The 131168-nt window shown below is 39.6% G+C and overlaps 1 protein-coding gene across 2 annotated transcripts; it reads left to right on the forward strand.

Annotated features, from left to right (window-relative positions):
- The first annotated feature begins 16678 nt into the window (after positions 1–16678).
- LOC124605126 (vesicular integral-membrane protein VIP36) lies at positions 16679–103472 on the forward strand. 2 transcript variants are annotated; one of them, XM_047136603.1, is made up of 8 exons: positions 16679–17134; positions 17210–17325; positions 48877–49074; positions 50516–50678; positions 73643–73699; positions 102596–102762; positions 102843–102906; positions 102991–103472. In XM_047136603.1, the coding sequence occupies exons 1-8, from the start codon at positions 17002–17004 to the stop codon at positions 103140–103142; spliced, it is 1050 nt and encodes a 349-aa protein (XP_046992559.1). In that variant the 5' UTR covers positions 16679–17001; the 3' UTR covers positions 103143–103472. The 2 variants fall into 2 exon arrangements, with proteins under 2 accessions (XP_046992559.1, XP_046992560.1); XM_047136604.1 differs by lacking the exon at positions 73643–73699 and having other exon boundaries at positions 16681–17134.
- Positions 103473–131168: the final 27696 nt, after the last annotated feature.

Here is a 131168-nt window from a genome sequence, read left to right on the forward strand (position 1 = left end):
CTAACTAACCTAAGGACATCACACACATCCATGCCCAAGGCAGGATTCGAACCTGCGACCGTAGCGGTCGCGCGGTTCCAGACTGTAGCGCCTAGAACCGCTCGGCCACCCCGGCCGGCTGAAGAGCAACAGGAAGATTCCATATTTCTAGATTTCCGAAAAGCATTTGACACAGTGCCCCCAGCAGGCTGTTAACGAACGTACGAGCAAATAGAATAGGTTCCCAGTTATGTGAGTACTTTGAAGACGTCTTAAGTAATAGAAACAAACATTATACTTATACATTACGCATATTTTTTAGAACTGTGACTATATATTGAATGTAAATAAGCTATAGAAAGCTGCAACCAGTAACTTTTTTGAATAATTATGTTTTATTCCATGAACTGGTTTTCGAACCTTTTCAAGTTCATCTTCAGTTGGTTTCAGGAAGTTACATTATTATTGCATCTCACTGCAGGTACAATAACTCTGTATCATTGTTCCTTGGTATTCATGTTAATGCCAATCATGATACAAAATGCTATTAACTGCCTGTATTATACGTAATATACAAATAGAAATAAGATACCAGATCACCTGAAGTTTGTTCTTGTAGTAATTTATTTATTTATTCCATTTTGTGCTCTCATGTTATAGCCAATCTGATTAAAATACTTTCCCTTGTATCGAATTTAATACATGTAAAGAAGAACAAATTACATCTCTCTGCAAAGTAGGCCTATGCCATATCTTTCTGTCAAGATCTTTGTTAGAAGCAACAATTGTAAAGCGCTTGCTAGATGCTGGAAAAGTCTCGCTGTCAGAGTGTAAATTAATATACGAGGGCAGTTCAATAAGTAATGCAACACATTTTTTTTTCTGAAACAGGGGTTGTTTTATTCAGCATTAAAATACACCAGGTTATTCCCCAATCTTTTAGCTACACAACACTATTTTTCAACGTAATCTCCATTCAATGCTACGGCCTTACGCCACCTTGAAATGAGGGCCTGTATGCCTGCACGGTACCATTCCACTGGTCGATGTCGGAGCCAACGTCGTACTGCATCAATAACTACTTCATCATCCGCGTAGTGCCTCCCACGGATTGCGTCCTTCATTGGGCCAAACATATGGAAATCCGACGGTGCGAGATCGGGGCTGTAGGGTGCATGAGGAAGAACAGTCCACTGAAGTTTTGTGAGCTCCTCTCGAGTGCGAAGACTTGTGTGAGGTCTTGCGTTGTCGTGAAGAAGGAGAAGTTCGTTCAGATTTTTGTGCCTACGAACACGATGAAGTCGTTTCTTCAATTTCTGAAGAGTAGCACAATACACTTCAGAGTTGATCGTTTGACATGGGGAAGGACATCGAACAGAATAACCCCTTCAGCGTCCCAGAAGACTGTAACCATGACTTTACCGGCTGAGGGTATGGGTTTAAACTTTTTCTTGGTAGGGGAGTGGGTGTGGCGCCACTCCATTGATTGCCGTTTTGTTTCAGGTTCGAAGTGATGAACCCATGTTTCATCGCCTGTAACAATCTTTGACAAGAAATTGTCACCCTCAGCCACATGACGAGCAAGCAATTCCGCACAGATGGTTCTCCTTTGCTCTTTATGGTGTTCGGTTAGACAACGAGGGACCCAGCGGGAACAAACCTTTGAATATCCCAACTGGTGAACAATTGTGACAGGGCTCATTAATTAAATTTTAAATAAATTTACTTTGAACTTTCAGAAAATAAACAGTTTTAAGAGCAATCCTTCACTGTTTTTACACAGCCAGTCACATACACGGCGCACTCACATTAATATGATCACCGCCTATTTTCGACGTCAACGTGCAATGAGCACTCACAGATGGCAGCTGGCAGCAGTAGCAGTGGAGGGTATGTAAAGTGTATCCGGTGGACACGGTAGCAGTGCAGTCGTCGTAATGCAGGAAACAGAGCGATTTATTTGACGACCAAAAGGGCACGATCATTGGCTTTCGAACCAAGGGTAGAAGCATTTCCGAAAGTTTGTGAACTGTCCCCATGTCGCCGTGGTTAAGGTATACCGTGCATGGTAAAATGGCGCTATCCAGAACTGGTCATTGACAGGGGTGAATGACGATTACAGAGATGTGTCCAGGCGAATAGACGTGCAGCTGTTGAGCAGCTGATCGCCCGGGTGAACCAAGGGGCTACCAACACTGTCTCCTCAACGAGCGTTCAGCGAACGTTGCTGCGCTTGGCCTCCGCAGCAGGTGCCTGGTTTGCGCACCCGTGCTGACTGCTGTTCACGACGACGAAGGCTGGAATTCACACGCCAGTAAGGCAGTAGGCCATCCACTGTGTGGCGACAGGTGGCCTTTTCAGATGAATCACGATTTATGCTCCATCGGCGTGGAACGTCTGTAAGCAAACCTCTCTGTAACACTCGTTGGAAGGATCAAGGCCACAGTAGGGAGCGTTATGATCTGGGGAATGTTTTCGTGGCATTCCCTGGGTGATTTGATGTACAAAGAAGGAATGGATTTGACATTCAGGGAAAAGAGAAACAACAGTGGACAAAAGGAAGTAGAGGCAGCAGACTGTAAAATGGTGAGTGAACCCCAAGAAATAATGAGAAGATGGGAAGAGTGTATAGAATATCTATACGCTGCAGACAGCCGACCAAGTGAAGGAGACCTTGGGATAGAAGAAGAAGAAGATCAAGTTGCAGATGATGACAAAGGAAATGCAATACTAACTGGTGAGATTGAAGAATCTATGAAGGAGATGAAAAATGGTAAGGCAATGGAAATTGATGAGATCCCTGCAGAAGTGTTAAAGTCATTGGAGAAAGAAGGGAAAAGGGAGTTGATTGAGTTGTGTAATCAAATATACATGACAGGAACGTGGCCAAAAGACTTTACAGAAAGTATCTTAATACCTATAGAAAAGAAAAAGAGCAGCAAAAAGTGTGAGGAACATAGAACAGTGAGCCTGATATCGCATGCAGCCAAAGTCTTGCTGAGGACATTCAACAGAAGGCTACATGGAAAGCTGAATTGCGTAATAGGAGATGAACAATTTGGTTTCAGGAGAGGAGTGGGAACTAGAGATGCCATTGAGCTACTGAGAGTGGTAGGGGAGAGGTACATGGAGAAGAAAAGGAAGGTGTATGTTGTGTTCATTGATCTTGAAAAGGCTTTTGTCTGTGTCAGATGGGACAAACTGGTGGAAATTCTAAGGAAACATGGAGTTGACTGGAGGGATAGACAGCTAATTAGAAATTTATATTTGAACCAGAGAGCAAGAGTAAGAGTAGGTGTGATGAGTTAAGAAGTTGAACTGGGAAGAGGTGTAAGACAACGTTATTGTTTATCACCAACACTGTTCAATATCTATCACGAGGAAATTATTAATGAAAGTTTTGATGGAAGGAGAGGAGTTTGTATAGGGGTTCGGTGAGTGGAGTGTATAAGATTTGCAGACGACATAGTTGTGATGGCAGAGAGTGCAAGAGAGACAGAACAAATGTTAGATGATGTAAACACAAAATTAGAAAAATATGGAATGAAGATTAGCAAGAAGAAAACGAAAATCATGGTCATTGGAGGAAAGGGGAGAGAATGGCGTATGAAAATAGGGGGAGAGGAAATAGAACAAGTGAATAACTTCAATTACTTGGAAAATGTAATAATGGATGATTTGTATTGCTCAACAGAAATCAGGAAAAGAAATGCAATGGCAAAAGAAGGATTCAAGAGGAAACAGACATTACTTTGTGGACCACTAAACAAAGATCTGAGGAAAAGACTTGCCAAATGTTACATCTGGAGCGTTGCACTGTATGGTGCAGAGACCTGGACATTGAGGAAGGAAGATGAAAGAAGATTGGAGGCACTAGAGATGTGGATATGGAGAAGAATGGAAAAAGTGAAATGAGAAGACCGAGTAAGGAGTGGTGAAGTATTAAGAAGAGGTGGAGAAGAAAGAAACAAGCTGAAAGTTATCAGAAAGAGAAAATGGAACTGGATTGTACATTGTTTGATGCGGGACTGTTTATTGAAGGAAGGAATGGTGGAGGGGAAGAGGAAAAAGAAGATATCAAATGCTGGACAATATAAAAGAAGACAAATATTCAGAAATGAGAAGACTGGCTATGGACAGACAAAAGTGGAAGATACTTAACCCATGGCAAGACGTGCTGTGAGTGAGGCAGAATACCATACTACTACTGCCTGGGTGATCTCGTTATTCTCCAAAGTGCAATGGATCCACACAAGTATCTATCTACTCTTGGAGACCACATCCATCCCAATATTCAATTTGTTTCTCTTCAGCGCGATAGCATCAGTCAACGCAACGCGTCACACAGCTCACAGAGCACATGCATGCTTCAAAGAGCAGTGGGATGTGTTAACTGTACTCCCCTGGCCACTAGACACCCCGTGTCTAAACCCAGTCGAGAATCTGTGGGACCATTTCGAACGGGCAGTTCGTGCCACGGATCCTCAACCTACTGCAGCTGACCACGGTACTGGAGGCGACATGGTTCCGCTCCCTGTTGGTACCTTTCAGGATCCCACTGACCCTCTTCCTACACGTCTTGCAGTGCTCCACACTGCAAAAGTTTGTTATATAGGCTTCTGACAGGTTGTCTCACTAACGTGTCTGGACAGCGCAAGAAGGATACTGGAAAGGTAGGTGCTCCTCACCTCTTCGTCATTTCCACTTAAAGCTGTTTGGTCCGTATTGCAAAAAAATGGTTCAAATGGCTGTAAACACTATGGGACTTAACATCTGAGGTCATCAGTCCCCTAGACTTACAACTACTTAAACCTAACTAACCTAAGGACATCACACACATCCATGCCCGAGGCAGGATTCGAACCTGCGACTGTAGCAGCAGCGCGGTTCTGGACTGAAGCCTCTAGAAGCGCTCGGCCACAGCGGCCGGCGGTCCGTATTGCCGTGGGAATTACGGGTATGTCACTATTTTCTAATGAATTCCATCCATTCCTGATTATTGCCTCACCTCCCAATTTAAATTCAGCATTTTGTTCATTTACTTTTTTCCTTCGTTTTATTCTGATTTCATTTATCTTAATATTCATTTACCTATTACGAAAGAAATTTTGGCGAATTTTTTAAATGTATATAAAACAATGCTACAAACACTTAAAAAAGAAGTCGCACCACGAAGGAATTGTCGAATGGGATGGAAATCAGTAGATATGATGTATGAATGGATGATTACAATTTCCAACGAATTAGATGATTTATTTAAGAGGAAGAGCTTCACGAATTGAGCAAGTCAATAATGCGTTGATCCACCTCTGGCCCACATGAAAGCAGTTTTTCAGCTTGATCGTCAAAATCCCTAGCTGGTTGGAGGGCCCTGACCATAATGCTTCAAACGATCTCAGTTGGGGAGAGGTCCATAGACCTTGCTGCCCAAGATAGGATTTGGCAAGCACGAAGACTGAAGTAGAAACTCTCACCATGTATGGATGGGCATTATCTTCCTGAAATGTAAGTTCAGGATGGCTTGCTACGAAGGGCAACAAAACGGGATGTAGAATATGGTCGTCGTTCGACTGTGGTATAAGATTGCTGCAGATGACAAGCTAAAGAGTCCTGCTACGAAATGAAATGGTACCCCTGACCATCCACTCCTGGCTGTCAGGCCATATGGCGGGCAGCAATCAGGTTGGTACCCCACTGCTATCCCGGCGTCTCCAGACATCTGTACGCTGGCCATTGGGGCTCAGTTCAAAGGGAGACTCATCACTGAAGACAGTTCTACTCCAATCAACGAGAATCCAGGCCAAATGTGCTCGACACCACCGCAAACGAGCTTGTTAGTGTACAGAGATCAAGGTAGTCGGCGCAACGGATGCTGTGTGCTCACCCACTTTCTGTGGCCCGCCTATTAAAGGCCCTTGCAGTCAGTGAAGCATCTGTCGCATAACAGATTGATGACAATGACGAATCCTGGGCTCTGAGTGCCCCTCTGACGATTGCTCGTCCATGACGTTCTGTTCTGTCGGCTCTCTACGTCGACCGCTTCCTTCTTGACGCTGTGTTTATCCATGGTTCGTCCATTCGTGCAAACATCGTCGAATAGTGGCATCGCTCCTGTTCAGATGTCGAGCTATTCGCCGATTACGCCAACTAGCTTCTTTGAGCCCAACTGCACATTCTCTCTCACATGCTGACATCTGCGCATATTGTCCACACGACTGTTTGTGAGGCACAGATTCTCCAGCCGAGATCACGATATCAAACTCGTGAAGACTTTATGCCATGGTATCGACATGTCGCCTCACATCGGCCGTCAAAGTTTACAATTTTGTATTTTTCATCGATGCCCATATGCGTGTATACTGCTCACCGGTGTGGAATCCGTACCAGATAGGGTTGATAGAAGAGATAGAGAAGATCCTATGGAAAGCAGCGCGCTTTGTTACAGGATCATTTAGTAATCGCGAAAGCGTTACGGAGATGATAGATAAACTCCAGTGGAAGACTCTGCAAGATAGACGCTCAGTAGCTCGGTACGGGCTTTTGTTGAAGTTTCGAGAACATACCTTCACCGAGGACTGAAGCAGTATATTGCTCCCTCCTACATATATCTCGCGAAGGGACCATGAGGATAAAATCAGAGAGATTAGAGCCCACACAGAAGCATACCGACAATCCTTCTTTCCACGAACAATACGAGACTGGAATAGAAGGGAGAACCGATAGAGGTACTCAAGGTACCCTCCGCCACACACCGTCAGGTGGCTTGCGGAGTATGGATGTAGATGTAGATATAGATGAATCAATTTTTGACCAATGTGCATAATTCCTTCGCGATGCGGCCAAAGTGTATGTCCGAGAGAGTAATTATTAAAGCAAAAAATATGCAAATACTTTAGTCTTGTATGTGATTTCAGTGCAGATGCAGCTTCTAAGGCTCAGTTTCTTAGCAATTACAATTTCGAGAGATCACACAAATGGTTGTGATTTTATAGGGGTAATCAAAGATTTGCCAACAGCCTTGCCACAGTGGTAACACCGGTTCCTGTCAGATTTGTGCCTATTTTAAAACGTAGTGCAGTTGTTATATCCACAGAAAATTCTTAAAGCTTGATCAAATTTTAACCTGAAAATGGAAAATTTTGTTGGTCTAAGGTTTTACAGTTGTTCTGTGTTGGCAGCAAAGGAAGTATATGGCAAGTAAAAAATTAGAAATGAGTACCTGAAAGCACTATTTGCACACTGTTCCTCTCAGTGTCTCAATTTAGTGGCGCGTGACTTACATGGATTAAGTGATGTCCAGAATGTAGTTATAATAGTAAGAACCATGATTAATTTCTTTCGAGATAGTTTGGTCAGAAGAGCTGCAATACCAAATGTTCCTGTGTTCAGTGAAACTCAATGGATACAAAAACATAAAAGCATTCGAAAATTTGCAGACAGTTTTCCAATAATTGTGAACAGCTGGAGAAATTCTCTCTCTGTGGCAGTACTAAATCAAGACAGATGACATACGAATTGTACAATGCTTGCACTCACCCCAAAGCTATTGTGTCTCTTGTAATGATAAGCAAATTCTTCAGTGCTCGATTGATGGCCTTGCTACAAATTTTCATTCGTCTTTTCAGTCTGCACATATACATCACAGATGTTAGAGAATTGAATTACTCAATGCCAGAATCAGTATGTCACGCTTTGCAGGCTATTGAACTGGATTTATTTAAGGTACATATCCATGTACAAGAAACAATAAACATCTTTGAACAGAACAGAGAAAACTCAGCATGAGTATTTGGAATGTGGCAGAGAAATAAATGTCGATCTTTCAGTACTTAGAAAATCTGAGGAACAAAGTTACAGGGCAAATGATCCATGTCACTCACTAAATGAGTTGTTACAGATGATCGGTTTTCATTCTACATACTGGTTCTTTAATTTCCTCTTTGGAATCCTGATTTTCATATCAGTATATAGAAATATCTAGTATGTTTAAATTACATAATCAGCAAATGAAAAAGGTGAACAAAAACATTGAAAAAATACCCAAAAATATTACAATATTAATAACTTATTATCTAAAACAAGATTGTGCAAAGATTTTTTGATCTTCCTTTGTCTGTAACTACATGCAAAATTTAATGATTCTTCACTCCTCTATGAAGCGTAAAAGTGTGACTTCATCCTCAAAATGACTGGAAATAGATTATGTGAGCTGTGCATGCTAAGTGTTCAGGCAGAAAACTAACTAGTAAACCCGATTTTTACTAACTTAGCTACTGGACAATTTTGGGGTTTATGGCTGCAGCAATTATTATTTGCCTTCAAAGAGGATCAGGTGTAATACTATGTTTCGTGTAGTTTTATATCATATGTCGTTCTTCTTGGATATTCTTTTCTTTATGAGCTCTTTTTAAGGAAATAATTTTTTTATTATTTTGAACTGTAATTTGTAAACTTCCATTTTATAAAATTAATGTTTCAGTTTCACTTCATAAATTTGTGCTTGGTTCTACTTTCTTTCTTTTGTCCAGTGTAGTGATTACAGTTTCTAAGGAAATAGGATTGCTAGAATATTAACCTGTTGTGCATTCTCATGTCCACAATTATATTATGACAAACTAAAGACTGGTTTATTTCCACCTAAATCAGTATACTGAAAACCGTCATCTCCACTTTTGTTTCGCAAATGCATTGTTTGTGAAGAGAATATGTCACTTTCTGTACTAGAAGTGAAGGGGAAAAAACCGCAAATCTTTCATCAAGCTCCAAAAGGTGTCATCTCCAGGACTTAATGGTGTGACAACACCAATCATCATGCAGATGCAGTAGCTAATTCTGCGACGAATTGGCATGCTGGGATTGATGCAAGATACTACATTGAATTGAGGAGATGAAGACTGACTGCATGTGAGCCTCGAGTGTTAAGAGTCAGTTATATTCACCAGTCTGAGTGTGGTTCTTGGAGGTTTCTCACATTCGTCCAGAGAAATACTGGGATTGCATTATGTATTACACAAACAAGGCAAAACAAGTTTCTTACTCTCTGTAATTGCCAATTGGCAGGCATTGCTTGTAATTAAAGGCTCTGAGGCGGAGCCCCCGCAAAATATCTATTTAAAAAATTTCCGATAACATATTTACAGAATTTAAATTAGCGGACCGCATTTTGCATATTTTCCATGCAGATTTAATTAATGGTGGTCAACGTTTTTGGAACTGTTGATATGTGATATCAAGCGATATTTTTCGAACAGGTAGTCGCTAGGCTTTAGGCTGCGCCTTGAGATATCACTTAGCTCTATATAGCAGAGGTTTGGGGCGTGGCTTCCTCAGAGTACAGCTCTTATGGTCATCTCGAAGGCTCTGGTGTTTCACCCTTAGGGTGTCCTGCCAACCTGCACACAATTTTCTATGTTTCACTGCTTACATGAAAATGGAATGAATAGTTGCTGAATCTTCGTTATCGAATCCCTGTCTCTGTATATCTCTAGTATGCTTAATTGTGACATTAATCGAAGTTTAGTATTTTTGTTTTTATAGTGTTTTAGACAGTTTTTTGTTCCTGCTATCGGGTATTCTATCCACCGTTGGAATAAGTTTGCAAATGTGTCACCAGTGTGCACTAGAGTACGGTAACATTTGTCTCACCATCCAGCGAGAGTTTCATGAATGATTAGAGGAAAAGAGCGCGAAATATACCCAGTGAGCGAACTATATCTTGTTACTTAAATTTCCTTGCTTGCTGACTGTGGGTAATGTGGGTTATCAGCAAGTTTCGTTTTGCAAGTGAATTAGGCATGGGTTTAGTGAGGTTTACATTCTTACGATCAACAGCAGTATACCATGAGTGTGCAAACAACACAATATGAATTCAGTGTGCAACTTATCAGGTAAAATTTTGGAACATGTGGTTAGCATAAAAGTTAAGTAACTTGGTGCTGCTAGGCCCGATTTAAACACGAATCAAGAACAAAAACTTTGTCAATCCAGGGAAGGGTACACACATAATTTTAACAAAGCACTGTACATATGCACCTGAGTGATTGTGTGCACTTCATCATTTAAAATGCATATTTTGTGATAAACAAGTATAAATATGCTGTGTAAATTACCATGGCGGTTGTTCCGGCTGCTCATGTCAGAGAAGCACAGCACAATATCTGTGACATCATGGAAGTATCACTGTTTCATCGCGCGAGCTCATAAACGCCACGATTTCAACACACAAAACGCTAAACATCTGAAGTTTAGAAATGAAAATAGCAAAAACATTAAACATGTGGCGAAGGTATCATACACCACATTAAAGATCTCTCCAAAATGCGTCTTTTAATACGATTCGTCATGGTAAACTGTCGGAAATTACGACGCTGGGGGATAAATAAGCTACCTGTAGGTTTTATTTTGAAGTTAGGTTTTGATGTTATTTAGTAGTTGATTATGAAATGGAAAGAAGGTACAGCATGTAAACGTTTGGCTAGAGTGTGATATTGCCCCCCACCCCTCCTGAAATCTTGCTTATGGTGACAGACTGATCTTTAGCAGAGCCCGAGGTCTAGGTTAGTTCCGATCGAAAAATGTTGCAGTCTTCCCCAGTATGTGAACCATGAGCCAGACCTGCCATTAGTGTTATAAAGTAGATGACAGGTAAGTAACACATTATACCCATAAATGTGAATAGATGTATTTTGGACAGCAGTGTATAACATTATATCAAAATTTATGTTGAACATTTTCATTCTCTAGCAAGATTCCTCAAAGGCTCTTTGCGAATGATTATTTTTGTTTGTAAATAATACTGTTCTCGTTTCTGATTTTATCCTAAATCGAATTTTCACATTCAGTATCAGTTTAACATTACTGATACATGAATAAAAATATGTTTTATAACTATTTTACTGCTTTATTTCTTATCTCATTGATCATTTTGATGGATACATGCCAGATTTAATTGTACAAGGATATAATTTTAGATCATCAACTTTTAAAAAATGTCTCATCACAATCATTTTAGTAACAGAAAAAGTTTACTTTCAGGATAATCATGAAATCATGCTTACCTTTTAAGTCTCAAAGCGATGTCCCTTAGCAAATATTCAGCAGGTAACCACCAATTCTATGGGATATAATAAGTTTCTTGTGTCACTTTCAAAATTTAGTTCTTATGTCGTGACACATCTCGAAACTGACCAACTCATTTATATAAAAATAGGCAAGACAACCTTAACAGACTCGAGATGAAAAACGAAAAAGTGAAAATCAGTGATAGATCAATTTTCAATATCTTGCATGGCATTTAGAACATGACAGATACCGCCCCTGCTGGGTTCCATGACTGTTCACATCATTTCAAAAAGCCTACCGAACACTCATGTCCAAGTTGTTATGGAATGTTCGTAATGTGTCATGAACACAAAGCGAACAATAAAATAGTGTTGTGAAGGGACAAGAACACGAAATCATATGCTATAATATCAGTGAGCACTGCGAGTCTAGGTTAATTAAAATACTACACCGATGGAAAAAAATCCCAACAATAAGAAGGAATTGTGGGAGATGAAAGTTAGTATGTGTGACACCTATCCAAATTTCGCTCCATTCGCATAAGAGTGGCGCAAGTAGTTCCTCTGTGAGGATGCAAATCAGGTTTGCTTTAAATATACGCTGTCATGGTTGTAAGCGATAGTTACCTTTAAGATTGGTCGTCGTCAGTCAAGAACGCTTTTAAGATGATGGAGACGCTGTTCTAAACAACTTAATGATTTTGAATGATGTCATGTAATAGGACCATAAGAAACTGGATTTCCTTCAGCAACAATGCAGAAAGATTTATCATGAATGTAGGCACTGCACATTTTTGCTGGCAGCAGTGGTGATATGAAGATATGGTTGCAAGTAGACCTGGCTCCGGAGCGACATGGCTCTACCGAGAGGGAGGACTGTCGTCTTTGGTGTATGGCTGTGGTACATCGCATCCATCTGCAGCTGCAGTTCAAGCAGCAGTTGGCACCACTGTTACAAAGCGGTTACTTCAAGGACAGCTCTGAGCCAGACTCCCTGTAGCCTGCATTCCACCGACCCCAAAACTCCACTATTTGCGACTTCGGTGGTGTCAACCGAGAGTTCATTGGAGGGTGGAGTGGAGTGATGGTGATGGTTTGTTGTATTTTCTGTGAAACCCAGTTCTACCTCAGTGCCAGTGATGGTCGCATGTTGGTTAAGAGGAGGTCAGATCAGCACATGCAATTAACCTGTCTGCAGCCTAGACACTCTGGACATAAACCTGGTTGTGAATTCGTATGACAGCAATAGCATGTCTCGTGGCTACCCCATGCACCATGACTGCAAATCTGTACTTCACTGTCATGATTCGAGCTGTTGTTCTGTCGTTAATGAACAGCATTCCAGATTAACACTCACTCATATACAGCTATTGTAACACACTCTACAGAGTGTCAACATGCCTTGGCGAGCTCGATCACCAGTTCTGTCTCCAAATCGAGCACGTATGCAACATCAGTGGTCGATAACTCCGGCATCAACCACAACCAGCATTAACTGTTCCCAGGTATGGAACTTCATCCCACAAAATGACATGCAGCACCTCTACACCACAGTGTATGCACGTTTGGGTGCTCTCATTCAATATGTTTGTGGTTATACCAGTTGTTAATGTACCAGCATTTCACATTTGGAATGGGTTCTCTCGCACTTGCATTAACCTGTAATCTTCAACTTTTGCAGTTCCATCATCTTCAGTAGCGTGTGATATTAGTGTATATTGATAATTTTTACTTTTGGGTCGTCTAATTACAACTGAATGAAATACAATTATGGGCTTTATTCTATGTACATATTTTTATTTATACTATATTGTTTATATTTTAGGTCAATGGATATATAGGTTATACACCGTTCTGGTGGTTGGCTTATCTATGATGTAGTAATAGTTTAAAATTTTACTTACAAATCTGGAAAACAAAATTTCAAATGACAATTATAAGAAGAAGAACAGCATCCCAATGGCACAAAAACATAACATGTAGAACAACATTCACAGACGCTGTAAGCAGAATTTTAAATTATTATTACGTCACAGAAGAACCAACCACTACAATTGTTTATAACCTATATATAAATTGTACCAAAATTAAACTATATACTATAAAGAATAAAGGCACAACACGTATGGCAGGAAAACTTTGTTTCATTCAATTGTAATTAAACAGTCCAAAAGCAAAAATTATCAACATATCGTAATATTAACCTGTTGTATTTCAGGGGACAGTGGGGCACATTGAACCATAAAAAATATTTCTTCGTGTTACTCTTGGAATAATTTTATTACAGAGTTGTGATTTACAGATATTACAGTTTAATCGTTCAAGTATCAAATGGCCTTATATGACTGCATTGTCATTAATTGTTTTTTAGCTGCACGCCTTTGAAGAAAATTTGGTAAATGGTTCATTGTGCCCCACATGTGGGGTACAATGAACAACTTTAAACACATTCATTGAAAGAACCTATTTAGCATACAAAGTAATTGTAAATGTACTTTAAACATAATGTTAGCATATATTCCATGGGTGGATCATATAATTAAATCTGTAGGCACAACAGTCATGTAACTTATTTTGGAATTACCGAGCATCCATGGACTCGAACCTGATTCCAAATTTGAAATATGATTTTTGTCTCTTTGTCACACCATCAGTAGCAGGTCGTGGGAGTATGTAAAGTATGTTGCTAGCTGGAACAAAAGCTTCATCCTTTACCTGAGGAAAATAAAACTTCACTCTCATTTTTTCACTTTTTCTCAAAAATGTGTACCTGATAGTTTCCTGCATCATCCTTCGATTTCAAAATCTTCCCCATATAGTAAACTGGTGTTTTGTTTTTCAGTTCAGATTTGGTCAAAACGAAATCATCTGTTTCTGGTAATTTGCTCATGTCTTCAAAGTTGTGCTCAGATTCACCACAAACATCCACATTGGCATCATTATCTTCATAATGCGCCTCACTAATGTTGTCAGCTGATTCCTGCTCATAAAGCTTCTGGTTGATGGGATGTTTTGTGGCTTGCAACAAATCTTTCTCCAGTGTATCAGTTACAATTAAACTTCGTCCTCTCTTACGTTTATTGCTCTCCTTTCTGTTCTCTGCTTTTGGATATCCTCGAATTATTTCAGGAGAAACTCCATTAGGAAAAGCTGTTTGGGTGTTAAGTACTGCAGATGGTCCTGCTTGCTGCACATCTTGTGGCTGGCTGACATCGACTGAAGCTTGTCCTGCAGATCGTGCATCCTTGATATGATGGAGAGAATTAACATCTGAAGTTCTTCCGTTTGCCTCCACGACCCTGTCTGTTACTTCACTGACCATAAAGTCTTCGTCAGTGAAGATGTCTTCATCAAATAGAAATATTCCACATTTCTTGAAGGCTGAACATATCTTAGTGGGTGTCATTGATCTGTCATGAGCAATTTTGACACATACAGCTACATCATAAGTAGTGAGAGGAGTGCCTTTTTTGTGTAGGAGTTTTGAATTTAATACTGAGTAATAAGTTCCCTTGAATGAAGGCAACACTCCTACATCTAGAGGCTGCAGTTTGTTTGAGGTATGTGGGGGTACAGTTAGCATAACGACCCCATTGGCTTTTCCTACATCTATTACCTCAATTGACAGATGGGTTTCATGATTGTCTAAAATTAGAAGCGCAGTATTGTCTTTGCTACTACTGAATTTGTGGATGGAATGTTTCACGACATCCACAAAAAGCTCACTATTCAACCAGCCACTCTTTATTGCTAACCCCAGGGTACCTGTTGGTGCATTACTTATCATATGTTGTTTAAAATATACTGGAGGAAATATCATTGCTGGGGTCAGGGGAAAGTACCACTTGCACTGCCGGCCTGTGTGGCCGTGTGGTTCTAGGCGCTTCAGTCTGGAACTGCGTGACCGCTACGGTCGCAGGTTCTGAATCCTGCCTCGTGCATGGATGTGTGTGATGTCCTTAGGTTAGTTAGATTTAAGTAGTTCTAAGTTCTAGGGGACTGATGACCACAGATGTTGAGTCCCATAGTGGTCAGAGCCATTTTTGAACCACTTGCACTGATTATGCAACAGGTGGCCACTAAGACACCACATTCTCCACTAGATTGAGAAATCTGTTTACTGCCCTTTTGTGCCACTACTACCTTTAGTAGCCTATCTGGTACAGTTGAGGTACTTGCTTCATCCAGATTGAAAATCCTTGTACAATCAGCGAAAGTAGGGTATCTCTTGTAAAGGTCTTTCAAGTTTTTGAAGAAATTCGAAACGGTATACCGATTAAACGATGTTGCTCTGGATAAGCTACAGCCCTCTGGGGTTCAGATACTTAAAACTGGGATTTCGTTTCATGAACCCATAGAACCAGTCTACACCAGCCATTCCCTCTGTCCAGTTCTCAGGAGTTTTCACAGCCAGCTCACTTGCTAAGTGCCTCCATGTTTTAGTGTCAACAGCAAAGCATATCTTAGAAGAATGCAACAAATACTCCACTAATTCTTTCTCCTGTTCCACAGAAAATACCTTTCGATTTTCATAGTTTGGTGTCAATCATTCACTGGAACCTCATTTAATGTTTTGAACATATTGTCGAAGAGTAGGGTAAGGTATTGAATGAGATTTAGCTGCTTGGCGAACTGCCTACCCTTATTAAGAACATCCTGTACAGCTTCTTGCATAACATCGTGGTCAGTTTTAACTCTGTCCGTCCTTCTGCGGCACAAACGAACCATCTTCAAACTTGATAGTATAAAACAGGACTGCTGAACGTCTGTAATTTCAATGCCTTAAATATCTACACATATGTATTATCCATGCTAAGGAAATAAAGTACAGAGTGCTTGTATTGGAAAGTTAAAATATTCCTGGGGCACAATGGACTACCCTGGGGCACAACAAACCATGGCTCATTGTTCCCCGGGAGAGCTTGGTTCAGTGTGCCCCAACAGTACATATTTCAAACAAAGCTCATATGTGGTTATGTATGAACATTGTTAATATTTGAATATCTATATCATTAAAATACAGTATTGATATTGTTAAAATGACATACTTTCTCTAAAATTTGGTGACAAAGGATTGAACAAAATTCAATCTATCTACGTCTCCAAAAATTACTTCACTATCGTGAAACTAACACATCACCAGTACAACACTAATGGCGGGAACTAGATCCCGCAGAAAACAAATGACAGTCGATAGAGCAGTACTGACAACATATGCACAGAGGAAAAAATAATTTACCACCTTACACTGAAATTAAGCTACCTGATTCATTGTGCTCTGTGGTTCAGAGGGCCCCCTCTCCCCTAACGTTAATCACTTTAGTATACTACCTAAACAAACCTTTACATTGACTTGTCGTTCCCCCGAGAAACCTTGACGTTGACTTCCCATTCCGTTCTGATTCGTTGATGCACTGCATTGATGCCACTAATTAGAAATGCAATGGAATGTTGGAACGTCCTATTCCGTTCCATCAAGTGCGAATCGTTTAGATATGCTGCCAACGTCGATCGGTGTCTGGTTTCCAGTGATGATATGCCTTCTCACTCATAAACATGGATCCTTATACCTCCATGCTCATAAATCTGTGAAGTGTGAACTTCATCTTTGGACTGTGCCATGTACACAGAAGAAAAGATCGAAGATCTTTGTCATTGTCACTGCTAGGTCGAGTACAGTGCGCATTGGATATACTGAACTTGCATATTTTTTTACTTTCTTTTTATATAATTTTGATTGTGTGTTGCGACATTGTTATTATTGCGGGCTTGTGACATATTTTTCGGTAGCAGTAAAAAAAAAAAGTGTTTCACGACGTGTAGTCTGCATCGTGTGTTTTAGAACTGTGCTGTGTAGAAGTATTCTGCTGGATTTTTATAAAGACTAATTCTTTTCACATGACATTTTACTGGTTTTAATGTGTATCTGCCGCTGAAGCTGAATAAAAGTTTAGTGAATACCATGAGTATAGAAAGTGCTTCGAAATACGTGTTAACTTTTAGTTTTTTACTGCTATTCAGCTGTGGTATAACGGCAGAATGGAATACACAGGACTATATGAAGAGAGAACATTCGCTTATAAAACCTTACCAAGGTGAACAAATTAATATATAAATGCGATTATATGTTGGTTTTTGAATTGTAATTTAATCAAGCGTTTGCACGACAGGTTCTGGAATGACTATACCTTACTGGGATTTTTCGGGCAATACTATGGTTACGAATAACTATGTCAGGCTAACACCAGATCAGCAGAGCAAGCAGGGATTATTATGGAACACTGTGGTAAGTTTATTTGGCGAAAATACAGTAACTGTTTTGCATGCTTGATAAATACATACACCTTGGGGACGTAAGTACGGTGCTTGACAACGATTGTCATAAAATATTTGACTGTAATTAATGGTGATCGTTTGGGTACAACTGTTAGGGATCACAATAAATTGGCAGTGCATTATGCAGAATATTTCATTTAGCTACATACATTTTAGTTACAATAATCGCATTCGTTTCTTTGATGGCGTTGTTGCACATCCCAGACCGTTTATTAATAGTGAGGTTGAGTTTGTGACGCGATCAGCAGCATCATCTTTTTATGAAATTAATTCTAACATATTAAGAGAAGACTGATTTACTTTCTTCATTTGACCAGTACCAATATAGTGGTTTTTAAACAAGACAGAACAATAGCAGATATGGTGGAAGCTCATGGTCAGTATTGAGTTGAATGTAGCCTGTATTTTATGGGTCCAGTATGACTGTGTACATGTACATACAGTATGGTTTGTATTAAAATGAAGTTAATGTATTACTCTTTTTCTGTTACGGATAGCTTACGGAATAATATAGAAGTTTCAACAACAGCTTAGTCTTCTGGGTTTACAAATGAACAAATTTACATCAGCCCACAATGTAGCAGCTTGAACTACTTTTACAGTCCCTCAACTTTTTGAAAGCTTACACCTAATCGTGAAACCACGCCAGTTAGTAAAAAGACGATTGACACCATCAGAATGTTTTGTTGCTCATTCATAGAAGCTTTGCAGTGATTACAGTTCCACCCCTTAACCTACCTATGCCACGATTCCACTTCATTACACCCTGAACATCAGGTAGCTACAAACCATTTATTGAGAGTTGTTACAGGGTTCTGTCAGTGCGTTTGTATTTTCAAACAGTCCTGTGTAGCCATCTGGGGAAAAAAAATCCTGACATAAAACTTGTTCATTCATTATCACTAATTTGTGTGTGTGTGTGTGTGTGTGTGTTTGACAAATTTTTTGTTATGTGTGCCTCACTTTGTCTTCTGCGATCTTGTTTGAAGGTATCAATTCAAGCATTGGTGGTTAAGCACCCGAGTTTGCAATTTCCTGCTGTTGCAGCCCAAGTATTTGGATTTTTGTTTGTCCTGTTGAAGGAGGGTTTGTTGATTAAGTTCGTTTTTTTGTGAGATGGATACAGTTAATCAATGTGAGCCTGTGACTAGTTTGTTGATGTAATTTGTAGTAAAGAGTCTTAGGTTTTGCAATAATGGAGTAGGATTAAGATAACTGTTTGGTAGGCTCTACACCAGCAGCTTCATAGAAGTACAAAGATCCTTGTAAGAAATAAACAGTGGAAGTAATAAGATTCTGTTTTCGATATCCTATCAGAAATGTGTCACGTGGTGGGCATATGTCCGAGGCAGGAGAAGTGATCTCAGAACATATATACCATAGTCCAGGCACAGCTTGTACTACCACTTTGGTTTTCATGTTCACAGTGAAGCTAAGTTACTCGTATGTACTCTTTTGTAGCTCATTGGGTGCTTTATATATTGTCATCTATTGCATATCTTTTACACTGGTTCCCTCCATTAATCTTTTAAAACAAATTCTGTCCTGATTAAAGAGTTGCCAGTCAAATTGGTATCTAATTTCCATTTTGGAAGTCTAGCTGGTAAAGTTCAGTTTCTGAGAATTAAGATTATAAATGTGATTCATGCTTGGTTCTCTTGCAGATGTGCTCTTAGGTTCCTGCCTAAACACACACTCAGAAATAGTGACAAATTCGGAATAAAAAGAATAGATTACACCAGTTACTAAGACAACCACATACAACATTTAATAACAAGCCACTTACATCCTTCACATTATAAACTCATGATGTCATGACTCAAGGCAGAGAATTGCAATTCCACACTAGAATTGACATAGGAAAGGGAATGTGGCAGCAGTGGGTTATACAGAGTCAGTCAGAGAGCAGTAAACATGTTTTAAAATGAGAGACGAAGGAAAATTGTCACATCTTCAGGTCACTGTACCACAACCTCCGAAATTGTAGCACATGTGGAAGAAACGGGTAAATATTTTGACAACCAAGATCATTAATTTATTTTGACCTGTGCCTTTAGGTCCCAGCTATAACAACAAACTTGTAATATGTACAGAAAAAAAACTGCCACATATTTGTGACAGACAAGATTATAAACATAACAGCAGCTCATTACAGTTTCACTTGCAGCTATTTAAGCTGTGCCTCACAGTCTCGTGATTTGTCACATATTCTTTAAAAAAGAATGGTTTCAATTTGGCACTAGAAATTTATTCTCTTTTTCTCGCCTCTCAATGGTTGCATGAAAATGTGCTTATGTTTCATAAGTTAAGTTGTAGTGCGACCTCCAGTATGTGACCAGATGTGAGGAAAAGGATGCCTGCAAAAAACTTGAATAACTGTAAGTAATCACTTATTTGTATAAAAAGCAGAACATGTGTTTTTCTAGATTCCACTAAAGAAGCCTTAAAGTAAAAGGCAAAATGTGTGTGGAACAAATAAAACAAAGGCCAGTTTTTATTTTAAAAACAAGTAGAGGGCTGAGATAGTTTGATTGGAGCTGTCAAGCCTGCTGCAATGGCATACTTGGGACGTTTGTTTTTATTTTAAGTTGTAGGTGGAAAGTAGTGGTATGTGGGTCCTGAGGGGTGAACGGCAGTTGTAGGACCTTGTGAAGGGATTTGCGGGTTTTAGATTGTCTGCATCTCAATCTTGATGTAAGGAATAGGATAATGAGGTATAGTTTGGCATGTGTAAGTATTCTAAAGCAGTGAAAGCCAATCAATCTCCCATGTACACAACTCAGTGGCAGAGCCTTTGTCAGCAGAGAACATGTTTATAGTCTCTCATCCTTGGTCCACATCAAACAACAGTATACCCACATCCATAATCAATGCTTTATCTACACAAAGCACAAAATTCCATACAACCCAGGCATTTGTGGTCAGAAAATTGGTTTCAACACGAAATTCTACAGAGACCATACCAGTAACCTGTCTCAGGTTCCACTTCAGCCTTGATACTTCATTCGAGTATTCAGGTGTGACTATGGCTTTCTCAAGTCAAGCCTTCAAATGAGAGCTTGTCACACTGACAACCAATGCTACACCACCCGATGTCATCTTCTTTCACCCTTCTGACCTCTGTAACATCCTTGTATATTTCTCCTACCTTTGTAATCATTTCTGCTGTAAAAGTTGCCCCATGAATCCACCTACAACAATTTTTGTAAGATATTTCTTGAATTTATTGCAAATCTGACAAAAAAGTGTTTCTGTATTTTCTTCCTTCTAGTTGCCTTTTTCTGTAACGTACTCGTTACCACATAGATGGGGTGCAGCTCTCGCCTTATCCACATTAAAACAGTATAAATTCACACACATTGCACTAATCTCTTTCTGATTTATCCATCCTATAAATGCAACCATTCTTTCCTCATTCCTTTTCTGGATGTATATAACTTATTCACAGCAGAATCCGCTTTACATTTATTCGCTGTCATCCAGTGTGTCCCTAAGGTACACCAAACGGATAACAGTTGAATTACCAGGAAACTTCGCTCACACTCTTTGCTCTCAATGTAAAACTTCAAGTATTTTTTATTCTTAACAAGTTTGCTACTAGTTCCCGCATCACTGATACTATGACACTCACAAGAAAAGATAGGATATGTGCAGACTAACTTAACTGTAGAGGCAGTTTATTGAATAGTGCTTTGATCTGACTCCTGCTGTTTAAAAGTACAGCATAATTAATACTGGGAACTTTAATGTTGATGACATGACATTAGCACATCTTCAGTAATCACTTAACACTCTCACATTATCACCTCTTAGATCATAATCTGTATCACGGTGCATATTAATAGTGAAAAGTACCGACTTTTTAACTGCAGTTTCAATTTGAGTGACATGAAAACTTTATTTAGTTTAACTCCGATGGCCAGGCTGGCGCTTGTCTGTCATTACGCCTATTATTGTTCGGCCCTTAATCCTCTCCATAATGATTGCGATCTTCCGTAATGGAGAGTGGCATTATTTTACTCGGTTATTTGATTAACATTCAAATGTTGCCCTTGGTTATGTAGGGAGCCCATGGAAGGGAAACAGAATGGGGCTAGATAACAGAATTGCAACAAGCCTGACCTGTTGAAGCAACAGCACTGAGCGATTACCTCAGACCAGAGGTGTAATAGTGATGGCGTAACAGAAGGCAGGGCCTCTGTGGTATCAGTGCCCTGACTGCCATATGGCTAAGACAGGGCACTGTTAAGTTTTACATTTTAGAAACCAAAACTGTTGCACAACGGGGGATAGCAAAGTCCGTGTGAATACCTCTAATTTTTAGATAGGCGTATGCGGTCTGGCAGCCACCATCTAAGAGTGGAGAGCTACGCCAACAGCAAGGTGACATCAGTCTGCAAGCTACCACTCCGACTCTAGTTCTGCTAAGAGCTGGCCTAGCTGCTGACTGAGCACCTTCCGATCTGTGGACCCGCTGCAGCCTCCTATCTTGATGGCCTACAGTTCGGGCCCAGGGCACTGCAGCTATTTACTCGTCTAGCTTGGGCGGGTAAAGGCCGATACTGTTCGCTGCTGCTTGCATGTGCGGGGATTGTGAATGAAAGCCAGTTCCGCTGCAGTGGGTCATTGGCGCAATTCCGAGTGCCTCAGTGCACTACGTCGTGGATAGCTCTTCCCCATCTGCATTGTGAGCTGCTGCTAACACTGCTGCTCTGGCTGAGCAGACCATAGCTGTGAGGCAACCTGCTAAAGGTTGGGGCACACCGGAGCACCGTCATGATTGTTTGAAACAAGGAGTAACAAAATGTCTGATTAATAATGTTTCCCTGATTGAAGTTTTTTGAGCTATTATTGTTGCCGTGGTGCTGTTCTTGATTCCCCCCCCCCCCCCCCCCCCCCAAAGTCGAGAGTCCAAGATACATGGTGTTTCTGTGCTGGAGGTTTTCTAGCTTGGTTATACCCTTTTCTGATAAGTCAGCTGAGGATGTATTGTCTTCTTGTCTTCTCTAGATGATCTTTATCAGCAGCAGAACTCGGATTTTGAACAGGCAAATGACTAAGTGGATGCAAAAGCATTTGTAAAGCTGATATTCCGGAACACCTCATGTGTACAAGAAAGAGTGAAGCTGCGGTTTTAGCAGATGGTTTATCCGCTAGAGAGAAATAGGAACCATTCTATTCTGCTGTGAGTTCATGCATGTGCAGTAGAAGAGGTGCATGCACAAAACACGGCTCTTTGAAGGGCTGTCGGCTTGTTACTGTTTTCACTGGTGGACAGTAGACGAGAAATACATGGACCCTTACTCTTTGGCTGTTGTGCGATATGTTCTACAATTTTTCAGTGAGTAATTTTTTAAAAATGCAGTAACAAAACAAATGAAGGTTCTCTTTTTTGTATTGCTGTTGAGAAAAAGTAAATGTCTAATGATAGCTTCTTATTGTAAAAATGGAATGGAACAAAGTAAGTATAAGTATGCTTATTGAGGTGTGCAGCTGGGAAAGGTGTCTCTATGATCCTCTAGATACGCTGTCCCACAATAAGGTACATCTGCAAATGTTTAATTCTGTGTTTATATGTTTTATGTAAATGTGCATATGGTTTTGCTTTTGATACTGTATGTATCATCTTAATTGTTGAAAGTACAAAATGTGTTTGATTTGATTGCATCTTTTGTATCATTTTAGCATACCAGGAAGGATAGTATTGAGAGAATAGCCACAAGAGTCAGAGGAGTTGTGCCGGCAATGACCATTGAGAACAGTGAAAACTGTTTTGCAACTTTGCGGTCGTGCTGTTGTGAAATAGCTTCCCTCATTGTGTCACTTGTGTGAAGTCAACACCTTGTTGCAGTGTTTTTTGATCTACGCAAAGTGTATAACACCACCTGGCGACATCATATACTTGCTACATTATATGGGTGGGGTCTCCAAGGCCTGCTCCCTATTTTTATCCAGAATTTTCTGTAGTTCCGTACTTTCCGTGTCCGAGTTGGTGCCTCCCATAGTTTCCCCCATATCCAGGAGAATGGGGTCCCGCAGGGCTTTGTATTGAGTGTATCACTATTTTTAGTGCCCATTAACGGTCTAGCAGCAGCTGTAGGGCCGTCAGTCTCACCCTCTGTATGCAGACGACTGCTGCGTTTTGTACTGCTCCACCAGTACTGGTGTTGCCGAGCGGCGCCTACAGGGAGCCATCCATAAGGCGCAGTCATGGGCTATCGCCCACGGCTTCCAGTTGTCGGCCACTAAGTCGTGTGTCGTGCACTTCTGTTACCATCGTACTGTTCATCTGGAACCATAAATTTACCTTCATGATGATCCACTCACTGTAGTGGAGACATACCGATTCTTAAGACTGGTTTTCGACTCCTGATTGACTTGGCTACCTCACCTTCGTCAGCTTAAGGGGAAGTGCTGGCAGCACCTCAACACCCTCCACCGCCTGAGCAACACCACCTAGGGAGCAGATTGCTCTACTCTGCTGCAGCTCTACAAAGCCCTTGTTCAATCCCGCTTTGACTATGGGATCCTTATTTATGGTTTGGCGGCACACTCAGCGTTGCGTGTACTCGACCCAGTGAACCACTGTGGCATTCACCTAGTGATGTGAGCTTTTAGAACAAGTCCGTTGACCAGTGTCCTTATGGAGGCGGGAGTCCCTCCATTGCAGATCAGACGTTCACAACTGCTCGCCAGTTACGTTGAACACATTTGTAGTTCTCCTGAGCATCCGAATTACCGTCTCCTTTTTCCACCCGTGGCAGTCCGTCTCCCGCATTGGTGTCCCAGGTCAGGGCTAACGATTGCAGTTCGCGTGTGATCCGTTCTGTCTGAACTGGAGTCCTTCCCTTTACCACCTCCCATCCAGGTCCGTCTGCATATACCTCCATGGTGTGTACACCTAGGCCGTAGATTTGTTAGGACCTTTTGCATGACCCATTCACTGTGGTGGGCCTTCATTTACACATAATTGAAAAAGGAAAAAAGATCAGAATTTTGAATGATGCTCAATAACGTTAAAAAAGTTGCATGGTGTAATGAATAGGGTAAGTGCTTCCTTTAGGAAATTGGGGGTTTGAATCTCGTCAGGTGCATAAGATTTTTAAAAAAAGTGAGGTTGATCATTATTGTTCAGTTAATTGATTTACATAATTTTTTTTTTGTTTTCATTTCTTTGTCACATCATTTTAAACATAATATCAACTTCTTTTGCTCTCATTTTTGTTCCTAACATTCTTTTTCAACTTGAAATCTTTGTTCATGTGTTTTTAATTAATTTTGTGTAATATTTTGATTTATCTCTATTGTTTTGTCATCCTACTTTTTTGTGCCGGGAATTGTGTTTATTATATCTATTCCACATTTCACATGAATTTCGTTTTACTAATAAACCCTTCTTTCGTTAAATCTTAATCAGTGTTATTTTGTCCCTAGTGCAATAGGAATTTAGGCAATGTTTTAAATGTTTGTATGGTGATTACTGGGCAGAAAAAATTGTATGTCTTGTAACTAAAAATTTCACGCCATTGCACAATCAATATAAACAGATTATTTTGTCTGTCATTTGGAGCCGAATGGGCAGAATATTCAAATAATTGAGTACTGAGTGGAAAAAAATGATGCAAAGAAAAAATGAAACAAATGAAAAAGTTCATATGGTGATTAAAATGATTTGCAAAAGGAATAGGAATATAAAATTACATTGAAACCAATTAACTGAATGAAAATTATATTCAAAATCATTTCAATAAAGATTTAAAACTAAAAAAAATTAATGCACCTCTCAAGATTCAAACCCACAACCTCCTGCATGTGAAGCCCTTACCCTATCCATTACAACATGCATTAACGCTACTGAGCATCACTCAAAATTCCAAAAAAAAATTCTATCAGTTACTTGCAAATGAGAGCCCACCAGGGTGAATGGCTGCACGGTGTGATAGCTGTGAACTTAACCTACATCACTGTCTACTTGTTTGAAGAAGTCGATCCCACCACTGGTGACCTCTCCTTATCAATGAAAGTGATGATACTTTATCTGTTGAATGGAATTAAGTCTAATGGCCACAGATTATGGATTGACAGTAAACCAGAGAAAGATGAAAGTAATGATGAGTAGCAGAAATGAGAATAGTGATAACTTCAACATCAAAATTGCTACCTTGAATGCAAACACATGATGGATGTAGAAAATAGGATATCAGACTAGCACAAGAAGAAAGGTGTTTGTTGCAACTAGAAGTCTACTTTTATCAAAAATAGGATTTATTTTCAGGAAGAAATTTCAGAGTATCTACATTTGGAACATAGAATTCTATGAAAGTGAATCATGGGCTGTCGGAAAACGGGAAGAGAAGAGAATTGTAACATTTGAGCTATGGTACTATAGAAGGATGTTGAAAATTAAGTGAACTGGTAAGATAAGAAAAGAGATGGTTCTTTGCATAATTAATGGGGGAAGAAATATGCAGAAAATACTGACAGAACACGTGTTAAGACATCAGGGAATAATTTCCAGAGTACTGTAGAGGGGAAGAAATGTAGGTGAAGACAGAGGTTGGAATATATCCAACAAATAATTGATGACTATGATATGAAAAGGTAGGCGCAGGAGAGGAATCCGTGATAACACATCAAATCAGTCAGAAGACTGATGCAGAAAGAGTGACAACTGAGTTGGATGCTCAGTTACAGGAACAAGAGCTTCTTAGCTGCCTCGACCGGATTATATGCATTTGCATCTTGCATATGCATTTGCGTATTTGGCTCCTTTTCACCGGTTATTATATATTTTAACAAAAAACTAGTGACGATGCATGTTTTAGCTCTGTGTTTACAATTCTTTAAAAATTTAGATGGGCAATCTCTTGCTCGATCTAGTTTGATGTTTCGCAGATTGACCTCGGACCTAGAACTGCCCGCAATCGGTAATCGAGAGGCCACTGCCTAGCGAAATCATTACAGAAGAGGAACAGGAAGAGACAGAGAGTCAGTGCTCCTGCGCCCACGTCCCTGTTTAATCCCCTCCGCTGTCATACCGTGTACGCGTCGGCAACAATTAAACAACACAAGCTTTTAGTCACACGACTACTGTTTCAGTTTAGCTTTCTATGTACTTGTACACAGTTGAACGTCTTGAGATATGTCCGGTGTGGCCGAGAGGTTCTAGGCGCCTCAGTCTGGAACCGCGCGACCGCTACGGTCGCAGGTTCGAATCCTGCCTCGGGCATGAATGTGTGGGAGTCCATAGGTTAGTTAGGTTTAAGTAGTTCTAAGTTCTAGGGGACTGAAGACCTCAGTTGTTAAGTCCCATAGTGCTCAGAGCCATTTTTTACGACGTGTAATGTATAACGTGTTTTGCGCCATGCCGCTCGAAAAAAGAAACGCCGTTTCGTGATAACTGACCATTCTGGAACATTTACATATGTTGGAATTGTTTTATATTGACGGGTTTGCGAGAAATAAGTTTCGTGCAAAAAAGTCCTTCAAACAGACCATGAAAGACAGGTCTTCATGTCGCAGCAATGCAGAAGAAAGGACCACGACAACTTCTGACAATAGCAAGTTTCAGTAGTAGGGATTTGTCCAAAGAAAAGTCGGTTTAACATGGATCTTTGTGCAGCATTCATTGCAAGCAATATTGCTCTTCACAAACTTACAAACCCTGTCCTCTTAGGCTTCCCGTGCAAATATTGCTTAAATCTAAACATACCAGATTAATCAACATTGCGTAAAAATTACATACCGACAATTTACGTAAATGTTCTGGAAGAAATACCCAATGAACTCAGTGACAGCATTATCTGGATTTCAATTGACGAAACTACAGATACTTGGGGCCGTTTCATTGCAAATTTAATTGTTGGTGCTTTAGAAGAAGACGCGAATTCTTACTATTTACCGGCCTGCAAAGAACATGAAAAAGTAAATAATTCTACGATCGCCAGATTTGTGAACGAAGCTATTAGAAAAATATTTCCAGAATCTTCGGCAGATGAAAGCGTGTTTGTGTTTAGTTTTAATTTCAGGTGCTGCTCCCTACATGATCAAGGCAGGAAAAGCCATCCCGAGTATTTGATTCATGTGACGTGCTGTGCTCGTGGCGTACATCGCCTTGCTTGAAGAAGTACGTTCCACGTTTGTGAATGTAAATGAACTGATTTCATCCTCAAAGAATGTGTTTCTAAAAGGCTTGTGCTCCCATCAAGACCTACGAAGAAAAACTAGCAAATGTGCCTTTACCTCCCGAACCAGTGCTAACTTGTTGGGGAACGTGGGTCGAAGCTGTGTTGTTTTACAACGAACATTTCGAGGCCATTAGGGGGTTGTAAACGACTACGATAGTGCAGAGGCTTTGGCACATGGCCAGTACAAGGAAGCCTTTAATGATTCCGGTATTTAAAAAGACGTGGCTGTGATGTAGCTCTTATTTTTCCCGTATAACTGCAAGTATTAAAAAGCTAGCGACTCCATGTTTGACGTTGAATGAATATATTCAGTTAATGAATAAAATTATTCTAGTTAACTCCTCAGTGCCGGTGGCATTCCCAAGAAAACTTAGATAAGTTTTAAAACATTTTAAACAATAACCCAGGCTTTTAACCCTTGTGCCAAATTGATAGTTTTATTAATGGACGGCTGAACTTTTACCAAAAACAGTAAGTGCCAACATAGCATCCAAATTCAGATACTGCCCAATTATCCGTTCATGTAAACGGTCATTTTCTGCTTATAAAAATGATTTTAGTGATCGAGGACAAAATCGTACTGCCGAACATTTGGAACAGTACTTTTTTGTTTATGTTTATAATAGTAGAAAAATGTAAAGTAAATTGTAAATGGTGCTTTGGTCCAATAGTATTATTAAAAGTTAACGCTGTTCAAAAAAATGATTTTATGTTTTTTAACAAATAAAATATTACGGTGTTTTTTAGCGTGCTCCTCTGCTTGCGACATATCTCGAAGTTGGTCGTGTACATATCGATTGTTTCGCTGCAACTCACTCGCATGGCCTCCGATTGTTATGGACAACAATAGCAAAGGAGGAACATTTCTTAAAAGCGTTATGCGTCTCCAATGTGCAAACTTTTTAGAAAATAATCCCAGAAAGCCCCCTTCTTAACCTCTACCAGAAAGTATTCAGAAAATATCAGCGTTCTAAATGTACAGACTTTTCGCGTGGCCGGCGCTCTTCCTGGTGATTTATATGCACAGGTTCGACTTTGAGATACAATACAGACAGTAAAGTAAGTACCATGTTTATTTATTACTTGATCGCGCATACTACGAAACTTTTCATGTATTTTAACCATATTTCATGCGCATTTTAAGGTTTTTATGATGCACATAATCTGGTCTCTACTTATCACCAAGAGATCTGGGATGAACCAAGGTCTTAGACATCATCCATGTTTGTTAATGAACATAGGTGCGTATATGTATATTGAAGTTTCTTAATTTTTTATTATGTTCGTTTTCGGATCATGGTCTTTAGATTACTGTTGTACGTTGCAGTTTTATAGTGCCTTACAAGGGGAGGGTCTGACATGTGGGTCATTCATTTTGACCAAGTTTTGCAAGGACATTCTATGTTAGACACAAAGACACGTGGGTTTCGGCATTTTGCTAGACATTATAGGTTTTGAAATAATTGAGGTCAAAGTTGATGACAGAAAATAGTGTTTTCAGTGCTATGCAATGAAGGGTCGTGTAATAACAATATTTTTAAAAACCTAATACAGGATTCAAAATTAATAATGTTTGAGTTACTAACATGTTAGTGTTCTCATGCTGTACCTTGGGTATCCATTAACCAGTGAGGTTGGTGGCCGCTCGAGGCATTAAACTACCAAACTGCTGGTCCATGTTTGATTCTTGGTTGTAGCTTTTTTCTTTTTAAATATACCTTCAGGTGATAATATTCTGATAATCATAATACATATCTTCGCCTTTTTTAAAAGTAAAACGTCAGGTGTGATTTATAATCAAATAAGTATATTGTATTGACAGCTACTTTCATTGTGATCACAGATGATGACGCTCAACCAACCTGCACCGTGAAAGTGATACAACCAAGTACATTTAATGGAGTCTTATAATATGATGGCAATAGTAGATTTCCCAACTAGGGTTACTGTTAACAGTAAAAGTCTGATAAATAATATATTTATAGATAAGTCTAAATGCAATGAGATCACTGTACATCCAATCCTTAGCCTTTCTGATCATGGTGGTCAATTGCTTAGGCTCAATTACATCAGTGTGTGCAACAGTTCCAAGCATTCTTGGAAATCTTTTAGGATAATAAATGAACAGGGCCTTAAAAAATTCAATGACAGAGAGATTGGAGCCCAGTTTATAGGGAAACAAATATAACCAAAAAGTACAATTCATTTTTAAATGAATTCATGTCTCTAGAGTCTATCTTTCCCAAAAAAAAGTAGTTAGAAATTGTCATATAGGCAATGCCAAGAAGTCTTGGATCACTACAGGGATAATAACATCTTGTAGAACAAAGAGGATGTTATACAGTTCTCTCAGGACTTGTAATGATCCAAAGAAACGACAACACTACAAACTTTTCTGTAGCATTCTCAAGAAGGTTATAAATAAATCTAAAAGTATGAGCATAAAATCAGAAATTGAAAGCTCAGAAAATAAAATTAAAACTATATGGAATGTAATAAAGAGGGAAACTGACAGGACAACAGGGAACATGTCTCAAGTAGAGATTAAAACAGGGGACAGTATCATAAAGAAACCTGAGTTGGTTGCAGAAATATTTAATAACCACTTTTTGAGAGCAGCAGAGAAGACAGGCTGCAATGGTTCTATGGAAGAATCATTGTCCCTCCTACAGAAAGCTATTAGCAACAGAATCCCACAGTTATCTTTACCTCCAGTTACTGTAAGCGAAGTCATAAGAGTAATAGGTCATTAAAAAATAAAAATTATACCAGTATGGACAATATTTCTAGTAAAATACTGAAACACTGTTATAAATTTGTTAGTCCCGTCTTATGCAACATATACAATACATCCCTACAAGAAGGGATTGTCCCTGACAGACTAAAATTGGCTGTAGTGATTCCTCTCTTTAAAAAAATGTGATAAAAGCATTGTTACAAACTATCACCCAATATCCTTATTAACTACCTTCTCAAAAATCCTTGAAAAACTCATGCACAAGAGGATTGTAGACCATCTCAACTTCCACAGTATCTTAAGCAAAAATCAGTTTGGTTTTCATGCCGGTCTTTGTACTGAACAGGCAATATTCTCTTTCAGCAACCAAGTTTTGGAAGCCATTAACAAAAAAATGTCTCCGGTAGGTATTTTTTGTGATCTTACGAAAGCCTTTGACTGTGTAAACCACCAAATTCTTTTCAAAAAGGCAGAATACTATGGTTTAGGCGATACTGTTGGCCTGTGGCTACAATCATATCTACAGGATCGGAAGCAGACTGTAATGCTAATTGGCTTTTCTGGAGAACCTGCCTCGTCTGAATGGGACACGATAACATGTGGTGTGCATCAAGGCTCCGTTTTGGGCCCACTGCTTTTCCTCATCTTTATTAATGATCTTCCTCTTTGTTCTGAGACAAACAGCAAATTTACCCTGTTTGCTGATGATACCACAGTTCTAATTGACGATTTTGTAAATCACGATCTTGAACAAACTACAAATACTGTTTTTAATGACATCTTAAATTGGTTCTCCTCAAATGGTCTCTCACTCAATGCAGATAAAACTCATTGTATGAGGTTGCATACATCACAAAGTAATCTCGATGAAATTAACATAAAATGTAGAGATCAACCAATACAGAAAGTTGAAGATACAAAATTCCTGGGTGCTTACATAGACAGCAAACGTAATTGGTCAGTTCACATTCTTCATCTATGTAAAAGACTTAGCTCGCCAACATTTGCATTACGGGTAATTTCTTCAGTAACTGAATTTGACACCATTAAGGTTGCCTACTTTGGCTACTTCCACTCATTGATGTCATATGCTATCATATTCTGGGGGGAACCAACCACTTGCAAAAAAAGTTTTCACCATCCAAAGAAAAAAAAAGCAATCAGAATAATGTGTGGGGTCCATCAAAGAAACTCTTGCAGGCACTTGTTTCGGAAGATAGGTATCCTAACAACTGCCTCACAGTATATTTTTTCCTTGTTGGCGTTTGTGTGCAAAAATTATTCTATCTACCAAGACACCAGAAACAAAAACAATCTACATTTCGAAATGAAACGTCTCACTCTGGTACAAAAAGGAGTTTACTACTCCAGCATTAAGCTGTTCAATGCTCTACTGCTACATATCAAATGTGTTCATACAGAACTGCCAAAATTTAAACAAGTTCTCAAAGATTACCTGACAGAGAAATCTTTTTATACTGTGGATGAATATCTGAAAGAAAATGTATACCATCACTAAACTTATTGTGTCTAGAAGTAGTTGAATTGATTTTATTGTACATTTGAGCATTAGCACACTTTTTGTAACAACAAATTGGCTGTACCTGTACCTGTATTTACTCTTGTAGGCCTAATATCTGATTTAACTTTGTGCTCTTATCTTTAACCTTTATTTGAAACTCCTTTTTCTGTTAAATGGTTATGTTATCTAGCTGACATTGTATCTATAACTGTATTTATAGTACGTCTTCCTTAAACTATGTACAATTTGGCATTGAATTGCCCTTGTATTTATTGTAAGTTTAAATTGAAACCTGTACAATTTGACACGTTCCATATCCTTGTGATTGACTCACTGACTGGATCTATGGAACATGAAATAAATAAATAAATAATAAATAATGTACCTCTCTGTGTCAACTGCGTGATGTTTACTTTTCCTAACAAGTAGAAAATTTAATTACACAACTCCAGAATAATGCAACAGGAGAGCAGAGACTTACAAGGTTTGGTGGATGCTATCTTAATTCACACATTGGTTCATAACCAGTTGTCCACACCTGTCTTTCAAGATATGCTTTTATACGCTGGACACACACTCGAATTGATATCTGATAGTTCTCAATCACCCCACTAAGCGCAAGAATGCTCATGAATAAACAATAAGTTAGTATTAAGCAAAGATGTACTTCCTATATATTTTTTTGAAAATAGCTGTCAGTACATTATAATGCATACTTATTTGATTATTTATCGTGTCTCCTGAGGTCTTACTTTTAAAAAAAAGGCAAAGAAAAGTATTCTGATTATCAGAATATTATCATAAACACACAAAAAAATATTGAATGAAAAAATGGCATGACCAAGAATCACACACGGATCAGCAGTTTTAGAATCAAATGCCTTGCCTGCTGGAAACATCAAATGATACAGCATGAAAACATTAATAACTTGAACATTATTAACTTTGGGCCCAATATTATATTTTTTTAAATGTTCATATTTTTAGAAGATTGTTCAATGTATAGCACTGAAAATACGATTTTCCATCATCAACTTTGACCTCAAGTTTTTAAAAAACTAGGAACTATCTAGCAAAAAGCCAAAACATCTCTCTCTTTCTATTCAACATAGAACGTCCTTGCAAAAATTTATTAAATTGGGCGATCCACATTTCAGACCCTCCCGTTGGTGGGGGAATGTACAATGAGAGGCTGTGGTAGCATTATTCATGATGCAGCTATTGTGTAAACCATCCTGTGAATACTGGATGATGTCAACAATGCAATCATCGACAAAAGTGCACTTACAGCACCCATAGTTCTTACACTGCATGCTGCTATTGGCAGTTCGTTTTCATTTGTCATAGACTGTCAGGCGATAGTATATGATAGCTATTGAGAATTGCTCAATCTTTAGTCGGGATTGTCAAATATTTGACTGTTTTTCTGAATATGTCATGATCAGCGGTGTTGGGACTAGGTTGGTACATGATAGTACAGCTTAAATCACTGTGAGCAAAATGAGCAGCAGTGAAATGTACAATCTTGGTTGATACAAATATGTGGCGGTTTTTATTATTTTTTTTTTACAAGTATGTCATGAATTACGAGTTTGTGATTGGTTTGTAACCTAATACTGCAGTTAAATTGCTGTGAGTGAAACAAACCAACAGCTAATTTAATTTGTGAATCATAATAAATTACCACTGAGTATTGTGATTGGGTGTCCACATCAAACTTGTGATTTGTCGTGATCACTTTCCATCATTCATCACATGAAGCATTAGCAACTGCAGCACACACTGAGAACGCCACAGACGCGAAATGCACTTCTACCTGGTAATAGTACTTCTTGCAGACTGTGTATGGCATAATCTTTCCTAATGTATATACTGATGTATGGGAACTGCACTGCAAAACCACATATTAGATGTAGCAAATATGGTTTTGCTGACTGGATTCAGTTCTGAAATGTTAAATTTCTCTTGATCTTTCTTTGCCATTATCAAAACCCCAAATTCATCTCAGTCTACCCACACAATTTTTATGACTGCATTACTCAAAGTGCATTTTTGACACTAATTTTGCTCTTATTGGGATGTACACTATAGGTTCGTATGAGCAGTTGCCAGTGGGCTCGTGTGCATGCGCAGAGCTGAATTTGCGTATGAGCAGTGCCTTCCTTCCGCTTCTGGCTACTTGAAGCGTGGCTGTTTGCCGTATGAGCAGTAGCAGCAAGTAGCCAGATGGTACCCGGAAAAAGCCCAAGCTGATAGATTTGCGCATGCGCAAAGCCAACTGAGTTATAGTGGGGGGGCTCCTTCCCCACGTGACCCGTGTATATGTTTTGTGTCCGTAATATTGCGGGTCTTTTCAATTACAGCTCCCACGTCAAATGAAATCGTAACAGATTTCTGTGGCCGGGAGCCATCAAGTGAATTAATATACATTCTCATAACCATGAAAGACCAAAATAAGTTGGTAGTTTCAATTTTCTGATTTTATATTATTTCCACATTATTAGTAATCAACCATTAATGTCTTAATGAAGCTATTTCTGTCTATTTTATAGAGAAATTTGCTCCTATTAATTTTTTCCGCTGAGGCAGTTAGTTTGTTTGAAATGAAGTGTTTCATTCCGCACTTTTGGCTACTTTCAACCTCGTTGAATTTCAATTACAAATTTTGATTTTCTGGGACGAATGACGTACCATAATAAAGAGCCAAACATGAGAATACAGTACTGGACCTCCGAAAAAATTGGTATCACGAAAACCACATGAAAAGTTGAATATCAGGTACTTCAGAGTGCATCTGGACATATAAATGTGCAATTAGAGCGGACTGAAGCATTTTACTGTGGTTTATGAAATTCCCATGCTGGTTGGAGTAGTTTCTGATGTCCTGTTCCTTTTATGACACCGTAAGATCTCTTAATGCTATATATGTACGAACATACGTAAACATTGACTTGAAGCTGACTAAGTAGGCAAAATTGGTCAGGAGTTTTGAACTAAATATTTTGTTTCAAATATAATGACAGCTGTAGCAGAATTTTACAAATCTGCCTTCTGTGAAACTGTTTTTCGATCTCGAGGCACTTGTCTCGTACTTCCTCTAGGCCTGAAGATATTTCTTAATTTGTGTTCACATCTTAAATTTATAGAATGCCATTCTATGCTAAATTGCATACCATGTTTTATCGTTTAAACTCCCCGCATGGCTTCACATTTATTCCTAGAGTAGATTATAAACTGTCAGTTGTACAGTTTCTTTGCCTCACAGACAACCATATTAATTTTTTATTATTATTATTTCGAGCTTTTCCTCGTTACAGATGCTTATCTCCAACATAATAATTTACTTGGAAATTACAATACAAACAATAAACGTTCTTAAACTATATTCTCAAAATATTTCTCCAGGTGTTTCGATCTTGTGTGTCTTCTTCCTCTGCGCCCGTTCTCCTCATTGTGTGCTGTACATTTTGGAGCCAGGTGGTCATATGTCGTCCTCTTCTTCTTCTCCCCTCCGGTTCCCACTCCAGTATCAATTTTGGTATTCTGGTTTTCTCCATTTGTTGTACATGCCCGTACCACTGTAATTTCTTCCTATCCATTACGTCATATATTCTTTCTTTTATTTCCATTCTCCTTATTACTTAAGTGTTCCCTATCTTTTCTTTCCTGGAGCTTCTTGCCGATCTTCTCCAAAAGTCCATCTCTAGAGCTTGTAATTTTTTAATGTGCTTCATGTTAATTGTCCAGGTCTCTGTTCCATACAGAACCACACTCTCTAATATGGATTTGTATATTAATTTTTTAGTTCTGCTCATTACATTCCTGCTCCATAAGACTGAGTTAAGCATCCCAATGACCCTCCGTCCACTACTAATTCTTTTATTGATTTCTGACTCTGATTTTCCCTCGATTTCTAAAATGGATCCCAAATAACAGAAAGTGTTTATCTTTTTGATTTTCTTTCCTTCAATGTATAGCTCATCTGAATCATTAGTCAAGTATTCTGTTTTTTGGTAATTAATCTCCAAACCCCAAGTTTTGTATGCTACTGCTAGTTGATTGCACATATAGTTAGCATCCTCCCCATCTTGTGCTACGACTACTTGATCATCAGCAAATAATAAATCATGTAGGTAAACTCCATCTCTTATTTCTAATCCCATGCTATTACATTTACGAGACCATGTTCTAAGGCTAATATTTATATAGATTTTAAATAATGGTGGTGACATGGGACAGCCCTGTAAAAGGCTTTTGCTTGTTCTAAATTTCTGTGAAAGTTTATTACCAACTTTCACTTGGCAAATGTTATCTTTATACATCTGTTGTATTATTTTAATCAAGGAAGGGTTTATGTTTGCCATATGTAGTGCTCTCCAAAGTAATTTTCTTGGAACAGTATCATACGCTTTTTCTAGATCTATGAAAATTAATCCTATATTCTTTGATTTTTCCTTATGTTTCTCCAAAATCTATCGTAATGTGAAAATATGGTCTACACATGATCTCCCAGCTGTGAATCCACATTGTTCTTCTTGGGTTCTAAAATTTTTTTCCAGTTTGTTTTTAATTACTTTCGCGAAAATTCTCATTAATGTGTTTGTAACACAAATTCCTCGATAGTTTGAACAAATTTTGTGATCTCCTTTCTTAAATATTGCATTAATGTAACCTAGCTTCATCTAGTTGGGTATTGAATCTCCAGGTATCATTTTGTTGAAGAGCTGTGTTATCAGTTTCACAATTTTGTCACCACCATATTTCAGACACTCCAGATTGATATTGCCTGGTCCCGGTGATTTACCATTCTTTCCTGTTCTCAACACCTGAAGTACTTCACTTTCTACAATCTGGATCTCATCATCTTCACGTCCTTTATCTTCCCCTGTTCCTTATTCTAGATATTCTTCTCTGTCCTCATTTAATAATTTTTGGAAATATTCTTCCCATTCCTTTTGTGTTATCAGTTGGAGATTAGTTTTGCTTTTTGTATCCTGCCGAAGCCCTTTCAATACTGACCATGCTTCTTTTGCTCTCCCAAATCCTAATTTGCTATTCACCTTGGCACATGTTCTTTCCCATGCTTAATTTTTTGCCATCCTTATTTTTTTCATAACTTCATTCTTCTTTTCCTTGTATATTGATCTTGTTTCTTCTGATTTATCATTCAACCACTGAAGGAACGCATTTCGTTTTTCTCTAACGAGGACCTCTAGTTCCTCTGACCACCACTCTGCTGCACGGTTGTGGTTGCTATCTTTTTTACCCATCACCTCTGTTGCTATGATTTTCACATTAGCTTTTATATAATCATATATTTCCTCTGTACTTCCTTCAAATGATTCAACCAGTTTCCTTTCCATCCTGGCCGCAAAGAGTGTTCTGATACTTTCGTATTGTAGGCTGTCACTATTAAAAGGTAAATTTTCATCTTTCTCAGTCTGGTTCGTTTTATTTATGTTACTTGTATCACTCCTTGCATTCTTCCATGGCCAGAAAGACTTCATTTTAACTAGATAGTGATCTGATCCACACTGGGCTCCTCTAAAAGATCTGACGTCTACTGCTTTGAAACTACTTGTTTGCCTAATGATAATATAATCTATTATAGAACGAAGTTCTTTGGTGTTCTGTTGCCAAGTATATTTATGAATGTCCTTATGTTTCAAAAATGTGTTGGTAATTTTTAGATCAAATTGTTCACAAATTGCAATCAATCGTTCCCCATTGTCATTATATTCGTCCTCTCCATGTTTTCCTACTATTCTACAAGATTCTCTAATTCCTACCCTTCCATTCAGATCTCCCATGATAATCAGTTCCTTTCTTCTTGGGATTTTTTCAATAGTCTCCTTGAGGGTGTTCCAAAATTTATCTTTCTCCTTATCTTTTGCGTCGTTCGTGGGTGCATATACGCCAGTAATCACAACTTCCCTAGCAAATAATGTCATTTCAACAGTTATAATACGTTGATTGATGAATGTCCAATTTGTGATTCTTTCTTTCCATGATTTCTTTATCATAATGGAGACTCCTGCTATACTGCTTTTGATACCCCACTCCAGATATGTAGATAATTATCCAGTTCTTCTTCTCCTTGGCCTTTCTTCTTTGTTTCAGAGAGTACGACAACATCCATATTGAACATGTCAAGTTCTGCAGGTAGTAAATTTATTTTAGTGGAAATACCTTGCACATTCCAGCATCCAAACATAATTTTCCGTTTCTCATCGCCAGTTCGTCGTCCAAAGTTCCAATTTTTCCGAGGCATATTATTAGGCTTTTTAGCATTTTTATGTTTTTATGTGAGTGAGGAGCTAGCCCACTGCACAACCCCCAACCCGGAGGACCAGGTAATTTTTACTCAAGGTTTTCTTCCTTTAGCCTTTGATAAGCCAATATCATACTACAAGGCAGCAGTTGCTAGTTTTGGTCCACCCCGGGTATTTTATTTTCCCGGTACCCACCATATCTGGTGAGCATTCCCCTATCCGGCACCTGGGGAGGCGCCCGATGGTAGACCAGCAAACAAAGGAATTTTTTACACATTTTGAAATAGCCATGAAATTTATTGTCCTTTATTCCTGTGTAAGCTACACAATTTTTTTTTTTTTTGCAAGAAATTTGTATTCCATCCTACTAGCTTTTTGCAGTGCTGTGTAGATGTAAACCTCTTGGAAATGCTACGTAACAATATTGCAGAGTATGAATTAAAAAAAATTCTGTCAAAGTCATCCCATAGCAAAATTTTATGGTACTTTGAGCTGTGGAGTCTAATTTTGAAATATTTTGCCAAGTTCTGCTTCCTTATTTGCATCCTTTATCTGGGTGGGATACGATGAAACAATTGCTCTAAGTACAACTCTGTATGTCATCTCAACAACATACCGCAGGGCTGCACATGGTCACGTGATGCCCCACCACGCACGAAATTCCACCAGAAATGCGACGAAAAGCATATGAGCAGAGCAAGCACCAAGCACGTGCTGCCGACGTCATCGTAGCTGCGCATGCGCAGTACAGCCTGTTGTCTGGCGCTGTCTGATAACTGCTCAAAAGAACCTTATCACATCTAAGCAGGTGGGAGGAAGGACAAAGCAACCAATGGTTCTGCAAACAATCATTTAATTTTAACCTGTCATAATTTCACTTAGCTTACAATCCTACAAGCTATGAAGCAGTCATTGAAATGAAGGTTCTTTGGCAGCCTGCTCAGCAACAGGTTGATCCACTTTTTTCTTGGCCGTAGTATGTCGATCTTCATTCATGCGGACAGACAGCTAGTTGGTTGTCATGTCCCCATGGAATTCAGCACCGTGGTTGCAGCTTAACTTGTAGATCACATGGCTGGTTTCACAGGTAGCCCTGCCTTTGACAGGATAGGTGGTGTTTGTGACTGGACTGGAGAAGGTGGTGGTGGGAGGGTGTATAGGACAGGTCTTGCTTGTAGGTCTATTACAGGGGTATGAGCCATAAAGTAAGGGGTTGGGAGCAGGGGTTGTGTAGGCATGGACGAGTATATTGTGTAGGTTCGTTGGACGGCAGAATACAACTGTGGGAGAGTTGGGAATTATAGTGGGCAAGGTATTTCTCATTTCAGGGCATGATGAGAGTTAGTCAAACCCCTGGCAGAGAAAGCAATTCAGTTGCTCCAGTCTTGGGTGGTACTGCGTTACAAGGGGGAATGCTCCTCTGTGGCCGGAAGGTGGGACTTTGGGAGATGGTGGGAGACTGGAAAGAAAAGGCATGGGAGATTTGTTTTTGTGCATGGTTGGGAGGATAATTACGGTCTGTGAAGGCTTCAGTAAGACCCTCAGGTTATTTCGAGAGGTACTGCTCGTTACTCCAGATGGGAAGACCACGTGTGGCTCGGCTGTATGGAAGGGCTTCTTGCTATGGAATGGGTGGTGGCTGTCGAAGTGGAGGTGTTGCTGATGTTAGCAGGTTTGATATGGACAGAGGTACTGATGCAGTCACCTTTGAGGTGGAGCTCAACATCTAGGAAGGTGGCTTGTTGGTTTGAGTAGGACCAATGAAGAAAATCGGGGAGAAGTTTGTTGAGGTTCTTGAGAAATGTGGGTAGGTTGTCCTTACCCTCGATCCAGATTACAAAGATGTGATCATTGAATCTGAACCAGTTCAGGGGTTTGGGATTCTGGGTGTTCAGGAAGGACTCCTCTAGATGGCCCATGAATAGGTTGGTACAGGATGGTGCCATGCAGGTGCCCATAGCTGTACTGTGGATTTGTTTGTGGGTAATGCCATCAAAGAAGTAGTAATTGAGGGTGAGGATATAGTTGATCATGGCGACTAGGAAGGAGGTTGTTGATTGGGAATCTGTCAGGCGTTCAGAAATGTTGTGTTCACTAACGGTAAGGCCATGGGCATCAGGGATGTTGGTGTAAAGGGAGGTGACATCAATGGTGACGAGCAGGGCACCGTGCGGCAAAGGGACAGGAACTGTGGAGAATTGGTGGAGGAAATGGTTGGTATCTTTTATATAGGAGTGTAGGTTCCCGGTAATAGGTTGAAGGGTTTTCAAGGAGTTCCTTGCGGGGCGGGGGAGTGACTATGTACGTAAAAAACAGTATTCCACGGCACGACACTGCACTGAACAGATATTTTAATGTTGTGCAGGGGCAGTTGAATTTAGTGAAACTAAACTTCTAATTGTTGTTCTTTTATAGGTCCCCCAACTCTGACTAAAGAGCATTTCTGCTCAAGCTAGAGAGGGTTCTTGATTCACTTTGTGGGAAGTACCAGAAATTAATTATATGTGGTGACAATGGTATAAATTTTGTATATGATGGTGCAGGAAAAAGATGTTGGTAGATCTCATATGGTCTGATGCAGAGTGTTGTTTTCCAACTGGGCTGCAGGGGAACAGTAGCACAGCCATAGACAATATTTTTATTCATTCTTCATTACTAGACGGGTATTCTATTAGTAGAAGGGTGAATGGCCTCTCAGACCATTATGCACAAATTTTAACACTAAAAGGCTTTGGTACTCAAACAAATGTCACATTTAATTACAAATTATGTAGAAAAGGTAATGCAACACCAATAGAGAGTGTTTTAAACCTTGTCAAGGAGCAAGAGTGGCAGGATGTTTATAGTGCTGATAACATAGATGATAAATATAATGCTTTCCTTAACACATTTCTCATGCTCGTTGATAATTGCTTTCGATTAGAATGTTCTAAATGGGGTACTAGCAGTAATAGGCAGCCCGGGTGGCTACTAGTGGGATAAGGATATCATGTAGAACAAAGTAGGAATTACATCAAAATGTTAGAAGTAATCACAATCAAGCTACAGTAGCCCATTACAAACAATAGTGTAAGGTGCTTAAAAATGTTATTAGGAAGGCAAAGAGTATGTGGTACGCAAATAGAATAGTTAATCCACAGGATAAAATTAAAACCATATGGTCAGTTATGAAGGAAGTGTCTGGTCAGCAGCACAAGGTAGACGATACAAAGTCAGTTTGCAGTAAAAATATTTCTGTTACTGATAAATCAGATATGTTGTTGTTGTTGTTCTCTTCAGTCCTGAGACTGGTTTGATGCAGCTGTCCATGCTACTCTATCCTGTGCAAGCTTCTTCATCTCCCAGTACGTGTTGCAGCCTACATCCTTCTGAATCTGGTTAGTGTATTCATCTCTTGGTCTCCCTCTACGATTTTTACCCTCCACGCTGCCCTCCAGTGCTAAATTGGTGATCCCGTTGATGCCTCAGAACGTGTCCTACCAACCGATCCCTTCTTCTAGTCAAGTTGTGCCACAAACTCCTCTTCTCCCCAATCCTATTCAATACCTCCTCATTAGTTACGTGATCTACCCATCTAATCTTCAGCATTCTTCTGTAGCACCACATTTCGAAAGCTTCTATTCTCTTCTTGTCCAAACTATTTATCGTCCATGTTTCACTGCCATACATGGCTACACTCCAAACAAATACTTTCAGAAACGACTTCCTGACACTTAAATCTATACTCGATGTTAACAAATCTGTCTTCTTCAGAAACCCTTTCCTTGCCATTGCCAGTCTACATTTTATGTCCTCTCTACTTTGACCATCATCAGTTATTTTGCTCCCCAAATAGCCAAACTCCTTTACTACTTTAAGTGTCTCATTTCCTAATCTAATTCCCTCAGCATCACCCGACTTAATTTGACTACATTCCATTATCCTCGTTTTGCTTTTGTTGATGTTCATCTTATATCCTTCTTTCAAGACACTGTCCATTCCGTTCAACTGCTCTTCCAAGTCCTTTGCTGCCTCTGACAGAATTACAATGTCATCGGCGAACCTCAAAAGTTTTTATTTCTTCTCCATGGGCTGTAATACCGACTCCAAATTTTTCTTTTGTTTCCTTTACTGCTTGCTCAATATACAGATTGAATAACATCGGGGAGAGGCTACAAGCCTGTCTCACTCCCTTCCTAACTGCTGCTTCCTTTCGTGCCCCTCGACTCTTATAAGTGCCATCTGCTTTCTGTACAAATTGTGAATAGCCTTTCGCTCCCTGTATTTTAGCCCTGCCACCTTCAGAATTTGAAAGAGAGTATTCCAGTCAACATTGTCAAATGCTTTCTCTAAGTCTACAAATGCTAGAAACGTAAGTTTGCCTTTACTTAATCTAGCTTCTAAGATAAGTCGCAGGGTCAGTATTGCCTCATGTGTTCCCCTATTTCTTCTGAATCCAAACTGTTCTTCCCCGAGGTCGGCTTCTACCAGTTTTTCCATTCGTCTGTAAAGAATTCGCGTTAGTATTTTGCAGCCGTGACTTATTAGACTTATAGTTCAGTAATTTTCACAGCTGTCAATGCCTGCTTTCTTTGGGATTGGAATTATTATATTCTTCTTGAAGTCTGAGGGTATTTCACCTGTCTCATACATTTTGCTCACCAGATGGTAGAGTTTTGTCAGGACTGGCTCTCCCAAGGCTATCGGTAGTTCTAATGGAATGTTGTCTATTCCCAGGGCCTTGTTTCGACTTAGGTCTTTCAGTGCTCTATCAAACTCTTCACGTAGTGTCATATCTCCCATTTCATCTTCATCTACTTCATCTTCCCTTTCTATAACATTGCCCTGAAGTACGTCGCCCTTTTATAGACACTATATACTTCTTCCACCTTTCTGCTTTATATGTATGTACAGTATTTATCAATCATTTTCTAAGCATTGCTGGTAAATTGAATAAAAATTTAGTTCCTACAGGGAATCATATAACTTTCTTGGCAAATGCCTTTCTGAGATTGATGACTGGAATACTCATGTGTGATACAGGCAAGAGGGAGATTGAGTCAATAATTAACTCGTTGAAGACTAAGGACTCTCATGGTTATGTTGGAGTGCCTATCAGATTATTCAAGTACTGTGCTGCTCTTGTTAGCCCTGTATTTTGCCATATTTGTAATTCCTTTAGGAATGGTCAGTTTCCTGAACGATTAAAGTACTCAGTAGTAAAACCACTTTATAAAAAGGGAGAAAGGGAATGTAGATAATTTTAGACGTATTTCTATGCTATCAGTGTTTGTTAAAGTTGTTGAAAAGGCTGTGTATGTAAGGATAATTGATCATTTTATATCACACGATTTGCTATCAAATGTACAGTTTGGCTTTAGAAGTCGTTTAACAACTGAAAATGCTATATTCTCCTTACTCTGTGAGGTACTGGATGGGTTAAACAAAAGGTTTCGAATGCTAGACATATTTTTGGATTTAACTAAGGCATTTGATTGTGTTGATCTTACAATATTGCTGCAGACCATTACGTAATACAAGGAGTAGCTCACAGTTGGTTCACCTATTACTTTAAGAACAGACAGCAAGAGGTCATTATTCACAATGTTGAGAATGGCTGTGATGCAGGATATGAGCGGGGTTCGGTCAAGGGGGGGGAGGCACACCTGTTCCTTATTTGTATAAATGATATGCCCTGTAGTATTATGGGTAACTCTAAAATTTCTGTGTTTGATGACGACACTAGCTTGATAGTAAAGGATGTTGTGTGCAATATTTGCTCAGTTTCAAATAGTGCAGTTCATGACCTAAGTTCATGGCTTTTAGAAAATAAGCTAACGCTAAATCACAGAAGACTCAGATTTTACAGTTTCTAACTCACAGTTCAACAAAACCTGAGGTTTTAATTTCACAGAATGGGCATATGACTAGTGGAACTGAACAGTTCAAATTTATAGATGTTCAGATAGATAGTAAGCTGTCGTGGAAAGCCCACGTTCAGGATATTGCCCAAAGACTTAATGCTGCTTTTTTTTACTATTTGAACGGTATCTGAAGTGAGTGATCATTCGACATGAAAATTGGTCTAATTTGCTTATTTTCATTCGCTTATGTCATATGGTATTATATTTTGGGGTAACTCTTCCCGTTCTAAAAGGATATTTTTGCCTCAGAAGTGGGTGGTTCAGGCAATAAGTGGTATAAGTTCGCGAACCTCATGTCGACCCCTGTTCACGAGTCTGCTTATTTTGACATTGACCTCCCAATATACTGGATGTTTGGGGAGGAAAGATCAATATTTTACACAATGATAGTGTAAGTAATTCTGGGGAAAAAAAAAAAAAATTTATATGAACGTAGGTCCACAAATGCTTCGTTGGGAAGGTATGGGTATTGAAAGGAACTGTAATTCTGCAAAATTGATGTGCACAACATGAACGTATACACAATACAACTGGACCGTAACGTGATTTTCTTGGAAACAAAGTTATAGAGAAGTACAGTTATGTTACACATTTTACATAATGTTTATTTACTTTGCATTTAGGACATAATGCATTATAACATTCATGTTACATATATTCAGTTGAAAAAGACGTACCACGTGTTTAACAAACGGCTTTAACACTTACGTTACAGATGTTGTACTGTTCATAGAAAAGGTTCGAATATCCCACCAGGAACATCAATGCACTTTTGCACTCTAGTGATAACATGTTGTGTTGTTTATTCAGTTGCCTGGGGTTGGTTCCTAATCAATTCAACAGTGTCCATGATGCGACAAAGCAGTTCATCTAGTGTATTTACCTTCACTTTGCGCACCTATGGTTTCATACAACCCCATAAACAGAACTCTAGAGGTATAAGGTCAGGTGATCTTGGAGGCCAGTTAATAGCACCGCCACGACCAATCTAGCGATTAGGGTAGGTGCGGTTGAGATGGTCCGTCACACGTAAGGTAACATGTGGGGTTTCCAAAAAATGTAGGTACCTCTCTCCTGTCAATCGCTGATTGATAATAAATGGACCTGTCAAAAGGTTACCAATCATGCCACACCAAATATTTATCGCAAAACGAACTTTGAAATTTCTATCCATGCTCGGGCGAAAAATGTCTACTTGGAAGAGAGCCTGTTGCACGCAAAGTGAGAAACACTTTGGTAAACACCCTGCGATCTGGTAATCGTCAAGTCGGAAAATGCCTGTGGTATTCTTCTCTTGCAGTGGTAGACTACTGTAGCAGAAGCCATAAACATACACCATATCTGTGCATTCATCATCACTGTAGACATGAGGCATTGTTCGCAGTGCTTGTACAAACACTTAATACTATACACTATACAGCTAACCGATCCGTCGCTGTTGCACTACACAATGCGGCTTCCATGGCACAATTGGGCAAACAACAGGTGATTGTACTACATATGTCATATGATCATAATTCGCGGTAGGTTGCATAGTGTAACATGGCATGTATCCATGCATTGTTTCCAAGAAAATCACATTACAGTCCAGTTGTATTGCATATACATTCATGTTTTGCACATAAGTTTTGCAGAATTAAGGTTCCTTTCAATACCCATACCTCCCTAACGAAGCATTTGCGGACCTATGTTCATGTAACATTTTTTGTTCAGAATTAGTTACACTATCACTGTTTAAAATATTGACCTTTCCTCCCCAAACACCTTGTATATATTCCTTACTGTCATTTATTGTTAACAATATTAGCTTATTCCCAAGATTAAGCAGCTTTCACTCGGTTAATACTCTGCAGAAATCAAAACTGCATTTGGATCGGACTTCCTTAAGTCTTGTGCAGAAATGTGTGCAGTATACTGCTGCATCCATTTTCAATAAGCTACCACTCGAATTAAAAAATCTTAGCAATAATCCATGTGCATTCAAATTGAAACTGAAGAGTTTCCTCGTGGGCCACTCCTTCTATTCTGTCGAGAAGTTTCTTAAAAAATTAAGCTGATTCTTGTTGTATTGTTGATTGCGCTTACTTAAACTTATGGGCTTTCTTTGGGTTTATAAACAAATTACATTTATCCGTTATTACTTTTATGCTGTAATTTCATGTTTTGACTTGTTCCATGGTCTTGGAGATTTGATCCTCAATTTGGTCTTACTTGACATGTAATTAATTAAATAAATAAATAAAGGTGTTGGTCTACGGGAGCAGAGATTCTCTGTGGGGGCACAGTAATTGGCGACAATGGGACGTCCTGGATGGTTGAGTTTCTGACCTGTTCATTTGCCATCTAGAGGAATCCTTCGTAAACACAGAATCCTAAATGCCTCACATGGTTCAGATTCAGTGATGACATCTTTGCAATCTGTATTGAGGCTGAGGACACCCTATCCACATTCCTCCAGAACAACTACTACTTCACCCCCATTTGCTTGCTTCAATGGTTCTACTCAACCCAACAAGCCACCTTCCTAGATGTTGACCTCCACCTCAAAGATGGCTACCTCAGTACCTCCGTACATATCAGACCTACTAACAATCAGCAATACCTTCACTTTGACAGCTGCTACACGTTCCATACCAAGACATCCCTTCCTTACAGCCTTGCCATCCATGGTCTTCACATTTGCAGTGATGAACGGTCCCTCTCAAAATATACCGAAAGTCTTGCTGAAGCCTTCACAGGCCACAATTATCCTCCCAACCTTGTACAAAAACAGATCTCCCATGCCTTATCTTTCCAGTCTCCCACCACCTCTCAAAGTTCCACCTTCCAGCCACAGAGGAACATTACCCTTGTAACACAGTACCACCCAGGACTGGAGCAACTGAATTGCATTCTTCGCCAGGGTTTTGACTAACTCTCATTATGCCCTGAAATGAGAAATAGCCTGCCCACTATCCTTCCCAACTCTCCCACAGTTGTATTTCGCTGTCCATCAAACCTACACAATATACTTCTTCATCCTTACAGAACCCCTGCTCCCAACCCCTTACCTCATGGCTCATACCTCTGCAACAGACCTAGATGCAAGACCTGCCCCATACATCCTCTCACCACCACCTACTCCAGTCAGGTCACAAAATTACCTACCCCACCAAAGGCAGGGCTACCTGTGAAACCAGTCATGTGATCTACAAGCTAAGCTGCAACCACTGTGGTGCATTCTATGTGAACATGACAAACCAACAAGCTATCTGTCTGCATCAATGGCAGCCGACAAACTGGGCAATGAAACAAGTGGACCACCCTGTTGCTGAGCAGGCTGCCAAACATGATGTCCTTCATTTCAATGATTGCTTCATAGCCTGTGCCGTTTGGATCCTTCCCACCAGCACTACCTTTTCTGAATTGCACAGGTGGAAACTTTCCCTGCAATATAATCTAATGATTTCATAACCCTCCTGGCCTCAACCTTCGTTAGTCATTGTCCTCTCTCATCCAGTCCCTTCTCTGTTCACATTGCAGCATTATACAACCCTCATTCCACCATTGCACCCAGTCTTCTTGCTTCTCTCCTTTTCCACTACCCCCACCCCCTGACCTCTCTACTGTCCTTGGTCTAACCTGCAGCACTGTCTGCCATCCCTACCCTACTATCCCTCCTCCTCCCCTCCCCAGGCTTCTCCTTACTCCCACCCAGTTGCCACTCCCATCATGCACTGGTGCTGCTGCTTGCAGTGTGGTTTCTCTTGCCTGAGACTGCAGACGTGTGTGTGTGTGTGTGTGTGTGTGTGTGTGTGTGTGTGTGTGTGTGTGTGTACAAAGGCCTTACTGGCTGAAAGCTATTTGTGACAGTCTTTTTGTTGTGCCTATCTGTGACTCAGCATCTCCCCTATAATATGTGTTTCATTCTGTCACCCAGTTTTATTCATGTCAAGCATTTTCATTTTATGCTTGTAGTTATTGTGTCTGTAGCAGCCACACAGTACAGGAATTTTGTTAAATTATGGTAACTGTAAACTATGTGTGTATGGCACCACATACAATGTTGTTTCAGATTGAATGCTTGCCAAATGAAATGTAGTGACAATATATTGCTTAATGCTGCTAACATTCACCCTTTTGGAGGTGATCTTATGAAGATAATGACTCTTCTCCCTGAGAATTGATGTGTAATGCCCAATTCACAGTGGATAAAATTAATTTGTATCTGACAGTTAAAACTTTTATTTATGCTTGGTTCCATTTGTTCTAGACCAAACTCTATCTCACAGGTGTGTAGTTAGCTGTTGAGACAGATTACTCCTAGCAGTGGATAGATTTTTCTGTTATTCCAAGACTTAATGATCTTGATGGAGGTATATTAAGTTGTGTGGCGAGATTTTCCTCATAAATCTCTGCACAGACCACACTGCCCACTCACTTAGGACTGGTGTTCAGTGAGAGAATGTGCCTTTGTGTGATGCTTAGGTCATCAGTATAGCGATTAAAACATTTTAATCCAGAACTTTTTGTGTGTGTTTTTAAAGGCAGCTCTTAGTCTATTATCATTAATACATATGTTTGTTGTTGTGTCTGCACCATCAGTTTCTAAATAATTCTTTCTACATGACTTTCTGTATGTATAGTATATTGTGACATCTTAAGTCGTGCTTCACTTTGTCTCATTACAGAAAAGTAATTGCTAAGACACACAGGAATGAATTTTCTGTCCGTGTTTTGCTGTCTGAGTTTGTGAGGTTAATTTTTAAATGTTTCATTGTTATTTGAGTACATTTTTTATGATACTGAAATGTTTGTTACAGAGATGAGAAATGAATATAGTCTGTGAATACATCTATATCTATACTTAAATGATGCAATAAAAAATATTTCAATTCTAGCCTTGTCATGTTCGTAACTGGGAGCTGCAAATTCAGTTCAAAGTGCATGGAAAGGGGAAGGAGCTGTATGGAGATGGTTTAGCAATCTGGTATGCCAAACATCGTATGACCCCAGGACCAGTGTTTGGCAACATGGATTTCCATGAAGGCTTAGCTGTAATACTGGACACTTACAGCAATCACAATGGCCCTCACAATGTAAGGCAGCAATAAACATTGTCTGTTTTGTAGTTAGTTGTATAGAATTTTCCAACATTTTCTACTTTACCATTGGATCATTTGATGCTGCTTAAACAGATATCACTAAGAACTGAAACACTGCTTACATATGCAACTATGATTTTTTATCAGTATAATATGAGGCTTTATTGCAGGCATAAATGTGAAGAAAGGGTATATTTCGTATTTAAAAAAAATTAATTTTTGAAATTTTTTTAATAAGTAGGGATTCAGTCTTTCCTGAAAAGATTAATGTAGGAAAAGTATTGGCCCAACCATACCTATTGTCATTTGTGTTTGTGATCCTGCCACATATTCCTCCACTTATCAGAATAACACCTAATGCTGTTTTCATTGTCTTTCCTTCTGTTTTTTTAATTTTGTGTCTTATCAGACTATTTACTTTCTGTTACACTCTTATAACAAGTTGGTTTGATTATTTCTTAATCTGTTTGTACTGCTCTTGAGTGTCCATGCAGATGTGATCATTTTGTAAACACAATATTTCGCCAGCATACCTCGCTGTTATCTTCAGGTGATCCGTGCAGAATGAGTGTCTTAGCTACATTGCACTTCCTTTACCTTTTCATAGCTTCCCACCTCTTCTGGCTGCATGCTGCATTGTATGGAGTGACGATGGATTGCGACCTTCAAACACTAAGCTCAAACTCCGTTCCTCTGTGCTTCTGCAGGGGACTCAATGAAATATGAACAAATGAAAGTGCAAAGACACCTTCTCATTCTGACATTGAGTTTCAGAGGAGGCTCTTGTGGTACAAGTGGTCGACAACCTGATTGGTAGAGACTGCCTCCACTCTCAGTTAAGTGTGGACCCCAGCCTTCAGCCAGCTGAAACTCAAAGTGTTAGTTGAGAGTGACTTCTGTGCCTGATAGGGTGGTAGAGCCACTGAGGAACAAGAGTTTCAAAATTTGCAACATACCAAAGATGCTCATTCTGTAGTTATCAGATTGTGATGACATGAAGTTACATTGCCCAAATATTGTGTTTCATAGTTGGCTTCACTTGCCTGAATGCCTGAGAACAATATAAACAGCTGATTCATCAGCAAAGGTTAAGCTCTCCCTCCCCCATTTCAGATGTTTGTTCATCATACTTCCTTGACCTCTCTTTCTCCTCCTCCTCCTCTTTCTTTTGAAGATGACCCCCCCCCCCCTTCCCCTCAGTCTTTAATTTTTGATTTTCTTCCATTGTCACATTCATCATCTCTTCCTGCATGCTACACGCATAAAAAAGTCATTACTATTTATTTGAGTACTTTTCTGCATAATTTTCTCCACCTCCCTCCAAATCACATTCTATTTCCTCTGTTGCCATTATCTTATAACATCTATCCTGTGACATGATGGTTTTTCTGTACATATTGCAAGCAAATTTTTCAGTGTTTTGCCTATGTTGCAGCATCAGCACCCATATATTTCTGCAATGGTAAACAATGGCTCCCTGCATTATGACCATGATAGGGATGGTACACACACGCAGTTGGCTGGATGTGAAGCTAAGTTTCGCAATGTTGAACATGATACACACATTGCTATTCGTTATGAGAATGATGTCTTAACAGGTATGGACGTATATAGTTTTGTTCAATAAAGTAAGCTTTTTAATCGTGTATGATGTTGTGTACATGTTGCATTGTTAAGTAACAATATTAGTTAGTTGTTATTGATCATTGTTGGTTTAATGAATACATTTAAAACTTGGTTTCTAGTATGCATTGTATTTGGATAGAATGGTCAGCTTTAGAGTATTTAAAGTGAATTTGGTCATCGTTAGTTAAGCTGGAACGGCAGCAGCATGCCTTTGGGAAAATGTTGTTTTGTTAACAAAAGTAGATGAAACCCGTAAAAAGTTATTCTACAGATTGTTTCCACCTGAAATGCTGACTTGTATTGACTTTATTCTACAAATGTAAGTGTAGACACTGGCATTTTTATATAATACAACTATATCTCTTTAGATCACAAACGTTTTATTACTCATTCTTTATTTGTGCTGGCACATTGAAATTGCAAGATAGTGGTAAAATTCTTGAATTTGCAAGATAGTGGGAAAATTTCATTGATTTGCAATCATAAATTTAACGTACAACAGAGCTGCCTTATGTTATCCATCACACCTGGCCGAATATGGAGGAAGCTTCAGCTTAATAATAAAAAGCCTCCTGTGATGTACATTCTTTGACATAAAACATGGTACTGAGGGAGGTGACGCAGTGGTTAGCACACTGGACTCGCATTCGGGAGGACAACGGTTCAATCCCGCATCCGGCCATCCTGATTTAGGTTTTCTGTGATTCCCCTAAATCGCTCCAGGCAAATGCAGGGATGGTTCCTTTGAAAGGGCACTGCTGACTTCCTTCACCATCCTTCCCTAAACTGATGAGACCGATTACCTCACTGTTTGGTCTCTTCTCCCCAAACAACCCAACACCAACATAAAACATGACCGGGGCCAGCCGCCACTGAATCTAAGTCTGTGCCGACCGTGACGTGGTAAAGCAACACAACCACGCATATAGTACACTTAATTCCAGCTGTCTGCACAATCTGGCAACACTGCAGCTGTGGCAGTTCATGGAGAAAACATGTCTTTTATTCGAGATGCTACACACCTATGTCTATGCATGCAGTCTAGCAGTAAACAGTTGTCGTCTCAAATGCGATGTTCCATGTTCGAAACCCCTCATTGCCTAAATTTTTGTAGCACCTTTCATCTGAGTGCTGAAGTCCTGACTGCCCAGCTACAATGTCTCCAATTACATTTTTGCGAAAGATTTCTTGGCAGACTGCCTGCCTTTGAAGACCGCATGTGTCAGAGCTCTGCAGCGTCCACTGCAGCAGCTCATACAGTGGCACTCCACTCCCTTACCGGTCATCACTCCAGATAGTAAAAAAATGCTTTACTGTTGTTGAGTGATTCTCCACCAAAAAAGTCAACAATTCGCATTTCACGCTTGACAGCACAGAGGCAGACAACCAGCTTCCATATGGTGAACACTGTATTACACTAATATGCAAGACACAATTATAGCTCAAAATTAACTTTGTAGTTTGTGATACAATCAGAATATCTCAATATGTTGGTTAACTTTATTATTAATGCTTTATATCTTGTTTCTTTTCCTTTTATAAGCGAGTCTTCCTGTAACTTTTTCATCAGAATCTCATATTTTCGTCAAGCCACAGTGAGTAACAGCCTTTATATGATACTCTTGTGGTAAATTTTTGTGATAAGCTGTGTATATCTCTCTCATTGCATGCTCTATAGCAATGTGGGTACATTGTACAGATTTGTGAAGAACTTGATGCTGATCAGAAGGGATATTTAAGGTACTGCCATTTTTTTGAAGCTACCTGGAGTGGAAGGAAGATGCTACTACCAGTGTCAGCAAATGTTTATAGCGGTGCGTAATTACTATAACATGATGTGGCACTGAAGAACTATTTTCACTTCATAACTGTTCCTCTGACATCTGGGTCTTACGCAGTAAACAACACTCAAATTCGTGTGGTTGACAGTTGAGCCAAAGCTCTTCAGAGAGGTTTGTGTAGTGAAGAAGTTAGATATTCACACAGCAGACATGTACGACCATTGACACACCTTAATGAGTCGAGCTTTTGAGAAGACATAATTTGTACAGTTTTCTTCAGATTTTGTTAAAGAATTTCTCCTAGCAGATTAAATGGAAAACTGTTTGATTCTTCTGGTCTGCACCATGATTAGAACTGAGAACACACACTGCCCTCCCATCACCAGATATGTGGAACCACCTAGCTAATGAAAATCTGCTGGGAGCAGGTCTCCCTCATTGCAATATTGGTCGTTGAGTCTTATAACAGAAAATATAAGAACTGCTGTTGCATACATGAAGTATGTCATTCCTACAGTCCAAAAATTAAATTTTCTGCCTCATTACCTCATCTTAAATGGCGATTATGTAGCGCAAGTCACTGACGTGGAAGTGGAATGCCAAGTGAATTTAATGGAACAATTCAGGGCCTCATACAGAAGAAAATGCACAGTCACAGATTTACCAAATATTTACAATGATGTTGCTCTTTCTTACCTGAGCTAGGGACACCTGAGTAGCGAAACAATTGTCATCCTCGTCTTACACAGGCTCTCAGAGGGGAGGCACGAGTGTGTTTAGTTTTTTTGCATACTTTCTAACATCGCCTTTCAAGGCCATCTATATTTAAGGCATTCAATTAGATTTAATTCAGGATCTCTCATTTTTTGAGGCATTCTGGCACAAAAGAGGACTGTTTAATGATGGTGTTATATAATTTCACACAGGGATAGCAAAGCTAATGATATTAATTTCCTCTCTGCCTCATAAAGTATGTGAAATATGGAGGAATATTATTTTCCATCATATGTACAACATTCCAATAATACAATAAAACACTTTCTATAGTAGTTTTCTACAAAAACTTACCTCAGTGGAATAAAAAGTAATTGCAAATCAACCTTCTTCCACTCGCCACAAAACGGTATGATGCCAAACACATTCCAGTTTGAAATAGATGTTGTCTACATACAGTGTAATACCAAATTCAAATAAAATCCACAACCACCACGAGAATGCAGAAGTAAGTTGGTAGAGGTGAAAGCGAGAAGAAACACAGTTAATTAATTATTTGGTTCCACACAGGAATCACTTCGGTTGAGGATTCAGAAAAGAAGGAAGTGAAAGTTTTATTATTTAACACAGAAACTAAACTGTAAATATAGGCAATTTGAAATTCTGTGCTTTCATACAATTGCCACTTTGAGATCTGTACATATAATGCATACTAAGTACCCTGTTTACTACTTTTGTAATGTTCCTTTGTGTTTGGCCGCTAAATGATTGAAAGAATTCAAATTCATGTCACTGATAGTTCCTACGAATCTTGCCAGTGACTTTTTTTGTGTTGTTGATGGTATTCGTAAAGCAGACCGCAATGACTGCTCCCATGAGGTATAGGCTCGTAGTTGCTAGAAAGCTTTCCAATTGTATTCAAAATCAAATGTCACAAATAAAAGAGGCACTTGATTACACAGAATTTCAAAGTTAGTTTACGCAGCTATGTAAACTAAAGCAAGGAGACGCCCTAATTTATCCATTCACATAACTCATTTGAACAGAAGCAGGGCCTTATCTTCCATTTACAGTTGTAACACTATAACCTATAGTGGAGCCAATGGTAAGCCATGGTAGTGGTCATAAATCTGTAGCTATCTGTAGAAGTGGAAGAGTCCATACTACATATCATTTGATGAGTAAACTTATCTGTCATCACAGGGTTCAATCAACAGAAATTATTGCAGAGTTCCATCTGTGTCACCAGCCTCCCATTTTCCTCTTAATTATTATGCTTTTCCTAATGCTCTGGAAATGAAATGTCTAGGTATATTCTGCATGGTGAAACATCCTACATTCCATTCTTCCAGGTTCGCTGGTCATGTGCATTGATACTAAATATGGATAGGAAAGTTCTTGGGAATAAATGAATAAGAGTAATAATAGTAACAATATGAATCTAAAGAGGAATCAGTTTTATTGCATTACGAAAGGAGCCTGACAGTTAAAAATAAAAACAGGCTGTTGTTCAGTTGGAACAATGAAAACATTTTTCAGCATTTTGTTAATGAATTTGTTCTGCCTATTTACAGAGAAAAAAGAAAAGAAAACTAAAGTCAGTTGTCCAAGAAGGTCTAAACCAGCAATTGTCCTTGCTTTAGATCGTGAGAGGGACATCGTGCTGCAGAGCAAACACGAAACCGCTACATTTAGCTTTCTGTGGTTGCCCTGGTGATAGTGCATACAGTTCACAATGTAAATGCAAAACCAGTTGAAATTTAAAAGTGGTACTACCTTGATACAGCCAAAAAATTGAATTAACTATCTCATTGCCATATACTAATATTATGTGTAGCAACTTTCCTTCTCATAATATTGTTACATTCCATCCTGGATTTTCCATTGTTTGATCAATGTCATATATGCCTGATGACGATTCAGAGTACTTTATCAGACTGGAAAGAGAATCGTGCAAGAATTTAGAAGGCTCACTAAGCAGCATCCAAAAGAGGGTAAACAATCTCAAGATGCCAAACATTGGCAGCAGTACTGCCTAGCCTCAACTGCACGATTAATATGCAGAACTCCATGAACAGTCCACATCGTCCTCACTACTAACCACAGCCTGCTCCAACCAGCCATCACCGGAGCTGTGCTACCAAACGCCGAGCTGAGGGATGGCTTCAAACTTACAGCAGATTACACCATTGAAAAATACAAATGAGTTGCACAAATGAGTCCTGTTTGGCTTGCAGTGAAAGCTTATCTTAGCAAAACGAACAGTTTGTGCAAAACCACATTTTCCAAAATGTCGAGAAACAGTAAAATACTACCCACTGTCGACCTCAAATGGACTAGAAGAGCGGTCTTGTGTGATGTTCTGGCCCCAGGGAAGTCCATGAGAAAGCACTTCAGTGTGAGAATCTGAGGCAGTGTGAGAATCTGATGCTTACGGATGTGCTCAACGTAGCACAGTCCTTTGAAGTGTCAAGGGCCACAGGCGATCAGATTGCTACATTGTGGGGAGGGGGGGTGGGAGGGGGAGGTGAGTATCAAAAGTTGCTCATTCAACCCGTTAGGCATGCTGCATTGCAGCAGTACGACCTTCGACCCAGCATTCCATGGGGCAGTGTCAGATACAGCCACAGCAGCAATGAGTCGCATCACGCAGCAGCCACGTGCCCCCCTTCCATCTTGCCTGTACTGCTTTGTCCAACACGAGCATGCTGCATGCCCTAAGCATTGGGCGGTTTGTAACAATTGTCGAAAGGCCACATTGCATTGGTGTGTAACTCCTCATCTAACATGGTGGACACAGTTGTACTGATGGTCATAAACTGTGTCTCTACAATGACTGTTTCCCTGAACAAATTGTTTATTGACTTTGTGTGTGTTTAATAAGCCACTAAAATGCAAGTGGACACACCAGTTGCAGTGACTTTACTAAACACACACACACACACACACACACACACACACACACACACACACGGACTTGGGCTCCTCTCCCCTCACACAGGGTTTCATAGAAGTTGGTTAGCTACAATAAACAACAGATTCCGATCCTAGGTCAGTTCTCCACTCCTGTCTCTTACAAATCTGGTGTTCGCCCTCTCACCTTCTAGTCTTGGATCATTCCCATATCGCAGATGTGTATGGGTAGATGCATTCAACGCTTCCTGTTTCTCCAATGCCAGTGTAAATTTAGTGTCAGATCAAGTTCCATGTCTGCAACTGGCGTCTCTTCACCCTTGAGTTTTTGTCTCTGTTTTCCGTATGCTACAAGTTTACAGGTGCACATTGCCAGGAAAGAGTCCATCTGCCTTTTTGTTTCCTGCAATGCGTGCCTGTCGTGTTGCATAACTGTTAAGGCCAAATTAGATCGTTTGATATCGCTTGAAATAATTCAGCCTATTTCTTCCAGTGAATGGGCCACACCACACACCACTGGTCATCGTTAAGAATCCGATGGGTAAGCTTTGCCTCTGAGGCGACTTCACTGTCTCGAGTGATAGATATCTAACTTCTTCCCCGCCCTGAAGAAATGCTTGCAAAATTGTTAGACAGCCACTGCTTTCCCAGGATTGATCCGTCACACCCCTTGGATGAGACCACTAGGCACCTTCTCGATGTCAATACACCTCTTGGCCTATGTCAGTATCAGCGCTTATTTTTTATTGTCATTAGTGCGCCTGCAATTTTTTAGCATTTTTTAGAACAGCTGAAAGCTTCTGTACCGGGCTGCATCAATTACCTCAACAGTACCATTATTTTGGGTTCTTTCACCGAAGACCATCTTAGCAATCTCCGATCATTGTTTTCTGTTTTGCAGTCTGTGGGTCTCAAAGTGCAGTCTCGCTAAATCTCAATTTTTTTCAACCCCAATTGAATACCTAGGTTTTGAGGTTCCTTGCACGGGTCAGGTTGTTGTGTCACCATGCCGAAGCAATTGCAACTTTGCTGCATCCAACCTCCATTAGGGAACTGCAGGCATTTCTAGATAAAGTTGTGTACTAATGTAAGTTTTTACTGGACGCACCCATTATTGGTCAGCCCCTGCAGATGCTTTTGCGTAAAAATGTGCCTTTTCTCCTGGACCGTAGCTTGTGACGGAGCGTTTGCTTTGCTTAAATTTAAGCTTCAATCTTCCCAATGTCTGGCCACTTTTCAGCTGGGTCAACGTCTCGTGTTGGCTACAGATGCCGCAGCATGGTCGTGGTGTGGTGTTGGTGCTCAAATATGCAGCTGGATCTGAATGACCATTTGCTTACGCTTCCCGCCCCGCAGTGGAATTCTCGGATCGAAAAAGAGGCTTTAGCGATTCTGCCAACCAAGGACTTTCCTTCACCTACTGCTTCTGATGCCACATCCTCTGGCATCACCAGCTCCACAGTGGTTCCAGTTGGGTGTCCCTGTCTGGGCTAGCAGTTGTGGCCACGGCCGAAGTGGGTTCCTGTTGTCATGAAGTGTCGCTGGTCTAGCGCTTGTGCATCATCTGCATCTCTTGATGGGGGGACGTCCCATCGCTTCGACCAGCTGCGGCGTTGCAGGGCAGGGTCCATTCTGGAGGACCCAAGGCCACCCCCACCCACACCCCCACCTACATCCCCACCCTCACCCCCACCCCTGCCAATACCTGTTCCTGTGTCACAGACAGTCCAGTCCAGGCCGCAGCAGAGGTCTGTGCCAGGCAGATCGTTGTCTGGGATCCTGCCTCCGCCCCTGCCATTTGACTGCCGTCGCCAGTGCAACACCCCCTGCACCCGACACCACAGCCGCCACCTCCTCCATTGCTGACTTCAACAAGGACATGGCAGTGGAGATGCTGCTACCGGTCTTGCCCTATGGCCTCTCACAAGAGGGGTGGGGGGGGGGGCGACACGCCCGATTTCCCCCCCCCCCCCCCCCCAAATCACTTTTCCCCCTATTTGCCAGTGCTTGCCGACTGCATGCTGGAGCAGCTGCCATCATTGAATGATTAAATGGATGTCAGCGTAGTCATTGGTGATTTCCATGACTCGTAATCTCAGTGCAGGGCGGAGTGGTGTACCTTCACTCATGACCTGTGATTTCAGAAATCGCGAACCTATAGAGTTCACAGGCCCACTTATAGAGGCCGCATGGGTCAGCCCCCTGGTGCCCTCTGAAGAAACATTAAAGTAACGGTATTATTTAAGCGATCACAAATGAATGCTGGGCCTATTCTCTAATCTGTATTATTGTTGTCCAGTCACTGTGTTCAGTGCTATGCGCAGTCTGTACTTCATTGTATCTTACATGTTTATCTATAACAGTAGTTCCCAACAGGTGGTCCGCGGACCCCTGGTGGTCCGCGAGCTGTGCCAGAGGGGTCCGCAAGGTGCTATTATAATAAAAAAATATATTGAATATATTTCGTATTATAACAGATTTTTTGTTTTGGCCCCTTCCTGCATGAGCAGTTTTAAGCTCAATATTTTTTCAGTAATGAATATGTCAACGTTTTTTGTATGTACCAAAACTAGAAAACGTATAAAAAGACTCTTAATTTGGCTGTTTTCGGTACTTGATACTTTAGTATGACAAGGTACCAAACATGCTCGATGAGGGGGTCCTCAAGAAAATTTTGTTGGGAACCCCTGGTCTATAAAGTACTACGTTCCATAAATCGCATTTGTTCTTGGCTGTAGCATATTCCTTATTAGTTTCCTATTGTTACTGCTATTATGATTGTTAACCACTAATTCGTAAGAGACTTTCCTATCCATATTTGGTATCAGTGCACATGACCAGTGAATCAGGAAGAATGGAATACAGATGTTTTTCCACACAGAATATACACATTTACCTAGGCAACTCATTTCCATTGCGACAGAAAAGCCCGACATGTAAGACAACAATGGGAGGCTGGTAGCACAGATGTAACTCTGCAACAATTTCTGTTGATTGAACACTGTGATGACAGATACTTTTGTCACAACATAGTACTCATCAAATGATATGTAGTATGGACTCTTCCACTTCTACGGATAGCTACAAATTTGTGACCACTACCGTGGCTTACCATTGGCTCAACTGCTGGTTATAGTGTTACAACTATAAATGGAAGATGATGTCCTGCTGCTCTTCGAATGAGTTATGTGAATGGATAAATTAGGGCGTCTTCTTGTTTTTGTTTATGTAGCCGCGTAAATTAACTTTGAAATTCTGGGTAACCAAGTGCCTGTTTTATTTGTGACATTCGATTTTGAATACAGCTAGTAAGCTTTCTAGCAGCTACGGACCCATACCTCACAGGATCAGGCATTGTGGTCTGATCTACGAATACCAAGCAACAACACACAAAAAAGTCACTGGAAAGATTCAAAGGAATAATTGATAACATGAAATTGTATTCTTTGAATCATTTAGGGACCAAACAAGAACAGAATGTTATGAAAGCAGTAAACAGGCATATTTAATATGCATTATATGCATAGATCTCTAGGTGACAAATGTATGAAGGCACAGAATTGCAAATGGCCCACACTTCAGTTTGCTCTTTGTGGTAATGAACATAATTTTCTGTTTCTTCTCTTCTGAATCCTCAAATGAATTGATTGCTGCATGGCATTGAATTCATTAGTTTGTTTCTTGAGAAGTGGGGTAATGTCGATTTCCAATTTTTTTTATTCTGTTGAAATAAGTTTTTGTAGCAAACTATTGTATAAAGTGTTTTATTTGTTTGTATTATGGGAATATACCTCAGGATTTCTCAATCTGTATGAGGCATGAGTGGAAATTAATGCCACTAGCTTTGCAATCCCTGTGTGAAATTATGTAACAACAGCACTAACTGCCCTCTTCCACATCAGAATACTTACAAAATGAGAGATCCTGCATTAAATCTAATTGAATGTCTTAAATATAGTTAGCCTTTAAAGGTGATGTTAGAAAGTATGCAAAAACTAAACGCACTCATGCCTTCCTTCTGAGAACCGGTATAAGACGAGGATGACAATTGTTTCGCTACTTAGATGTCCCTAGCACAGGTAAGAAAGAGCAACACCATTGCAAATATTTGGTAAATCTGTGACTGCATTTTCCTCTGCATGAGGCCCTGAATTGTTCCGTTAAATTCACTTGGCATTCCATTTCCACTTCAATGACTTGCACTACATAATAGCCATTTAAGATGAGGTAATGAGGCAGAAAATTTAATTTTTGGACTGTAGGAATGATGTACGTCATGTATGTAACAGCGGTTCTTATGTTTAATGTTACAAGACTCAACGACTAATATTGTGATGAGGGAGACCTGCTCCAAGCAGATTTTCATTAGCTAGGTGGTTCCACATGTCTGGTGATGGGAAAGCAGTGTGTGTTCTCAGTTCTAATCGTGGTGCAGACCAGTGCACTCTGGGTTCTTATTTTCCATTTTACTTAATAGAGCTGCAAATTGCTAAGAGAAATTCTTTAACAAAATCTGAAGAAAAGCTGTACACATTAAGTCTTTTCACAAGCTCGACTCAGTTTGCTGCATTAATATGTCTGCTTTGTGAATACGTAGCTTCCTCGCTATACAAATGTCTCCACGTGGACCTCAATATATGCAGTGTACCTCCATTGCTGTAGAGCATGCAGTGGAATGTATATACACAGTTTATCTCCAAAAATTACCGTAAGATTATCAATCAGAGACAGTTACTCACTGTGGCTTGACAAAAATATGAATTTCTGATGAAAAAGTTCCATGAAGAATCACTTATAAAAGGAAAGGATACGATCTATAAAGCATTAGTAATAACATTAAACAACATATAAAGGTATTCTGATTGGATCACAAACTACAAAATTAGTTTTGAGCTATACTCATGTCCTGGACATTAGTGTAATACAATACTCATCATTTGAAAGTGGGTCATCCGCCTCCGTTGCTATCAAGCATAAAATGGAGATTGTTGATATTTTTTGTGGAGCATCACTGAACAACACTAAAGCATTTTATACTATCTGGAATGACAAACAGTAGCTGACAAAAAGCATTGTAGCTGTGCTACGATTCAGTCTGGACTTCAGCATTCAGATGAAACTTACTATAAAAAATTTAGGCATTGAGGGGTTTTGAATGAGAGACATTGGATTCAGACGACACACTGTTTACCTCTAGACCAATGACATAGAAGTAGTAGCATTACACCTCAAATAGAAGACATGACTTCCTCAGAAACTTTGGCAGACTGTAGTGTTGCTAATTGTGCAGATAGCTGGAGTTGCATGTATTATCAGCGTGTATATGTTAATTTACCATGCCACGGTCGGTGGAAACTTAGATTCTGTGGTGGCTGGCCCCCGGCCATGTTTTATGTCAAAGAGCGTCCATTTTGTTATACACACAAAACTTTGTCTGTGCTAGAAGTTTTTGTTTCATTGAATGCCACTGGGGTCATAAAGACCTGAAGTAATTTACGCGAGATATATTTTCAGTATTATTCCAGTTATTCCTGTAAGCAGATAAAAAAAATTATGTTACTGAACTGAAAATAGGAAAACAAAGTATATAAGCACTTTTAGATGTCTTTCTGTCCTTTATCTTAGACACCCTTAAATTTAAAATAAAGCAACTTTGAATGTTGTTTACAGACAAAAAGAAAGGTCACTTGCAACTTTTGGATGTTTTCCCATTCATGTGATGTTCGCATAGGAAGCATCATCCACGTTTTTCTCCCTTTTGTACTTGTGCTGAAGGAAGAGGAGGAACTTTGCTGTCCCAACTGCAATTTTTCTGTACTAGAGATGTTCCCAGTTCAAGAATTTATTTTGTAATTGGTTTCTTTCTTCCATTCAAGATTTAAGTGTAGCCAAATTATGAAAGCACTGAGGGTACTAATGTAAAACTTAAGCATGAACTATCTTCTAGTCATACATTTTATAATTTAGGTCCTCACTAATTAGCAGTGTCACTACCTTGCACCTTTTTACGCAATAGGAAAATACTGTAGCTGATTCGAAGACTCTGAAGAGACGTGAAGCATAAGAAGTAATTAGTTTCCATTCCAATTCCTTTGTCAGCTCCAAAGTTGTTAACATGCTTTCGGGTTTTGAAGGGAATGTACTGACAAAAAGAATACCTGCCCCTAAAATTTACCAGTTGCCAATCAATTGTAATATTCTGACGGGGTTCATGTGCATCATCTAATGTGCTTCTACACTATACAGATATATCCTTTGTAGGAGCTAATTTATCGGGTCTACGATTCTTCATTGTTGCTGTGCGTCATTGAACCGAATGCAGCATGATGTTTCTGTGAAGCCATAAAACTGTTGAAAATAGGTTGACAGTTCTTTTTGTCACATAAATTTACTACGCCCTCATTGTGACCTTTATACACTGCTGCAATTATATGAGGGTGATTTGATAAGTCTGGTAAAAAAAAGCAAGAAGAAAAATTTGTTTCATAAACAACTCATCTTATTTCTTGACAGTCTTCTTCAGGGGCTGTATATTTTACTCCATGATCCTCCAGCTTCTTCATTCCATTGGAAAAATAGGTTCTGTCAGACTGCAAAATACTCGTTGACTGCAATGCCACATTTGTTGAAAATTTCTTCCCAAAAAGCCAAAGTTTCAAGTTAGGGAACAGGAAGAAATCACTTGGGGGAAAAGCTCTGGTGAATAGTGGATGAGGCACCAATTCAAAGACCAAGTATATGGTTCTGCCTTTTTCTAAGTAATGAACGAGGATTATTGTGTTCTCAGAGTCTTCGCGGTGACGTGACTAATTTTAAAATTTTCGTGGTTTCAGGCCGTGTCAATTCAAATAAAATTCTCGAGCTCGCTCTGCCATAGTTGTCAGGAGCAAAACTATTGACTGCCATGGCTGGCACTATTTCCCACTTACACGGGGTGAGGCAGCTAAGTCATAACACCCCTTGTATCTCCCCAACTGTAATAGATACAAAGAAGCCATTTGGACAGTGAATTGCAGGGACATCACATTTCATGTTTGTGCTATTTTTTATTACAGAGATATGAGGCCATCTTTGGTTGTTTTTTTAAAATGGAACCCTGTGTTAAATTTTAGCGTAACTTGATGGGCTTAAAAAGATGGTTTCAAATATGTGTATATCATAATATTTAGGCAAATAGTGTGACACACAGATACGGTCTGGTATCGTGTTTGTCCTTTGAAGCGGTGTTGTCCATTGCGACCTTTCCTGTTGTGTAGAGTACATGGTAAACATTGCGAGTTCGGCCTTGCACAAACAAGCCCATTTACCCGACAATAGTAATACATACTGCCAGTGCTGTTTTTCTGAGGAAACGCGGGGGGACGTGTACCCCTAAACTTTTTCATCGACAAAGTAATTTTTTTACTATGTTGAGAACTTGGAAGAGTGCCAAAGATTTATTTCATGGACGTAAATTTTTTATTTAATTTTTCCGTGTTGGTAATTGCAATACGAACAATACCAGTGCAGTTGTTGGTGGGGAAAGCGATGTCATTGACTCTTTTAAGCATTTCGGAGCTGCAGCAACCGTTTTCGACAACTGAATCGCTGGCAGCCAGTTCGACAAGCGTGTATTGCCCTGGCCCGCTAATAGTGGGCGATGGCAGTGCTAAATGGATATGCGTACGCTCAAACGCCGAGCTACCGATAGATGTCTCTACGGTCCTGCTACAATGATCCTTCGTGGTTGTGCGAAGTTTTACAGTGTGTTCTGTCTTTCGTTGCAACTTGTAAGTTAAGTTGGCGGTGAGACATGAGCAGAAAACTAACAAACTATTTTACTTGTTCTCCTGCATCTAAAAAACCAAAAACTGTTAATAATTTGTATGTCAGTGAAAAGCCAGGAAGTTCAACATCAGTGGATGACGAAAGTGAAACTGTAAACCTGAGCACTGAACCTACGTGTGAAAATGCAGTGAACTAACATGTGCGCGATAGAAAATTAAATGATCGTCCAGAATGTTGGACTTTGGAACAAGAAATTGCATTTTGTGAGAAAAATGACTGGTTGATCGTTTCAAACACAAAACTTGGCTGCAGAATTTGCAAAGAAGTTGAAAGCTTAGGCATAGAAAGAAATAAACAATGCATGAACATTGCACAGCCTTGGGCTACAGTATCTGTGTCATCTTCAGGTGGTTCCAGAAAAGAAGAAATGGTTTCTTAGCGTAAAAAAATATTTAAACATAAAGAAAGTTCTGCTCATCAAGCTGCTGCCCAAATAATACTTCATGCCAAACAGAAGACTATGGAAAATTCTTGCATTAGTGCGTTTCAAAATGAACAGGAGGTGACAGTAAATATATTTCGCTGCTTATAAAGTCGCGAAAAAGAACCAAGTATTCAATGATTTTGAGACCGAAATTGACTTGGTATTGCCTGCTTCATTTGAGCTTAAAGTCAACTGAAGAGTCCAATACTTTTTTAAGTTCGCCATGTTGATGACGTCATGGCTAAAAGCAGACTGGTGGTATCCCATGCTTCAGTTATAAGGTTATAAGTAATTTTCGCTGCATTATATCCAATGTCGGAGCACCCTCAAACTTTTTTTGGAAAAAAAAGCACTGCATACTGCGATATTTTGCGCAAAAATTAACTGATGATGTCGCGCAAATATTATTCAGTTATTTGACAACTGTGATACAAAATAGTAGACAACGTACAGTATTAAAATACTACAAGATGTTGATACATTTTAAGTAACAGAAATACAAATGTAAATGAGGATGACCTTATTGGTCCCAATTATTTCATACATTTTTGTTTTTTATTTGAAAATATATTGATACGAAGCAAATACACACAAAGATGAAAAACACATACTGTATATGATACAAAACTCTACTGAAGCATGTGCTCAAAATGCTTACCCTCTGCTGCAATGCACATTTGTAGTTGCCATTCGAATGATTTGTGAATGGCTGCGAGGGTGTCACGTGAGATATCAGCGCACGCTTTGATGATACGTTGCTTCATATCGTCTGGTGTATTTGGTATTCGAGCATACAATTTGTTTGATTGCTCCCCACAGAAGAAAATCAAGAGGGATCAAATCAGGAGATTGGGCTGGCCCCTTCACTTCAGCACATTGTCCTATCCAACAATCTGGGAATTTTTCATTTAACAGCTCTGTAGCCACATGGGAAGAGTGAGCGGGACAGCCGTCATGTTGGAACCACGTGCACGGACGCATAGTTAGTGGTACCGCTTCCAGCAGAATGGGCAGAACATTTCGCAGGAACTGTGCATAGTTATTGCCATTTAGTATACTTGGAATGATGTACGGCCCCACAATGACATTCCGATGATGCCACTCCACGGTTGCTGATGCTGTACTTGCTGCTGCCAGTGAGGGTTCTCTATTCACCAGTAATGCATATTATGCAAGTTTGCATTACTGTGGTTGGTGAAAGTCACTTCATCAGTAAAAAGCACCCATTGAAAAAACATTGGATCATCTTGTAGGCGCTGCAGAGCAAACGGGCAAAATTCCTGGCACCATTCGAAATCCACAGCAGATAGTGCTTGTAATGAGAGATAAAACGGGTTAAATCTATGCCAGTGCAATATGCGTAGAACACTTCTCTGACTTATACCACATTCTGAGGTGATACATCGCGACGATCAGTAGGGTCGTTATGCGCCAACGCTAGAATGCCCTCTTCGTGTACCTCGCCAGTTGCAGTTTTCTGCCTTGTCCTCTGTATGGCATTCCATGATTCCGATTCAAGTAGTTTATAAGCAAATACATGCAAGAAGCTGGTGCGTAGGACACTCACGATCGGGATACAGCTCTCCGTGTCGCTGTAACAGCATTTATTTTGCTTTCACCGTACACTAGAAGCATATCTAACTTATCTTTGTTGGTGTACATGTCTGCTCCAAGAAACAGTGACAGAAATGCAATGTCTCACTACCCCAGCCGCACATTTATACCCTACTCTCCAGCTGCCTCGTGTGTCACCTTGCGGCGTTATTGTGAAGCAGGGAAACAGCGCCTTCCCTGTGAAGTTCCTCAGTGGTCAACAGGAAAGGTCGCATTGGACAACAACACTTCGAAGAGCGAATACGATACAGGAACATATCTGTGTCTCAAAAACTATTCACCTAAATATTATGATATACACATATTTGAAACCCTCTTTTTAAGCCCATCATGTTACGCTAAAATTTAACGTTAGGGTCCTCATATCTCTGTAATAAAAACGTAGCACAAACATGAAATGTGATGTAGTCAAGTAGCCCCTGTCCCTGCAATTCACTGTCCAAACGGCATGTTTGTATCTATTACGTTTGGGGAGATACAAGGGGCTCTAGCCCGGTGCGAGACAGTGACGTCAGGTGGCACGTGGGCTGGTGCCACGTTTAAAACTGCCACTCCCGCCTCCCTACAAGCGGTAAAGCATCCAGCGTTGCTTCCTTTCAACACCCAAAGCCATTTGCTGAAATACTCAAGAAACTGAAAATAGGTTAAAATGAAGTAATGATTAGTCTGGACGTGGGTCACTTTTTACGAGGGTGCCAGTATGACATGCTGGATCTTTTGGCCCAACAGTTTCCACCTGGAATCGTCAAGCTGTTCCATCATGTTCTAACAACAACATAGCTGCGGAAGCCTACGCGATTATAATGTACTTCTTGTACCGTGTCAAATATTATGAAATGACAGATGTCACAGGAATGGGCTCCCAACTGTATCCTGCAGTAGTGAATTTCTTGATGGAGCACTCTTTGAGGAGCAGCTCTGAACTCTGCAGTGTTATGTCCGTCTTGCTTCCTTAGGTACATCAATGACATGTTTCTGATATGGCCTCACCGTGAAAATACACTGCAGCATTTCGTGGATCACATATATGGTGTCCATCGCAACATTAAATTTACCATCGAGATGGAGAAGAATGTCAAGCTACCATTCTTAGATGTTTTAGTTGAGCGGTTGGCAGGAGGCTGGCTCGGTCATTCAGTGTACAGGAAACCAACACACGCTGACAGATACTTAAAAACCGGTAGTTTTCACCACCCTGTACACAAGAAAGTAGTCCTGAACACGTTAATACACGGAGTCAGAATTATTTCTGACGACGACCACCTGCAGTCTGAATTGCAGCATTTGAGGTACTTGTTCAGGGAGAATGGCTACAGCAAAAGAGACATTGCAGACATTTTTATAAGAAAGACACCTGGTGAATCAGTGGAAGAAGCCAAGCTGGCAGGTTTCTTGCCATAATGTGGGACAGTGAGCAGCAAGTTAGGACATGTACTGCTTAGACATGGATTGAGACAAGTGTTCTGGCCCATCCCCAAGATACGAGATATGTTGCACCCTGTTAAAGACAATAGAGCTTTTCATGTGCCTGGTGTCCCTTGTGAGAGCAGCAGCAGCAGCAGCAGCTCCTCCTCTGTTGTAAGAGAGGCGGCTGGGATTAGAATGAACAGCAACATTTTCAACAGAGACAAAGGCTACACACTGAGTTGGGCGTGGGGGTGGGCTTTGGACGTCGAAAGGAAAGTAACACCACATGCTTAACACTTGCAGGGAGGGGGAGCGGCAGTTCCAAATGTGGCTCAAGCTCATCGTGCCACCTGACATCATTCAGTCCCATGGCGGGCCAGAGCTGCTATGAGCTACCCAACTCATCTTCTGCGCACACATTGTTTCAGCCCTCTCTGGTTGGTGCCATCGGCCGTAATCGTAGGTATTAAAGCAGGAAATAGTGCCAACCCCAGCAGACTGTAGTTTTACTCCAGACAATGATGGCGGAAGTAGCCATCGAAAGGTCAAGAATTTTATTGGAATTGATGTGGCTTGAAAACCGAGAAGATTTTATGACGATTTTTCATTAGGAATCCCAAAAACAATGGCCATCACCTCAATAGCTGACAAAATGTTCTTTGCCTTCTCTGGTGCACTTTAGTCAGCTTTTGTCCATTGTTTTGACCACCGTTTTGACCCTGGTGTGTAATGATGGACCCAGGTTTCATAAACAGTCACATACCAGTGCAAAAAGTCTTGCACATAGTGATTAAATAGTGCCAGACATGGCTTTGAAATGTTATGCTGGATACACTTTCGATCGACTGTGAGCAATGGTGGCACCTAACTCGCACACAGCTTCTTCGCAGACAATTCTCCATGCGGGATATTGTGCACTCACTCATTTGAAGTGCCTTATTTCATCAATCTCTCAAATTTTTATTCAGTGGGCTTGCGTTACCACATACCAGATTTTCTCAGTACTTTCCTTTGTGGTGACCTCAATTGCATGGCCAGAGCACAGCTCATCTTCAGTGCTTCTCCAACTGCATTTAAATTCATTAATCCAAAAGTAAATGGCCTTCATGATGGAGCAGAGCCTACGTGAACTTCTGCCAATTCTGTTTTGATTGTGTGGCAACTGAAAATTGTTAATAACAGTCCGAAACTGTTTTCTCTTCCTTCCAGTTGCAGTCAACTTGCTGACCAATGCAGATGGCTGTCGACAATGATCTGTATGATGTATGTTGTTGAAATTATTTATGTGATCCTTAGAATAATCCAGCTTACTAACATGAAGGTACAACAAATAATTTCCATTCTGTCATTAAAATTTTCTAGACATATCTAGAAGATGTTCAAATTCTTTACTTTCAAGAGCTCTCCATTTGTTCCCGAAAGTAATGTTACTTTCTTTGTTGATCCACTTCAAAATACTCTGGATAACACTGGGCTTCATACGTAATACAGATGCTGACTGCATGATATTAACATTCCTTACACTATGCCATCTTCAATATGTTATGTGCTGGCTGCTTCCTATGTAATCTCTCAAGATTTTTTCCCATTTCTTTTCCATTTCTACACATGAAAACAGTGGGATTACTATTCGTATTATTATTATTATTATTATTATTGTTATTACTGTTGTAAACAAATGACGGATGAAATATATGTACATGAAAATATTGATTTGAGATGTCATCAACTTCAGGAACAATAGTTTGCAAATCTTCAACGTCGTCCTCAGAATGTTCAGCCGATTCATTGTCTTCATAAATAATAGCACCAATCCTCCAGTGTCATCAGATGATATGTCATTGAATTTTTCTTCTTCATTTAAAATTTGTTATATCAACAGAAATAAACAGTATTTGAAAATATTTTATATTAAAAATTGTGTGTCAGGACCACTAAAACATTCTCTACTTGTATTGTAATTCAATGGCACATGATATGGCAATACACTAACAAAAGCTGAGTCAACACACAACAGCTGAGGCAAGAAATCCTTTTAGTGGGTGCAACAATAAGCAGGTAATGTTGTTTCCATTGTTGCAAGTGTTTCATATGACATCTGTTCAACTTAACAGCCATCATTCTACTTTCATAATGTTACAGCCAGAACACAATTTAGATTGGGGTCAAATTGCTTGCAGTGGCACAAAGATAATTAAATACCAAGCAAATGTTGAAAAACTAGTGAACTGTGTAACAAAAAAGAATCATACTGTGATTAAAACAAACTTTATGACCGACAGACTGTAGTGGCAGGGACAGGTGTGAGGCAGCCACAGTAGACAAAATTCTGCAAGCGTGTGCCAAACAGGTAACACAGTGAACACATTGCGATTGAGAAAGAACTGGTGGGTGGCTGCCCCCACCATTTAGCTCTTTGTAACGTCAATCACAAAGTTACATTAATTGGAGTATATGTGAGTAACAGATTAATAGACATTATAGGAAAATGAAGGTTTTAATTCTTTAATTCCGTCTTTAAAAAATTAATGACAGTAGACTTGACAAGAAACTAGTAACCACTTTATAGCAGAAAAAGCAGCTTGAACATCGAAAAGAAGTGGCAATAAATGAACACTGCAGAAGAGAATGTAGAACTTTGAGAAATGATGTATGTGGATTTCATGGGTTCCTGGAGCTAGAAGCAATCAGAAATATCTATGGACAAGAAGAGAAGAAAAATGCAGCCAGCAACTTAATGAAGGAATGTTCGTGCCAAAGAAAACTCAGATTATGAAGAATTACTCACATTGTCCATTATAGATCAAAACTGATGCAAGAGGAAAAGTAGGAAGGAAAAAGTGGAGAATTAGTAATGCACACTGTGTGTGTGTGTGTGTGTGTGTGTGTGTGTGTGTGTGTAGGAAAGCAGGTGGTGGTTATATGTGCAGTAGAGCAAAGAAGTGTACTATGCCCCATCTATCTGTTGTCTGAACTGTGGGATGTATGTTGAACATTTAGAATTCATTTTCTTGTTAGTTCACAAATATGAATGCTATTTTGCCAGTCTGTGTTCCATCATGGATGACATACAGGAAATCAGCAGACATTATATGAACTAGTAGGCTGACAATATTCCAAGTGTCAGTTTTTTTAAGAGCTTCAGAAACTTTGTGTCACTATGTGGGGCCTGTAGTTGGGTTCCATTAGCCAGCCAGCATGCCGAATTAAGATCTGGACCCTAACCTTAGCCTTTGCAGGCATTACTCAGCCAATCCATACTTCATAATTGAGGAGCTTTTTTTTTTTTCAAACTTTGCAAGTGCAACACACAAAATTTCTCATAAAATGAGTTTTTCTGTTTTCACCCAGATAGGTTTGTTGGAGCATTTGATCTCACTGACATTAATGAAGTGTTGTAATGACATATATTAAAAATTAATTTCTATAACAGTACATTAAGTTTGTTTTCCAGTTTTTTTCAGCGATGTATTTTTTATGTGCTGTACAGTTTATTAAATGCCTGTGTTGTTGTAAAATGCATATTCTTGCATTTTTTAATTTATTGAGAATACAAATGGTAATAATAGAAATACTGTGGCATTGTACAATAATAGTAGTTATAACTATCATAACATAATTGTGAAGCTTCCATCATGTCATCAGTTACACATAAAGTAAGAAATGACAAACACAAAAAGTATTGCGTGTTACAGTCACACTGTCATTTTCAAGTTTCCCGTCTTACATCCATACATTATTTGTCTAGGACATCTTTGTAAAACTCCTTTGTATCACCTGGAGTTTCAAAACAGTTTGCCAAGGCAGACGCATGTTTCGTCTTTTCTTTGTGTACCCTATTTTCTTTTGTAAAAATGTAGATGTTAGTATTGTTCGATGGCATGTTTACTTTTGTCTCAAGATGTCAACTTCACAAGATCTCCAGAGTATGTATCACTTACTGACACATGGTGGCTCTCTGTGCGTTTATATTTTTTATATCATTATTAATAGCAATAGTTACTTCCTTATTAACCCTTACTGTTAACTATCCTTTTGGCATGGAAAGTGACAGTACAAACAGGCACTATTTCATCATTCCTTTTTATAATGGTATACTTCAGTGTTACCGTTTCCTTCCTTTTTGCAATCTGGGTGTCCATCACTATGCTGAGGTGAAGACATTTTAACAGAACCTTATCTTGATGTATTTTATGAGGGTTGGAACTTTAATCGTGACAACTATTTATTTACAGCTCGTACAAAATAGATACATTTTCAAAGTTTTGCTGACTTTCAAAATAGTCACCAGCATTGTGCATAGCCTGTTGCCAGCGATGTGGAAGTCATAGGATGCTCTTAGCAATGCCAGTTGTGTTGACAGTTCGAGCGGCGCGGTCTATTGCGCGACGAATTTGTAGCAGTTCTGAAGCGAATGCTGTGAAGTGTTTCTTCAGTTTAGAAATAGAGTTGAACTCACGAGGGCTTAAGTCAGGGGAGTGCAGTAGGTGGTATAGCACTAAGCAGCCCCATCAGTCAAAGAAATCAGTAACAGCTTGCACTGTACATGCTTGAGCATTGTCCTGCAAAATGATGGTCAAGTCGTGCAGAAAATGTCATCACTTCTGTCTCTAAGCTGGTCGTAGGTTGTGTTCAAAAAATTATATCATAGCAATATATTTCAAACAAAATACTAAAATCTTCTGCTGGGTTCATAGCAATCCCCTTGATTTACCTTTGTAATCAATGAGCCAAGTGTGTGTGTGTGTGTGTGTGTGTGTGTGTGTGTGTGTGTGTGTGTGTAAGTAATAGTTTTTTGTGACTCTGTAAAAGCCTGTATAGGAACGCTAATAAGTAGCAGCTCCCTTTCTTCCTAGAACTTTTTGTTAGAAATTGGCATTATTTAGCCACTTGCTACTTCTGTTTTGGAAGTATGTGATTTAAGGCATTAAAGTTCGTGTTATATTGATTTTGTGTGTTGAAAATGTGACTTAGGTGCAGTTTAGGGCTAAAGTGAAAATGCATAAAAATGTATTTGCAGCAGGTTTGTGCAGTTTGAACTTAAAGGATAAGTAAATGGTTCACTTATTGCTATTGCACATGAAGTTTAACAGAATATATGTTTAGAAAGTATTTCACTGTATGTGTGAATCAGTACACTACAGAGCATTTGTGTGTTGAGATAATGATGTAGCAAATTGACTTGTAAACCTGTTTGGCATGGATGTCACAAAATAAGTAATTTTTTGCATTTATGTTATAGTAAACCTGTCTGCTGTGTTGCTGCAGCTTTGCAAGTGTGTATTTAGCATGCATTCCGTTTCGTCTGATGTACCCGTTCTTGCCTAGATCAAACAATTGTTGTAACAACTAATTATTAAAACAATAAAAGTTGGCCCTGTTCACACCGTTCTTATTCGAGAATTGCCTCGAGACAGCAGTGTATCTCCCAGTTGGCACCAGTTGCCTTTTCATTTATTTATTTTTTTAACAGATTTGAATGTAGGTTTTGTGAAACCCTTATAAAATCCTCGTAGTAAATCAGTCTTTTAAAGTTTCTTTGTACATATTTCATTTTATGAAAAGTTGTCTGTACATTATCTTCTCCAATTTTAAATGTTTTGTGTGCTTAAAAGTAATTTATTGTTCTTTCTGTGTATTTGTGCAGGCACATTATTTTATCTACTGTGATACTGATGTTTGTAGTAGTAACTGATCTGTTTGGAATGCTACAATCATTTTGTCTATGTTTCAGCATTTAAAGCACTTCTGAGCATTATTTTTCTTACACTTGTTTCTGCAGTTGGTGTTGTAACTGTGTGTATGCCAATTCTGTGAATAAGCAAGAAAACACACAAAAGTTTAAAGCATTGAATGTGTAATAACAAGAATATGTAATAAAATATTTATATCCGTAGATGATTCATTGTGACTACTGGTATGACTCCAATAGTGTGTTCATTAACATACTATTTGCAGAGTATGTGGCTTCTTGCATTTTCACATTCTTTGATGTTCATTGCGTGTTGTGAAACTTTTTAGCTTTGTTTTATAAGTTTAAACCCTATAGTAAAATTTGTTTCTATTTTCAATTGATATCCCATATACGTCATTTTCATATTGTGAACATCTGTACAGTGCTTATTTACAGCCATTGTGCATGCATAACTTTTGAGAAAAAATCATAACTATAGAGATAGACTTGTCAAGTCCTTCTCCTTTTTCTTCTTCTTTAATGTTGTTCTTTCTTTCTTTCTCCCTTTTTGCTCTCCACCAGTGAGTATTTTCCCTGGAAACGAGAAGCTGGTTGAAGCTCGGAAACAAGACCTGTTTGGTAGTTATCTGTTCATTATATAATGGAACACCCTCTGGTTTTTTTTGTTGCATCTTGTAGGTGTATATAATTCATTGCATGGTTTGTGCAAACCACTTAATTTTAGTTTTGAATGGGCACTTAACTTGCAGATGAGGAATTAGCTGCCATATTTTCATCAGTAGTATTGTAGATGACAGGCACAATGATTTTGTATGTTGTTTGGTAGTAATAGTTATTTTAGAAGTTGTCACACTACAGGCACAACATCGTGTCTGACCAGCAGAACAGGCTGTCCTTTCTAAGTGTTTCTAATGTATTGAGTATGTAACTGCAGCATAAATAAATAAAAAAAACTGATATTGGTATGTATGAAATGAAATGAGGGAACAGTCCTTCTACATTTTGCATTTTTTAATGTTAGTTATGCAAGCTAATAGGCAACTTTCTGAATTTTCTAGTCTTGAGTGTAGAAGAATGACAGAATGTTAAAAGCTGTCTAAAGACCTTAACACATATATAGCAATGAAAGTCGAGATTGAATTCCTTATACATCTTTCAGCCACATGTTTCAGTTCTTACAGTATCTTAAAATTCACTCAGTAAGTGTCAGGTCAAGATAACAAAGATGTGTAGTTGAAGTTATTATTAATGATAAACATACTAAAATTGCAGTACAACATAAGATTGAGAATATATAGATTGCTGCAATGCTTTTTTGTTGCATAGGTTGACACTTAAGCACATGGGCCTTTGGCCATCTACGGTGTGATGAATTGACTACTGGGCAGCCACACACATTCTTAGCCTGTGAAATCCCACTAGTGCCAGGCCACCGTACAACAGCTTTGTAAATTGCTGCTTTCAAGCAGCCCTGAAGAGAATTATACAAGTACTGAGAATGTTACGTACAAGTTGTCTGATGTGTGATATGCTTAGCACAGTGTGTTTTGGGTCTCTGTTATCCCATTATAAAGTGCTTAAAGTTTCCATGCCACTACAACTGAGGCTTGTGAGAGTATTGTGCACCCGTATTGATTGTCAAGGAAGCGTTTTATGTTTGACAATGCATGTTTGCTGCTGGCTTTTTGCTTTCGACAGTGCCCGATGGGTTAAACTTCAAGCACTTGGTAATGGCATGACATAGTCCCGAAACTTGTTGTGGTAAATATATCACAAATTTGACTACTTGTGTGTAACATTCTCAGCCCTGGTTCGTAAAACATTTGTCTGATGACTTCACAGCAGGAATTCTATGAGTATGTGTGATGTACATCTCTGTGAGTAAAGGGTCTTTTATGTGGACAAGAGGGGTACAGTTGTACAGGGGAACTTCTTTGTATAACTACACATGCAATGGAGTTGTATGTACTATCCACTGTTTTTGTCTACATTTGTTAGATCTTATGTTCTCTGACTTCCTTATACTTGCCTTATTAGTATTATTATTATTATTATTATTATTTTTTTTTTCTGTCTCTGGGGTCAATCCATACCAAGTGGTCCAAGAAAAAAATAATTGGTTGCTTGACCATCTCAGAAAAATTTTATATTTGCTGGGTGAATTCGCCAATGTTTAGCAGTCACAAAAATATTTTTTTAAAAAATTTATTGTTTATTATTTTGAAATGGTGGCCATATTTGTTCCAGGCCGCAAGCGTTTTTTTCGTATTTGCAACCATCTACATTTTTCACAATTATTCAATAGTGGTTTGTCCTAAGCCTATCAGATAAAATGCATTTAGTTCAACACACTCTGGGCTACAAATTAACATCATTATCACTTAGATGAATGTATTCTTTAATATATTTTTAATAGTTCAAAGTTATCAGCCACAAATTTAAAAAAAACTCAATTTTTGAACAGTAGTTTTCCAAAGAAAGATTAATTTCTCAGCTTTAATTGTTTTCTGCTGTTACACTGTATAGTATAGTTACTTTATAGAGTATCAATGGTGAGCAGCTTACACTTAAAAAAATCACTATTTAAAAAAAAATTGATTTTTGAATTTTTCCATTTTGTGGCCTGCAATATCTTTGTCGGGGGACCAGATAAAAACCTAAAAATTTCACAGTTAATAGACCTTCCTGATACCAAACTAAAGTATAAATGTCAACTTTGAGATTCAATTGGAAGTTATGGGGAAAAAAATACAAACACGAGTCAAAAATACATTTTTTAACATCTGTGATTCTAGGCTTATGAAATAAAATATATCAGTTATAGTATATAATTTAATCATATCTATGATTACTTTTTTATTGAAAATACGCCTACTAATTACATTATATTGTTCTCTTGTTATTTGTTTTTAGTACATCTCTCATTGAACATTTAAGAAATTTGTTCACTCAGTTTGGGTGTTAGATTATAAGTTTGCCCAGTCACAGTTGTAAATTCCATGGGAGACAGCTTCCTTTGTACATTTTTAAGTGGCATCCAAATTTGATCCTTCTCAATTTTTTTAAAAGATGTCCTTGGTTCTGGAGGGTGATAAAATAAAACATGTAAATCTTGGTTTTGACAGTCAATAGTATCAACTTCGCCAATCCACTCACTGTTCATCGTAAACTCAAGCTGAAGAACCAGTTATACAAGTTTTCCACACTGATGAAGTTCACTATCAGGCGAAGTTGATGTGATCTTACACTTCAGTAAGTTGTGTGAATGGGGTACAAAACAATGAAAAGATTTTCTTGAGGTGTTATGATTGTCATCGGTCCGCTGCAGACTGGGTTTTGTGACAGCTCGTTTTGTTGTACCCCCGACACCATCACAAGCATTCTACCCATGGCATGAAGTGAAAAAGTGTCATTCTATATCAAACCCAAAATCTTCTTTACGAAAGGAGATGTTAATATTTTTTTTGTTTTTATATTGACTTGCTGCCCCATCCAAAAAGCAAATCAGTTTTTTTATGGAAGGGTGGTGCTGTTTAATGTAGTTTGTTAATTTTACTTGAAAAATGTGCACTGCTTTAGTGTTGTGTTCAGGGTAGTCACTTATGACACAAAAGCTGTGGCTCATTAGTTCATCTTTATAATAGAATACAAGTGGATGAATTGGGGCCTGTTTGTTTACCCAGTGGTGCCCTTGTACTTCATCTTGAACAACAAAGGAATTATTTTCTGAAAGGTCAGCAAGAACTAAGAATTCGTCAGCTGCCAAGGTTTGCTTTTTGTCTTTCATATATTTACTTCGATCTTTTGCAATAAAATGTTGCATTTTCAGATTTTCAAGGTTAGCCACCAACACTTCAAAAAACTCTTCACGTGATTTTCTGACTGTCACCATTTCAGTTCTGTCTTGTGTCACCCATTGTGTGTATTTTATATTGTCAGGCATCAGATAGTCTTCTTCGGATTCTTCAAACATGTCAAGTAAGGCTTGTTTGCCTGGACAATCTTCACATTTTCCCTTGATCATACAGTTGTTAACTGTCAATATTGCATACCATAACTTCCAAAAGGTCTTTATAGTCAACTCTCTAAGATTGGCCCCATCTATCTTCAACTTTACGTTCTGATGATACAGACAAACACAGACATTATGGGTGCCAGATGCCCCTGCCATACACCATCTTGATCTCAACTCACAGAACTTTGATCTTCCAATTTTAATGTCAGGATTTTCTTTTTTAAATTTAGTGAATAGTTCATTTAAATTACACAATATTAGCCTTTTTGTCTTTGAATCTTCAGAATCATTTTCTTTCACAGAGACACAGTCTTTTTTTCCCAGACATCAAACGGTCGTTATCATCATCGTCATAATACTTAATAACTTTATTGATTGTGTTTTCATCTACCAAATTAGATGCACTTTTCTTTTGTAATGCTGGTAAAATTCCCTGTTCTTTTACTAATGGCGTGTTAACTCAACAAGACGTTCTGACACATTAAATTCATCACTAACTTTTGCTCGACTCCAAGAATTCAGCAGTAAACTGATAATTTTATCCTCTTTGTTTGAAGTGCTGCGTTTAGTTTTTCTATCAAATTATCATATTTGGTTGGTGAAGTTTTAGAACTTCCATCTGTTTTAGTACAAATTGTATTTTGAAATGAAACTTCCAAATTCTTTTTGACTGTAGCTGCCACTTTCTCAAATTTTGTATTCAAGGCACTTGGTCTTTTATCTTGACTCAGTTTTCTAATTTTACTAGCAGGCGATATACCCAGGACTTCACAAGCTGTATCTCCTTTTTTAATGGTTGCTGATAAGCCACAAAATTCTGTATCTGAGGTTTCACTATCCTTTCTCTTGTGAGTTACAAATATCTTGGAATAACATGTTGGACACAATGATTTTCCTGGCATGAGATTTACAAAAGGGCTTTTATTTTTAGAATAATTATCAAATGTTATTTCTCACAGACCTTTTGTTATAGGTTTCTTAAGTTTCTCAAAAGGTTCCATGCAAGACTGACCAAAAAGGCGATGAAATTTTTTTATTATATTTCATTTTATGGTACTTGCATGTTGATTTGACCTCTGGGCCAACTTGTAAATAACACTTTTTCCTTCTTCACTGTAATCTTCGATTAAAGGAATGTCTTTAGGATACACTCCATAAATACTTTTGTGACACGCTTCATTAATCACAACACCAACAGAACACTGATGAGACACCATTTTCCAACTGCACACTTCAAGAACTTCTAGCTAAATAAGTGTGAGGAGACAATTGTTGGTGTAAGGGGGAAGACGACAATCAGACTTGTATAGGCAATTGTCAGCCTGCTGAAACAATTACCACAGCATTGTTTCGACAAATATTCATTAGCTAGTGTAATGTGGTGTGTTACATTATGCAGTTGGTATACTTTTATTTGATTAGCCTACTAGATATCGCAGATGTTAAAAAACACATTTTTGACTCGTGTTTGTAATCTTTTTTCTGTAACTTCCAATTGAATCCTAAAGTTGAAATTTATACTGAAGTTTGATATCATAAAGGTCTATTAACTGTGAAATTTTCAGAATTTTATCTGGTCCCCCAATAAAGATACTGCAGACCACAAAATGGAAAAATTTTTAAAAATCCATTTTTTAAAATTGTGTATTTTTTTAAAGTGTAAGCTGCTCACCATTGATACTCTATAAAAAGTAACTATACTATATAGTGTAATAGGAGAAAAAATATTAAAGCTGAGAAATTAATCTTTCTTTGGAAAACTACTGTTCAAAAATTGAGTTTTTTTACTTTGTGGCTGATAACTTTGAAATATTAAAAATATATTAAAGAATACATTCAGCTAAGTGATTTGACCTGATTTGATATTAAATTGTAGCCCGGAGTGTGTTGAACTAAATACATTTTATCTGGAAGGCTTAGGACTATCCTCTACTGAATAATTGTAAAAAATGTAGATGATTGCAAATACGAAAAAACGCTTGCGGCCTGGAACAAGTACGGCTGCCATTTCAAAATAATAAACAATAATTTTTTTAAAAAAATATTTTTGTGACTACTAAACATTGGGGAATTCACTCGGCAAATATAAAATTTTTCCGAGATAGTCAAACAACCAGTGCTGGACCGCTTGGTATGGATTGACCCTCTGCTAAAGTGATCTCTGAACGTCAGAAGAAAAGTAGATTGTGTGAGAAAAAAGTCTCTGTTGAAGGAACTAGCTGCTTAGCCATGTGAAAAACTATAATTATTACATGTTATACTTAGCCATTTGTATGAAATACGAACTCCAGTGTACCAGGAGCAAATAACATTTATTGACAGATAAACACAGAACAATGTACTTGATAATATTTCAGGCTAGTTAGCACAAGAGGTGAGTTTGAAAGCAACTGTGTATAATTTCCAAGAATTTTATAAGACATTCATGGGGTGTCCCACTGCACACAGAGAACAGAGCAAAAACCAGCACCTCTGGCAACTGGTGAGTGAACTCTGACAGCTCAAGTAGACACGGCAGCTGACAGTAACTCAGATCTTGGTCACTACATCAGCTTTTCAGGGGAAGTGGAGCATCATCCAAAAGTCTGGCTGGGAGATGCGGTCGACATCTGGAGTGTGTTCTGCATGCAGGTAGTACGTCTGCTTTGGGTGGATGTGGTTGTGCTTGACGATGAGGCTGAGGCTGGTTATGCAGTATGTATGTTGGAGATACTTCTGGGAACACACAAGTTGGTTCACTCTGTCAGTTTAGAGACTGTGGTCATTTTGCCATTCACTGGAATTTGTGCTTTTCTTTCACCGACACGATGTGAGCCTGTGTAAGATGGTTGTAATGCTGGGTTCACACAGTTCGTGCTTGATCTCATGTTATGTTCGGATGTTTGATGAGAGCGAATGCAAGCAGTTATGTTCCTCCAGATGACAAATGTAGTCTGTCAGGTCCTGATCAGTGAGCTGTACAGAACTTGGGTTGACGAATTCGCCAGGGAGCTGTAGTGCTTTGTCATACACGAGCTCCACTGGTGTAGAAGCAAAGTCCGGTGCATATGTGTTGCAAAGACCAAGCAGGACCATATTAAGGCTTTTATCCAACTACTGTAATGTCATGACACATTGGCGCTTCCTTTCAAAGAATGGTGCCAACGTTCACTTAGGCTGTTGCTTGATGGGTGGTAGCTTTTTGTACTGTGATGAATAGCACTGCAGAATATGCTGAGTTGAATAAGTAGTTCTAATTCAAATGGTTCTCCACAGTCTGTGCTTTCTACATCTACATCTATGTACTCAACAAAAATAGTGAGGGAAAAAGACTGTCTGTGCTTCTGTATGAGTTCTGATTTCCCGTATCTTATCTTTGTGATCCTTATATGAAATATATGTTGGCGGCAGTAGAATTGTTCTGCAGTCAGCTTCAAATGCCAGTTCTCGATATTTTCTCTGTAGTGTTCCTTGTAAGGGACATCGCTTTCCCTCCAGGGATTCCCATTTGAGATCCCAAAGCATCTCTGTAATTTTTGCATGTTGTTCAAACCTACCAGTAACAAATCTAGCAACCTGCCTCTGAATTGCTTCGATGTCTTCCTGTAATCTGATCTTCTGATGTGCAGCAGACTACCAAAATGTGAAATGCTGTTAGACACAAAGGTGAAGGCTAGGATTTCTACCAAAATATTGTTGACTTGTATTGCTTCTAGCCAGTGAGTGAAAGGAGCAGTTTCAGTTAATGGGCCTACTATGGCGATGTGCAAATGTGCAAATTGTGTTCTCGTGTCTGGAAAATCTCCCATAGGTGCATCCACGCGAGGGGGTAGCTTGCTACGCTGACACTGAATGCACGCACATGTTCACTCGTGACAATCGTTTTACAGGCTAGGCCGTACAGTATGCTTTGAATCCAGGCAAGTTGTTGACCTAACGCCGGGGTGACACAGGCTGTCGAACTCATATCCACAGAATGTGGGTGTCAAAGGTTGTGCAGGTTGTCGAAGTCACATCCATAGAACGTGGATGACAAAAAAGAAAGAGGCCTTACCCTTTAAATTTCACAATATGGCTTCATGTCTACACCAGGAATGTCAACCAGTTTAACTATAGGATGGATGTTTCACCTTTCAGTAGATTCTGGAGCTGGTGGTCAGATTCCTGTGTCTTTGCAAGTCATGCAAACTCAGTAGCATATGTTGCACTGTTAACTTTAGACAGCCAGTCTGTTATGGTGTCAGTGCCTTAGAATGTGGTGAATTTGGCAATGAACTCTAAATGATTGTGCTGATACGGTGAGCATTTGTTGTTTTTCTGCCTGAAAATGTAATCTGTAGTTAGATAAATAAACACTTGGCAGGTTTCAGTACTACACTGTGTTGCTTCAAAAGCTTAAAGACTTCCCTCAAATGTTGCTGATGCTGTTCTACAGTGCCCGAATAGACGAGGATTTCATCTAGGTGGGTAAAACATAACAACAATCCTTCCAGCACAGAGTCAAGAACTTTGCCAAGGCTGTAGAGCATAGCATAGACCAGATGTCATGAAGAGACTCGCGAACAAGCTGAATGGCGCGATTGTGGCTGTTTTCGAGATGTCCTCATTTGCCACAGGAATTTACATGAAGGCCTCTGTGCAGCCTAACACACTTAACACGGTCGCACCGCACACAGCATTAGTTGTAATCATAGTCTTTTAACAGGGCACTGGATTTCTGTCTGGAACTGTCCAAACGCTAAACGCGTGATAATCACAACACGAGTGCCATGAGCCACACTTCTTGGGTACTAGGTGGAGAGATGATAACCATGGACTGCAAAAAGGGCGAATAATATCTTCTTTCAGCATTGAGTCGAATTCTGCCTTTGTGTTGGCTAGGCAGTCGGGAGCTAATTGCCTAGGTCTGCACGAAACTGGTGGACCATTGGTAGCTTTAATGCAGTGGACAGTATTGTGATGTACCTATCTTGGAAATCTTGTTTTAGCTGGTAATTTCTCATGTAGCTTGATATATTTACAACTTGCACCTGGACGTGCTTGGTGGTGCGTATCACTGTGCTGCAGCAGAATTCAACAGTTGTAAGCCTGTGATGCTGTTGATGACTCTCGCATTCACTACATCCAGTAGCAGATGGTAATGCGCCAGGAAGTCAGCTCCAATTGTGGGTTCCATGGTGTCAGCAACAGTGAAATTGCAGGTGAAGGCACGGTGCAATCCCAAGTCCATCTTGATACATTGAGCACCGTAAGTTGGTGTGGATCAGTTGCTTGCTTTCTACAGAGAGGCAGAATGAAGTTGGTGGTCAGCAACTGTGCTATAAAGGCCCGTCCACACGCAACGATCTGTCTGCGCACATCACATCTGCGCAGACAGATCGTTGCGTGTGAACAGAAGATTTGCACCAACCTGAGGTGTGTGCAAACCTGGAAGTTGGAGTTGAGGTTTGAGCGAAACCTCTCAAATCTGTCGGTTCAAACCACATCTGCGCAGACAAGTTGGAGCGTGTGGACAGGAGATCGTCACAAATCTGGCGTGAAACAGCTGTTTGCTCAGTCTAGTATTTGTATTTGTGTGCACAGGGCATTAAAATGGCTGATACTCGTCAGTGTTCTCGAGAGTTTGTAAGTGAATTCATTGAAATATACAGAAACCACCCATGTTTGTGGAAGATTAAAAGTAAAGAATATAGTGACCGAGACAAAAAGACAGCAGCATACAATGCTCTAATTGAAAAATTGCGGGCAGTTGGCGCCTCGGCAAACAGAGAAACGGTAATAGAAAAATAATTTCGTTGCGAACTGGCGAAATTATTTGCGGATGGATTTCGAAACTTATAATTATCTCTTAAAGCATGTAACCCCTCATATTATGAGAAAAATACTTGTATGAGAAGGGAAATTTCTCCTCATGAACGCCTGGCAGTAACGTTAAGATTCCTAGCAACAGGAAGGAGCTACAATGATTTGGAATTTTCATCTGCAATATCGAAACAAGCATTGAGTGGAATAATACCCAACACATGTGAAGCTATTTACGCTTTCCTGAAAGATGAGTTCATGAAGGCAAGTCAAGTAAATTAGTCTGTCAGCGAACTGTTTACCGAAAAGAGTTATCCAAAGTTCAGAAATCTAGAAGATCTGGTGTAGGAGTATATCAAGTATACCAGCCAACGTTATGGTATTTTGATCTACTTGGCTTTCCTAGTGATCAAGAAACGCCAAGACCAAGCAGGAGTACAATTGAAGATGAAATTGGAGTGCCAATGTGCGAGGAAATGGAACACGAGGTTATGTAAAACAAAACAGGTTCGCCCTGCAACTCTCGCAGTAAATTTACGTGACGAAACTGCTTTCGCTTTAGCAGCCACTGTCTGCACCATTTTGACCGCTTTCTCTGTTTCCTGCAGTTGGTCTGAATGTTTTTTGCAACACAAGTTGCGAACACAGACCACAACAGAACTTCCTCCATTTCTATTTTTCAAAATAACTGAATTAAATTTTGACGTTTTTGGGGAGCGTAGTCGCTTGCCACTGATATTTCTTTTCTACACCGACAGATGGTGGGCGAGTAGTAGATTGGGGTTTGTATCGTGTGAACACAGCACATTTGCAGCGATCTTTTGCATGTACAGACATCTGCGCCGATGTCTGCGCAGACAGATCGTTGCGTGTGGACCGGGCTTAAGGATGTGGATAGATACACAAGTCTGAATCAATGTCCACAAGAAATTTTTGTCCCATCTTCCAATCTCTGATAAAAAGAGATGGTGAGACTGCAATCAGCAATCGGATGTGCGTACATCTGACTGTTGCTAGCACTCAGGTAAGCACAAGGTGAGGTGCACTTGCGCGCCTGATCTCCAAACTTTCTGTGATAACAGCAAACAGAAAGCGGCTGCTCTGTGCCACTTTGGGCAAGAATGACTATGTTTGCTCTTGCAATAATGCCCGCTGTCATTGCTGGAGTTGCGATGAGAAATCAGTTCTCATTTGTTTAGCCAGAGCTTCAATCTTACTTGTGATGATAAAGCGCTGTTTTTACTGTGTAAGTGCCATAGATACTGCGATGGTTTTCTGTTTCCGCTATTTTCTTGTGTTAAGACTTGTCGCACGTGCTCTTCTTTGGAGGCAGAAAACCTGTGACTCAATTTGGCCTTGAGTTTGTCGCAGAAATTGGTGGTGCAGTTATTATGTCTTTGACTTCAACTGCATAATGATAATGGAACTGGCTGACCACCAAGGCAAATTTGATCAAACTTGTAGTTGTTCTGACATTACAAAAACTTACTTCTACCTGCATAAACCATAATGGAGGATTATAAGCCCACAATTAAGGTAATCTTACAGCGAGTCACAATGCTGAGATGTCAGATCAATTAGTTGCTAGCCATGCAAACTGCTTTAATTGCACATTCGAGATACTCAACCAGTTATACGAAATATGAACTCCAGTCTACCAGGAATAGGTAACATTTGTTAATCAGTAAACACAGAGGAAGGTACTTCATAGTACCCTGTAAAACATTCACAGAATGTTGCATTGCACACAGAGAACAAAATAAAACGTAGTGCCTCTGGCGACTGGTGTGCAAAGCTCACATAAACACAGCAGCTGATATTGACTGATGTTCTTGGCTGCTACAGCATATACTGTCTAAAATATACGTAATAATCTCGACACACGAGTAATTGGCTGAAATAAAACAAGGCATTACTAGTTACATTCAAAGCTTTAAGTTTCAAACACAATGTTACTCAGTGATTGGGGACTCTTGTCACTAGTCAGTTTGTACAGAAAAGTAAAGAAAAATCACAAATCATTTATAAAGCTCTTACAGTGTAGTCAAACAAATGTTATAGTGCATTTAAAATAAGTTGCGACTTTTGACAGTTCGGTACGGAGCGAGCGGAGGGAAGCTTAGTTGGCAGCGTGTGCTGTGGGCATCAGCAGGTGATCACAGAATTATTCGGTGCGGAATCTGGCAGGGTCGCTTGACTGCGTGTTGAACAGCAAGCTGGCTGATCTACGGTCTTTCTGAAACGACTATAAAGAAACTATTCGGTAGTAAGTTTGATTCATCAGTTTCGTGGCAAACCACCTATCATTCCATTCACGGTCATAGTCATTGCGATGTTTCGATAATAGGTAAACTAATGCAAGAAATTCAGAGTTTGCAATTGTAAACAGGTGTCACTGTGAATTTGTGTTCGGTGCTTGTTACGTTGGATGACGTTGTTGATGAAATGTAGGCAATATATTGAATTAATCTTTAAACTTGGGGGGATACAGCTGTCTGTTTCCAATCTCGAGAAAATGAAATGTATGTTAAGTGCTCCGTCACAAACTCGAGCGTCAGTGAATAAGCCAGAATGAAATATTCATAAATTCTTCGTATCTTACAAATATTTTGAGATATCGAAACAAGATTTTGGCAAATGACAGTGCGCAAAGACAATAGTGTTTTACCGTATAATTAATATGTGAAACTTCCATATCTGCTGCAATATTCAAGAGACTATAGATTTTCTCCATCAAATAATGTAATTATTGAGGTCCATCGATAGCTAGTGAAATGAGAACTGTTGTGGATTTTGTAACAATATAAATGAAGATATACATTTATTTTGATACTGAGAATGGGATGTTTCATAAACTATTGACCTGACTTGCATTCAGTTGTTAGTTTAATAATACATTATTTCAGGATTCAACTGCATTACAGTGTTAGTGAGATGAATATTTCTAAACTCTCCTGTGTTCTGACAAAAGAAGCCGTTTAATGTAGCAACAAGAGAAGTTATGTATTCATCAGATCTCGTCACAGTCCTTCATGAATAGTTCCTAAACTATCTTCCTGGTTTGGCTGTCAAGACCAGTCATGTCATGTAATGTTTGCAGCAGTTTCTTTAGTCAACATTTCAACCTCAGTGAGTGTAACCTTTTTGCTGTTTTCTACCACATTACTTTTCAACTAGTCTGTTTTAATTTATCACGATACGGAGGAAGCCTGGTTAAACTGTGCGCTTCACCGTTAGCCAGTTCGTCGACCTGGTAGCGTGGAGTTTTGACTCGTACACCACTAAAAGTTCCATTAAATTCGCTTTATACACACTAGGTTAAACTTTATCTCATGGAAGATTTCTTTGTACCCAGAGCAAAATATCAGCTTCCCCCCTCTGCACTGTTGGAGCTTTATGCATCACAACAATGCGGTATGGCATTTTGTCCATTAGTATTCTCGAATTCTGAGGAATGTTTTGCAGCAGAACGTTTGTCTTCTCAGATGGTGAACGTGTTCTTGGATGACACTTTTATTACATATCTTGTATTCGGATGTACTGCACTGTTATTAATACAATGCCAACACAAAATACTTGTTCACAATACCTGACAACTACAGAACATTTCAATGCGAGAAAATTCAACTTTACAATGAGAGCTGACAAACGATGCATCTAATGTGTGTCACCACGTGGTACGGTTACTTGTGGTGTGGTAACGAGGGCACTTTGCAAGCCAAACCATTGGTGGCGTGGTAGGGAAAGCCAGCTCGCACTTGGTGTTGTCCGGGCAACGGTGTCTTGACCTCCTGCGGTCAGCCAAATGTCAAAAGTCGCAACAAATTTTAAATGGACTATAGTTGGCATTTAAGGTATCACCAATGTGTGTTAATATTACTTTTATACAGCTGTTATCAGTGTAAACAGTATCCGTTTATTTGTAATGCTGTCCATTTAATTACTGATTTCTTAAATGTACTCATATTTGTGAATAACATAGCAAAAGTAGTACGGGGTGTTGTATAACTGAGAGGGGTAATGTTGTATTTAATGGCAAAAGAGAGACAGGACTGCTGCATAAGACTGTCAGACATGTAAGCCTTCAGCCAAAATGGTCTTTATCAGAATTACACACACACACGACCACTGTCTCTGGCTGCCGGGCCTCGTGTGTGTGTGTTGTATTTTGTTTTGTTTAATTCAGATGAAGGTCCTGTTAGCGAAAAGCTTACGTGTTTGTCTTTTTGTTAACCCTATCTGCGTCTCGACATCTCCACTATATGGTGTGTAGCAGTCTATCCTTCTCATAACATTGTCATTATTCCAGCCTGGATTTTCCATTGTTTGAACTACAATAGAGTAAGCAGCAGTGAAAGGTGCTTGCTCTGACACACATTGTATTGGTATCAGTGAAATTCGATTACAGAACAGTTTTTAAAGTGTGTGTGTGTGTGTGTGTGTGTGTGTGTGTGTGTGTGTGTGTGTGTGTGTGTGTGTTCGTGTGTGTGTGTTTCATTTGAATGAATAAACTCGACTGCCAGGTTGAAATAAAATTATTTTGTTCTAGGCAACTAAATTCCAGTAGAAACTTGGTGAAAGATTACAAGTCTCTTAATTGTTGAAAATCAAGAAACAAGTGGGCAGCTGACTCTTATGTGGCTGTAATTGTTTTGAAGAATTAATCCTGCCAAGAATGTCCCAGAATTGGAGCCACAGATGATAACATAGTCAAAGTGCACACAATATGAAATTGTGTGAACAGCAGTGAAATGTGTATTTAATAACCGATAGCATAGGCATAGCAGAAGAAGGGGCATGTTACATTTTATGACAACTATACAAAAATAAAATACTAGAATAGTTTAAGCAAATTTATTAGGGAAATCATAAAACTGCACTTTCACATTACTTCTTTACCATTTAGGTTTAAGCACTTATCACTACTCTTCACGAACTGATAAATCCCTTTCTTGTAAAATTCTGCCACTTGAGATTGCAGCTGGCTTATGACAAACTAAGTGGCATGACTGCATGCCTCTGACTGCTGTTCGGTCTTCATGTTAGCATAGGAAACCCATGCCTTGTCACAGATCACAATTCTGTTTAGTAGGATTTTCCCTATTTCTTCGTAATGAAAAGGAAAGTGCAGAAAAGCTCTCATTCATTGAGTTTTGTGGTTATCAAAAAGGGATTTGGATACTCAACAAGCACAGACATCATGTTAACCTAATTCTGTAGTTGCAGTCTTCTACAAAATGCTCAAGAAAGTCCTTCCATTCTTAAACAAAAACACTCCACTGCTGACAAATACTGCTGTCACTCATCACGTTTAGTCCATTAGCAAAAAAGGTGAAAAGGTATGAAAAAAACTTTTTGGGTTTCCCAGTCATCAAAAAACGAAATTCAGTGGATATGGTTATTAGTTTCAGAAATAGACATGCCAAATCGGATGATTATTTTTGATACAACCTGTATTGAGAAAAGTAAGAAATTGTGGTAAAGCCTTTGACACTACCACAAATTTCTTGGGAGTAGTAAGTTTTTGTAGGGACTCGTGTATTTGGTAATTCTGCCTTCAATAATGTATTTCATTTTTTTTATGTCAGAGGTGGCTTTGTAGTTACACATGGTGGTTACTTCATTGTTAAGGAGAATAATGAAAATTTTTGTTGTGTCACATGAAAGAAGTAGTTGAATTTAGTTTAACAATAATGTAACCTAGTGAATGTAGAATTTCTGATTGCTCAAACCAGCTTTTTGTTAAATGCAATACTATAGGAAAATGCATTGCCTTGTTGCTTATTTCATTTGGCACGTAATTTTATTCACAATTTGTTTACCTTTGATTTCTTTTATTTTAGTAACGAAGTTTATTTCTGTAAGTGACTTACATCAGCTAGTTACAAGGAAACTTGTTTGTAAAAGTAAACACATTCCTTTTATGTGACATTTAATAGATAACAATTACATACAGGGTTCATAAATTGTTTGTACAAAAGTAACGTTTAATTGCCAAAAAGGTAAAAACATACAGATATGTTTGATACCGCACTGAATGCAGTATACCTTCAGATAATGTTTACAAATTTTCAATGTGGCTACCTTCTGAACGTGTTCAATTGCTGCATCAGAGACTGCTGGCCGACCCTGACCCGGCTTCCTCTGTGATACACAGTCAGTTTTGGTGAAATGATTGGACCAATTAATAACAGTTTGCCTTTGAGATGGTGACTTGCTATGTTTAGTCCTGAATTGTCTCTTTCCTGTTCTGCTCGCAGATGGAGTGATAGAAAAATGACTGTCTGCATGCCTCCGTATGAGGCATAAATTCTCTTATTTTGTCTCACGGGCCTTGTGCGAAATAGACATCAGCAGCAGTAATATCACTCTACAGTCAGCTGCAAATGTTGGTTTTCTAAATTGTCTCAATAGTTTTTCGTGAAAAGAACATTGTCTCCACTCCAGGTATTTCCATTTGATTTCACCAAGCGTGTTGATCGAACCTACAGGTAACAATTTTGCAGGACTTTTCTAAATTACTTTGATGTCTTCCTTTAATCTATCTTGGTGGAATCCCAAGCACTCAAGCAGTTCACAAAAAAGGGTTGCACACAGCACATGAGCTCCATGTTTTGTAGAATTCTTCAAATAAACCAGTCAATCATTCTCCTTCAGTACTACTGACGACCTGTGCTGTTTCCATGTTGTACCACTTTGTAGTGTTACAGCACCCTTGCCGTCCAAGACAACATACTGGGTTCTATGACTTGTGGAAGCTACAGTGGTACTAAAGTTGTTGCGTTTATACAATTACTCAGTGGCGCATGATGAATCGAAGTCTCAAGCTCTGAAATTGTTTTCATTTGTGATCTCACATTTCAGTAACACACACAACACTACTGATTGAAGTTGAAGATCCTTTCACATCTGTTTATATTAAAACACTCTTTGGTGATGACCAATTCATACTGAGTCTGTTCATATTGCAACAATTGGTCCACAAGATCACTAATAATCCTTATCTCATCAAATTTCCTTCAATATGATAATACCAACAAACCAAGTTAGTAACTGCACAAAATATGTTCTAGACATTGGCAATTTGTTCAAAACACATTCTGTATTACAGTTCTCCATTATACTCCTGTAAACACTGACAAAATCTTCGTCAAACATCTGGTGAAAGATGATATGCAACTAAGAAATATTTCTCAGAATTGGTCACCGAGTCTTTTTGTCTGTCTACACAGAACAAATAGGTTGATGAAGTATTTTCACTGAGACCTGTGGTGAGACAAGTAACTAAAATCGATATCTACGCTCAGAATTTTACGTAGTAGTGAACTTCTAACTGCGAACTTTTTCATTGAGATGCAAATGTTGACGAGATGGAGTTGATAGAGAGATTACCAGGTGTGAACTTCAGATTTGCTATTAGGTGGTGGTATATATAGACATTCATTAGGATAAATAATTAAATCAGTAATTAAATTTTGTTTTATAATGTTACAAAGGTTAAATTTAGTAGTGGTGGCAGTCTATTGAATCAAGTAATACTTTTGTTTAGTTTTATGTCAGATAATGGTAAAAGTAATAAAATTCGTTGTGCTATTTGGTTGACACAAGTATACTTCTGCTGTGGTTTACAGAGTTTCATGTATATTTCTCAGGTTTTAAATTTTCTTAATTAGTGCCTTTGATATAATATATAAAATATGGTTCAGCAAATTTAGATCAACAAAAGTATAACATCAGATACAGGACTAGAACTAGATAAAAATTTCAAATATAAAAGTATTTTCAGGCCAATGAAGGGTTTAATTATTAATAATACTACAGTTAATAACTTCTTAGAGAAAGTAGACTGATTACTGGAAAGAGTGAAATAGAGCCGCCAAATTAGCTATGTCTAATGTCAGTAAAAAGTCATTAGCACAGAATACTTTTATGTACACACTGTATGTGAACATTGTCGGTTACCAATTTCTCTTAAAAGAAAAAGTTTGTGTAAAACTAAATGGCTCATCCTGGCTTAAATGAACTATTGAATAATAAGTTTTAATGGAATTTTACCTCAACTAGAATTTCAATATTTTATGTGGATATGACATGTTAACTACCAGTATATTATATGAAAAAAAGAGAAAAAAATATCTAAGGAGTAGAATGGTAGCAAATGGAGTAATTCCATTTCAAAGCCTTCAAGCTACTCACATTCCTGGAAACATTTTCCGCTTACTTGGACCTTTATCAACAGTTTCCAGCGGGGCACTTCCCAGAAGTCTAGGGATAAAAAATCTGCTTGTGGTTCATAGAATATTGTGTGAGAAAATGGCAAGCTGAGTTTTGCAGGAGTGATACTTCTAAATCTATGCTGATTTGGGGACTGAAGCTTTTCTGTCTGAGATGGTGATGAGAAAAATGCTTAGTTTTTAATTAGTGCCACAACTGGTCATTATGAAGTTAATTGTATTCTTTCATTGTAGTATAAAGATTTAAGCATTAAGTAAATGGCTGTTATAATGACAATTTTCATTTAATCTCATTTACTTTGAAAAAGTGTAGAATTTAATTCCTATACTTAACTGCATTGTGATGATGTGACAGAACCAAAGAAGATGGTAGAGGACAGAAGTGCAACTGGGCTTCCCTCTTGTCATATTTAGCTGTGCCGGGGAAAGAAAAGTAGTGTATTATTCAGTATGCTAAAGAGAAGGCTATGCCAAGAAACAAGGGAATGAGGGACCACGTGAGGTATAGTGTGTATGCTAAAATACAACAAATACGTATGAAAGACATGATAATTAAATATGTGCTGCTGAAGAGTAGGTAGTCAGCAATCTAGGTGACACTTCAGGATCAGTGCTGGAGTGCTGACTGCCATACTTCTCTAAACATGCCAACATGCAAATTGTAGTTATAAGTAGACAAATTTTACCTGTTGCAGTATAGCATCATCCATAAATAATTTTTCATTGTCATACATTAAATAGTTTGGTATGAAAAAAAAATAGTATAATATGAAGCAACTATTTGAATATTACAATGGAAAAGGTAAACCCTACATTGTGTTTAACAGGAAGGGTTTTGAGGCGTTATCCTACACTATTTGAATAATAGTCTGAGTGACAAGTACACAGTGTATGATAGAAAACCATATAAAAGGTGCTGCATACTTGATGGACAAGATGAGAAGTGTAACAACTTGAAGTGACTAACCCTAATTTATAATCTGCAACATTATTTAAAAAATTAGCAATCAGGACTATTCGAATAACATATTTTATGAGATGTAGCTTCTGATGACAGTAGCTTACAATACAATGAGCCGGGCTCAGATACTGCTGTGATGTGTTAAAGTAGATTGATTGCAAAAACTGAATTAATAACAGAGCTACAACATTCATGAAATTTGTATTTGTTGCACTGCCCTTTTCCTGTGTCGCTCTTTCCCTGCACTGCTCTTTTCCTGTGTCGCTCTTTCCCTGCACTGCCCTTTTCCTGTGTCGCTCTTTCCCTGCACTGCCCTTTTCCTGTGTCGCTCTTTTTTTGCCGCTCTTTCCCTGCGCTGCCCTTTTCCTGTGCCGCTCTTTCCCTGCGCTGCCCTTTTCCTGTGCCGCTCTTTCCCTGCACTGCCCTTTTCCTGCGTCGCTCTTTCCCTGCACTGCCCTTTTCCTGCGTCGCTCTTTCCCTGCACTGTTCTTTCCTAGTTTTGCTCTTTCCCTGCACTGTTCTTTCCTAGTTTTGCTCTTTCCCTGTTTCCTCTTTCCCTGTTTCCTCTTTCCCTGTTTCCTCTTTCCCTGTTTCCTCTTTCCCTGTTTCCTCTTTCCCTGTTTCCTCTTTCCCTGTTAAGTTTCCCCTGCTCCGCTCTTTCCTTGTTCCTTTTTTCCTTGTTCTGATCTCTTTTTCCTCTGCTATGGCCATTCTTTCTTTCCTCCTTTCCTTCTCTTTTCTTCTCCTCCCTGTGTGTGCCTGACGGCCACCCACGCATTTGCTGCATAGCAGGAGACTGGGTAACGGGTAATTCCCCGCCCCGGGTTGGCATGTAGGACCCGCAGGTACCACCTGGTACATGCCAGGCCCAGGGAGGGGTGATTGCCTGAGCTATCACCTTCCTCCTTTGCCAAGTGGTCCCTCTGTCAGTCGTTCGGGAAGTGTGACCTAAGGTGGGGACAATCGCCTAAGGCGGGAGCTCCCCTTTGGAGGGCCCCTGCTGGAAAAAGTGCGCCATCGGAGATGCTGGCAATCGTGGGGGACTTCTTCCCAATGTTGACTTTCCTTCTCTTTCTCAGAGTGTTTCTCATAAACAGAAATGGAATGAGGCACCTGCCTCAATGTCTCTTCCTGTTGCGCCTCGATTTCTAGTAGTCTCACGTTTAGACAAAAATGAGACATTTGCTACTGTTAACCCCTTTGTTATACAGAAAGTCGTGGATGGCACCTCCGGCCCTGTGAAGTCATTCTCTCATCTCTGCAGTGGTAATTGATAGTGCTCTCCAGGCCCAGAAACTACTGAAGGCCCAAATCCTCTACGAATATCCTATAAAAGTGGAGGCCCACAGGACACTTAACTTGTCCCGCGTTGTTATCTACACCCGGCTGTTGGATGGTTTGACGGAGGACGAAATAACTAATTATCTATCGGATCAGGGTGTTACTGCTGTTCATAGTTATGAAAAAGAAAGCTGCCGATTTGTTTCCCACTCACACATTGTTCCCAAGTTTCGATTGGTTAACACTTCCTACCAAGATAAAGGCAGGCTATGAAGTCATCTCTGTACGCCCTTATAGTTCCAATCCGTTGCAGTGTTGTAAATGTCACCAGTTCAATCATACCAGCACGTCATGTAAAAACGCAGCCAAATGTGTCATTTGTAGCAGGAATGCACACGAAGGTGCCTGTCCACCTCCTTCCCCTTGCTGCGTTGTCATGGAGACCATCTGCTGCTTCTCGTTCTTGTCCCATCTATCAAGATGAGCAGGCTGTTCAAGAGATAAGGATGAAGGAAACGGTACCTTTTCCTGTTGCCCGTATACTGTTGGCGAGCCGTAAACTGATTGTCTGGAAGCTACAGCACCATGTTAGCCTCTCCCCGCCCTACGAAAAACATGGCTACACAAACTTGTGACTTACAGTTCAGTTCAATCATGGCAAAGTTGCCTCACCTTCAAGCAGACACTCCATCTCCCGCTTCCCAGGCTGTAGATTCTGCTACCCATTCTTTGCCCTCACCTGCGAAGACGGTTGCAATGCAGCCAGCGAACTGTCAATTCAAAAAGGAATATTTCCGGAAAGATTTCTTGCGTACCTCAAGTTGCCAGCCGTCTGGCTCTTCTGCCAATCGCCAAAAGCCAAAACAGTCATCCAAAGGCAAACAGTCTTCCCCCTCTCTGACTCGTCGGTCCATTTCAACTGACCGACACTGGGGAAGCTCCATTGATCCCGCTGAGTTGATGGACGAAGATCCTCCATCTGTGGATTCTAGTGGCTGTCCTCCCTTGACAGCTCGCCCTAAGCACCCGTCAAGGTGAGTGTTTCTTCTTCATTCTCTGGTGTTTTCTAAATTTTATGGCCCTTTAAAATGGAATATCCGTGGCCTTCGGTGGTAACAGGGCGGACCTCCAGCTGCTCCTGCGCTCTCAATGTCCGCTTGTAGTCTGTCTCCAAGAAACAAAGCTACGTCCTCAAGACCATTTTGCTCTTTCCCATTTTACTTCACTACGGATGGACCGTCCCTTTACAGCAGGGATTCCTGCTCATGGTGGGGTCATGCTGCTTCTACAAAGTGTGGGAAATACACCGTCAGTCCAAATACAGTTGTAGGTATCTACAAGATGATGATTGTCATCGTCCTATCGCCTTGCACACCCACCTGCAAGCAGTTGCTGCTCGTGTTTTCTTTCCCGAGTTCACCTTTTCCCTCTTCACCATTTACATCCCTTTGTCTTCTGCTGTCACTAGGGCGGCCCTGTTGCAGCTTGTTGCTCAGCTTCCTCCACCCTTTCTGCTCCTTGGTTACACCAATGCCCATCGTCCTCTTTGGGGCTCGCCTGTTGCCTGCCCGAGAGGTTCTCTTTTGGCAGATCTTCTTCATCATCTTAATCTCGTGTGCCTTAACACTGGCAAAGCCATGTTTCTCTCTGATTCCACGCACACTTATTCCCACTTAGACCTCTCGATCTGCTCTGCCCATCTCACTCAATGTCTCGAGTGGTGTGCTCTTTCCGATACTTAACCGAGTGACCACTTCCCTTGTGTGACTCGCCTGTATAATCATACCCCGCCACAGAGGCCCGCTCATTGGAAATTCTCTCTTGCTTACTGGAGGCTATATTCCTCCTTGGCAGATTTTGACGACCGGCTGTTTCCCAGCCCCGATGATCAGGCTGAGCACCTTGTGGACATTATTACCTTGGTTGCCGAATCCTCATCCCTCGTACCACTACTTCTCCCCGTTGAGTCCCACTCCCTTGGTGGACTGTGGAGTACAGCAATGCGATTCGTGCCCGACGACGTGCACTTCGTGTCTTTCACCGTCATCCTACATTAATGAACTGCATCCGCTACAAGCAACTACGTGCGCAGTGCCGTCGCACTATTAAGGAAAGTAAGAAAGCGTGCTGGGTTTCCTTCACCAGCTTGTTCAACAGATTTACACTGTCCTCTCTTGTTTGGGGTGGCCTGCGTCGACTTTATGGGCCTACCCCCCACTCCCCGATTTCTGGTCTGACTGTGGCGGGAAACGTCATAGTCGACCCTGTCGATATTTCCAACACTTTGGGTCGGTACTTTCTGGAGGTTTCAAGTGCCACCCACTACCATCCTGCCTTCCTTCCTTGAAAACAGGCGGATGAGGCTCGTACAATCTCTTTTCTCTCTTTGAATCGAGAATGCTACAATTCTCTTTTTTACTGTGAGGGAGCTAGAGCATGCTCTCTCCTCATCCAGGTCTTCTGCTCCTGGGCCCGATACAGTCCACATCCTCATGCTGCAGAATCTTCCTCTTCTGGGAAAACACTTTCTCCTCGATACCTACAACTGTATTTGGACTGACGGTGTATTTCCCACACTTTGGCGTGAAGCTATTATTGTTCCCCTACCTAAGCTTTGTAAAGATAAATGTCTTCCTTCAAGCTATTGTCCAATTTCCCTTACCAGCAGTGTTTGTAAGTGATGGAATGCATGGTCAATGGTCGATTAGTGTGGTGGCTGGAGTCACACCCTCTTCTCAGTAATGTTCAGTGTGAGTTCCGAAAGCGCCACTCCGCGGTTGATCATCTCGTCACCCTGTCAACGTTCATCATCAATAATTTTCAGCAGAAGCGACAAACAGTGACAGTTTTCTTTGATTTGGAGAAAGCCTATGTTACCTATTGGTGAACAGACATTCTACGTACTATGCACACATGGGGCCTCTGCGGTCTTCTTCCCACTTTCATCCTGGAATTTTTAACGGACCAAGTTTTCTGGGTACATGTGGGTTCCTCCTTATCCCACACCTTTTCATAGGAGAACGATGTGCCTCAGGGCTCCGTACTGAGTGTCGTCCTCTTCGCCATAGCCATCAACCCCATTATAGACTGCGTTCCAGCTGGCATTTCCGGCTCTCTTTTCGTTGATGACTTTGCTATTTATTGCAGCTCCCAGCGGACGTGTCTCCTGCAATGCTGTCTTCAGCGTTGTCTGGACCATCTCTGTTCGTGGAGTGTCACAAATGGTTTCCGCTTTTCTGCTTCCAAATCCGTTTGTGTCAACTTCTGGCGGTACAAGGCGTTTCTCCCACTGTCTTTGCGACTGGGCCAAAATCCTCTCCCGTTCGCGGATGCAACGAAGTTCTTGGGGCTTACGTTCAATAGGAAACTCAGTTGGTCTCCCCACGTGTCTACCTGGCTGCATGCTGCACCCTGTCCATCGATGTCCTTCGTGTATTGAGTGGTACCTCTTGGGGGGCTGACTGGACTGCCCTCCTCTGCCTCTATCGATCTCTTGTCTGCTCCAAGTTGTATTATGGATGCATTGTCCACTCTGCACGGCCTTCTATCTTACGCCGTCTAAATACAATACACCATTTGGGGATCAGTCTTGCCACTGGTGCCTTCCGTACTAGCCCTGTTGAGAGACTATGCAGAAGCCAGTGAACTACCACTGTCATACTGGCGTGACATCCTACTCAGTAGGTATGCTTGTCGGCTTTCTTCCATGCCAGGCCACCCAACCTGTGACCCTTTTTTTGATGGCATTCTTGACCGCCAGTATGAGATGTACGTTTCTTCTCTGCGGCCTCCCGGTGTCCACTTTCGTCACCTGCTTCGGCAGCTGCAGTTCACACTTCATGCACTTTCCGAATGGGAGAGAGCCCTTCACCACCTTGGCTTCAGACACAGGTTTTTGTTTGTTTTGACCTCAGCTCGTTCCCAAAGGATTCGACTCCCGAGCTGACGTATCGCTGCAAATTTCTCGAACTTCTCTCACAACTTGCCGATAGCATATTTTTGTACACTGATGGTTCAAAGTCCGCCCACAGCGTTGGCTGTGCTTTTGTCGTTGGGACTGATAAGTTTCAATACCGGCTTCTTGACCATGCACAATTTTTACAGCCGAGTTTTTTGCCCTCTATCAGGCTGTTCACTGTGTCTGTAAGCACCAGCTCACTCGCTGTGTGATCAGCTCTGACTCCCTCAGTGCCCTTCAGAGTCTAGATGCTCCCGATCCAGCCCACCCCATCGTTTGACGGATTCAGGACTGTCTCCATTTGGGAGCCTAAGTGATTTTCATTTGTGTTCCTGGCCATGTTGGTTTACCTGGGAATGACGCTGCTTATGCTGCAGCCAAGGCCGCTGTCTGTCTCGGGCGGCCCGCCTCGTACTCTGTTCCCTCGCAAGATATTTGTGCTTTCCTCTACCAGTGTATCACGTCACTTTGGCATGACGATTGGTGCTCCTTTCATGGGAATAAACTCGGAAGTGAAACCTCTCCCAACAGCCTGGTCGACTTCCTCCCAGCCGTCTCGCCGTGAGGAATAATGTTAGCTCGGTTGCAAATAGGGCACTGCTGCTTTAGTCACTGCCACTTATTGAGTGGCGACCCTGCACCCAGCTGTTCTTTCTGTAGCCAGCCATTAACACTCAAGACATTTCCTGATCCTCTGCCCCTATTTTAGCCACTTATGTCTCAGGGTCGGGCTGCCGCCTGCTTTGCTGGACATTTTAGCAGATTATGTGCAAGCTGTGGCTCGCGTTTTAAATTTTTTTAAAAGCAGTAATATAGCAAATGAGATTTGATTTCTACCTGGTGACTCCCGTTTCTTGTCAATGTCTTTTAGATACTCTTCCGTAACTTCTTGATTTTTTTAGATTTGTTTTTTCTTCCTTTTTGTATTGGACCTTGTAATGGTTTTTCCCCTTGTGGTTCAAGCATTCTCTGGTTCTATACTGGGTGCTTATGGCCTTAGATGTTTTGCGCCCTAAAACCCCACACACAAAAAAACTCAATTAAGACACTGTGAATGGGGCTGCTCTTAAAATTAGTAAAACAGTTAGGAAATGCTACTCCCTACTCCCCTGCATACATTTTATGGACCAACTTCAGTGGTAAAGCTAGAGAAATTGTGCAGGGAAACATCACAACCATCCATGCAGACATCCTCTTGACAGCATTTGTGAATGGACTGAAAACGAGCAACTAATATTGCTACAAGGTTCCTTTTTCTTTATATCGTATTCTGGCTTGTGCAGTATGATTACTGATGTAAGATTGTGATAAGAATGTTAGTTTAGACGAATAATTCGTAATGATGCTCATGCAAGGTCATAATAGGTAACTAGAAGGCCATTTATGTCTAGGTCTTTGCCTTTGAAAGCTGCTGCAGATTTTTCGTGAGAACCCCCATGTGCTTTATAATATTTGTGGCCATTATACTTACCAAAACCTTCACAGATACTGTAGTAATAATTATGATCAGTGCAATTTTGAAACTATTTTTAACATAGGAACTATGTCGAATGATTCTTGTTGTGTATTTTCCTTATGAGGGACTGGAGTATGTGATGAACCACGAATGGGGAGAGCAAATACAGCAACCATACAGACATGAAAGTAAAATCTGAAGATGATCAGAAATTTCGGATGTTTTCATTATGATCATCTGATAAGGCAACAGAATTATTGTTTTTGTATTCGGAGAGATGTCATTGTGTAAATAATCTTTTCAGTCAAACCTTTGCAAATTTTTTAAATCTTGTGGTTGGATGCTCACTGCCAAATTCATTGACACGTTCTGATGCTTGAAATACATGTTTTATGTTGCATTGAAATATTGGTTTTCAATGAGGCAGTGAAGAGGTGCAGGACATCTGTTCAGCAGAAGTCCTGCTGAGATCCCATACAGCGTTCTGAGCAAGATTTCCAATTTGTTCATTATTTCACACATTGTGTTCCACAAACACAATCGTGAAGAGGAGCCTTTCAGGGATGTGGAATGAGGCAAGTTACACCTTTAAAAAATTTAATACAAAATCTTTTAATTGTCCACATTGCAAACAGTATACAAAATTAAGTTTGATAACTCGCTTCGATTGCTCATACAACCATCCTCATTTCTGAAGGAACAAGCAGAAGCAGAAAATGGCTATAGGTGACTTCAAGAATATACATATATGAGGGTAAAGCAATATACAAAAAATTATGACATACCAATTGTGGTAAGACATTGAGTCAACATATACATTAAAGCTAGACCACATCGCCTGTGTACCTTGATACTACGGAAGAAAGGAAAAGCAACTATCAGATGAAGATGAACCATAATCAATTTTACGACTTTACAAAAATAATGTAATGGAATAAATATGCGTATACCATCCTCATATTAAAGACTTCAGTAAACTTCTGGCTGTACCAACAAGGTAAAAAGAGAGTGATTCTAAACCTATATGGATAAAAGGAAACAATTTCATTACAAATATTGGAAAGTTGTCATAAACAGACTACATGAATAATATTATATAAACAAACATATCACACTTACAAAATTGACCTCAAGTCTAAAATTTTTTATACAAAGTATGTTTGTAGCTATGGCCTAAACAGTCATGTGTTACTCAAGATTGAACAGTGCTTTTGTAAAACTAATGTTAGGTTTGGTTTCCAAACAACTGACACACAAAAATCATACTTTTGCCACCAAGTTGGTCCTAGAAAAAATAAGTTTAATAAATCAGGAGCATATGAAATTAAATGTAATGACATTGACCAGTTTTATATCGGCCAGACGAGCTGTTCTTTTGATGCTAGTGTTCAGCCAAAATAAAGTAGCCTTACAGTACAGGACACTGGCTATGATAGGGAGCTGCCATGCAATGCCCAAAGGAAGAATGCTCGATATATTGGAGGAATCAGAAGTTTACAGTTGTAAGAAAAAAGGCCCTGATCTTATATTAAATGAACAACAAGAATTTAATAAAAATTATTTCTTCAATATTTTCGACAAACTTCTTTAATTATATGAGGCTAACATGTACTGGAGATAGGTTTGTACCATGTGCTGCCTTTACAACTGCGAGCTGCATTTCCATCGTTCTACATCCATCTGTTAATGCATGCTCAATGTCGCTCTCTGCTGCATTCACATTTTGGGTGGCGCTTCACCCACATTGGCAGCCTTTCAACCTCTGTTATTTTGATTGCTTGGTCATAATGTCTTTTATTCTGTACTTGTACATTGACATTTATATTGTACTTCTTGTTTTTTAACGTTAATTCAATATTTTGCCTTTGTTAGCAACTCTCCTCTTTTAAATTGATAATTGCTTCATCACTACAACTTTGACATCGGATGTGTTTTTCTTTTTGTTCTTAATTTTTATTTTTATTACTTACTACTATAATTTTATTTCTATTATGTAACATGCTTTGTAAATGTGCGCGTTTGCACGCCACGTACTGCCTTATCTGACAGTTGTTGATTGTTCACAAGCACACACTAGTTAATCTTATTATGGATTCAAATAGGTCACAAACAAGTTTGATAGGCTTTGTGTACTTGTATATTTTTTTCTTTTTGGTTTAGACAAGTTACATTTTTTAACGATGCAAGTGTAAAAAATTTTATATTCAGCATTTTTCATGAGTGTGGTATGTTTGTATATATTATTCATGTGGTCTGCTGATCAAAACTTATAGCTTTCATGCTGTTTCATTTTTTGTAATAAAATAATTTATTTTCATTTATCCCCATTGGTTTAGAATCATTATTTTTTTTATTTTCTTGGTACGGCCAGTGCCTTATCAAGTTGTCTCTAATATGAGATTGGTATGTCTTTCTTGTTTCTTACATCCCTATTCTTGTAATGTAGTAAGATTGATTATGATTCATGATCACCTGATAGCTCCTTTTCCTTCATATAAAACAGTAAAACATGCAGAAAATTCATTCTAACCTTACTAATGACTTTACCATGATTGGTCTGCAATTGCTTTTTATACATTACTGTACCTTGAAATGTGTGTGTTGCTGAAATCTGTTTAAGTCAGTCTTATGTAAAGCAATTTTGTTTCTCATCTTGTTCTTTCAAATCTGAGGGATGGTGGTATGAACAACTCAAACTAATTATCACATGAAGTGTTGTATATTGTTTGTGATCTAGACAACTGGAAGAGTTTGTGTAATTTTTTTAAAAACAATTATGTAATAAATTTTCACTTTGCAGTAGAGTTTGTGCTGGTATGTAACTTCCTGGCAGATTAAGACTGTGTCCTGGACTGAGACTCGAATTCGGGACCTTTTACTTTCGCAGGCAAATGCTCTACAGACTGAGCTACCCAAGCATGAGCTACAGCCCACCCTTACTGCTTTACTTCCGTCAGTACCTTATCTCCTAACTTCCAAACTTCACAGGAGCTCTCATTCGAAACTATGCTGATGTACGTTATTAAAAAGATATCTGCCTTGAGAGAAGCCACTGACCCCGTCTTCTTCTAGTCAGCTGCTGTTTTTATCTAACAGTACAAACAAAGCATTTACATAACTTAACACGGACTAATACCAACTGTCTATTTAACCTGAACATGATTAATGCGGTGTTTTCATCCCTGACCCAGCTGTTCTGATAAATTGTAGTAGTAGCTATGGGGTATTACTTTGCTTGGGTATAGGATATGTCAGATGATTTTCACGATGATAAACGATTTATTTTTACTCTGAAGGGGTAATATAATGTCCTATTTTTCTTACTCTTTTTTGCACTATGTTCGCTTTAAACAAATGCTGCATAATGTACTTAAATTTCCATGTGTGTTATGCAGAACTTAGTGGCTATTATGCTGACTATTGGTTTTATTCTTTCATCTAGCACTGTGCTGGAAGTGTTGGAAATGACTGAGAACAACTACATACATATTTGTATTTAACTCCACATTACTAACAGCACAAATTAAATTTAAGCTCTTCAGGTGCATTAGTTGTCTGCTGCTCTTGAACTTTCCAATATGTTTCTCTTTGCTTATTATATTCTAGATTGTAGCATGTTGACAAGCTTTTCTAAGTAGTTTCTGCAGCACTTAGCCTATAAAAATACCTGTTTATACCTTTTATGAATTTGTCTGTGTTCAGAAGGAGAGAATATTTCAGTGTACCATGGGTAACTTTTTTTCCACTTATGAAGACAAAATAAGATGCTTTGTTTACTTTAATTTCCTACATACTTTCCAGTGGCTTATTTAGAATGAAATGTTTCAGTGTCGACAGATTTTGAGAACAAAGCTGCTTGGAAGGAATGTTTATCTGTGAAGGGAGTCAGACTACCAACTGGGTACTACTTTGGTATGACTGCTGCTACAGGCGACCTCAGTGATAACCACGACATCCTGTCAGTTCGTCTTTATGAACTTGATATGCCAAGCGATGTAAGTTTACCAACTTTGTGAGCAAAGGATGGCAATAAAAGGTTATTTTAGTGTTCTTACATACATTTATTTTCTTACAGCCAAAAGACGAGGAAGATCGGTCACAAATTTCTCCTTCAGCAGCATTTTTTGAGCCACCAAGAGGTAAGATGGCATTAATTTATAACTATATTTTGATAAGTATTTTTATCAAGAAACTATGTTTTAATACTGTCTATTTTTTCCCAGATCATGTAGAGGATCCAAAGCCATCATCACTCAGTGGTTTAAAGATCTTCATTTTAATGCTGCTGGGAACACTGGCAGTTATTGCTTTTATTGTCATTGGAATTATGTTCTATCAAAAGCACCAAGAAAACAGCCGGAAGAGATTTTACTAAGTTTAATATGTCTTGTGCCATTTTGATGTTACAAGGAGAAATCGTTTGAAGACTGAAACATCTCATCTCTTTGACTCTCAGTTGCATTAATTTTATAGTGTTACAAAATTGGGTTCGTTTCATCAGTTTCCTGCATGTAACTAGTGTTATTTTATATAAGAAATTGTTTCTTCAGTCATTGTTATGTACAGTGTATTTCATTAATCATCCTTCATTTGTGTTTCATGTTTTGCATTGCTGTGATATAGCCGTAAGAATACAAGTATACTGTGAACACGTCTGTGACATTGTGACTAAACCAAATTAAAGCCACTCAGTTAATAGCCATAATGATCATGGTTGAGACCTATTTGTTTTGTTTTGTTAAGATAATTAGGAATGAAGTTCCTAATCATCTGATTCGGTTTAATAATAACAGCAACACCATATTCAGGTACGAAAATATTTTAAGTTAGTAGAGACATTTGCGTACATTTTTGCCTGTAAAAAGAGCAGTTTGTGAATGTTAAAAGTATAAATGAATTCCTGATTTTTGTTTAATGTGTGTACTTTTGTGTCTATGGCCTCCTCCCTGTTTGCTTCCTTATCCTACTTTATATATACTGACTTGCCTCTCTTGTAGCATCTGCCACTCAAAAATGTTGAGCATCTTCATAATGCTCTATGCCGACTAAATGATCCCATGATGAAACGTGTTGCTCTTCGGATATCTTGCGTATCTCTTCTATTAATCCAGTGTGATAATGGCCCCAAACTGATATTAAATATCAGTAGTGTTCTGTGACTTCGGCTCCAAATGGCAAAAGATTGTCCTTGTTGCATGATTGCTTTTGGGGTTTTCAAATATTTATAACGATAGTGGAAATTGCTCAAGGGACACAAAATCAGGGTAAGGCAACCACTCACCTATAGTGGATCAATGTGGGAATGCAGAAATACATAATAGAAAACAGCGTTCGCACTAGCTTTCGAGCACTAGCTTTCACACACACACACACACACACACACACACACACACACACACACACACACACACACACACGTTATCAGTCTTGCATGACTATAGCAGTGTGTGTTTAATCTTTCCCTTATCTTATGTATTCAGACATTTATGTTATCTGTGTTCTTAAAAGTTGGAAAGCAGCTAATTATCCAGGAATGAAATTAGATGAACACAGTAATCTAGGTGCTTTACTATCTACAGATATAAAGTAATAATGCAAGAAAGTGAAGATGACCTCCAGTTAGCAGTACACTGACTAAATGAAATATGTGCGGAATACAATCTAAAAATGTTATTACCTAAGATGAAAGTTATGGCTTTTCAAGGTAAATATGCACTATGATTGAAAATAGTAATTAATAATAAAGTAATTGAATGAGTGTCATGTTTTACATATTTGAGTTGTGATGAGTTATGATTATGATATTGATATAGATGAAAAGCTGCACAAATTTCAAGCGGTATATGGAGCAATAAACAGAATTCTTAACTACAAAGCACAAAAAGAGGCAAAAATGAAATTTTATTAAACTATGGAAATCCCATTACTGTTGTATAGAAGCAAGAGTTTGGTGAATTAAAAGTAAGACAACAGCAAAATACAAGCAACAGGGATGAGTGATGTCTGAAATGAGTTTAATGTACTTGCTATTAATGAGGACATTACTGAATATGGAGAGTGATGGAAACAATGTATGACTAAATTGAAAGATTACCCTAGGAAATCTTGAAATCCATAAAGAATGGGAGACAGAAGTTGAGCAAGGGAAAGCGGGGACATAAACTTCGGGAAAACAGAACAAGCATGTTTCTAATTCCTGTCTGTAAGATGACAGTATTGAAATACACCAGATTTAATTTCTTCCTTGCAAATTCACTTTGGTATTAAGTGGTGACAAATTAGAAATTGAGTGGCAGTTAGCTGAACCAAACCATACAGTATTCTGTAGGACAATACTTTCTGATTGATTCTAATACATGGGTGAGCACTTGATTTACACACACCTGCCTAGAAGCCCGTAGAATCCTTTTACCGTGAAGATACTTGTTGTTGACTCCATGAGATGACAAAACACATTGAGTAGCTTCACTCTCACTGCAGGTCCTAACAATCCAGAGGAGACATGGACATCAAACAACTACAGGGTCTTGCTGTGCTGTGCTCTGCATCAGTGTGCCGAAGTTGATAATTCTAATACATGTGTGATGGAAGAAATGAAACCTTCAATGTTTGCCATTGACATTGTACATCTGTTGAGCAGGCCAACCACTAGCAAGAAAATGTGACGAGGCTCACAGAGGCTGCTGGTACCAGGGTAGAATTTGACAAAGCTTCTTACTGCTTGTTAGTAATTAGCACCATTCCTTGTCAGTTTTCCCTCGAATCTCCCATCAATCTGTAGTGTGCAGTTAACAGTACCTGACAAGTGTGGTTCCTGTTTCAGCTGAACAATGAATTGCTTGGTTCTCTGTGATTATTGTAATATATCATAAAAAGAAAAGGAAACACCGATCGTGGTCATGGATCTATAACTAAATCCTAACTCTGCGAGCCACTGTGAAGTCTGTGGTAGAAGGTAGTACATTTTATTGTATCGTATATTAAGGTTTCTTCCTGTTCCATTCGTGGACAGAGTGGGGAAACTGACTGCTTGTAGGCATCTGTGTGTGCTGTTATTTTGCTAATTTTATCTGTATAAATTCAAAGGGATACATATATCATGGCTGAAGAATATTCGTAGTTTTTGTGGGTAACTTAAATTTTTCTAAGCAGATTCTCACAAGATGAGATCTCATCTTTTTTAGTGTGTCTGACACTTAAGATTTTTCAGCTCTCTTGTTATACACTCTTGACAGTTAATCAACCTATGGCTAGTCACATATCACCTTTTTTGAGTAATCTTACCTCCTTCCACAGTAGTCTTCTTGCTTTTCTTTGCGGGTTTAGGATTTTGTTATGCGTCGTCTTGAAACTGAGATAGCAGCTCCAGACGGAGTTGCTGATCAGTGCAGCCTCCTGCTACCTCATTGGAATGCTCTGTGTCTGTTGTTAGTCCAACCTAATATAGGAATTATTCAAGTGTGGGCTTTGCCAAGTCTTCTGTACGGAATCTTTTTGATAGTAAAACTGTTTGCCAGTATGCTACTAATGAATCTGGAGATTGCCATTTGCCTTACTTACAACTGAGTGTAAGTGGTCGTTCTGCTCCATACCTCTTTTCTTACTCTAGAGCTTAGTCATTAATCTGGTAGCCAGTAGGCATTTATGTTTTCGAATTTCACAAAGTGTAAAATTTTGCGTTTTTCTGCATAAACAGATACATTTCAGTCAGCGCACCAGGCCATTAGCTTATAAAGATTTACTGGTATTACTGCAATTTTTGCTGACTAGAGTTTCTGTGAAAGTAACAGCCTCATCTGCAGAAAGCCTGAGATTACAACTAATAAATACCATCTGCTAAGTCATTAATGTATAACATGGGGTGTAATGGTGCTGTTATACTCCCCCCATGACACACCCGTCATTACTTCCATAATCTGTTCATGACTCTCCCGAACAATTGATATCTCCTGCCTGTCAGAAAATTTTTGATCCAGTTGAAAACCTAGTTAAATATCCCATAAGAATGTATTTTCTTGAGATGATGTACTGAATCAAAACTTATGGAAAGCTTCACACACCAAATCAAATTGGTTTTCTCTACCCACAGCACTGAGAATATATGAAAAGTACAATTTGATCATCGCATGCATGATGTTTTCGGAGCCCATGCTGATTTCCATGAAGATTGTTTTGTTCCAGATAGGTCATCATGTTCAAGCTCAGAATAAGAACTGGTATTTGCAACAGAAGTGAATAGTCACTTAAATCTATTGAATGAGCAAGAATTAACTGATGGTTTCCAAACTTAGGTGTGTGTGTAGACACTTGTATTCAACTCCTTAAAAAGATGCAAGTTTTTATTGTTATGAAATATCCAGGATGAACAAAAAAATAAATAAAATTAAATTAAAAAACAAATGTGTCTGCTGTGGAAAATGTGTGTTCACCCAGTGGATGCAGCTGCCTCAGCACAAGGAACTGAAGTCGTATTCAACTCCTTAAAAAGATGCAAGTTTTTATTGTTATGAAATATCCAGGATGAACAAAACAATAAATAAAATAAAATTAAAAAAAAAAAATGTGTCTGCTGTGGAAAATGTGTGTTCACCCAGTGGATGCAGCTGCCTCAGCACAAGGAACTGAAGTCCCTGGTTCTAGGTAACTAATGGAAACATTGGAAAAACAATCACAAGCTGTCGTGATTTGTGAGAGTAAAGACGCCATCATCCCATGCAGTAACAGTTCCACCCAATGGTTGATGGCAACTGGCCACTCGAATTCTGCTGGGCCTAGGCAATCCTGATTACAGATAATGTCAAAGTTCTCTGAAAAATTTCCATATAGAATTCACATGCACAGTGACCCCTTTAACATCAACACACTAATTGAACATGGAAAATTACACAACATTAGATTGGCAGAAGTCACCAACAACACTCTTCTTCTGGACATTGCCTTTGTGATATGCTAGAATACTATAGTCAACTCATCAGAGGGGTCTCACTCATAAAGAACCACCTCATCGCATTGTACACCCAATGCACCAACAAGAAGTACATGGTGATCAATATCCATGTGCCCACTTATATAGACACCATGAGAGACCCACAAGACACCAAAAAGTCCTGGAGCAAACTAGAAAGTCATGGCAAAAATCCCTAAACAAGCTGCAAAGATACTGCTGGACGACTTCAGTGTGCAAATTGATATGAAAGAGATTACCAGAAAACTAGACCAATATTTAGTTCACAGGTTCACAAACAAATATGGCACAAGACTTCGAGCAGTGCTATATAAAAAATTAAAAAAATAAAATTTTAAATTGTGACAGCACCTTGAGAAGTTCCACGAAAATAAGAGATTTGGAGATCCTTCATACAGGAAATTGGTAAATATCAAGACCAATTGCATAGCCATTTCCTATCCCCTACAGAAAAAAATCCGTGATGTTCAAGAAAAGTGAAGTGTATATATATATATATATATATATATATATATAATGGAAGGAAACATTCCACGTGGGAAAAATTATATATAAAAACAAAGATGAGGTGACTTACCGAACAAAAGCGCTGGCAGCGCTTTTGTTCGGTAAGTCACCTCATCTTTGTTTTTTTTGTTTTTTTGCCAGAAAAAACATACCTACCAAAATCTGCACAAGTAAAACATCTGAGAAACCAACCTGAAAATCCCACAGAAAAAGAACTCCAGGCCCCTCTGAAGGAATTCAAAATGTAAAAAAAGTACTGGAAGAATACAAAGTCTCTTTCCTTAATTATAACATCAGAAAACGAACGAAACTTCTATGAAATCAGGATAACAAGTGATGAAAACCAATTCCATCGAAGAAAATTTTTCCGACTACAAAACACGAGATTTCTTTAGGACTTCTGCAGGTATAGACCAAGAATATATCCATCAAAATTAGAGTTTCATATAATCAGATGGAAGACTCCCCCTGAACAACCAGGAAAACTTTTGGGAAATGGCATGATATTTTAGTGTACTAAATTGCCGCAAACCATTACACCCACAAAGAATCCTCACCACCTTCAAGATAAGAGATTCAGAACATATCCTCAAACTTAAAAATAACACAGCTTTGGAAGAAGACAGTATTACTGCAGAACTGCTGAAAAACTGTGGACCAAATTCACGCAAATTGTGATGGAAGATTTGGCAGACAGAAAAACTTCCCAGAGACTGGAAATGTGCTTTCATTCACCTACTGGACAAACAAGGCTACGAAACAAATTTAAATAACTCTTGAGGGATCTCCCTTCATCAGGCTACATACAAAATTATTTAAAAAACAATGTTAAAACAAAGTGCTCAGGAATGTCAACAAAAACAATAAAGTCCAAATCTGAAGGCAGGGACTTAAGTGAAGTGCAACACTTAGCACTGTAAGTACATTTATTACTGACAGTGATGCACAGTCATAAGACAACTGCTTTCCTAGATGGAGAACCATCAGATATTCCATAATGCACAACCATAAAATATTTCAAGAATGTTCCAGAAATGATGAATACTAAATAACAAACATTGGAAGATGGTCAGTTTTGTACTGGTGACTATCAGGCCCCAGTCTGAGCATTGCTAACCATTACGCCACAATGCATGAATCACATTCCTTAATGAAATTTCCCTTTAAAAATATATCCCTTTTTCAAAGCAACATTTCAGATCATGGAATCAATACTAGAAATAAGAATATTCTTCACAAAGACTTGAAAGTAAAAAAAAAGTTTAACCACTAATAAAGTTAAGTTTAACATGAAGTTGAAGGTTTATTGGTGGCCAACTCCTACTCTATTGACAAATTTTTAACTGGAATCAACTGAAGCATAAAAGTTACTAATAACATCGAATAATGTGTTAGTGCAAACTGACTTCCTGTACAAATTCAGTGAAGTAATGTTATCATTGTGAATAAGTGTTTTAAAATGATATTTCCATTTTATGATGCATGGCTACATATAGCTTAAGAATAATCATACACAAATGTTTTGTGACGAATCACCTTTTAAATGAAAATATGTTTGAGATTTTTGCTTATTTATTCCTGATCCATGAGGACCTTTTTTTGTGGCATCTGTGATAGCTACGTAGCATATTTGTTTTTCATTGTAAATATTTATTGTGTAGACTTTTTTTCTGACAAGTTCTACATCAGTAGTTGTTAAACTGTGGCCCGAATCAAGTATTAATGTGGTCCCTGGTTATCAACATGCACCTGGCAGCTAACAGCTGAATCTAAAAAGTCTACTAACATTAAGATCTTTTTAAGAGAGTACTCTTCCTGTGCTGCGACAAACAAAAACAATTACAGGGAAAGTAAAATGTGCTTCATTTTAATTACTTATTTGCGCATCAGCTAAGTAAAGTTGGCTGCTTACCACAGGGGCAGAGGGTCAAGTAGCACGGCTACTGTGGGGTTAGAGGATGTGAATGGGGGAAGTTTTATTTTTTGTCTTCCAGTACTGACAACTCGTGGGTGTGTGTGCATTCATATCCATCAGTTGCTATGGTCTAAATTTCAAACAGAAGCAACATGGATTCATGAGTGCGCATTATAGAGACAGTCATCTTCAAATGTGGTACATATTTGCATGAAGGAATATGAAATTAAATTGAGACTGTTGTAAAACAACACAATGAGCAGAAGGAAAATGACGTTAAAATGTTAAGCAAATATCTGTGATCATGTCTCATATTGTATAATGAATTTAAATATATGTAAAATCAAACTATGGAAACCCCAGGTAGGAATATCAACAATATAGGAATAGACAGATTGCTACTTACCATAAAAAAAAGACATGTCAAGTTGCAGACAGGTACAATTAACACACACACAGAGGCAATCACACCTCACGCTCACATGACCGGCATCTCGGGCTGGAATGCAACATCAGGAGGGATGCAAGCAGGAATCTGGAGGGAGTGGGAAAGGGCTAGTTGTGTATGGGTGGGGAGAGTGACAAACACTGTCTGGTGTAGTGTGAAGGGAGTAGACTGCCAACAGATGAAGCATCAGGAGGTTGTGGGGCAGGGAGGTGGGGAAATAAGGAGCAAAGTAGGAGAGGAGCAGGGAATGATGGGTAGATGCGTTGGCAGAGGGCTGCAAATGAACATGGTGGGAGATGAGAATGGGGAGGAGATGATAGGACAGAGGGTGTGGGGACAGTATGTTACCTTAGGTTGAGTCTGGGATAATTACGGGAGTGGAGAATGTTTTGTAAGGGTAACTCCCATCTGTGCAGTTCAGTAAAGTTGGTGGTTTAGGGAAGGATCCAGATGGATTGGGCAGTGAAGCAGCCATTGAAATCAAGTGTGTTATGTTTAGCTGCATGCTGTACCACAGGGTGGTCGACTTCACTCTTGGCCATAGTTTGGTGGTGGCCATTGATCCTGCTGGATAGCTAGTTGGTAGTCATATCAATATAAAAAGCTGTGCAAAGATACACCGTCCCTGGGTAGCCAGGCTATATGGGAGAGATTTTTTGGCGTGAAAGGGATGACAGCTGGCAAAATGCAGGTGCTGTTGGTGATGGATGGGTTTAATGTGGACAGAGGTGCAGATGGAGCCATCAGAGGAGGAGGTCAGCATCTAGGAATGTAGCATGTTGGTTTGAGGAGGACCACGTGAAGTGGATGGGGGAGAAGGTATTAAAGTTGTGAAGGAATGAAGATAGGGTGTCTTGGCCCTGAGTCCAGATCTTGAAGATGATAAATATCGATGTACCTAAACAGACTAGGAGCTTGGTGTTATGGGAGGCTAGGAAGGTCTCCTCTAGATGGCCCATAAAAAGATTGGCACTGGAGGATGCCAATGCAGGTGTCCACGCCTGTGCCGCAGATATGTTTATACACCTTCCTTTCAAATGAGATGTAGTTGTGGGTTAAGATGAAGTTAGTAAAGTGTACGAGGAATGAGGTGGTGGGTTTGGAGTCTGAAGGATATTCGGAAAGATAGTGTTCAACATTAGTAAGACCATGAGCATGAGGATGTTGGTGTACAAGGAGGTGACGTCAACAGTGACGAGTAAGGATTGGGGGTTAAAGAGGTGGAGAGTCTGTGAAGGAACTGGTGGATGTCGTTGATGTGTGAGGCTAGGTCATGGGCACTTGGTTGGTGTTGGTCAATGAGGGCTGAAATTATTTCAATGGGGGCACAATAACCAGCCACATTGGGGCACCCAGAATTGTTGGGTGTGGAATTTGGGGAACATGTAGAAGATGAGTATTGGGGTGTCATAGGGGTGAGGAGGATAATGTGTTCAGGGCAGACGTTCTGGGAAGGGCCTAAGGCTTTAAGTAGGGATTGGAGTTTGTGTTGGACTTCCAGGATGGGATCAATTTGGCAGAGTTTATAGATGGAGGCCTTCTGCCAGGTACTCACTGCAATTCATAACAACAGTGGTGAAACATTTGTCTGCAGGTAGGATGATTAGGTCAGGATTTGTTTTGAGGTTTGTGTATGGCTGTTCTTTCTTCTAGTGAAAGGGTGGTGTTCTGAGGAAGGGACCTGGGAAGGCTGATGAGGCTAATTGGAGGTAAGGTGAGAGGGGGGAAGACGATTATAGTTGATTGGTGGTATGAACTGGAAAAGGCAGTGTTCATTGTTGGAATTTGAGTGGTTTTGGTTGGAGGGATTGGCGGCAAAGAAATGCTTCCATTGCAGGTATTAGGAGGAGGACAGTAGATCTTCGACAAGTCCAGCATGGTTAAATTTGGCTGTAGAGCTAAATGTGAGGCCTTTGGATAGGACAGGCAGTCATTTGCACGTAAGGTGTGGTTGCTTGCTTTTGTGTGTGTGTGTGTTTTAGTGATGAAAGCTGTGGCCAAAATCTGTATGTGAGTGTCATTTTTATGGTAAATAGCAATCTGTCTTTACTTACATTGTTAAATATAAGTACAATTACTAAACAAAAATAATCAGTTCTCGAAAAAAACGTATTTTATAGACAAAAAAATTCACCAAGTGGCAGCAGAACACACGTATAAAGGTATTCAAATTTGAAAGCTTTTGAAGCCAGTAGCTCCTCCTCCTGGCAGGAGTTGAAGGGGAAGGAAGAGGGGTGAAGGAAAAGGACTGGTGAGGTTTTCGAAATGGGGAGAGTTTGGAGAAGTCACCCCCTTATCGGACAGGCTGAGAAGGAAAGGAGTCATTCCCTGATGAACAGTGTGTACTGTGACAATGGAAGTGATGTCACAGAGGAGAGATGAGGCTTAGTTGTCCGTTTTGTACAGAGCTGTAATAAGTGAACACATTACAGAATCAATGTCTGACCAATGTATGTTCACTGTCTGATATGAAGTGTTGATGTTATTGTAACTTATGGAGCAATATAAGCATATTTTTGAAAAAGTGCTTTCTACTCTTTAGCAGAAAGTTAGAATTTGAGAAAAAATTACAGCTTCCAGCGCAGAAATTACTACACTGGGGAAGTCTGTGTTAAATGACAACTACATGGTTGGTCTGAAAGTTGAATTCAGAAGAAGTAGTAGTTCAGAATTTCACAGTAATGGCAATCTTAATCTAAACACACTGCCATCTCTCGTAAATTACAAAACATATCATCATGAAGACTTAGTGAAGGACCCAGAATATTTCTATGCTGGAAAATCGATGAAATTTGAGTAAGAAGAATATGTTAAATACAATCAAAAACAGATCTTAGAAGGAAGAATTTTTGACAAATCGTGCTGTTGTCCTGAGCAATGTGGTTAAAAGCCACGATAACCACACAACGCACAAGTCATTACAGCATGGTGTTCCAGTTCCCTGTCGTCACTGAAATACAGTGCGCTACTCAAGCAGTGGTGGTGGTTTGTCTCATGAATAGTTAGAGTGTATTTGTGGTTGAAAGTTTGTTTTAATAGATCAACCCAGTACTCCGTCTCGAGTGGCCTACCGGGACCATCCGACCGCCATGTCATCCTCAGAGGAGGATGCGGATAGGAGGAGCGTGGGGTCAGCACACCGCTCTCCCGGTCGTTTTGATGGTATTCTTGACCGAAGCCGCTACTATTCGGTCGAGTAGCTCATCAATTGGCATCACGAGGCTGAGTGCACCACGAAAAATGGCAACAGTGCATGGCGGCCTGGATGGTCACCCATCCAACTGCCGACCATGCCCGACAGCACTGAACTTCGGTGATCTCACGGGAACCGGTGTATCCACTGCGGCAAGGCCGTTGCCAGATCAACCCAGTAGGGGTGGCAATCTGCAGCAGGAGGAGGTCAGTTTCAGATGAGATATACATCTACATAAACATGTAGCAATATATGAAAGAATTCTTGACAAGTTGGAATGAGCAGTTTAGTAAAAAAATTATTGAAAAATTAAGATACCAAGCAAGATGCAAATAAGGTTGAATTAACTGCAGGTATCAGAACTCAAGGTGATGAATTAAAAATCAAATTACAAACCACAAATCAGCAACTTGAAGAATACGTAAGGGACCTGCACAACAAAAAGATAGAAATGAACAATATTGTATCTAAACTATAGTCCGCCATTTGTCCTTAACAGAGGAGTTATGTTCGGAGGTGACTAAGTACATTAGACTCTCCCTAATCCGGCCATTCCTGGTACACATGGGTGCTGGATTAGCGGAAGTGCCAGATTACTGAGTGTCTGAAATTTATTTTATTCATTTATTTTGTTTTTTATTTATTTTGAAAATGTAGGGGATATAGTGTACTGTACTTTATTAAACCAAAGGATACAATTTTAAAACATAGAGGATATACTTTATTAAATCCAAAAATACATTATTTTTCAAAGAAAACTTAGTCCATGAGTGTATACTCTACATAATTACAGTCGTATCACTCACTATGAAACATGTCCCTCATTTTTAACTGTCGCAATGATGATACGCGATGGTGGCATGCTTTATCACGCAATCGCTTTATAAGCATTACATCAGTACTGCATGTATCTGGTTGTTGCATGATGTACTCCAGGAAGACCTCGGCAGCTTCAGCACCAGCGGTGTGAGAAATCTTCATGCTCCCTCCTCCTGTATCCTCTTCTTCATCACTTTTATCATTACTTTCTTACACACTTTTGATTATTTTTTCATCTGTTAAAGTTTGGTAAATATCGAAGCTTTCCCTCATTCAGCCAATTAGTAACATCTTCATCATCAATTTCTTCTCCTCCTGGAAGGTTATGGAACTTGTCAGTGTACAATGTAATTGATAATTTCGAACTGACTGGCTCATCGCTGTCACTCACTACTGGATCCAACTCAGCATCAACGGGTAGCCACAATTTTCTCCAGCTCTTCATTATGGTAGCACGCTACACTTTATCCCATGCTTCGGCTGCTTGGAAAACATCATATTGTATGCTAATTGCTTTACATGCCTTCAGTATAGTCTTGATAGAGTTATTTTCACTTTCATTCAGCAAGGAGATGAGAAGTGAATGTCAATAATTACATTTAATTGATTCCAAAATTCCCTGGTCCTTGGGCTGTCACACTGGGTGGGAGAAAAAGTGCTTGTACATGTATACCATTGGACTTTAGAGAAACACATGAAGAATGGCTGGGAGCATTGTCAATTATAAGGATAGCTTTCAGTGGAAGCTTTTTCTCCTTTAGCTCTTTTCTCATTGCTGGTACAAACATTTCATGGAACCATGGAGAGAATATTTGTCTGTCCTTCCACGCTTTCTTCAGAGTGCAATACTGCACTGGTAGAGTATTTATGTCAGTGTGTTGAAAACAACGTGGATGTTGAGATTTTCCAATCACTATAAGCGGTAGTTTATGACTCCCATTTGCATTACAACACAACATTAATGTTACGTGCTATTTCCGTTGCTTGTAACCATGAGCTTCCTTCTTGTTCTTGGTAGCTAATGTTTTTGAAGGAAGCATCTTGTAAAAGAGTCATGCTTTATCAGCATTACACAAGGCATCAGCAGTTTAATATTCTTCCTCTATTATCTTCTGTATCTTGCTTACAAACTCATGAGCATCCTTATCGTTAGCTGAGTGACTTATCCTAGTGACTGTCAGCTGCCGAATGCCATGTCATTTTTTCCAGTTTGTTAGCCAACCTTTGCGCTCGCTGCAAACAAGTTACTACCGCCAAGTTGTTTGTTAAATGCACCTGCTTTTTCCTTTATAATCGGACCACTGACTGGAATTCCTTTACTGCGTTGTTGTATGAACCATCTAGAAACAGCTACGTCCCATTCTCCACGCTCACTCTTTCACATAGCCTTCCATTTTCCCAACTCACTATCCATTTGTGTTGAGTACTGTCAAATAACATCTTCTTTCTTTTTGATGTCATAAATAGTTGATCGTCCAACATTGAACTCGGCAGCAATGGTTTTCTGCGAAGAACCTCGATTTAACGTATCTAAAATTTCGAGTTTCTGCTTGAGATCTAGCTTAACATGTTTCCTTTTGGAAGACATGATTCCAAATTGTAAAGAAAGCTACAATTTCAAATACAGTATATAAAGCATTGTTTAACTAATCATTGTTGTGAACGTAATTCATTGTGCGCATTTTTTGGACGTACGCCAGATTACTGAGGGGCCGGACTATGGAGGGCCGGATTAGCGAGAGTCTAGTGCAGTATGAGTCCGCTGCTCGTGGTAGCGTTCTCGCTTCCCGAGCACGGGGTCCCGGGTTCGATTCCTGGCGGGGTCAGGAATTTTTCCTGCCTCGAGATGACTGGGTGTTGTTGTATCGTCTTCATCATCATCATTCATCCCCATCACGGTCGGAGGAAGACAATGGCAAACCACCTCCACTAGGACCTTGCCTAGTAAAGCAGTGCGGATCTCCCGCATCGTTCCCCTATGCTCTGTAAAGAAGCGTGGGACTTCATTTCATTTCATTTTCGGTGTAGTATGACTTAGTAAGAAATGACAATAATGATCAGTTTAGGTATGTAAATAAGGTTCTAAACCAGAATAAAGATTTAACTAAGTGGGTCCCTAGACAAATCTCAGACACGACAGTTTGATTAAAGGATTTAGAGCTTAACAAAGATTCATATGTAACTACAATGTCAGATTCTAAGACTAGTCTTTTTGACGTTGGAGGAGCACGTTAGTGATTTACTTGAGCAAAACGTACATGATAGGATCGAATCGTCTGTCAGTACACCTCATTCATCAGAAACAACAGAGGCTGTGTTAAGAAATTGGGGGTGATTTGGAGAAATTGAAAGATGAAATTAATACAAAGAGGTTTACCAATAATTTTGGGTTTCCTGTAGAATTATTAGTGGAAAATGGGACAAATTTATCCAAACAATTTCCTAAATTCAAAACAGAGGAAGATTATATCCTATGTTTTTCTTAAGACTGTCTTCTAAATCTTTGCCTAAATGTTGGGATGAGTCCAAGAAAGTGATTTTGCACTAACGTATTTTGAAGGATGTGCTACTGGATGGGGAACCACTCATTCAGAAGAATTATTTTGGAATGATTTTCAGAAGAAGTTTAAGAAATAATATAGGTTGTCCAGTCTCAAGAAAAGTTAATGCTTGAGATATTTGACCCAAGATACTACGATTATAGCTGGGGCAATTATAAGAAGTATGCTGAGTGTTGGTTCAAAGGTTACCTTACCATCTAAGAAAGGAAATATGCTATTGAGGGTGGACAACAGAGAATGATTTGTTAATGTTTATTGAAGGTCTTGAAATGATGTGCAAAGTACGAGGAGACCAGACAAAGTGACTACTGTCGATCAGACAATGATGGAAACAATTATACAGCTAAATTCCAAGGGGAAAAATGAAAGTAAATATTGTAAGGTAAGGAAGCAAAATAACAATAACAGACATAATCAAGGAGATCTCAGAAATTTAATTCTAGTAATATAAACAACGTAGGTGCTAATAAGCCACTGTTTTTGCACCAGCTGTCAGAAAACAGTGGATGTTCTGGGGCAAGGGCCAGGCTTCCCGATGTAAGAAAGAAAAAGCAGGCCCTCATAGAGAGAAGATAGCAGCCCTTACATGCCCGATAATTACTCGTGAGTGGTTACTTGAAGAAGAGGAAATAAAATATAGGACTGAATGAGATATACCACTAGTAGTGGGTTATATTTTTCAAAAGAAAGTTGTTATTCACTTAGATGCTGGGAGTGAAACATCATTAATCTCACAGGAATAGCTAGCAGTAAAGAGAAGAAAAGTATCCTTGCCCCATATCACCAGATACGAAAATGTTTGTGGTTGGTATTACTGGTCAAACAGGGAAACAAAAGAATAACATGACTACCTATTACAATTAATACATAGGTCTTCTACTAATATTACTGTAGTAGGAGAAATGAAACATGCTAAATAGGAGTTACTGAGTAACTTTAAATTGAAAGTGAGAGAATTGTATGTGTTATCAGAGTAGCCTCTCCCCGATGTTATTCAATCTCTATATTGAGCAAGCAGTAAAGGAAACAAAAGAAAAATTCGGAGTAGGTATTAAAATCCATGGAGAAGAAATAAAAACTTTGAGGTTCGCCAATGACATTGTAATTCTGTCAGAGACAGCAAAGGACTTGGAAGATCAGTTGAACGGAATGGACAGTGTCTTGAAAGGAGGATATAAGATGAACATCAACAAAAGCAAAACGAGGATAATGGAATGTAGTCGAATTAAGTCGGGTGATGCTGAGGGAATTAGCAGGAAGTCGTTTCTGAAAGTATTTGGAGTGTAGCCATGTATGGAAGTGAAACATGGACGATAAATAGTTTAGACAAGAAGAGAATAGAAGCTATCAAAATGTGGTGCTACAGAAGAATGCTGAAGATAAGATGGGTAGATCACATAACTAATGAGGTATTGAATAGAATTGGGGAGAAGAGGAGTTTGTGGCACAACTTGACTAGAAGAAAGGATTGGTTGGTAGGGCATGTTCTGAGGCATCAAGGGATCACAAATTTAGCACTGGACGGCAGCGTGGAGGGTAAAAATTGTAGATGGAGACCAAGAGATGAATACACTAAGCAGATTCAGAAGGATGTAGGTTGCAGTAAGTACTGGGAGATGAAGAAGCTTGCACAGGATAGAGTAGCATGGAGAGCTGCATCAAACCAGTCTCAGGACTGAAGACCACAACAACAACAACAACAACAACAACATCAGAGGAAGAAAAATCAACTGGAAGGCAATTTATGAAGATATATAGACACATTTTTTGGATAAACCGGGAATGATTGAGGAGTATGTAAGTGGGTTTAAAGTAAAACAGTACAAGCCATTCTTTTGTAAGAGCTATCCAGTACTGGTGGATCTACGGACTGCTATGAGAGAAGAGATACAAAAGATAACTAACTGACAATGACCTAACTGAAGGTGGTTGTAGGTGTTCCAATAATCTGTTCTACATCTACATCCATCCTCTGCAAACCACAGTGAGGGGCAAGGCAGAGGGTACTCCCACTGTACCAGTTATTAGAGTTTCTTCCTGTTCCATTCACGTATGGAGTGTAGGAAGAATGGTTGTTTGAACGCCTCTGTGCATCCAGTAATTATTGTAACCTTATCCTCACGATCCTAATGTTAGCGATATGTAGGGGGTTATACACTCATGCTCATAAATTAAGGATAACTGCAGAACGTGGTGCCACACAACGAGGCACTACTCAAAACTGGCACTAATAGCATAGGCGCATAGGGAACACACACGACACAGATCTGTAATTCCATGGTATTGGTGATAACTCGAGAAAACCGTCCCGAAACACATGTGCTACAAAAGCCACTGTTTCCTGCGCATGTACCCTGACATCAATGTGGGATATGATCATCATGCACATGTACACAGGCTGCACAACGGGTTGGCATACTCAGGATCAGGTGGTCGAGCAGCTGCTGGTGTATAGCCTCCCATTGTTGCACCAGTGCCTGTTGGAGCTCATGAAGTGTTGTAGGGGTTTAAAGACACGCAGTGATACATCGACCGAGAGCATCCCAGACATGCCCAATGGGGTTTAGGTCTGGAGAACAGGTAGGTCACTCCATTCACCTGTTATCTTATGTTTCAAGGTACTCCTCCACGATGGCAGCTCGGTGGGGCTGTGCATTATCATCCATCAGGAGGAAGGTGGGACCCACTGCATCCCTGAAAAGGTGGACATACTGGTGCAAAATGACGTCCCGATACACATGACCTGTTACAGTTCATCTGTCAAAGACATGCAGGGGTGTACGTGCAGCAATCATAATCCCACCCCACACCATCAAACGACGACCTGCATACAGGTCCCTTTCAAGGACAGTAAGAGGTTGGAGGTTGGTATCCGGTTCCTGGTTCACGCCAGATGAAAACCTGGCCAGGATCACTGTTCAGACTATACCTGGACTCATCCCTGAACATAACCTGGGACCACTGTTACAATGACCATGTACTGTATTCTTGACACCAGCCAATATGGGCTCTCCTGTGACCAGGGGTCAGTGGAATGCACCTTGCAGGTCTCCGGGTGAATAAACAATGTCTGTTCAGTCATGTGTAGACTGTGTGTCTGGACACAACTGTTCCAGTGGCTGCAGTAAGGTCCCGAGAAAGGCTACCTGCAGTACTCCGTGGCCGTCTGCAGCCACTGATGGTGAGATATCGGTCTTCTTGTGGTGTTGTACACTGTGGACTTCCCGTACTGTAGCGCCTGGACATGTTTCCTGTCTGCTGGAATCTTTGCTATAATCTTGAGATCACACTTTGTGGCACACTGAGGGCCCGTGCTACGACCTTCTGTGTTTGACCAGCCTCCAGTCGCCCTAGTGTTCTACCCCTCTTAACGTCATCAATATCTGTTCTTTGAGCCATTTTCAACACACAGTCACCATTAGCACATCTGAAAACATCTGCACACTTACTCGCTGCACCATACTCTGACATGCACCAACACATCTCTGTGTATGTGGACTGCTGCCAGCGCCACTGTGCAACGACCGCAGGTTAAATGCGCCGCATGGTCATACCCTGAGGTGATTTAAACCCGCAAACTGCCCACCAGAGCACTGTTTCACCATGTATCAGCATTATCCTTAATTTATGAGCATGAGTGTAGTATATCCCTAGAGTGATCATTGAAAGCTGGTTCTTGAAACTTTGTTAATAGACTTTCTTGGGATAGTTAACATCTGTCTTCAAGTCTGCCAGTTCAGTTCCTTCAGTATCTCTCTGACACTCTCCCACAGATTGAACAAACCTGTGACCATTTGTGCTGCCCTTTTCTATACACATTCAGTATCTCCTGTTGGTCCTATCTGGTTCAGATCCCACACACTTGAGCAATATTCTACAATGGATCCATGAGTGATTTGTGAGCAATCTCTTTTGTAGACTGATTGCACTTCCCCAGATTTCTGCCAATAAACTAAAGTCTACCACCTACTTTACCCATTACTCACCCTACGTGATCATTCCATTTCATACCCTTACAAAGTGTTACACCCAGGTATTTGTATGAGTTGGCCGATTCCAACAGTGACTCATTGATATTATAGTCAGAGGATACTATGCTTTTTCGTTTTGTGAAGTGCAAAATTTTACATTTCTGAACATTTAGAGCAAGTTAACAATCTCTGCACCACGTTTAAATCTTATCAAGATCGGACTGAATATTTATGCAGCTTCTCTCAGATACTGCTGCATTATAAATAACTGCATTATCTGCAAAAACCCTGATTTTGTTATTAAAATTGTCTGCAATGTCATTGAAATACAACATAAACAGCAAGAGTCCCCTTACACTTCCCTGGGGCACACCCAAAGTTACTTCTACATCTGACGATGACACTCCATCCAACACGTGATGCTGTGTCCTCCCTACCATAAAGTCCTCAATCCACTCACAAATTTCACTTGATACCCCGTATAATGGTACTTTTGACAACAAGCGTTAGGTACTGTACTGAGTGAAATGCTTTTCGGAACTCAAGAAACACTGCATCTACCTGATTGCCTTGATCTAAAGCTTTCAGTATGACATGTGAGAAGAGTGCAATTTGGGTTTCACATGATCAATGTTTTCGAAATCCATGCTGGTTGGCATTGAGGAGATCATTCTGTTCAAGATATCTCATTATGTTTGAGCTCAGAATATGTTCTGAGATTCTACAACAAATTTATGTCAAGAATATTGGACAGTAGTTTTGTGGATCACTTCTGCTAACTTTCTTGTAGATGGATATGACCTGTGTCTTTGTGGTTAGACACTGGACTCGCATTCGGGAGGACGACGGTTCCATCCCGTGTCCGTCCATCCTGATTTAGGTTTTCCGTGATTTCCCTAAATCGCTCCAGGCAAATGCCGGGATGGTTCCTTTCAAAGGGCACGGCCGACTTCCTTCCCCGTCCTTCCCTAATCCGATGAGACCGATGACCTCGCTGTCTGGTCTCCTTCCCCAAACCAACCAACCAACCTGTGTCTTTTACCAACAACTTGGCACAGTTTTTTGTTTGAGCGATCTATGATAGATTGTAGTTAGAAGAGGGGCTAGCCCCACCCCAAATTCAGTGTAGAATACGACAGAGATTCCATCAGGGCCTGGAACCTTGGTCTATTTTAATGGTTTCAGCTGTTGCTCAACACCGCTGACATTAATACTTATTTCATTCATCTTTTCAGTAGTTGTGAGGGTTAAATTGGGGCAATTCTCCTGGGTTTTCCTTTGTAATGGGACATTTGGAAATGGAGTTAAGCATTTCAGTTTTTGCATTGCTACCCTCAATTTCAGTTCTTGTCTCATTTGCCAGGGACTGGACACTAACTTTTGTGTCACTAACAGCCTTACGACGAGAATTTCCTTTGATTTTGTGAAATGTCATTTGACCATATTCTGCTATGGTAGCCATAGAAGACATCAAACATTGCTCTCTTGACAGTCAAATGTGTTTCATTCAGCATCTCTCTATCTATAGTTCTACGCTGCATTTTATACCTATTATGCAGTAATCTCTCTTTCTTTAGAAGTTTCTTTACATTGACTGTATACCTTGTATGTTCCCTCCAATTATGGACTGTTCTACTGTGTACATCTCTATCCGATGTGTGGTAAACTATTCTTTTAAACATGAGCCAGAGTTCCTCTGCATGCTCCTGACTGATGCTGAAAGTTTCAGGTTCCTCATTGAGATAAGACATTACTGATTTTTATCTAGTTTACTGAATGTAGATATCTTTCTGCTTGTTTTAGTTGTCCTTGGTACTTTGGTAATCAGTGTTGCCACAGTCGTGTCATCGTCACTGATACCAGTTTTGATGTGGACATCCTCAAAGAAGTCAGGTCTATTTGTTGCCATTAGATCCAATATATTTCCATAATGAGTAGGGTTTCTAGCTACTTGTTCTAGGTAGTTTTCATGGAAGGCATTTAGTAAAGTTCCACAGGATGTTTTATCACACTCACCACTAACCAAATTGTAATTTTCCCAATTTATTGTTGGATGATTAAAGTTCCACCAATGACTACTGTATTATTGGGGAACGTATGTACAAATAAACTGAGGTTTTCTCTACAGTTTACGGTTACATCAGGAGATGAGTCTGGTGAGTGACAGAAGGATCTAATTATCCATTTACGTCCACCCCTGATACTGAGTCTTGCCCAAACAGTCTCACATGCAGCTTCAATTTCTATCTCAGTCAATTTGAGTTAAAAAAAAAAACTACTGGAACAAATACACCACCATCATTTCCCATTTGCCTGTCCTTTCAATATACACTTAAATTTTCCCCGATAATCTCACTATCAATTTCAGGTTTCAACCAGTTTCCTGTACCTAGTCTTATGTGAGCTTCACTGCTTTTCATGAGTGCTTCAAATTCTGGCACTCTGTAATGAATTCTTTGGCAATTTACCATTAAGATTTTAATGCTCTCTCATCTGTGGGAGGCATTTCTTTCGATCTTACTTCAGGGTTTTCCTACTGCTGTCGTTATCTGGATTGGATGGAGAGTCACCTAATCTAAAAACCCCTCGTGTGCACCCCACACACAGTAATGTACCTGAGTGGCAGCCTCTTATGTGTAGTGCACACCTGAAGTATATTGGGGGATCCTACAGTTCTCAACCCTATGGTGCAAGTCCAGGAAATCACAGCCTAGCTTGTCACAGAACTTTCAAAGCCTCTGGTTCAGTTCTTCCATTCGACTCAGAACCAAAGGGTCATGATCAGTTCTGGGGACAATGTTCCAAATTGTGAGCTTCGTCGAAACTCGAAGTGAAAGGCTGGTCTTCTCAATCCTGCCAGTCGCTGGAATGACCCAAGAATGACTTCGGAGCCCAGACAGCAGGCATCACTTGTTCCAACGTGTGCCACAATCTGCAGTTGGTTGCACCCTGTTTCCTCAGTGGCTGCCGGAATAGCCTCTTCAACATGTTGAATGAGGCCCCCAGGCATACACACTGAGTGCACGTGGTGTACTTTCCTGCCCCTTGCTGCCATTTCCCTAAGGTGTACCATCATCTGGGCAGTCATAAACAGTTTTAGAACCTGCAATGACAAATCCTGTATGGACTTTACTATTAACCACAATGGGATGCTCATAAAAGACCAACTGGAAATTGCAAATATTTTTAATGAATATTTTTCTTCCGTAGGGGAAGCCATGAATGACAAACATACAGGGTGTTTCAAAAATGACCGGTATATTTGAAACGGCAATAAAAACTAAACGAGCAGCGATAGAAATACACCGTTTGTTGCAATATGCTTGGGACAACAGTACATTTTCAGGCAGACAAACTTTCGAAATTACAGTAGTTACAATTTTCAACAAAAGATGGCGCTGCGGTCTGGGAAACTCTATAGTACGATATTTTCCACATATCCACCATGCGTAGCAATAATATGGCGTAGTCTCTGAATGAAATTACCCGAAACCTTTGACAACGTGTCTGGCGGAATGGCTTCACATGCAGATGAGATGTGCTGCTTCAGCTGTTCAATTGTTTCTGGATTCTGGCGGTACACCTGGTCTTTCAAGTGTCCCCACAGAAAGAAGTCACAGGGGTTCATGTCTGGCGAATAGGGAGGCCAATCCACGCCGCCTCCTGTATGTTTCGGATAGCCCAAAGCAATCGCACGATCATTGAAATATTCAATCGGGAAATTAAAGACGTCGGCCGTGCGATGTGGCCGGGTACCATCTTGCATAAACCACGAGGTGTTCGCAGTGTCGTCTAAGGCCGTTTGTACCGCCACAAATTCACGAAGAATGTCCAGATAGCGTGATGCGGTAATCGTTTCGGATCTGAAAAATGGGCCAATGATTCCTTTGGAAGAAATGGCGGCCCAGACCAGTACTTTTTGAGGATGCAGGGACGATGGGACTGCAACATGGGGCTTTTCGGTTCCCCATATGCGCCAGTTCTGTTTATTGACGAAGCCGTCCAGGTAAAAATAAGCTTCGTCAGTAAACCAAATGCTGCCCACATGCATATCGCCGTCATCAATCCTGTGCACTATATCATTAGCGAATGTCTCTCGTGCAGCAATGGTAGCGGCGCTGAGGGGTTGCCGCGTTTGAATTTTGTACGGATAGAGGTGTAAACTCTGGCGCATGAGACGATACGTGGACGTTGGCGTCATTTGGACCGCAGCTGCAACACGGCGAACGGAAACCCGAGGCCGCTGTCGGATCACCTGCTGCACTAGATGCGCGTTGCCCTCTGCGGTTGCCGTACGCGGTCGCCCTACCTTTCCAGCACGTTCATCCGTCACGTTCCCAGTCCGTTGAAATTTTTCAAACAGATCCTTTATTGTATCGCTTTTCGGTCCTTTGGTTACATTAAACCTCCGTTGAAAACTTCGTCTTGTTGCAACAACACTGTGTTCTAGGCGGTGGAATTCCAACACCAGAAAAATCCTCTGTTCTAAGGAATAAACCATGTTGTCTACAGCACACTTGCACGTTGTGAACAGCACACGCTTACAGCAGAAAGACGACGTACAGAATGGCGCACCCACAGACTGCGTTGTCTTCTATATCTTTCACATCACTTGCAGCGCCATCTGTTGTTGAAAATTGTAACTACTGTAATTTCGAAAGTTTGTCCGCCTGAAAATGTATTGTTGTCCCAAGCATATTGCAACAAACAGTGTATTTCTATCGCTGCTCGTTTAGTTTTTATTGCCGTTTCAAATATACCGGTCATTTTTGAAACACCCTGTAAAAACATGCACTACAGTGTTAAAGGTAATACATGTGACCATGGTATATATCTAGCCCCCACAAACTGTACAGAAATAATGGGCATCATTAGCTCTCTAAAACCCTCTAATTCAGCTGGGCATGATGGCCTAAATACTAATGTTTTAAAAGCCTGTAGCCAAAATGTCTCTGTACCTCTGTCTGCAGCAGCCAACAATATAATAGAATCAGGCACCTTTCCAGACAACTAAAAATAGCACAGGTAACACCCATTTTTAAGAAAGGTGACATCAACAAAATAGAAAACTACAGACCAGTTTCAATCCTTCCTGTCTTTTCCAAAATAGTTGAGAAAGTTATATACAACAGGATTCTAAACTTCCTTAACAAACACAACCTGATGTTCGAAAATCAAAATGGATTCCTAAAAGGTAAATCAACTAGCACTGCAGATGCTCAACTAATTGAAGAGGTGTTAGGGGGTATCAAAAGCAAGGAACATGTGGCAGGTGTATACCCAGACCTGGAAAAAGCCTTTGATTGTGTGAACGTTGACATCCTATTGGACAAGCTATGGAACATGGGCATTAAAACGGAAAGTGGTGTCTACAAATCAGAGATCACTTGCATTAAATATGGCGTGCCCCAGGGCTCGGTGTTGAGCCCCCTTCTGTTCTTGATCTATGTAAATGATATTAAATACTGTACTATAAATTCCAAAATTGTTCTGTATGCCGATGACACGTCCATTGCGTGTAAAAAGGAATCATGTAATGAACTAGAGGCCGAGTGTAATAATGTGACAAAAGAAATTGTTCTGTTTTTTAATGGAAGCCACTTAAATGTAAGCACCAATAAAACATGTTTGATGGATCCAGAATGAGATTTTCACTCTGCAGCGGAGTGTGCACTGATATGAAACTTCCTGGCAGATTAAAACTGTGTGCCCAACCGAGACTCGAACTCGGGACCTTTGCCTTTCGCGGGCAAGTGCCCTACCATCTGAGCTACCGAAGCACGACCCACGCCCGGTACTCATAGCTTTACTTCTGCCAGTATCTCGTCTCCTACCTTCCAAACTTTACAGAAGCTCTCCTCGAACCTTGCAGAACTAGCACTCCGGAAAGAAAGGATATTGCGGAGACATGGCTTAGCCACAGCCTGGGGGATGTTTCCAGAATGAGAGCTTCTGTAAAGTTTGGAAGGTAGGAGACGAGATACTGGCAGAAGTAAAGCTGTGAGTACTGGGCGTGAGTCGTGCTTCGGTAGCTCAGATGGTAGAACACTTGCCCGTGAAAGGCAAAGGTCCCGAGTTCGAGTCTCGGTCGGGCACACAGTTTTAATCTGCCAGGAAGTTTCATGTTTGATGCAGTTTAACAAAAGTAGTTTGAATAATGAAATTAAATTATACATGGGCAACGAATTGGTAAAGAAAGAGTCTAGTGTAAAATTCCTTGGCGTAACAATCCAAAGCAACCTGAAATGAGAGACACATATTGACTCCCTAGCAACTAAGATGTCAAAAAATATATTTGCAATCAGTACTATTAGCAAGTTCTGTAGAGACACCGTAGTCCTAAAGACTGCATACCATGCTCTTTTTCTCCTCTCTCTTGAACTACAGTATTGAAATTTGGGGGGCAACAACCAAAGCTAATCTAGATAAGCTACTCATTCTTCAAAAAAGGGGTGTGAGAATAATCTGTGGAGCAAAATATAGGGAATCTTGTTGCAACTTGTTTCCAAAAGCAGAGGTGTTAACTGTTATAAACACATACATTCTAAAAGCCATATTGCTTGTGAAAAGACTGCACCCAAACACTTATTCAGATTTCCACCAGTACAATACTAGAAATAAAGAAAGATTTTACATTGGCAGGCCTAGTGCAGTTATGGCTCTTCCTACAATTAAACTGAAAAATCAGCTTAAGAAATTTTTAGTAAAACACCCATTCTACACATTAGAAGAGTACCATACTTATATGAAGAACAACAAATGCTTTGTGAAATTACGTGAATAGAAATCAGTAAACATCTTATTGTAATTTTGTTGTAAATTAATGACGTATTCAGAAGAATGTGTCTTGTGTATTGTACAAATAACTTTAATCATTACTGTTTCTTTGCACATGTGCAGTGTACCGTTCGATGTTGAATAAAATTATTATTATTATTATTATTATTATTATTATCATCATCATCATCATCATTCTCTGTACATTTGAACTGGCGATGATTTACAGACCCCTACCCTTTTGTGTTTGCCTCCTCCTGACACCGAACAAAACAGGTTTCCTCAAAACAGGTGTAGTGAGCCCCACTGTCTCAGTTTCAGTGAAAGATAGCATCTCAAATGTGTTGGCTAGGGAGATCAGCGCAACACCCTGAGGTCTCCCTGATCTGCATCCACCCTGTACACGATGCCTAGATGTACCATCGACACACCACTCACAGTCAAGTGGACAGGTAATGACAGTTCCTGTACTGTCTGCAGAGGAGACAGGATCCACAGGAGAGGGTTGTGCCTGTATCACAGGTACACGACTCTCAGGAGCTCTTCCAACACATTGATTCGCAGCAGCTGCCAATCGTTTGACAGTAGTCAGAGCAATTTCTAGCTGCTTAAGAATGTCAGTCAACTCATCTGATGTTTGAGAACAGCATTCACAGTGGGCCTGTATTTTGGCTGGTGCAATGTAGTGTGAGGTATTGAACAAATAACTTTAAATTACACCTGCTCATTATCTTTTAATGTGTTCAACTAAAAGTTTCTAATTCCCCATATGAATTGAAACAGATACACAAAACAAGATTTATATTAATGCAACAGAAAAGCCTTAATTTGAAAATCTGCTACAATAACTAAATTACAAATGCTAATTTGTTACAAATTGCTTGTAGATTATGTGAAGAGCAATGGTAGCTTCAAAAAATTCTCAAAACACACATTTATTTGTGTTGATACACAATGATGTAATACTTTGGCTGAACTGTGAATCACACATGCTGATTTTCTATTAATTAAATTACATATCCAAAACACCCGCACCATTAACCTACAAAAATATAGCTTTGTAAGTGTCTTAAAATTCTGAAGCTAACATATTTCTCATGTAATTGAACAATGAAACTAAGGAAAGGTTGTTTTGAATTAGGATAAGCCTACTGTCATCAAAAATTTTAAAAGAGCACAAATTAGTTTAAGCCTAAAATTGACGATAATAGTACCAGTTTATTGCGACACTCGTGAATGTTCGAAATTTCACATTATTTCATGATGCAAACAGGTATGGATACAGTCAATGAAATGTTATGCAGATGAAGTGACGGGAGCGGTAAAATATGTGAATCTAGAACTTTAAATCGATTCACGATCTTGTACAAGCGGTCTCACACAGTTGGACACTCCTAAATTGCCTTTTATATGTAAATAAACATACGTATCGCACAGATTTTTTCACTTAACTGATTCTGTGAACACTTCTACACTGGCGAGCTGAAGAAGAACACTGTAGCCTTACATTCATCTCAATCGGAATTGCTAAAATGTGTAGCACCAATGAAGCATGTCTTGTGCCCGTTGCAGCCAATAATGTATTGCTGTTGTAGTAAAGAAGCCTGCAGAATGTGTTCATCTAGTTTTAGATGTACAAAACCATAATTAACACACAGAGATGGGATGGCATAGATCTGTGAGTATAGAAGAGCTGTTATTTAGGTTCAAGGAAGTTGAATTCTGAAGTTCAATGGATTTAACGGACAGATATTGGCAAGATCCATTACACGAAGAATCAAGACCGTCCACGGCTTCCTTATTCGAGGGTAACTCCTATCAACGTAAAGTATTATAATTTGATATGAACATTTCAGCATAGTTTTCATTTAAGCGTTAGATGAAGCACTAGGCAGTGATTTAATGCAAGAACCAATAATGTTTGTATATCATTATCTCAGATTTCTAAGACTTGGGAAGGTCACTGGAAATTACTGACATGTAGCCTAAGGTGATTAGAAGAAAAAGCAATAACAACAGAATTTTCCAAGTGATAAGAATTGAAGTTTCTGTGTCACATTGTCAAAATGAAGAGCATAAAACCTGATTTGGAAATGATACAAGCTATAAAAGACTGTCCTGAACCAAAGAACGTAAAACAGTTGCAACTGTTTTTATGTTTAGCCAGTCTCTATAGAAGACATATAAAAGGCAAGGCTCTATATGGTCCCAGTTTATGAAATTTACTGAAACAAGAAGCTGGGAAAATGGTACAGGTGAAGTATTTAATAATACCAAGCAAACTCTTTTCCAAGCTAAGTTTTTTAACTTCATTCTAAAAAGAATCACATGTTCAAATTAGCCACAGATGCATGGGATTAGGGCTTGGGTTCTGAGATGTTCGAGAAAAATAGAATCTGGAAGAGGGTGACCACTGAACCATAGCATTCTTTAGTTGAAGTCTTAATAAATATGAGATGAATTATTCAGATACTGAGAAATAATTGTATATATTGTTTGGAAAAAAATTCCAGCCTCTAATATGGGGCTCAAAAATAGTGATATATTATACATGCACTATCAGGCTTTGTCTTTTTTAATGGAAAGTAGACTGTTACACGATAGACTAATGATATGGGTACTGTTTTTACAAGAGTTTAAGTTAGATATTATTTACATCAAAGGTTCTCTTAATTTAGTGCCTGCTGCACTTTCTAGGTTACTACTGGGTTGGAATAATAAAAGTAGAACTGCAGGACCTGGAACCATATTTAAGAGCAAATGGCTTCACATTGTTAATACCAAAAATAAGAGAAAGCGTTTGATCTGCTGTGTACTTCCAATCGTAAACAAGGATCATCAATTGGTTGTTGTACAGGGTGTTTGTAAATGAATATCAGGGTTTTAACGCTTTATAATATTTATTATATTAAACTTGCAGTTATAAATGATATGTCAAATGAAAGAGCAACTCAAACAGTTTTACAAGAACCTTATAAATGTTCAATGTGAGCACCATTTGTCACATGGCACACATCAAGTCTATAGCCGAGTTCTTCCCAAATGTTGATAAGTGTGTCTTCAGTGATTGTAGCAACAGCTGCTTCAGTCCAGTTTCTTAATTCAGGGAGATCTGCTGATAGCGGAGGCAGGTACACACGATCCATGATGAAGCCCTAAAGGAAAAAATCACATGGCATTAGGTCGGATGAACGTGGAGGCCATGTAAAGCAAGCCCTGTCATTGGGCCCCTTGTGGCCTATCCA

This window comes from Schistocerca americana, chromosome 3 (assembly GCF_021461395.2).
Source record: "Schistocerca americana isolate TAMUIC-IGC-003095 chromosome 3, iqSchAmer2.1, whole genome shotgun sequence".
Classification (NCBI taxonomy): domain Eukaryota; kingdom Metazoa; phylum Arthropoda; class Insecta; order Orthoptera; family Acrididae; genus Schistocerca; species Schistocerca americana.

Coding starts and splice junctions, on each gene's coding strand:
- LOC124605126 (XM_047136603.1), top strand. CDS start 17,002: ATGAGTATAGAAAGTGCTTCGAAATACGTGTTAACTTTTAGTTTTTTA. Junction 17,135..17,209: donor GCTTATAAAACCTTACCAAG/GTGAACAAATTA, acceptor TTTGCACGACAG/GTTCTGGAATGACTATACCT. Junction 102,907..102,990: donor ATTTTTTGAGCCACCAAGAG/GTAAGATGGCAT, acceptor ATTTTTTCCCAG/ATCATGTAGAGGATCCAAAG.